We start from the raw sequence: 104,645 nt of genomic DNA on the forward strand, positions 1-104,645 counted from the left end.
GTTTAAACCTTGAATTTTTATATTGATGTTGATCATCATTTTATTTATTTGCATTACCATAGTTTGACACCCAATAGCCGATGTATTTTTCGTGCTGGGGTGTCGTTAAACATTCATTCATTCATTCATTCATTGGTCGCTGTGGAAAATTCACATGTGAATCGCGATGTGCCCCCAGGCGATATTCGGTTTTGTAATAAATAGATAGGATTTTAGAGATATCGGGAAGAAACATATTGGAAGTCTTCCGGGGAACGCGTCCGTTTGGACTTGGTAAAGATATATTTCTGCTCTGTTGTATAACCTTGATGTGATTGATGTGACTTTAAATATTTTAATACTGTATTATACCAATATTATTTAGACAGTGTTTCCGGTAAACTGACGAAGTAAATTGCAGGCTTCACTGTTCTAAAATTATTAAAGCTAAGCCAGTCATCCTAGAGGACCTAGGTAAACTGTAGGTTATTGTCTTTATTGTGATAGGTACCAGTATTAAGTCTGTATTACAAGGTTACTGAATGAGTAGTTAAGGGTTAATTAAAAATTAACCAGTTAGGAATAGAGTTGTAATTCCTTTATTAATTAAGTTCCCCTGGAAGCGTTTCTCAATTATCACACGTGTGTGTGTTGTATCACGGTGAAGTGATTAGAATATTGTGTAAACTAGACACCTAGTGATTAACTAATTAAGTGATTAGTTCTGGGTTGTTATTATTATTGTTGTTGTAAACCATTAACTGCGGCAAATATATTTGTCAGCTTAAGGTTAATACAGATTCCAAAGTGTATTGTGTTTTGTTGTGTTTTCTAGTGAACTAAACGTGCTATATTACTTTATATAAGATCGTATCTCTGATTATACCTAGAGCCGAGCCACTCGGGTATAACTGCCCCATACAGAGAGATCTAATAGATATACAGTTAGGAGAGAGATTTGGATAATCGAGTTTTATTCAGTTACGGGTATTATAGGATCCCCGTGACAAGCGTATTCGCGGTTATTTTCGTCATGAAATAATATATTTTTTATTATTTGCCATGTATATAGCCGGCCCTCATTTGCCAAGTCTCTATACACGGCGATCGTTTATATAAAATTCAAAAATACATTATACGGTTGTTGTATATCCTCATCACTACGAATCTGTGTTTCCGTATTTTTCATGTCTCATCACAATAAGAGTTCCAAATTTAAAAAAAAAAAGAAGCGTATCATGGAATTCCCTCGATCGTAGTTCAATTAAAATATTTTGGATCATACAATAACTAGGTTTGGTATTCCAAATGAATGTAAGTTTCATTTATAATGCATATTTAGAGAAACAAGGCCCACTAAATCCGTGATTGAACTCTTTTAACATATTTAAATTGTGAACATGACAACAGACCATACCACCAATTGATCAAAATAATGCTTATCACGGTCTTATAAAATGTGGATACATAATTATGATATATCACCATATACTAGAGTAGTACATGGCATTAACAAACATGAACAAATAAATAGCTCTTATAAATAATTTCAAAAATAGGTCTACTTTTAGTATGTCTCAAATAAAATGCATTGTAGTCAGCTTATTAATTGCCGCAAAAGCGGTAACGCATCTTAAAGGGACATTCCTGATTTTGCTCCATTGTAAGATGTTTCCAACAAATAAAAAATTTCTACGAATAAACTTACATATTAAATATATTTTTTTGTTTAGAATATCATTGTCTGTATATTCAATGTGTTTCTGGTTGTCTTAATATTTGTAAGAAGCCCAAACTGGATTTTGTTGTCAAATAATGTGGTACGTACGAAAAAAATATATTTTAGGAAATAAAATGAAATTAACCTAGTACAAATATTAAAACGATCAGACACACGTTTAATATACAGCCACTAATGTTATGCAGAAAAATATATTTGATATGTAATTACAACCGTTAAAAACTCTCTGTTAGTCGATAACATCTTAAAAAGTGCAGCAAACTCAGGAATGCTCCTTTAAAGGTGAACACCAAATAGTCGATGTATTTTTCGTGCTGGGGTGTCGTTAAACATTCAATCAGCGCTATTATCGTACGAGACACCCGTATCGTTTGGCGTTGCCTTAAGGCAGATGATTTCACTACGTCACTGAGGTTGGGATATTTACATTTACAGGAGTCTGTGATGTGTGCAGATTTTATAGTATAAGGAAAGCAGTGTGGTAAACTATTTATCCAAATTTGAAAAAAGGAAGAAAAAAACAAAAACAAAACGGCTCTCGGTCGATTGAGAAAATAGGAAAGATATATATTCCAGTATGCCCACTCACAAACACACTATTAATTTCATATCTAGCTGTCCACAGTCCATAGTCGCGAACCTTACGCCACATGACGTTTCGGGGCCATTTGGCGAAGGTGAAAGCATCTAGCGACTTGCTGAAGTCCTGGGGGTCAAATCCCAGTATATGATGTCTGGCCATGAAGACCATCATTTGATATGCATCCGGGTTTCTGGGATGGCGTTCCCATTCCATCATAACGCATGTGACGTCTACTTTCTTGAAGAATTCGTCAGCCTTTTCCAGAATCTGAAAGCAATACGCTATAAACGTAGTCACGGAACTATTCTGATTGTTTAGCCATTTTAAAAGGTTTTCGGCAAATAAAATAGTTTTACATTAGTAAATTCATATTTCAACAACATTTTAGTTTGAGTGAAAATATAAAAATCATATTTATATTTTTGTGAACAAGTACATACATTAATTACATACCCTATAAATTATTGCGGTTTAATTATTGAGTTCAGTGTGTCTTTATCGTTTTTTAGCTTGACGATTGCATCTAATCATATTAGTTCGTCAATTCGCTAGGCAGCCACTGGTTAGGAGCCGTCCAACAATAAGAAGCGTACTAAGTGTCAGAAGATAGCCAGGTGGCTCTAGTATGATCTTCATAACCATGGATGCTTGTAAGTGGAATATGATATTTATCTACACACCTTGGTCTCGTGAAATATGGTATACTAGTATATCTGCATACCTTGATCTCGTGTATCTACGATGATTTTCATGACCATAGAAGTGCCTAAGTGGAATATAATATTTATCATCAGTGGTAGACATTAGGAAATATTTTCACTGGCCCGGGGGACTAGTAGCTGAGGAATATAATATTTATCTACATACCTTGGCCCCGTATCTCTCTACATCGATCTTCATGACCATGGAAGTGTGTAGTTGGAATGTGATATTTATCTACATACCTTGGCCTCGTGTCTCTCTACGTCGATCTTCATGACGACGCGTTTTAAGTCCAACACCTCCAGTAGGTCATCCAAATAGATAGAGTACATCGTGTTCTTCGTGGCATTCAGAGATTCCCGGATGTAGACTCCGCCTACAAAAACAATGTTTCATCGGCTATTTGAAGGCAGGAAGGAAGGAAATGTTTTATTTAACGACTCACTCAGCACATTTTATTCACGGTTATATGGCGTCAGACATATGATAAAGGACCACACAGATATTGAGAGAGGAAACCTGCTGTCGCCACTTCATGGGCTACTCTCTGCGATTAGCAGCAAGCGATCTTGCACCATACCACAGACAGCATAGTACATAACACGGTCTTTGATATACCAGTCGTGGTGCACTGGCTGGGACGAGAAATAGCCCAATGGGCCCACCGACGGGGATCGATCCCAGACTGATGTTTAGAAAAACACGTTGTATTAAGCTTGTGATATATGATAAAGAGATTATTACCCTCGTGTGTTTCGGTATCGTCAATATCATATATTGGGAATAAAAATGAAAGGCTCGCACAATATTCCTAATAAATGATATTGACAATACCTCGCACAATACAAGTTTTATTCCTAATAAATGATATTGACGATACCGAAAAAGAAAAAACACTCTGGTGATACCCCCTTCCTTCCTTCCTTCCTTCCGTCCGTCCGTCCGTCCCTCCGTCTCTGCTCTCTCTCTCTCTCTCTCTCTCTCTCTCTCTCTCTCTCTCTCTCTCTCTCTCTCTGGCCTCTAACCGGAAGTACCGTTACTCATATTGAAATCCAAATGCTACTTAGGAAACCTCAGTCTGGGCCTAATCCACGAAGGCCATACATTCCTTCTTTCATAATTAGTGTGCTGGACGGGTATCGTTAACATGTGTATGAGTGACCCTTCAGTAGATACACTGAGTATATAAATACACACACACACACACAAACATACACACACACACACACATACACACACAAACACACACAACACACACATGTATACGTATATGTGTGTGTGGACGAAACACCACTTGACAAAAGCCCACTCGTTAATCAGAATTCTGGACAAAAGACCACTCGTTAATCAGAATTCTGGACAAAACCCCACTCGTTAATCAGAATTCTGGACAAAAGACCACTCGTTAATCAGAATTCTGGACAAAACACCACTTGGACAAAAGCCCACTCGTTAATCAGAATTCTGGACAAAACCCCACTCTGAAATATTTCTATGTGCACTTCAGAGGAATGGTTTTTAATATAAATTTTGGTTGGGTTTATTTATAAAGAATCACCTAATGACACTCTAACAAAACATTGCAAAGATATGTTCAGCAGTAGATGGCTTCCATTAATTGCTAAGTACATCACAATTGATCTGCATATCAAATCGGAATTCTGCACACAAAAAACTACTCTGAAATATTTCTAATTGCACTTCAAAGGAATGGTTTTTAATTGAAATATTGGTTGTGTTGATTGCTAATGAATCCACTAATGACACACTGCAATTGCTAATGGATCCACTAATGACACACTGCAACTGCTAGTTACATCACAATCCGCATATCAAGGCACCAGAAAACTGGAAAAGTAATTAAAATAAACAATATACTGGACGTAGAGACGGTAGTATTGTTATATTTGTGTCAAATGAATCAAAAGATGAACAAAGCTTAATCTTTTGTTTAATATGAGTCGGTGGGTTTTGTCCAAATGGACTGTCGAGAGATGTATGTATGTATATGTGTATGTGTATATGTATATGTGTATGTATATGTATATGTATATGTATATGTATATGTATATGTATATGTATATGTATATGTATATGTATAGAGATACGTACATGTATATGTATATGTATATGTATATGTATATGTATATGTATAGAGATACGTACACGTATACGTATACGTATATGTGACGAATATAGGCTTAGCCTCACATAGACTCAGTCAACCATCGTGTGTGTGTGTGTGTGTGTGTAATCTTTGTTACTGTAATGTGTGTGTGTGCGTGCGTGTGCGTGTAGTATATGGAATCTGTCCCTGCAATGTGTGCGTGCGTGCGTGTATGTGTGTGTGTGTGTGTGTGTGAGAGAGAGAGAGAGAGAGAGAGAGAGAGAGAGAGAGAGAGAGAGAGAGAGAGAGAGAGAGAGAGAGAGAGAGAGAGAGAGAGAGAAATACCGATTAACTAGACGAGGGTCATATTTTACATATTAAAAAACACCAGTAGCGAATTTTATTTATCCTATGACACTTCTAAAATAACATTTTAATTCAATTTTCAGTAAATCACAGAACTAAAGTCGCCGTCATCGGTAATATGACGCCATCACGATTAGCACAAATCAGTTTGATGTCACACATCTTGACTAAATATTTGAAAACGTTACGCTCAGGTATACAGGTCTTCTTGGGTAGCAGACCACAGTTATTTGGAACTCTTCATCCTAAATGCCCACCTATGGTTTATAAATAAAGAAAGATACAGGTATTTTTAGTCTTAAGGAAATTACAAAAAGGGTCATAATTATAAAGAGGACTTATTTAAAATATGTTTAGTTAAATATTTGTGTTACTTTCATCATAATGTGTCAACACTGCATGATTTTGGGTGCATGTGTGACACTGTTTACACCCATACAAACCACCTTCAAGCGGGAGTTGGCGGGTATCACACATATATTTATGGAAACTTTGCTCATCAAACCTTATAAAAACCGTCATTTGAATAAAGGTTTAGCCATTAAATTGTTCACAAAATCATCTTGTTTGAAAATTATCCAAAATGATCGCGCCCCACTTTTGTCACAAGGAAAACCCGGTGTATGAATATCAAACCTCATTACAGCTTAAACGTTTGCACTGCTGGTTACAAACCAATGGCCATTTTAAAAAATAACTTCTTGGCTATCACTAAGCTTAAGAATTTACTTCCTATTTCAAATGATTAGCCTTCAAACATGGATCTGTGCAAAACCAACAAGCGAACTCCTTGCGCGCCAGGGTACACGAGGGAGTTAACCGTATACCTTGGCTTGTAAGCAAATGGCCCAGAGCAATACATTACCTACAGACCTTGAACAGTTGCATATCATTATTAACCGGGTTAATGCACTAAATCATCACATGAGTTTATGACATGGATATCATGGGCAAGTTATAGAATATATAGTATACATGGTGGAGAGGATACGGGCGGGCCTTTGTAATGGACGATTTCCATCATAGTCCGCTTGTCAGACAGTCCGTTGTTTATCAAGGTAACTCTGTCCTCAAATCCGGCCTCTTTGATGCTTCTACACAAACGAGCCGCGTTCCCTGGCAACACTTCAACCGCTATGACCTTATGACCTTTCTTAGCAACCGACAGGCTGAAGACGCCAACATTGGCACCAATGTCTAAGAATACCAGATCCTTGTCCTCGTCTAAACACTTGTACAGCGGCTTTTCTAAATCCCTCTCGAAAAAGCCGTCCTTGACGATTTCGCGAGAAATCCCGTCAGGGCTTTCGTTAACGTTAATGGGAATATTTCCTGAAGTGCTCTTTAGAGTCACCTTCCTGAACGTTTCCTTGGACGAGCACACCTTGTTGTCAGACTTCCACGACACCTCATCCCGATAGATAGCAATCGTCGATTTGTCCTTGACTTTAGGGTCCACAGCTATGGAAATCCTGGACTGATCGTCCACAAGAGTTCGACGGCTGTTGAGAAGTCTGCCAATGGACGCAGAATACCTGGTCACTATCTGAGACAATTTTGCATCGTCAATCGGAGGATGTAGAATGTTCATGATAAATACCACCCACAGCAACACAAGCAGAGAACACATACCTTGATGTACCTGATCATGGCCATGATCTGTTACAATATTATTTCAGGGCTTGCGTCTGGGAATTAAATATTTCTGTAAAGAAATTAAGTATGTCATTAAATACATACATACAAATGTTCTTCCTTAAAATGTACTACAGGGCTACAGAAAGTACTCGCCCGCTCGCCAAATGCGAGTAAAAATTCTTTCGGACGATTTAAACAAAATCAAACTACCAATCCGACGGTTTATCGGTCATTTTGATTTTGTTTGACACTTGATGACATCATCATCATGTTGATCACTTAATTTTATGAAGTGTTATTAATAATGTTTTGTCAATACTCAGACTACAGACATCCCAGTAAAGAACGTTCAGGTCTGTTGATCAACACACCGAAACACATTCCACACCTTGCACGTGCATCACGCAGTTGCCCCGTACACGTGCGTGGGGTGTCATTCTCGGAAGGTCAATTAATTACTGTGGAACATTATTTCTATCGACCTTTTTTATTCTGTTGATCATGCAGTTGTTATTGCTTTGTTTTTAGTAATTTTTATTGTTTGAATTTGCGATGTGGCGTATTCAACGCGATGAGCGTCTACGGGCTATTGGCATGCTGCAAACGGGCAAAAGTCAGCGTGAAGTGGCCAATACCTTCAATGTTTCGAAGTCAGTGATTAGCAGACTATGGAACAGGTATCAACAAACCCAAAATGTTGACGATCGACCCCGTTCAGGTAGTCCCAGGGCAACAACAGGAGTGCAGGATCGATTCATCCGTAACCAAGCTCTAAGAAATCGAGCTCAAATGGCAAATCAAATGGTTGCAAACCTTCATCAGACTACTGGTGTCCGAGTTACGAGTCAGACCATTAGAAATCGTCTTCATGCAGCCCATCTTCATGCTCGACGGTCCCGGGTTGTGCCTACCTTGACAAATCGTCACATTGCCCACAGATGTGAATGGTGTACGGAACATCAGAAATGGGGTATTCGTCGCTGGTCACGTGTCATGTTTTCAGATGAGTTCCTATTGACTTTGAACGGCACGCCAACGTCACAATGCGATTTCTTGACAGATTTGGCGGTGGATCGGTTATGGTGTTGGGTGGTATCACTATGACTGACAGAACCCCCCTCCATATTGTGCTAGGAAGGAGCACTGGGCAGTACTACCGCTACAACATACTGACACCCTTTGTCGTCCCGTCTGCTAGGCGTGTAGGCCGACGTTTTGTTTTTCAGGACGACAATGTCCGTGCTCACCATGCACGAATCGTCAATGCTTACCTCCAGCAGCACATCTATCGAATGCCATGGCCAGCAATGAGCCCAGATTTTTACCCCATTGAACACGTCTGGGACATGATGCGTCAACGTCAAAGACCGACGACCATGTTAGCGGAACATGATGAGGCGCTGCAAGAGGCGTGGAACAGACTCCCTCAAAAGGCCATTGGGAGACTCATACGCAGTCTGCCTCGTCGACTGAATAAATGTCTGACACATCGTGGCTGTATCACCCACTTTCCCCTGCGCGTGCTGTAACCTCACCGTGGTGCAGGGGTGTAACATTCTCTTTGAGAATGGCCAATACAGCACACATTGAAGTTTAGAGTAAAAGTCAGTATCTCTCTGTGATATTTGTATTTTGCACAGTTCTTTACACTGTTTTTATTTATATCTTGAATTTTTCTGTTGATGTTGATCATCACCTTATTTGTTTCCATTACCATAGTTTGACACCCAATAGCCGATGTATTTTTCGTGCTGGGGTGTCGTTAAACATTCATTCATTCATTCATTCATTCACCCACTTTCAAATTCCACTTTTAACTCCAATCGTCCTTCAAGATCTTCGGTGGTCATAACACCTTCTGTAATACTGAACTACCGGCTGTAATGTTTGCCCAATTAATTCACTATTATCATATAACCATTCCCCACAGCTAATATACCTTACAATTTTGGCAATTGTAAATTCTTATTAGAGTTCTCCTACTTTTTTGAGTATATATTATAATATTGTTATTAATATATTGTTCTATAGATTGACGGACTAGTAGAATTTATGGCAGGCTAGTAAGTAATTTTAGTTGGTACTTGTCCGGCGGGTTAGTTAAATATTTTCTATTTCTGCGCCCCTGTACTGCGGCAATAAAATATCGATACTAGTATTTGAAAATGCATAATGACGAAACTAAACATAAAAAATAATATTATGCGCTCTGTGACGGTTTAGGGGTATGAGGGAGGTTATAAATATATCTACAGGGGTTTCTCTCCTCGTCAAACCAGTGGCGTAGCCGAGGGGGGGGGGGCAGGGGGCCATGCCCCCCCCCCCCCCAATGCCGGGAAATTAGGGGTGATCAGAAGCGTACTCGATATCATTGTTTACTTGGCTGCCAGGCGCCCCCCCCCCCCCCCCCTTACAGAATCCTGCCTACGCCACTGCGTGAAACCACCCACCAGCACAGTTTATCACAATACATTTGAGTGGATAGAATAACACACTGGCTGTTTATAATTAAATTATATTTATTGGTTATAATGATTAATATCTCTACAGCAGAATTATAAACAAACTCGTTGAGTTAAAAGTCCGAACCAACTACGATAAATTACTCTCCTACCTTTAATTACAGTTTTCTGCCGTCTGCCATTTTGCTTTTTTATGGAATACTCTTCAAGAGGGCTGAAATCCTCCAAAGTGTGTGACATAATCAATGTAAAATCAATCTCTAGTGGTATCTTTAAACAAAACAGATTAATAATAAATAAATAAAAATATGACGTCATCACGTTTGCTTTTATATCACAGCATGTTATGACGTTAGATTAAGTCATATTCTGTCACCCCTCTTGGAGAATATTCCATAAAAAGTTAAAATGGCAGCGGACAAAAATTACATGCTTTTTGCCCTATGCGATCTCAGCGAAGTCGATATAGGTGACATAGTTATCATCTAGTATGTGGAATCTGTGTCATTGTTATGGGTTTTTCAAGATTTCTGTCTGGACAAAATGCACAGGTATCCCCAAACAACGTCAGATATATCATAGTAACGTTATGTAATAAAGAGTAAAGATAAGACACGTTCGACAGAATTTTTTTTGAAATCTTCACCCAAAAACCCCAACATATTTAAGAACGAAAAATTGCACATTACTGTAATCGTAAATGATTATGTTTTCATTAAAACATAGTATTTATGTAATAAAGTTACCTGTATTTGTTCAACGTAAGTTTACACTTGATTTATAAATCCTAGACAAGATGCGTAATTTTTTTTTTTTTTTTTTCACAAGGCCGACAACTCTCTTTCATTATTTTTGTGTATTTTCCTCCTCACCAAAAACGAACGCTAATAAATGCTCAATGTACCTCACCATGTAACACCGACCGACAATACGAAACATGTCTGTATTAATTAATTTTCTGGTATTTCTGCACATCTTGAATGTGATATATGTTCCCAGAAACGAATGCTTTTTCTGCTCTGTTTCTATTTCCATTGAACTTTCATTCTATGAATTATTAATTTAATGAAAGAAATGTCGAGATATTCATGGTACCAATTATTTTGAATATTTGTCTATGCTATAAATGTTGCTAAAACGCAATGAATTAAAGCAGTGAAATAAATTTGTCTACATCAGTGTTTTTCTTGTACCATGTCCTTTATATATGTAACTATAGCATTTGTATTACGGGTTTCTGTTTGAGGGTACCTGTGACTGGGTACTTGTCGAATACTGGGGTCACCGCCCTATAATTATAATAATTAATCTCCTAACATCTCGCCTGGAAAATATATCGTTTCGTAATAAAATCAATGCTTACGTTTATATGAATTGATACACGGCCCTGCCAGTAAGAACAGCTGGGATTTTATTATTATTGTTGTTGCATTTACCATAGTTTGACACCCAATAGCCGATATATTTTTCGTGCTGGGTGTCGTTAAACATTCATTCATTCATTCATTATTATTATTGACCCAAAAGTTAGTGATGACATCCCCCAGGTTGACGTCATAAGTCCTAAGGCTGACGTCACAACAAATATTCCCCGCCATAAATAACACATTCTGCTTGTACATTACACTCTTTGAAACAATAAATGGCAGCGATTTGTCCTTTGATAAAAGGGAAAGTTTTATTTTATTTCTGATGTTGTGGCACCCTTAGATGCTGAGTGTGCGGCACGTAGCCCAGTCGTACAGTGATCACTTAATACGCGGTCTGTTTCGGATCGATCCCCGTCGGTGGGCCCATTGAGTTATTTCTCGTTCCAGCCAGTGCACCACGACTGGTATATCAAAAGTCGTGGTATGTGCTACCATTTCTGTGGGATAGTGGATATAAATTAGCCCTTGCTACTAATAGAAAAATGTAGCGGGTTTCCTCTCTAAGAGTCCTATATGTAAAAAATACAAAACGTTTGATACCCAATAGCCGATGATTACTAAATCGATGTGATCTAGTGGTGTCGTTAAACAAAACGAAGATTAACCTTAGATAAATGCTGAATAACATCGGAGGTGGCAGCAGTCACGTCTTGCTTGAGTCAAGACAACTTCATTCATTCATACATTCAACTTATTTTCGTGCTTATATCCAATTACGGTTCAGGCACGCTGTCCTGGGCACACAACTCAGCTATCTGGGCTGTCTTCTGTCCAGGACAGTGGGTTAGTTTTTAACTGTTAGTGGTTAGCAGGCCCGTAGCCGGCATGTCGAATGGCAGGGTTCGACTAGGTATTTGCCTGGGCCTTTTGGATATGAAACTGATTGTATTGTGTTCCCGAGGGATGCTTCCCCGGAAAAGTTGTAATATCTGAAAGCTTAAAACGCGTTTTCCTGGCATCGGAAACTTAAAATTTGATATTTTAAAACAACGATTTTCGACTATTTTGTAGATATTTTTGTTATTAAGGTTATTATTATTTTTTTTTTAAATTGTGTTCAAGATAATCAAATTCTTGCACACAACAGGTGTTAAAGGTATTGACTATGGGAATTCACCCGAGGTATATGTTAAATATTTTCGGCAATTGCTTATTATAACCTTAGTAACAGAAAACTGAGAAAAGAACCATGACCAGTTCCTTTGATAATGAACACATATACAAAACACGAAAGGTTCATAAAATTGTATCATCACGAATCACCTCCAACACGAGCAGCCCGTTAAGAGTACAGGTATAGTCAAAGGTTTTCGGCAAAAGGTATTGCATAAACTATTGCATCCCATTTAATTGTTGTTATCGATGCGTCATATCATCCAAATGGCATCTAAGTCTACATCTTAGCCACAAAACATTATGAAATACTTGAAAATTACCGTACAAAAGTACTCAACATTTTCTCAATTGGCCTTAATCCTACGAGCCATTTGCAAATTCAAGAGCACCAAAAACCAAACCCCCCGCCCGCTACCGACCATGGTCGAGCTGCTTGTACTTCCTTGCACACGCCAGCACGGACGACCCCTCTCCCACCCACCCCAAACCTTTTCTTTTCTTGAACGGAGAAGCCGGCGAATGTCGACACCTGCGTCCATGACAGGCGTGTGTTACAACAGCTTTTTCTGAATGTGCACGTTACAACCAATGACCTGACCTGACCTGACCTGACAGGATTATTTTCTGTTGTTAACCTTTTACTTCTAACTCCGTGGATGGAAGGTGAACTGCTGTCATTGTTATGTAATTATCGAATGCTACAAGGTCATCAATATAGCAGAAATACAATTAACCATTTGTGCTACATGTAGGTTCCTCCCCCCTCCCTCCCCCCCCACCAGATTAGTTAGAAATTCCGAATCAGCTTTGGTAAGGGGATTGCTAAATGACGAAGACAAGCAAATATTGTTTGATGGGAGAGTTGCAAAAGTTACAGAACTATTTGTGCAGTGTTTTTTAAAAAAGAAAGAAAGAAGAAATGTGGACCTCAGCTTTTGTTGGAGGGTTCGGACGACAAACCCCCTTCCGACCCCCCCCCCCCCCCCCCCCCCCCCCTCGCCTCGCCGACGGTTACTGGGTTCGGATTCCATTCGAGGCCCATGGCCGATGTTATTAATCCAGATACCGACTCCGGAACCCTGAGGCATGGGAGTGCTCCATCCAGGCTCAAACCCTGAGTGAGTGCTCCACAAGGCTCAATGGGTAGGTGTAAACCACTTGCACCGACCAGTGATCCATAACTTGTTCAACAAAGGCCATGGTGTGTGCTATTCTGCCTGTGGGAAGCGCAAATAAAAGATCCCTTGCTGCTAATCGGAAGAGTAGCCTATGTAGTGGCGACAGCGGGTTTCCTCTTAGAATCTGTGTGGTCCTTAACCATATGTCTGACGCCATATAACCGTAAATAAAATGTGTTGAGTGCGTCCTTAAATAAAACATTTCTTTCTTTCTTTCATTGGTTAGAGAAAGAAAGAAGTTTTTTATTTAACGACGCACTCAACAGGCAGGTTATAGCACAATGGTTCAGGACCACAGATTTTGAGAGGAAACTTTACATGGGCTTCTTCCGATAGGCAGCAGTTATTTGCGCTCCCACTGGTCGGATAGCAAGTGACCTTTGTTGACCAGCTACCCATCACTGAGCGGTGCAAGCGGAGCAGCTACCCATTGAGCCTTGCGGAGCACTCACTCGGGGTTTGGAGTCGGTATCTGGATTAAAAATCCCATGCCTCGACTGGGATCCGAACCCAGTACCTACCAGCCTGTAGACCAATGGCCTGCCACGACGCCACCGAGGCCGGTCATTCATTGGTTAGAGATTACACTGAATGTTTTATAATGGGAATGGAGCAGGACGTAGCCTAGTGGTTAAGCGCTCGCTTGATGCACGATCGGTGTGGGATCGAACTCCGTCGGGGGGCCCATTGAGCTATTTCTCGTTCCAGCCAGTGCACCACGACTGGTATATCAAAGGCCGTGGTATGTGCTATCCTTTTTGTCTGATGGTGCATATAAAAGATACCTTGCTGCTAATCGAAAAGAGTAGCCCATGAAATTTTTGTCGTTCAGATTTCAAGATCCATAGGTCCCAGGTATCTAGTGTCGCTACTTGTTTCTAAATAAGCATGACCAGTTTCCATACAATCAACAAACCCCCACCCCACCCCACCCCACCTGGTAGGTATGATAGCTTCGTTTGGGACTTTGCTGGAGTTCCGCGTCGCGTATACCGGGCGACCGTGACTTTGGTTTACGGCAACGCGGACTCTTAAGAAGAAGACGAGAAGAGGAGGAAGGATGAAGGAACGTGCGCCAGGGACGGCACAGGGGGGGGGGGTCAAAGCGGGCTGCTCAACCGCCAGCGGCGGTCCCTTCTGCGTCGCCGCCCCTCACTACTTCGCCGAAGAGGAAGACGACCCCACCAGCGGAGACTTCCTTCGACGCTACGGCAGGCTTGCTGGACACCGTCATGGCCCTGTGTCGACTTCTACGCCCACGCCTGCTCCGGTGCAGCGGTCGACTTTACAGACCGCTCCCGTTGAGTCGCATGTGGATGTTGTTGGTGCGACGGCGGCTGGAAAGAGGAAGGCAACATCTCCTTCAGTCCAGCCAGCGCGACAGCCCCACGCCCCTGCACGCAAGGATGACTGGCACTTGGCTTTGGGGAAACTCAAGGCTCAGTTCCACGACTACGTGCAGGGTGACACCACGGATACAGCGAAGCCGAGGGGCCGGTTTTCCAACCAGAACTGGAAATCAGTACCAGACGGATGCCACTATGAGCTCCACACACTCAAGCTACGAGAGAACAGGACGGGACTCATCGTGACCCACCGGCGCCAGAAGATCTACCGCCAAGCGATTTATTTTTGGAATGTCCTTCAAAAATGCTCCAAATTATATAAATATTCGATCGAGCAGTCAATTCATTTTATTTTTGGCTTGTAAATTTTGTTTTTTTTTGTTTGTTTATGCTACTAATTTCTTTTACTAATTGCTATTTTCAAAATTCTGTCCATTTTCACACACCCCCCCCCCCCCCCCTCCCCCTGTTAAACTAGTTATCTATCTATCTAATTTCTTTTTGACCGCCCAATCTAATCTAGCGACCAAATTTAATGAGTAGATTTTGTTTTGATTAGGCCCACTAGATAATTTTTGGATGTAAATTTCAAAATTGTCCCCTTAATTTTTTCTGTCCCGGAGCAATTCACTGGCTATCCAGAGACAGGCCCCGGGACGGACATGCTCGAAACTCTAGTGGTATATGAGCATGTAAAAATTATTCGCACTCGCACACTCAAAGCAGATGAGACGATGCCAAAGGTGGCTCCAGAATCCAGCAGATTTGTAAATTTCATTTCAACTTATTTTCGTGCACGCTGTCCTGGGCACGCACCTCAGCTATCTGGGCTGTCTGTCCAGGACAGCGGGTTAGTTGTTAATTGGTTAGTGGTTAGTGAGAGAGAAGAGGGTGTAGTGGCTTTACACCTACCCACTGAGCCCTTAAGGTGGGTGGGAGCCGGTACCTGGCTGCGAACCCTGTATCTACCAGCCTGTAGTCCGATTGCTTAAACAGTGCGCATCCGAGGCCGGTGGATTTATAACATAAACAGACATACCTTTTAAACGATAAAACGTTTGCAATTTCAAGAAACATCCGAAATAGTTTTTAATCGTATTGCCACTTTTTGAATGCAAAATGTAAAGCGACAACCTGTCCACTAAATGTTCAATGTCCCCTAACTTGTCTCCAGAATTCTTCAACGTACTTTGCAGCGTCTCCTTCAGACTTAAACCTAATTCATATATATATATATATATATATATATATATATATATATATATATATATAGATATAGATATATATATATATATATATATATATATATATATATATATATATATAAACATATATACTTTAGAACAATAGTTAAACATTGTTGAACAAAGGCATACTTTTTTTTCAAACACACTACCATCTGATTTTCAATGTTTAACAGTCACAAAGTATGCGTTTATCAAAAAACCCAATTTGTTCCATTTGCTACATGTGCAACTTTTTCAGATGCAATAATGCAATATTCAACACAAACCCCGAAACACGTGTCAGTTTGCGTCAAATGAGACCAAAATGGAGCACAATGCCACTGCGCGTGCTTTAGTAAACATGTCTGGAAGTGGCAGTCCTCTTTGTGGCGATGTAAGAGGGATGTAATAAACTTTTTGGCGATGCAAGAGGGATGGAAGTTTAAGTAAAGGATCTCCTCGTGAGTGTTGTATTCCTATAGACGAGGCACTAGAAGGAGATCCATGGAATCATCCACTAATTTGCCAAATACCCATTCGACTCTGCATTGTAAGAGATACGGCCCTGATGATGTATTACGGTTTTGTCGTTCAGATTACATGTCTCTTTGATGTTCCATCAATTGCCTTGAAACATGTATCAGAAAAGGATATTTAACTATGCAGGTTGATGGTAATTTGTAAAGATTTTTCATTTTAATTTACACTGACCTTTTACCCCAGAAATGTTATTTCATAGGGTATGGCTTTAAAACTTAATAAATTAATATGTTTTTTATATGCATTTTATCTTTATTCATTTTGAAGTTACATGCCAACGGACAATAGCAAACGAACAATAGTCTCAAAATTAATATGTTCTGCCTTAGTAAAATGTAATAATGTGTGTGTGTGTGTGTGTGTGTGTGTGTGTGTGTGTGTGTGTGTGTGTGTGTGCGCGCGCGCCCGCGTGTTAGTGTACGCACATGTGTGCGTTTAAGTTAGGTACCGCAGACCAAAAAAAAAATTTTAATTTTTTTTTTTCTTTATGGTCATAGTTTCATTAAATATGTTGCTCTTATTGAAAAAACATCACTATATTATCCAAATGAAGCAAAATAAAGTCGTAGTAGCCTTGTACTTCTGTGACCAAACATGGCCGAGATGACGATTTTAATTGTCATTTACGTCCACTTTTGTAAACCAAAAAATAACAGAGAAATTTCTGTTGTAAGCTTATAGATGTTACAAGCAGTTATCAATGTTGCATCTCTGAAAATTTCAAGTGAAAATATAAAGGGTTACTATTATTTCTGATAACATATGTATTCTTGGGGTAGGTTCGAAACCGCTCCAAAATGACAAAAACACACAGAAATCTTGGAATACGTAATTTAATGACGTAATAATTGATGCAAATGTTACATCAGAATAACATTTTCAGTTCACATTTATTTACGCTGATACAATAATGTACATCTAGACCAATAATAAAAAGGAAAACATAAAGGTTAAGATCGCAGATGGAAAGTGGATACACGTTACATAAAAAATAAGCTTCTTGTTTCAAAATATTTAAAAAAAAATATATATATCTATATATATCTATATATATATATATATTTACCTAGACTCATAATAATATTGAATACTTGAAGATTTCAATAAAAGATGCAATAAAACTTATCATATATGTACCAGTCTTTTAACTCAAACCAGTAAAAACTTATCACACGACGAATGACAATGATTGGCCAATATGTTTAATCAATTTCTTACATAAATATTTACATACTTTACACCTTCAATATCATTATTAGAAACAAAGCAATGTAAGTAGCCATATTTCACCTTTGAAAGGAATGTCCAAACACTCGTACAATATCAGAAAGGTAAATTTCTATCCAGAAAAAATATCCCCAAAACATATTTTAGCAGCTGAAACACTTAAGGCATGAGACAGCAGTCACACATGTGTGCTAAATAATTTACTAAATGCAGCTATGATTATTTTGGTTCAATAAAGTGCTTTATAAAAACAAATTCAAACAATGAATTATTATAAATATAACTATATACCACTTTGAATTATAATTAAAAAGATTATGGCTAGATCTACCAAATTTAGCATCCATGAAAGAGTATTAGTCTAAATTTGTTGATGAATTATTGTCACACACTTCATTTCTGTTCCAGGTTCTGTCACAGTTGGAAACAGAAAACATAACAGCATCAAGCTTGAAGTATAATTGAATCTACTGAATTTTGTCTCATAACCACGTGTACTCTCCCACTCCGTTTCCATTTCAGGTTTCTCCATAGACGCACAGAGACTACAAATTTCCTGGAATAAAGAAAAATACCCATTATGACCATGGCTATTTATCTTTTTGTTTCAAATATTGTAATTAGTTTGACATAATATTTGTAAATAGAAATATTCATTACATCAGATGAAACACACCTTCAAATGTTTTTTCTGTATGTAGTTATTTTCACCTGTACAAATGGTTACCAATAGTACCACCTCACATATGCCAATTTTAAGCAGAAACTTAATGTTCAGCAGAGTTCTTCATTAAATAAAAATATGATTACCAGTATTAATAGAATTAAATCGTGAGACGTTATCTTTTTTCTTATTTATAAATAGACTGAGACTTCAATTGAGGATTTTATTGGAATGTGTACAACTATTTTGCACATAAATGTAGAGGTGCATATCTTAGATACGGTAACTGTGAGAGTAACATACACTGTCATAATCTAATATTAAGTGTACTTCTTAGATCAGAACGTGTCATTGTGGGATCATCTGTTAGTCCTTAGCTGATGTGGAAGTATTCGCAACTGTAATATTGATTAGAAAAAAAACAATTATTACAGAGAACATTTTGTTTTTAAACTGTTTATTAGTGACAGTGCTATCAATTTAAGAATTGATTAGCAACTACTATTTAATGTTTTAGCATTGTATAGCTATATATCTGAAACTTGCAGTCGATCGTGATGCTATACAAATGTTCCCTGTATTAAATATGCAAATCTCATCTACTTTACACTTTAGTATCTTTTACAAATAATTAATTCTTTACCATTTTTAACAGTACTTAATATTCATTGATGAAGTGATGAAAAAGTATAATTATACTTAGAATTTAATGTTACTTGGTTACCAAAAAATTGAAGTTTGTGTCACAATGTGAGAAGTTATGTTACCTGAAACATTTTCTTTAAAAAATGTATTTACAAATATAACAGACTTAAAAAGTACAAATTCTCTGTATTATACTTAATAATTTATTTCCATTGCATTAATACTATTCTTTTATATAAAACTGATCCAGTCATATGCTAAACTCATTCAAATTATTTACATGAAAATAGATTTACATGTCTATATTTGAATAGTTATGCATTATCAAAATGTTTTTTAAAATCAACTTCAGCTATCAAAAACTGCTGAGTCATCGTGATAAGCAAAACATTATTTTAAGTTATTTTTAATTCAATATGCATTGTCTTCTAAAAATAACGCTTCAGTATGATATATATTCTACCCAAAAAGTTAATAATGGGTGGATAAATAATGACAAAGCATCAAATACGTTTAATTTTATCAAAATGTGTCCCTGCTGTGAAGTTCTGTATTTTCGCTTTTGCGTGTCAGCGGTTCAGAGTTACCTCCCTTGAAATATTTTCGATGTCGAATTAAACTAAATTGCTTTTTTTTTTAAATTACCAAAAAAATATTTTTATGCTGTTTTATTATATTACTATATATATCTATCAATATCTCAGTGAAATCGCCATTTTTGGGGCAAAATAAGACGTATTCAAAGTTTCACTTGCCTCAAAAAAAGTCTTTTTGTAGTCGTTCAACTTCGGAAACAGGATATACATCAATCGGAAGGTGTGTACTTGTCATAACAACAAAAAAAACTTGCAAAATCGTCATCAAAATAAGCGTATTCTGGCCTTGAACAACACTACCAATTGTGAACCAAACTCGTGACATTTCGGAATATGGGCGCAGCTGCGCCCCTAGCGGCGGCTGCGGTCGCTATTTAAGTTGGATATTGTAAATGCTACAGTAGTAGGCTACTAATAAAATACGTATCGAAAGAAAAATAAATCTGTGGAAAAAAATCAAAACAAACATTTTACCAAAATAACCTATGTATGTTTTTATCATATTACAAAGCATAAGAGCGTACTTATTGTTTATTACAGTAATCTTTGGACGGTTATGTCATCATGTAGGTTTTGTATTGGTGTCAATACTTTAGATCTGACATGTTCTTATTCCATGCTCTGTCTCTTCTGCTGTCATGTGTATATCGCGTCAGCACAGACGCAGTGTGTTTTGTCACATTCGATTCAGTTTCAATGCGTTCCTTTTTTAACCGTCACCACAACAGCCAGACCCTAAAATCGATGGTCGTCCAACGAACTATCTTTGTAAAATTCTTAAAATCCCTTAGCCAATAAAATTTAAAATTTATTTTGTTTAACGACACCACTAGAACATATTGATTAATTAATCATCGGCTATTGGACGTCAAACATTTGTCAAATATTTGGCACATACAACGGCCTTTTACCAGTTGTGGTGCACTGACTGGAACGAGAAAAAAAATCCAATCAGTTGAATGGATCCACCGAGATGGTTCGATCCTGCGACGCAAGCACCTCAAGCGAGAACTCAGCCGACTGAGCTAAATCCCGCCCTATCCCTTAGCTAATAATACCGGCCTCGGTGGTGTAGTGGTTAAGCCATCGGACATAAGGCTGGTAGGTACAGGGTTCTCAGCCCGGTACCGGCTCCAACCCAGAGAGCGAATTCTTATAGACTCAATGGGTAGGTGTAAGGCCACTACACCCTCATCTCTCTCACCAACCACTAACCAACTAACAACTAACCCACTGTTCTGGACAGACAGCTCAGATAGCTACGGTGTGTGCCCAGGACAGCGTGCTTGAACTTCAATTGGATATAAGCACGAAAATAAGTTGAAATGAAATAACCAATAATGGTCGCCACGGACAACCGCTTATTTTCAACCCTATTGATTGTCCGTTTTTTATAAGATACATTTATATTTGTTCAATTGATAGGTTGTTTGATAGTGATTGATACGGAGAGTCATGGGAATAATGTTTGTTCACTGTACCGGCCTCGGTGGCGCAGTGGTTAACCCATCGGAATACAGGCTGGTAGGTACAGGGTTCGCAGCTCGCTACTGGCTCCAACCCAGAGCGAGTTGTTTTAGTTCAAAGAAAGGTTACCCTACCTTAAATGTGTTTGCCAGAGAAAAACTCAGTCTCAAGATGAAAGACATAAAGGCAAGCTGTCTGAAAAATCTTAGTTTACTTTTTGCAGCCAGAGAGAAATAAAAACAATCTCACTGTCAATGTCAGTTTTAAGTTTCACATGCCATTTTCAAAAGACAGGAAAACAAAAAAAGTTCAAACTATTCCTTTCACAAATAAAAGTCAGTAGATGACTGCACAGAAACTTCACAGCTTTGTCCAGTTTTGTCAGAGGATGATTGCACAAATTTGACCAAGTTGGTCAATAGATGTTTGCACAAAAAGTTCACAGATTTATCCAGTCAGTTACTGTAGATGACTACACAAAAACTTCACAGATTTGTCCAACTTGTATTGGAAATAACAAAACAATACTAATTTTGTGTGCAATTTACAAATCAATCGGCTTAGAAATGAATAATTTGTAGTAAATTTCATAGTAATAAAAAAGGCGTTCCTAGCCCGAGTACTCTGACTGTAAGAGAGCTAGACGGACATTTGGACATAAATAATGAGAGCGTGTTTATGTTCAAATGTCCGTCTAGCTCTCTTACAGTCAGAGTACTCGGGCTAAGGCGTTCCCTGTGGTACGGACTTATAGTTTTAATGTGTATTAGCCTATTGAACGGACCCATGCTAAAATCACTCAAATTAATTTATTCCCAAATAACTGAAACACTGAAATAAATGTGAACTGTTTAATGTTTGTGGTTATTCTTGAATATTCCGTTTATTTAATTATTACCCATGCATCACTGGCGTAGGAAGCGGCATCGACGGTTTATATATTAATTTTATATGTGTGTGTACCCACCCACCCCACTTTTTGGTATCTTCCTACAGGCTACACCCGTGTATATTAACAAATTCTGGGTGCTAGGCCTAAGCAGTAGCCAACAACGAAAACTGTACCACGTCTTCTTCAAATGACCTTCACCTTTGCATGCGGACAAAACGCGATGACTTGTAGTCTGTGCATGTGGTATCGAGAAATCCTTGATTGTTTTGTTGAGATCGCACGTTGTTGTTTTTGGAAAATAAAGCTACAATGTATGAGATGACTGGAGTTACGATAATACGATATATTTACCTCTATAGGCCTACAGTATTTAGCAGTTTGTAATAAAAGCCGTTTAATCGCCACACACGTTACCGTACTATCATGCGATCTCGTGTGTCACCAATTACTGTGGTACCTAATAAGAGCACGTGTTATTTAATGATTCCAATTTCAAACAAATTAGTTATGCTCATATCCATTCAACGTCTAGGCATGTCTAGTCTGGGTCCAGTCTCTAACAACGCCAGTGATTGGGTCCATGCCACGGCGTAAGATGGTGCCAAAAAGTGGGGTGAGGGTATATAAAAACCATCGCTGCTGCCACCCCCCCCCCCCCGCCACGCACCCCCCCCCCCCCCCCCCCCACACCCCCCTCAACCTCCATTTAACACACACACTAACGTGTAAGAGTTATCCTACTTGAGTACTTCTGTCGTCTGCTTTGTCGATCCGTGACCACAACTTCTCTGTGCGCTTCCCCCCACCCCACCCCACCCCATCAAAAAAACAAAGTTCAGGGTCGGTGGCAAAATTTAGGGTCGGTCGGGTTACCGGAAACAAACGATTTTTTTTGTTTGGCCTAAGGGCTCAGTGAGTAGGTGTAAGGCCATTACACCCTCTTCTCTCTCACTAACTACTAACAACTAACCCACTGCCCTGGACAGACAGCCCAGATAGCTGAGGTGTGTGCCCAGGACAGCGTGCTTGAACCTTAAATGGATATAAGCACGAAAATACGTTAAATCAAATGTTCACTGTTCATTGTTGTACGCGTGTAGTTAGGATATGGAGATTTAAATCGAAGTCGTTCACGTCCGGTAAAGATACAGTTTTAGGATACAGCAATACTACAGAAAAGTTGTTTAGATCAAGTACGATCGTACTTATATAATTGATAAAATAAAATTCACATAAATTATTTGCAGAATTGATTGAATATACTGCATGTACATTGAATGATTACATGTATTTCTTACGTATACGAGTATGTTTAAAGAAACAGTTACAAAAAGCCCATCCCCAGTCTGGAGCTCGACGCGGTGAGACGTGTTTGTTTCGCTTGTGCACACTGCACGTGCTTTCGCGACTCGACTTAGGGATCCTTCACTTCGTTGTTTTTGTCAGCGAAGTGAAGTTTTCTACTGGGATGTATGCGGCCATTGGAACTGATTGAACGCTGGAACGCTTCTCGTTTCGACAGTCTGCACCACCAGGTTGGATTCTTTTTTAGCGAGATTCCTTGCCTCCACGTCATTTCTCGGTCGGACTATGTTGACTTTTTTGTTTCGTGACTCGTATGACGACCATTCTGCAGAACGCCACGGTTGTTCGCGTTTAGTCTCTACATGTCCGAGCCTGTCCTAGCAGCACTGGAAGATTGACCGCCCCACTCTAAGAAGAAATAGGAAGCGGGGTCGGCCCCTACTACTCTTTTCTAGACTTTACTTTGTTTTATTGTGATACCATCTCGTATCCTCCAGAGTCGGGCCCGTCCGCACCACTGTACCAACCCATGACGACTGGACTATACCCTAGTCTGATTCTCTCTCTCGTTCAAACGGATCCGGCTTCTCAAGATCTGTATTTCAGCACAGCACTACACTTCCAACGTCTATTGACTGTCAATTTAGGGGTTTTCTTGACGGGATGCAACCCATTTCGTCTCCACAAGCTGTGCACCCTAACGGTCTTAACGAGGCCACTCACGTGGACATATAGATCGGACTTTAAACTTTTAGACCTTCGTTCAAACGTTTATGTCGAAATTACTTTCTTTTTTAAATATTATTAAATAGTCCGATCCTCTCTTCCTTCTCTTATTTACTTTTGGACTGTCCGTCTAAAATGCTCCAAATTATATAAATATTCGACCGAGCAGTCAATTATTTTTATTTTTGGCTTGTAACTTTTTTCCTTCTATTTAAATTCTATTAACTTTTTGACCATTTTCAACTCTACCCCCCCCCCACCCCCACCCCCACCCACCCACCCCCCTCCATGCCGATTCCGGCCACTGATCTTATCTAATTTCGTTTTGACCACCCGATCTAATCTAGCGACCAAATTTAATGAGTAGAATTTTCTTTATTAATTATATTCATTAGAGATGCGCATCAAAATTTTAAAGACCCACTATTTAATTTTTGGATTGTCCGCTTAATTTTTTTCTGTCCCGGGACAAGCCCCTGGCTATCCAGAGACAGGCCCCGGGACGGACATGCTCGAAACTCTAGTGGTATATGAGCATGTAAAAATTATTCGCACTCGCACAAGAAGCTGGTACGCATTCAACATTCCAAAACATACATGACCTTAATTCAACGCTCCTGCGTGTGCTGTAACCTCACCGTGGTGCAGGGGTGTAACATTCTCGTTGAGAATGGCCAATACAGCACAAAATTGAAGTTTTGAGTAGAATTCAGTATCCGTAAAATTCTGTGATATTTGTGTTTCTGCACAGTTCTTTACACTGTTTTTGTTTAAGTCTTATTTTTATATTCATGTTGATCATCACTTTATTTATTTGCATTACCATAGTTTGACACCCAATAGCCGATGTATTTTTCGTGCTGGGGTGTCGTTAAACATTATTTCAATCATTCATTCAACGACACAAGCTACAATAACTTTCCTAATCTTTTGTTATGCAAATAGCTTTAGGTATTGATAGCGAGACGAACGTTCATTCAACACATACAGAGATTTGTTTAAAATTCAAATAACTAAATCTCGTCCATTTTCGATGATGAATTATATATAACGTAAGTCGGGGTTTGGGTTTATTTTCAAGCATATGCAAAGAAACAAAAAGAAACGTTTGTTTTATTTAACGACGCCACTCGAGCACATTGATTTGTTTATCTTATTATTTGCTATTGGACGTCAAACATATGGTCATTCTTATACTGTTTTTATCTTATCATCGGCTATTGGACGTCAAACATATGGTCATTCTGACACTGTTTTTATCTTATCATCGGCTATTGGACGTCAAACATATGGTCATTCTGACACTGTTTTTATCTTATCATCGGCTATTGGACGTCAAACATATTGTCATTCTTATACTGTTTTTATCTTATCATCGGCTATTGGACGTCAAACATATGGTCATTCTTACACTGTTTTTATCTTATCATCGGCTATTGGACGTCAAACATATGGTCATTCTGACACTGTTTTTATCTTATCATCGGCTATTGGATGTCAAACATATGGTCATTCTGACACTGTTTTTAGAGGAAACCCGCTGTCGCCACATAGGCTACTCTTTTACGACAGGCAGCAAGGAATCTTTTATTTGCGCTTCCCACAGGCAGGATAGCACAAACCATGGCCTTTGTTGAACCAGTTATGGATCATTGGTCGGTGCAAGTGGTTTACACCTACCCATTGAGCCTTGCGGAGCACTCACTCAGGATTTGGAGTCGGTATCTGGATTAAAAATCCCATGCCTCGACTGGGATCCGAACCCAATACCTACCAGCCTGTTGACCGATGGCCTAAGCAAGACGCCACCGAGGCCGGTATGCAAAGAAACAAGGATTGAATAGGAATTAAATGTAACGTTTTCAACACGACTATAGTAATCGATAATGCTGTACACAGAGACTAAATATAGAAGTCTGCTAGTTTACCTGGATGTGCCATTATTGGTCTTGATCCAGGTATACCGGCCTCGGTGGCGTCGTGGCAGGCCATCGGTCTACAGGCTGGTAAGTACTGGGTTCGGATCCCAGTCGAGGCATGGGACTTTTAATCCAGATACCGACTCCAAACCCTGAGTGAGTGCTCCGCAAGGCTCAATGGGTAGGTGTAAACCACTTGCACCGACCAGTGATCCATAACTGGTTCAACAAAGGCCATGGTTTGTGCTATCCTGCCTGTGGGAAGCGCAAATAAAAGAACCCTTGCTGCTAATCGGAAGAGTAGCCTATGTAGTGGCGACAGCGGGTTTCCTCTTAGAATATGTGTGGTCCTTAACCATATGTCTGACGCCATATAACCGTAAATAAAATGTGTTGAGTGCGTCGTTAAATAAAACATTTCTTTCTTTCTTTCTTTCTTGATCCAGGTATACAAAAGTGATTTAACCTATGCAAGGTGATGGCAATTTGTAAAGAAACATCTTGTTTACACTGAGATTTGTTTTGTTGTTTTTTTGTGTGTTTTTTTTTTTGCATAAAACAAATGTTATACGTGATTCCTGATTTTGCTCCATTGTAAGATGTTTCCAACAAATAAAAATTTTCTACGAATAAACTTACATATTAAATATATTTTCTTGTTTAGAATATCAATGTCTGTATATTCAATGTGTTTCTGGTTGTCTTAATATTTGTAAGAAGCCCAAACTGGATTTTGTTGTAAAATAATGTCGTACGTACGAACTTTTTTATTTTAGGACATAAAATGAAATTAACCTAGTACAAATATTAAAACGATCAGACACACGTTTAATATACAGCCACTAATATGTTATGCAGAAAAATATATTTGATATATAATTACAACCCTTAAAAACTCTCTGTTAATCGATAACATCTTAAATAGTGCAGCAAACTCAGGAATGCCCTTTTAATACGATTTTTAGAATTAAGTATACCGTTATTCATTTTGGAGTTACCAGGCTTTACATCGGTTCTCTTTTGACGCAAACGGACAATAAGTGGAAGTGCATCTATTCTTAATAAGTCTGTAGAAATATTTTGGCTTATATTATTTCAAATAATAAAGAAATGGCGTGGATTTGTGTCAAGTGTGAGTGTATGTTTGTCTTTTTAGTGGGCCTAAAAATGTGCACTGTGTTTTGGGGAACGTATCGAAAACTATATAGTGTTGGTCGTCTGTTAATTATTGTTTTTAGGATCGTACTTTCCGTATTGCTATCTGGTTTCCTAAGATATGTGTTCGCATTTTCTGAAGGTCAATCAAGTATATATGCATGTGATCGCATTGTCTGAAAGTAATCAATCCGTCTTTTCAATTTGACGCGTGTGACACAATTTAACACATGGCAACCAATAAAAGGATTGTCGTTGTCAAACCTGACAGACTGGTTCCCGTCGATACCAAACACACCTAACGGTCCCGTTGAATACGATCGATATTTGCCAGAGATGGTACAATGGCCGCAAAGAAAAGATGTTTGTTTTGTTTAACATTAATAATGTACATTGTCTATTGATCATCGCCTACTGGATGTCAAACAGTTGAGAGGGCTGACATGTAGGACGATCACTAAAGCGTTCTTCAAGCAACTATGGCCAAACGCCATGGTATGTGTTTTTCTGTCTGCGGGAAGCTGCATATAAAAGATCCCTCGCTGCTATTGGAAAAACATTTCTCGGGTTTCCTCAGATGACTACGTGTCAGAATTACCAATGTTTGACATCTAATAGCAGATGATTAATGTGTTCTAGTGGTGTCGTTAAACAAAAGAAACTTTAACTTTCAAACGACTATTTTGGTATGGCTTTTTTTGTAGGCTGGCAGATGACATCTGACTGCCAAGGACTGTAGCTAACTCTTTTCTTAAAATATTGGTTAAATATTGGTGTGGGTCAAGTGCAACCTTCCCTCAAACAAATATTATTGGTTTAGGTCAGTGTTCGGGGGCGGGAGGTAGCCCGGTGGTAAAGCGCTCGCTTGATGCGCGGTCGGTCTGGGATCGATCCTCGTCGGTGGGACCATTAGGCTATTTCTCGTTTCAGCTAGTGCACCGTGACTGGTTTTTCAAATGCCGTGGTATGTTATCATGTCTGTGGGATGGTACATATAAAAGATCCCATGCTACTAATGGAAAAATGTAGCGGCTTTCCTCTCTAAGACCTTATGTCGAAATTACCAAATAGTTGACATCCAATAGCCGATGATTTTTAAATCTGTTCTAGTGGTGTCGTTAAACAAAACAAACTTGATTTTTAACTTTAACAAAGTGTTCAGGATTTTTTCGCCGTCTTCGCTTTTCTTTTCTTCGTTTATTGATTAATATCAGAGGCTAAAACAAACAAACGAACAAAAAAAAGTAAAAAGCAAAGAAAACAAAAGCAAACAAATTAGAAAAACAAAAGCCGCAGTCGTCTATATGAATATTTCATGATACAAACGAGCGACCGAGTTAAACTTTGAATATCACATTGAGCCAATAATTAGCAACACTCATTTCTACTCGAAGTCAGTTTCTTTTGCTTGATATACTCTGCATAGTTTTTATCCTCTAGTGTATGCAAACTGCATAGCAAATGCACAATAAATAAAAGTGCATCAATTTATTGACCGTCGATAACAGTATTTGCACAAATAATAATTCTACCAATCAGAAATCTTTGACACGAACTTTGACCCGGAACTCGCTGTGGACTGATTTGGTACAAGACATGCGCGACCGGTCGGAGATGGATCGCCGTCAGTGACTATTTCTCGTTCAAGCCAGTGCACCACGACTGGCATATCAATGGCCGTGGTATCTACTATCCTGTCCGTGGGGTGGCGCAAAAGACGCAACGCATCCTAAAGGCGACGCCACACAACACGATATGCCTAGTACGTGAATAGCCGATTGCATAGCAAGCGATGAAATGCAGGGCCGTAGCTAGCGGGTGAAGGGGGGGGGGGGGGGGCAAGGAGGGGCAGTTGCCCCCCTCCAGAAGCATTATAGAAACTTAAAGAAAATTCTCTTCTTAACTGTTTAAGGAGTTTTAGACTATTAACTACTCAGTTGCCCCCCCCCCCCCCCTCCAAACACACAATCCTAGCTACCGCCCTGAAATGGCAATGCTGTCGTGCCACAATCTGCTATTATCAACGTGTGGTGTTGGAAGATAACAGATGACCTAACCACTACGCCACAGATGACCGGTGTATTTGTATTTACGTGAGTCTCTACTACGTGCAGATTTTATAGTTCGACGAAAGCAGTGTGCTGAGCTATATATCCAAATCAGTTCAAAGAAGAAATACTATTGATCAGTTTTGTCCGATAATATGAAAACTGTAAAAAAAAGAAAAAAAAAAAAAAAAAAAAGCCATATTCACGCACGCACACACATAAATAAACTATTAATGTTAGGAGTTCAGTCCGTCCAAAGTCCACAATCACGAACTTTTCGCCACAGGACGTTTCGGGGCTATATGTCGAAGGTGTAAGCATCCTGCGACTTGCTCATGTCCTGGGGGTCAAAGGCCAACATATGATGTCTGGCCATGAAGACCATCATTTGATATGCATTCGGCTTCCTGGGGTGACATTCCCATTCCATCATAACGCACGTGACGTCTACTTTCCTGAAGAATTCGTCAGCCTTTTCCAGAATCTGGAAGTAATAAGACATAAATGGAGTTAGTTCTGCGAATAGGAAAACTAATACGAATATGTTTATTTGGATTGCCCATCATTTCACAGCGTGTTCCACTCATAAATACATTACAATGCATATACATAAATATACATCAAGTTAATTAACATTAATGAATATATAATTGAAATGACACATGTCAAATTAAGTCTGTATACTATTTTGTCTGACTGTTTTTATTTAAATTAGTACAATACTATGACTATGTGCGTGGTTATATTTAATGATTAAGTCTTTTAAATATAGCTATCTTAATTCATGAAATTGATTAAAATGTAGTAGAAAAGTGTTTGGACATGGGGGGGGGGGGGGGAGGATATATTTTTTCTTTTTTGGAATTTTGGGATGTATATAATTATCTTCCAATTTCAATATTTAAATTAAGTGAGCTTGTTCTTAGTCTTGTAATTGCAGAACATTTATTTTGTGTGGGTAGTAAATCTAAATAAGTATTGTTATATAGGTTGCTACATATTGCCACTTTTACGTAACATGTTTTGTTTTCAAATTGCTTTTGATAGTATTGTTTAATTTGTTTCATCAGATCTATTTTTGTTACAGTTAAGATTAATGTTAATGTATTTTTTAATCTTCAAAGACGATTTATAACCATTCATATAGTTATTTTGTTCACACCTAAAAGCTGTTTTTAACGGAATTATATTTCAAAATAGTAAAAATATATATTCACGCACGTACATACGGAAACAAACTATTACTTTTAATTCATTCATTTCAACTTATTTTCGTGCTTATATTCAACTGAGGTTCAAGCACGCTGTCCTGGGAACACACATCAGCTATCTGGGCTGTCTGTCCAGGACAGTGGGTTAGTTTGTTAGTGATTAGTGAGAGAGAAGAGGGTGTAGTGGCCTTACACCTACCCATTGAGCCCTTAAGAACTCGCTCTGGCTGGGAGCCGGTACCGGGCTGCGAACCCTGTACATACCAGCCTGTAGTCCGATGGCTTAACCACTGCGCCACCGAGGCCGGTTTTACTTTTAAAGAGTCTAGTTTGTCCAAGTTAGACAATGATTGGTTAGGGTCGTTCAACAATTACGTAGCGCAGAAATAGCCAGAAGATATTCAGCCAATAGTAGGGATGTTGTAAAAATAACACTGACAAGGTAACATAGTTGTCAATTTTTTCTTCTTCTACTCTTAATGACTAGAACTTCAATCAGTGGCGACTTATTTGTTTTACATCATAAACGGTTTTATTTCTAAAAGGGTCTCAATTGTTAACAACTGAATAAATGTGAATATATGTTCTGTTCCTGTGTTTTAATTGTTAATAGAAGGGGAGTCCATTATTGCATACTAGGTAGAATGTATAGAATTAGCAGTTAACTCAGTCATGACCTATGTTGTTATAAGGTGTGTAAGAAATGGAACGTGTATTTAAAAAAAAATCTTTCTTTTTACGTTTCGGGCATTTCCGGACGATTTGCCGGGTACCCCATTTATTTTTCAATATCCTACCTATTTACAATTAACCAGGTTCTCCTCAAATGCTAAATGTATATGTACAGTAAAAGTGTTTATGCTTGTATCATAATAAAATATATTTACTGCATGCTTGTGTTCTTGTTTTCATTTATACTTTAGTGTATGTTATTTAAAATTGATTGGTTAAAAAATTCTAACCTGGTTTGCGGGCCTGGCCTCCAAAGCTACAAGCCGGGAGGTCCAGGCCTATGTTTTCTACATTTTGTGCAAAATTGGCCAGTAATTTTCATAATTGATATGTAATGTCGAAGGCGTCATTGCACAAGGCAATAACCCCTTGGAAACACCAATGTTTTAAGAATTTTTCTCTTCTATTGGGCCGTTCTAATGCGGCAAAATATTCTGTTTCAGCCCTTGAATATACTAAATGTTTGAAAAGTGCCAATTTATTACATGGCTTATCACCCTCTAATAATTTTCGTGTAGTCCAAATTACCCTTATATCTTTACTCCAGAGACAGATCCTTAAGTTCGACGCATAGTAACCAGGTTTATGTTTGATTCCAAAAATCATTCTATATGGATTTAATCTGAATTTGTTGTCAAAACGGTTTTCAAAGATCGGTTCGATTTGTTTAATGAATATTCTAGTTTTGTTGCAGTGAAAAAAGGCTAAAGGCTAAAAAGGACTTTACGTGCACATTCAGAGCAAGCTAGTGCACGCCTATACTGGACATAGGGACCGGCCTTGGCCGGATCTCTCTGTCCGGGACAGGACAAGGGGGGGGGGGGGGGGGTAAAGAAGGAACGCCTGCACTGGCAAGTACAAGGGAGCACCAGCAGTCCAAGTATTGGTGACAGGCGGAGACAGGTTGGTGCTATGGAATTTTGAATGTCCTGTAGGATTAAGCCAAAGAGAAAGAGGTGCGCGTTTACATGAGGGAGCTTTAGCGCAATTTTGATGGTCGTTCTAATTGGAAAGTGAGGAGAGCTAATAGGTTTCGCTTTTAGTAATCCGAGAGTAGCTCTTTGTTATGACCAGGTTGAAAAAAGGCGTGTAAATCTTCCAATCATAGAGATGTTTTGTAACTGCAATTACGTTTCTAATCATTTTGTAAATTAAATCAAAATAATAATTTTTAATTAAGCCGGAATTTAGTGTCTGCCAAACATTTTTCCAATTTATGCTTTCAGTAAAAATTGTTTCCCATCTGGTCTTAAACGATGCGTCTTTGTAAGTTCGTAGTAACAAAACTGTGTATATGTCTTTAGTGTTCGCGTCTGTCACGTCTTTGTTCGTATCACCTACGTTGATACGAAAGATGGCGTCTAAGTCACCATCAAATGGATCTTCATTCGTTAATGTCCATAATAACGGTCGCGGAAAGTTGTCCTGTAGGTCTTTTATTTGGCGATAAAATGCCGCGCTACTTGAACAACCAGCGAAGTCCATAAAGTCGTTCGTACCCAAGTCCCATATGTCTCTGACTAAATTTAGTCCTTCTCTACGTATTTGTTTCTGTTGTGTGCTGCCTATTGTCGAGTTGTCATGGAGAGGTTCATACAGGATCTGTGTGGCGAGTAATGTCAAGTTCATCCCAAATTAATAGTATATCTTTGTAAATGTTCGGCATTGATTTAAAGTTATCTTTTTTATTTACAATTTTGCATTTTAGAGTGTGTCTATCGATATTTAAATTTTTGTACTGGCCTAAAAAATTATCTACTAATTATTTCCAATTCCCTTCTCCCTCTAAACTCAAAAATCTACTTATAAATTTAATTCTTTGTGCTTTAATTTTTAGCCAAATATTTACAACTCCTAAACCGCCTAATTCCTTAGGTAGTTGAATTTGCTCTTTTGATATAAAATGTTTTCTATAGCTCCAAATGAAATAAAAAATCATTGTGTCAATTTGTTTAGCGTATTTTTCCGGAAGTTCCAAAACATTTGGTAAATACCAAATGCCACTAGTGGCAAGTGAATTTACAGCAACTACTTTACCATGCAATGTTAATTTTCTATTACTCCATATATTTAAGATTGTTTAGATTTTTTGAATTTTGGGTTCCCAATTATCAGCCGAAACATCAGTGTTACCAAAGTAGAAACCTAATATTTTAATCTTATCATTGGTCCATCTTATATCAAGAGGTGTGTCTTTCTCGTACCTAAGTTTCTCCATTAGGAAACCACTGGTTTTCTCAAAGTTAACTTTAGCTCCAGATGCACGTTCATAAATATATAGAATTTTGAAAAATTGTTTAACTGAGTCAAAGTCTGATAATGTTGCGTTACCGTCATCCGAGTAACCTACCCACTTACTAACGAAGCCATCTGGTAAAGTTATCCCATTAATTTTGGAATCTTCCCGAACAGCTTCAGCCAAAGTTTCAGCTACCAAAAGATATAAAACAGTGCTAATCGGGCACCCTTGTCTAATACCCCGAGAAAGATTAAAGAGGTTTGATACATACCCATTAACTTTAACAGCTGATTGAATATCAGTATAACATGTTTTAATAATTTTTATAAAATTTGGCCCAAAATTGAATTTTAGTAAAACTTTAAACAAAAATTCCCATTATACCCTATGTTTGATCTAATGAAAGTATTAACCCAGGTAAGTTATTCCGATTTACATATTCTGTTAAGTCTCTTATCAATTATGCTTCGTCATGAATTGATCTGCTTGTAACTGAACATTTTTGATTTGGGTGAATAATTTTTGGTACGAATTCTCTAATTCTACTAGCCAAAACTGTTGATGTAATTTTATAATCGCAATTTGATAAAGAAATGGGTCGCCAATTTTGGAGAAACATTTTTTCGTTGCCTTTCCAAATTAGTACAATTACACAGCTACGCATGCTAAAAGTTAGTTTTTCTTTATCAAAAGCTTGTGGTCAGTGTAAAAGCACTGAGACATACCAGCTTCTTTCAGGCCAGAAATAAACTGCCCTGAGATTAAAATCTGATCAATACGTGGATATGTTTTGTATGCTTTGCTATGGTATGTGTAAGAAGCCTTGCCTAGGTATATATATACTACTCAAACGAATTTAAGCGTCAGACGATATTTTCGACATTATTTTCTGAATGTCAATTATATTAGCTAGACCATAATGTCACGCATGGTATTGTTCCATTTTGACGAAAGTGGGTCTAAGCAACCCATAAATGAATTAAAATCCACTGTCATTGACACTATCGACTAGATCTAATGGCGAAAACATGCTTACATTTGCACGTAAATTAGGGCGAAAGCGAAAGGTCTGCTAAGTGCCCATAACTTGCTTTTTCACAAAGCGCTCCATTTGCACGCTTTGCATGTGTATTCCATGTTCCCAATGCTGAATTTCCGTATAATTGGAGTTTGCGTTCGTGTACGCTGCACACTCCAAATTCGACAATGGTACGACGTCAACTGACTATTGCTTGGCATCAGGATGGCAATACGCAAAGAAATGTTGCTCTGAGACTTGGTGCCAGTTAGAGTGTCGTTGGCCGACTGTGGCAACGGTAAATTTGTGTTTTTGGGGGTGGTAAAGGGGTTAATAATTTTTATTTTATAAGGGGTTTAAAATATTTTTAAAAATTTTTTTATATAAATATTTTTATATTTATTTGTTTATTATTTATTTTTTATGGTAGGGTGGGGGGTGGGGAGGTTTAATAGTTGTTTTTATTTTTTAGAATATAATTTTTTAAAGGGGGAGTTTTATTATAAAATATTTTTTGGGGGGTAACCAAGCAACGAATTCTGTTCGAAATCGTCCACGTTCGGGAAGACCCCGAAGCACTACAAATAGTGAGGACCGCTACATCACCAATATGGCTCTACGTCAACGCACAACCACTGCACGCCGATTACGTGACAATCTGCGGAATGCGACTAGAACTCGAGTGTCTGATCAAACCATACGCAATCGTCTGAGAGCCAATAATCTATGCTGCCGTCGCCAGGATGTTCGACCACCACTCCTACCACGTCACAGAACGGCCATACGTCACTGGTGCATACTTCATCTGCGGTGGCAACGTGTTCAGTGGGGTCGAGTGATGTTCACTGATGAGTCCAGGTTTAGTCTCCAGTTCAACGACGGTCGGGTTCGTGTCTACAGACGTCCTGGGGAGCGCTTCGCTGACGTTAACGTTAGGCAACGTCACCGGTTCGGTGGTGGCAGCGTCATGGTGTGCGACGGCATCTCTATCCACCACAGGACCCCCCTCTATGTGGTGGATGGCAATCTGAATGGAATCCGCTATCTGAATGAGATTATCCGGCCGTTGGTTCTCCCAGGCCTTCAGCAGATTGGCGGCGGGGCAGTTCTGCAGGATGGCAATGCCAGACCCCACCGCGCAAGGGTGGTAACGGACTTTCTCAGACAACAAGGTATCGCCAGGATGGATTGGCCAGCATATTCGCCTGACTTGGCTCCAATAGAGCACGCCTGGGACGAATTAGGCAGGAGAGTTCGGGATAACCATGCCCCTCCGGCCAACCTTCATGATCTGGGTCAACTTCTTATGGCAGAGTGGCAGGCCATTCCCCAAGAGTTCTTCAGACGTCTGATCAACAGCATGAGGCAACGATGTGTCGAGTGTATTCGCGCCAGGGGTGGATTCACACACTATTAAACGAATGTTCTAATGTGTAAAATCCATGTTTGACAACCTTCAACTTTGACAGCATGTCATGTGACTTTCTTGTATACAGTGACGTTTATTTGTGTGTTTTTTGTAAATATGGAACAATAAATTAAATTTTTGGTCTAGTTTACATCATCAATCTAATACACTCTGAAACTTATTTGGTTATACATTTTTGACCCTTAAATTCTTTTGAGTAGTATATATTTCTGTAAGCGTCCTGTAGTGCGTGTTTGTCTATTATTGTTTTAAGTTCTTTTATCCCTACAGTGCCTCTTAGCTCTTGTTTCTTCGATCCTGTCCTGTCAAGCGTAGCGTTTGTCCACACAAATAAAATCGCCGCAGACAATGCGGTTAGTCACGGTTCGTTGGTCATGTGTCGTGAAAAAGTAATCTACACAGCTTGCAATGAACTTAGCCCTGTGGTATGGTTTCACTGGACAATACCGATTAACTATGTTAATTACTTGGCTCTTAAATTGGCATAGTAGACTTATAACTCTACCTTCTGTATCCTTAAGAGTGTTAATTATTTTAATTTCTAGTCCTTCTCTAAATAAAATAGCTACACCCCATTTTCGACCTATGTTACATGCATTTAGAAAATATTTCCCCTTAAAATCTTAAATAAATGTTTTATTTAACGACGCACTGAACACATTTTATTTACGGTTATATAGCGTCAGACATATGGTTAAGGACCACACAGATTTTGAGAGGAAACCCGATGGCCTACCACGACGCCACCGAGGCCGGTCCTTAAAATCTTAAAATAAATCTTTAAAATGATCTTTATCATTAAAATGTGTTTCTTGTAAACAAATAATATCTAATTGTTCTTTACTAAGCTGTTTAAAAATAAGGGAGCGCTTTGTGTCACACGTTTAGTTTATTGGGTTGGAGTGCTGACATGTATACACGTGACAATAATACCAAATAATATATACAAACAATATACAATAGAACATATAGACAACACAGACCATAGACACTTTAAAACACATATCCCCAGACACACCAAGTTTGTTAGTAGCCCTGACCACACAGGCGACAGGGTTTGGGGGTGGCCGGGGTCGTCTCCAAAGTCACAAAGAAGTTTGAACATACACTGAACACATATCACATATAGAGAAACACAGAGACACACATCATTAGAAAAACACCATGCCATACTAATTCATATAAAAAACAGCTTTATTCCTAATATTTTGGAGTTATGGAATGATCTTGACAGTTTAATTCAAAATGAACCATGTCTGCGTACCTATAAAAAAAATTAATAATAAAGGGAAATCCCAATCTTTCATCTACTCTCTATCTTTATGGAAATCGTAAATGTAACATTATCCATTGTCAGCATCGTAACTATGCTAGCAACTTAAACTATAATTTATTTTTAAGCCATCTTTCTGATAGCCCAAGCTGTGCATGTGGAGATAACTGTGAAGATAATTTTCATTATTTTTATGTCTGCCCTCTGTTCATTAGACAAAGATATGATTTATTTGCATCGTTACGGAATTACCTTGATATCTTAGACATCGATCTACTACTATCCGGGGGCCAAATTCATAAAAGGCATCTAACTTAGTTGGTTGCTAGATGTTAGCAAGCTTCTAAATGCCTAGTTCGTTGCTACAGAGCTGGTAGCTAAAACATAATTCATAAAACCATGTTAAACATGCTGCTCCATAGTTGCCTGATAAGCATATTGGCACAGGTCCAATCCATGTCAATTTCTTTACTCACATGTCCATTTCAAATGTAATGTTGGTAATTTTGTGATAGGATAATAGTTACATCTTTATTGAACATTTTATATGAGTTGTGAGTTAAAGGTAGCAAAAAAAAAAACCCAGAAAGCCTATTATTCTCAAACTGAAAATTTATTTTTGGCGCAAAAGTACGAGGAATTTAAAGATACACTCGACGTCCCCCAAAAATATTGCAATATCAATAGAAGAAAAAAAGATGCATGGAAAACGAATGAATGTTTAACGACAACCCAGCAACATGGAAAACGATTCACATGTCACATAAGGCGCGCGCTTCCCAGAGGTTTCGAGAAGCATCGATGATTTGAAACAAAAACTTTCAAAATTAAAATCGGAATCCTGCGAACACGTTTTAGAGAAGAAAAAGGCGAGGGAACAGACCGATGGAGGGAAACCACCCCAGGACCCTAGTGGTGCTCATGAAAAGATAATTGACGTATGTAAGGATATCCCAAGTTTTAAAGGGACATTCCTGAGTTTGCTGCATTGTAAGATGTTTCCGACTAATAAAATATTTCTACGATTGAACTTACATATTAAATATATTTTCTGGTTTAGAATATCAGTGTCTGTATATTCAATGTGTTTCTGGTCGCTTTAATATTTGTAAGAAGCCCAAACTGGATTTGTCTTCAAATAATTTCGTATGTACGAAAAAATTATATTTTTGGAAATAAAGTGAAATTTAACCTAGTACAAATATTAGAACGACCAGAAACACATTTAATATACAGCCACTAATATGTTATGCAGGAAAATATATTTGATATGTAATTACAATCGTTAAAACGTCTCTGTTAGTCGATAACATCTTAACAAGTGCAGCAAACTCAGGTTTGTCCCTTTAAGGGATTAGACGGGACAGAATTGGGTGCAAAATAAATATGTTCCATATCAATGAATATTACACAAGTAGCAGGTGAGTACATTAAAATATAAATTAATAGAAATTATACATATAATAATTATATATATATAAGTACACGGGGGGGGGGGGGGGGTGGGGGTGGGGGTGAGGGGGGTAGGGGTGGATGTAGCTTGTCGCAAGGATGTCAGTATTCAAATTGAGCATACAAATTTACTCCTTGAGCAACAAAATAGAGTTAGAAGCCAGTTTAGCAACTAACTAGGCTTAGCAAGCTTTTATGAATTTGGCCCCGGGTCAATAAACCTACCAATTGAAGAAAACAGTTTAATTTTTAACGCAGTACATAAATATATAGCTGAAACAAAAAGAGATTCGAGTTGAACTAACTTATTATTCTGATCTTACTGAAGGGTCATTACTATCATATTTTGTCTCGACTATCACATTTCTATCTACTCTCAACCTTTTATTATTATTATTTTGCCTACAAAAAAGTGCAAAGGGGTTTATAAAAAAACTCGTCTTTTAATTGAACCGAAGATGATATCGGTCTAACGTTAATTCACGGGCAGTTCCGGTTTTGCTGGACCGATCAAAGTTTTAATATTATTATTTTTAATATAGATTTCAAGATATATGAAAAACAATAAAGATGTTTGTAAAGTGATCTCCTAATGTCAGATACATTTTTGTTATTTCCATCTTCATCGAATGAATCGATCGCTGTGATAAGATATTATTGCCAGCTGATAAAAAGTAGTTTCGTTTTTGTAAAGGCGGTGTATATATTATTTGGCACTCAAGATAAATGATTTTAATGATAAACACTACCACTTCCGTTGTTTTTATAAGCGTTCATATCCCCTCAAAGTTTACAATATTTTATAAAGAACTGCTAATTAAACAGAATAACAGAAAGTAAAAATCATCAGTTTCAACCAATTATATCTGCAACTGAGGACAACATATCAAACAATAGTTAGTGGAAACAAAAGACAGAATGACCATTCTGATCACGTGACAAATTTGGCGCCAAATAAGAGGGGTTTTTTTCCAATCGGAGATTGCCGAATCCGTAAAAAATAAAATGTTTTTATTGCTTACATAAAATATAATTTTTATTGTGTCTATCAAACATACAAATGGATACAGGTATGGGACAAAATAGAGGCTGTTAAAAATACTGTTAAATTACGTTACGGTAACTGTCGTAAATGTTTTGTCAATTGCTTTTTCGTACACAACGCGGCTTGTTTCCTTTGATGTCCAGTGTGCAGACTGATCGTTGTTTTTTGTGTGGAAAATAGTGCATTTGGAAATAGCGGAGATAGGTGCTGGAAAATAAAGAGGGGCGCTCAAAAATAAAGGAGGGCGCTCAAAAATAAAGGAGCGCGGGGAACGTGAAAGGAGGGTGGCAGCGAGAACACTGACTATATATTAAAAAATATTAATTATGTTAAATATTTTATGCCATTAGACACCTTTATTATGCTTTAGATATATATGATTATGAATATTGTCTGATGTCCATCTTGTTTAGGAGAGCACTTATATAGGCTCTGCCTGTTGTGCAATCCTTTTTGATTCTTTTTTTTTATCAATAAAATATCTCAAAATAAAATTAGAAAAACAGTACATTGCAAAAACATCGGGGGGGGGGGGGGGGGTGTTACACTCACACAATACAACACAATTCCACATAAAACAGAAACAATTCACATCACTGGACCGTTCGACGTCACGAATACACACATGGCAGGAAGACACAAAAACACATAAGCACAACACAACATGAACACACTGCTGTGCTGGTCGCTATAGCGATAGGGAAGGTCCGGGAGGGGGGGGGGGGGCAGGCTTGGGTCGTAAGGGAACGTGCTGGTTTTAATCATGACCTGTTTCAAGTCCATGTTCGTTTCGTTTCGTTACTATCAAAAAATATATAAATAAGGAACCCCAAGAAGGCCTCTAGACCTTATGGAAATTTGCTGTGGCTGGGTGGAGCCTTACCGGAATTAAAACGGGTAGAAAGCTGTGTCGTCCTTTTTCCTTTTCCGCCGAAGTGTTGGGTGTCACCTCCGGTTCCGCCTCAGGGGCCGTGTCTGAGGACAGCTCCCTCTTCTTTTCTTTTTTCTCTTGCTTTTTCTTCTTCTTTCTCTCTTTCCTTTCTTGCTCACTTTCTATCGGGTCGTCCCCGGAAGGGGTCGGGTCATTCACTTACTCCTCCTGTGCTGTTACTGCTTCTTCTTTCTCTTTCTCTTTACCCTTCCTCGGTACGGCTTTGGGGGCGCCCGTGGGTGGGTTTGCCACCACCGTCGCAAAAGAGACGATGTCGTTTTCGGTACAGTCCGCTTTTTGGTGTCCTGGTAAACTGCATTTAAGGCACACTTCCGGCTGGTCTTTATACCGCACTGTGAATTTCATGTTGTTGCTAGTGAAATTCCTCGGGTTGGGCCTAGTGATTTTAATCCTTAAAGTTCTTTCCCCGGTCTTAATACTGGTGTTTCTCCAAACTAAGAACGTGGCAGGGGAGACAACTTCGCCATACTCGGACAGGAGCCCTTCGATGAAGAAGTTGTGGACCGCCAGGGGGAGTCCCCTCACCCTAACCCAGGTCCCTCCTGGGTAACGCTCTGTAATCTCGCAGAAACGCCCTGGGACGTGTAACAAAAGGGAGGATATCCAGCCAATAGGAGGGATGTTTGGAGTGCAGATCCTGCTATCAAAAAGCGCGTGGGAGCTCGATATTCCGGTAATTTGGATTGCCACATTTCCTAGCATCTCTGAGATCCAAATAAAGCAATGTTTTCGAAGACAATGTATACGGCATATCGCTTTGCAGTAGGAGGGACACGGACATCCGACAACCCCCAGGTACCCCGGTTCACCCCCACCCCCGGGTCCTGTGGCTTTGTTTGTGTATACACTTATGTTCATATATTGATATTTATTACCTAACCTTAGTACTGATCTTATCACGATTGTTGAGATATGCGCTGTGAAGGTGGTAGAGTGGGATATACAGAATAATAATACATGATTGGCCGTTAGATACCATTTGTTTTACAACGAGTTGTTTTAAAATGTATCTAACGAGCGAAAGCGAGTTTGATACGTGTTTAATTAAACAACGGGATGTAGGTAGTACTAAATCAAATAACTTCCGGCTGGGTCAAAGTTCGAGGTGCACCCAACTTTTGATAGAGAAGTGAACACCACAAGTCCTGTGATTGGTGATAAATATGAGTATGTTAGTTGTAAAAAAATAGTTTCATCTGGGCAAAAATGTATGCAATTGTATTTCATCTAGTACCACTGTGTCAAGTACCCATGTGTTTGTAACATGTACCTGTAAAAAACCCGGTACTCGAATTTTGTGCTGAACTAGGGTAGTCATAGACACTACTCAGAAATGACCAGTTTGACCCCAATTTTTTTCTGATTCACTTTAAGGGTGAGGGGTGGTAGTATTTATATCCGTGGCGTTTATGTCGACTGATACGCTGCAGGTAAGCGTTTTAGCCACATATGTTACTATTGTCGTCTAGGGATTTGATTTGGTAGTATGCACCCTATAAGATAAATGGTATCTAACGGACACAAATGTATTATTCTATTTCTTGCATATCCTCAAATTTCAGGTTTCAAGCACATTTTAATATCTTAAAAGTTATTTGTCGTATGTCTTGAAATTGTTAACACACGTACATGTGTAAAAAAAAAATATGTGTTATCAAAAAATAACGAGTTTGCAAGGTTTGCAAGAAATGATATTTATGTTCATACTTTTTTGGCCTAAAGTCTCTACGTTGATCTTCATGACTATGGATGCTTGGTAGGGTAATATGATACTTATCTACATGCATTGGCCGTGTGCCTATCTACGTGTATTTTCATGACCATGCAAGTGTGTAAGTGGAATATGATATATGGAATATGTCTAGGTGTCGATCTCCATGACAATGGAAGTAAGTGGAATATGATATTTATCTACATAACTTGGTCTCGTGTCTCTTAACGTCGATCTTCATGATACATGACGTGTATAAATGGAATATGATATTTATCTAGATACCTTGACCTCGTGTCTCTAAGTTGATCTTCATGACCATGGACGCTTTGTAAGTGGAATATGATATTTGTCTGCATACCTTGGCCTCGTGTCTCTACATTGATCTTCATGACCATGGACTTTGTCTACATACCTTGGCCTCGTGTCTCTCTACGTCGATCTTCATGACGACGCGTTTCACTTGCAGCAACTCCAGCAGTTCATCCAATTAGATGGAGAAGAACGTGTTCTTCTCGGGGTTCAGAGATTCCTGGAGAGAAAACAAACGCATCTGTTGTTCATCATAAACTTCCTTGTATTTTCTTTCCTCAAAAAAAAAAAGAAGAAAACCAAGCACTTAATAGCCGGCATGGAATTTTATTATACAAAGGTAAGTATTTGAATATGATTATTTGCATTAAAAATAGAAACTATACAATTATGTAAACACACACTGTAAAGAGATGTGTGTGTGTGTGTGGGGGGGGGGGGGGGGGGGGGGGGGGGGGGGGGGGGGGGGGGGGGGGGGGGGGGGTATATAATGCTATACAAACATATACAAGATGTAAGTATATTTTAAAAGTGTGTATAGAACAAAATGTGTTTTTAAAACTTATATCCTATTTGGATTGGGTTAAGTCGGGGTTCTGATGTGGTACATAACACAAGAATGGAAATTATATGGAATTATGAACTGAAGTTTAAATGTGATGGCATATACTTAGTATAGATTAAAAAAACTGCAATGTTTGGTGTCCTGACAAATAAAGCAAACAGGATATAAAGCCATTCATATAACAGATAAATGAACCTCAGTCGAAGGGATTCGAACTACGGACCCTCGGTATGAGAGTCTAGCGCTCTAGGAACTGATTGGTGACCATTACAATATAATTTAATTGTGAAGTGGGTGCGGACGGATATGCTTACCTTCAACGCCTTCATTATGAACGATTTCCATCAAAGTCTTTTTGTCAGACAGTCCGTTATGTATCAATGTAACTTGGTCCCCAAATCCGCTCTCTTTGATACTTCTACATAGACGAGCCGCGTTGCCTGGTAACACTTCAAACGCTATGAACTTGTCAGTGTCGTAGCGTGGGTTGCCAGCGTCCAGGGCAAGGCAAGTATTGCGTCCCCTAACCAGTGGACCGTTAGCACCCCCCGAGTCCCTTCCACCAGTCCAGAATTTTGCGCCCGGGGCAACCACCCTGGTTGCCCCGCCCACGGTACGCCTCTGTGACCTTTCTTGGCAACCGAAAGGCTGGAGACGCCAACATTTGCACCAATGTCTAAGAAGACCAGATCCTTGTCCTCGTCTAAACACTTGTACAGCGGCTTTTCTAAATCCCTTTCGAAAAAGCCGTCCCCAGAGACAGTGTTAGAAATCCCTTCAGAGCTTTCGTTAACGTTAATGGGAATATTTTCTGAAGCGCTCTTTAGAGTCGCCTTCCTGAACGTTTCCTTGGACGAACACACCTTGGTGTCGGGATTCCACGACACCTCATCCCGATAGATAACAATCGTCGATTTGCCATTTACTTTAGGGTCCACAGCTATCGAAATCCTGGACTGATCGACAAGAGTTCGACGACTGTTGAAAAATCTGTCAATGGACGCGGATCGTCAGTCCGTTCCACGACGCGGCGTAGCTTTCTATCGTCGTAAATTACCGTGAAAATTTACGACGAGGTACGAGGCAGTTGTAAGCCACTAACGTAGATGTCAAATGGCAGTTAGATGATGATTTGATAATTTTCTAAGAAAGATACTAACTTATTGTGTAAAAATAGATCTAATACATTCCAAATACCTTTCATGAAACTCGGCGTTCCATGCAAAACATTCTAGGCCATACGACCTTCACACGAAGATACGGCAGATAACTCTCATGTCTTATGCACTCGTCAATTTTCGCTTAGCACACAAACTGACAAAGTTACTTCATGGGTGTCCGATACCAATGAATACATTCAATATGTTCCGAAAAAACGATAACCAATTCATTATTTAACTAATTCGTACTTCTTTGCAAAGAATATATTAATCATTAAAGGGGCAGCACTTACGACTACCGTAAGGTTGCTTTGTGGAACGGCTGTAAAGTTTACAGTGCGAATTGTAAAACTCACCTTAAGTCACTACAATTAACCTTAGCTACAATTCTTTCGTGGAACGGGGCCCTGGTTACTATTTGAGACAATTTTGCATCGTCAATCGGAGGATGTGGGATTTTTACCGTGATGAAGACCATCTACAGCACCACAAGTAGGGGCACACATACCACGAGAGGCTGGTAGGTACTGGGTTCGGATCCCAGTCGAGACATGGGATTTTTAATCCAGATACTGACTCCAAACCCTGAGTGAGTGCTCCGCAAGGCTCAATGGGTAGGTGTAAACCACTTGCACCGACCAGTGATCCATAACTGGTTCAACAAAAGCCATGGTTTGTGCTATCCTGCCCGTGGGGAGCGGAAATAAAAGATCCCTTGCTGCCTGTCGTAAAAGAAGACCCTATGTGGCAACAGCGGGTTTTGTCTAAAAAAAAAAACAGTGTCAGAATGACCATGTTTGACGTCCAATGGCCGATGATAAGATGAAAAATCAATGTGCTCTGGTGGCGTCGTTAAATAAAACAAACTTCTTCTTTTTTAACATACCACTAGAAACCTGTTCTGCTATTATTTCAGGGCTTGCATCAGTGAACAGAATGTTGGTATAAAGGCACTTCAGCACGGTAGTATCAATATTTGACACCGATGAACTTCTAAAGATAAAAATGCTGATGGTATTATTTATGGAATCCCTGTTTACATGTGTATCCATAACAACAGCAGTGGAGAAGTGAGATATATTACACATAAAAGCATTAAAGGGACATTCCTGACTTTGCTCCATTGTAAGATGTTTCCGACTAATAAAAAGTTTTTTAGGAAATAAAATGAAATTAACCTAGTACAAATATTAAAACGATCAGAAACACGTTTAATATACAGCCACTAACTAATATGTTATGCAGAAAAATATATTTGATATGTAATTACAACCGTTAAAAACTCTGTTAGTCGATGACACCTTAAAAATTGCAGCAAACTCAGGAATGCCCCTTTAAACTTGTAATATTTTTGTTTGACAATTAATTGTAAACTGGATGTAGATAAATGGTAAGAACAAGTTTAAAGTTACATGCTCTGGTTACCATATTATAACATCATGTACAGTTATGAAATACAAGCACAAATGCTCTTTTAAAACACTCGTTTGTGTTCGCTGTGAACGGAGATCGTCAAATGTATACGCTCGATTCGTCGCCTGTACCGCCATTACTCGGCAAAGCACAAACGGCAGCCTTTTGTCAGTTTCAGTTAACACGTGCGCTTGTGGATTTGAAATTGTAGGGTTCATCTCAAAAAATGAAATGAGAAATCTTGCGCTGTACGAAGAACTTTCGGTTAAGAATACGGTACTAGAGTCTTTCGTTAAAACCGGGTTGATCTTGACAACGTATTATCAACAATCGTACCTTCCTATTTCAGAATTAATATTTTATAAAGTGTTAGTAGAACTTTCAAAGTTTAGTTTATATACTAGTAACACATTGATCATATTTATATTTTTTAAATAAAATATACTAACGTAGACAATGAACGTTTTCATTTCTTAATTTTACGTGTGTTAAAATCAACAAATTCAAATAAATATTCTATCGTTTGGAAAGGGTAAAGTTAGTTTTGTTTTGTTTATTTTAACAACATCAATGTTAGAGCATATTGATTTAAAAGGAAACGGGTGCATGTGCAGGGGGCGGGTATTGGGCGTCGAAACCCTTACCTGCCCAAGCTAAAAAAAAAAAAATACATAAAACACCTTTTTAGGTCTAAGTAATGAATAGAAAGAACATATAGTCTTGATAAATGTTACGTAAATCGAACACAACACCCTCTTCCTCTACCCCTAGAGCGTTACATAATTATTTAACACCCCCTTACATGTAACGCGTATGCCAACCGCTGGCTACTGTCAAAATGTTAAGGTAAATCCCCCTCCGACTCCTGGATATAAATATGTTTTGGAGATATGAGACGACCCCTTAATCAAGACAGTTAAATTTGTTCAAAATCAGCTCAGCACCTGCACAAATCAAGTAAAGTCCCAGTTCTACTGGCGTCCCGCTAAAAGAAGAAAATCAAAGCTGGCCATTGAGTTTGTGGTTGACCTAGATAATGCAGATAAGCGAGCATGGCGAAACTATAGCGATGTGGTGGACCTTTTATGTACCAAACTGAACTGAAACATCTATTCTATATGCTTAAATAATAAAAATATTTCAGAGACTGCAGTTTTAAAATGTGGTAGGAAATCCTGTATAAATGTGGTTGTGAACTTGTGAGAAGATTTATGTATTAAAATATAACTTCCAATACACTCACAAATATACACTAAGAGAACACAAAGAAGATACACGTTTTAGATATATGCCCATGCATCTTCAGGCAGTCATCCATCCATCCATCCATCCATCCATCCATCCATCCATGTATGTATGTATGCATGGATACATACATACACACATACATACATGCATACATATACACACACTATATGACGTCATATTAACAAAATGGTCACGTGAGGTCATTAGAGACATAGAGGATAATAAACGAGTTACCAGTTATCAAATTTATGTCCCTCGTGAAATAATTTTCACTTGTCACGAGTTTTAGCGAGTGACAAGTAAAAAGTATTTCACGAGGGACATAAATTTGATAATAGCTGGTACCGAGTTTATTATTCTATTCATTACCCCAGCTATTTGGGATTTTTAAAAAGCCTTTATTTTCGATATAGCCTACATAGGCTACACGTCCATGTATGTAGAAACGACGTAAACTACATTATTGTTCTGGGTATTGCTTTAACTTTGTATTTTATCCACGGTTCACATATAATTTTCAAAACCCAAAGTTCTCTATATTCTGTAAAAAAAACAACTATAATAAATTGCACTAAACTACCATTTTATTACAAGTTTAACACTAAAACCAGAAAGACGCAAACGCTTTAAACTACGTGACGTCATTTTGTGTAATTTGCCAAATCGTGATGACGTCATATTTTGTACCGACAAGGTGATTGGTTTGTAGTCCAATAGTAGTGTACGTTAAACCAATGCATGATTATTGATAATTTCTCAGTGAGAAATTGTGATTTTTATTTTCCCCGTTATGAGAGCCTGCAGGGTTAATAAATTAAATTAATATTTCGTTAATAGAACCTTCATTATAAATGCTATCTTGTTAATTTGTAACACATGAAACAAATACAACATAATAGTGTAGTTCATTATGACAAAATGGTCAACTAAAAACGTAACCTGTTCAGCCATCTTTGTCTGTTCATGTAAAATAATGGTTTATTTTCCGAATGAATGAGAAAAAAGACTCAATAGTACATGGCGAGACGTCTGTCCTCATCGCAAGTTAGCTTGGACGTGTGATGGAATATATACACAGCTGTGAATCACTGTAAAACAGCGGTGATATCAGGTGTTCGCGAAATATGAGCATAGGTACAGTCATAAATTCTAACAAAAACTTGATAAACCAGTTGCGAATCAACGGTAAGAAGTACCAGAGACAGACATACGCGTCGTATGGTGAAAGTTAGACGGAATATTTTATCTAAAGAGAAACACATTGCATTAGCGAAGAAAACTTTACCAAAAGAAAACACGTCTGCTACTGGGTGATGTCGATAAAACAATTCAAAATTACCTGAAGGCTATCCGTGAGGCTGTAGGAGTTGCAGACACCTCTATAAAAATCGCAGGTTGCAGAAGACTTATTGAAGCTAGCAACCCAGGATTGCGGGTAGTAAATGACGGATCAGTCTCTTTAAGGAAGAGATGAGCAGCTTCTTTCTTGCATCTGATGGGATTTTCAAAACGCAAAGCAACAACAAGCGACTGAACTTTACCACAGCACTTTGAATCTATCAAAAGCGAATTTTTAGATAGAATTTCTACCAACGTAGTTCAGTACTATATCCCAGACGAACTGATAGTAAACGTCGACCAGGGCCTCGTTCCACAAAACGATCTTAGCTCTAAGATCACCTTAAGTGCATAGCTACTCTATGCACTAAGGTGATCTTAGTACTAAGATCGCTTCGTGGAACGGGGCCCAGACTTGTTTGAAGTTTGTGTCGTGTGGAGAACTTGGAGGTCAAGTCAGGTCATAGGGTTTTACGTGCACATTCAGAACAAGCTGTTGTAGCGCACGCCTGTCGTGGGCACAAGAGCCGGCCTTGGATTGCTCCTCCGTCCATGACAGGAAACAGAACTTGGAGGAGTTTTACATGCTTATATACCACAAAGGTTTCAAGCATTGTGGTGAGTGGACCATGGAACAGAAGGAATCAAAGCGTGTGAAAATTGCCGAATTAAGTGTGAAACGTATGATAACGGCTTCAACAATGAGTGGGGACATGCTCCAGTGCAACTAATTTACGATGGGTCAGACATATATTTTTATTTAAGTCTCACCATGTGTACACAGATTTAAAAACATTAAAATACAAAAATACAGGAATAAAAGTACACAAGCCACTCCATGCGGAATTACAAGAGACTGACATTAAAATAATATTTAAAATAAAATCTATATAGTCTATATTAATATAATTTTATATACACACACACACACACAATGTCATATATATATATATATATACTTATATTTTATTGTTTAGATTATCCATTTGCGTACAACCCAAGTGTTTCTGGTCATCCTAATACTTCTAATACCACAAAATTCATGTTTAATATTTTTGAAAATGGATGTGCGTCTGAGAAGTAACGGTTATGTAGTCACATTTTAGTCTATATGTAAGGGTATTACAACGTCAGAGACTCTTGTTTGACATTATTGTATCCAAATTTGTTACAGGTTTACAAATTAACAAAACTTAATGTCCATTTTTACGAGTTCAAACTAGGGTCTAGGCGAAAAATCAATCTAATTAAAATTAGCTCCACTATTACATGTGGATCTAACACCAGCCAGTTGGAGCTCATGCCCACCAATCAAAACCTTACTTGCAGAATCCTGCCAGTGATTTAAAAATAATTTGAAAAAATTCCGAATTATCCTGAGGGTATACGACATGTTTCGTGTGAATTACGAATGCCTTAAAACATGTTTTATTTTATAAAATACATAATTTGTAATGTAAAACTGAAGACTGATTTAGTTGTTTGTTTTTTTATAAATAAATAAATAATTTTTAATGTAAAATTGAAGACTGATAACCCACCCCGTACGTATTGGTATGGTTCGCTGTACTGCGGCCACTAAAATAGACTCGCCCGATATTTTTAGAATTTGTATGCTCCCAAATAACGTTATAAAAGGCGAAGTGTGATTGGTCAATATTTAAATTATTATTTACAGACGAAATGTTACCTGGACATTGGGGACTACGCAGTATTGTTAGTTTTAAATCACTGGCAGGATTCTGCAAGTAAGGTTTTGATTGGTGGACATGAGCTCCAACTGGCTGGTATTAGATCCACATGTAATAGTGGAGCTAATTTTAATTAGATTGGGCGAAAAATATACCTTAGTGGTTAGAAACTTGGGTCTATCCCTTTATTGTTAGGAGTTTAGTCCGTCCATGGTCCATAATCACGAACCTTTCGCCACAGGACGTTTCGAGGCCATTTGGCGAAGGTGTAAGCATCCAGCGACTTGCTCGTGTCCTGGGGGTCAAATGCCAACATATGATGTCTGGCCATGAAGACCATCATTTGATATGCATCCGGGTTCCTGGGGTGACGTTCCCATTCCATCATAACGCACGTGACGTCTACTTTCCTGAAGAATTCGTCAGCCTTTTCCAGAATCTGGAAGTAATAAGACATAAATGGAGTTAGTTCTGCGAATAGGAATCCTAATATGAATATGTTTATATGGATTGCCCATCATTTCACAGCGTGTTCCACTCATAAATACATTACAATGGATATACATAAATACACACCAAGTTAATTACCATTAATGTTAAACGTGAATATAACATTGAAATGGCACGTCAAATTAAGTATGTATACTATTTTGTCTGACTGTTTTTATTTAAATTAATAGGGTTTTGAATTAGTAAAAATAATTTAATTTCGTGACCATGGACGCTTGTAAGTGGAATATGATATTTGTCTACATACCTTGACCTTGTGATTCTACGTTAACCTTCATGACCATGGACGCTTGTAAGTGGAATATGATATTTGTCTACATACCTTGACCTTGTGATTCTACGTTAACCTTCATGACCATGGATGCTTGTAAGTGGAATATGGTATTTGTCTACATACCTTGGCCTCGTGTCTCTACGCTGACCTTCATGGACATGGATGCTTGTAAGTGGAATATGATATTTGTCTACATACCTTGGCCACGTGTCTTTACGTTGATGTTCATGACCATGGATACTTGTAAGTGGAATATGATATTTGTCTACATGCCTTGGCCTCGTGTCTCTCTACGTCGATCTTCATGACGACGCGTTTAAGATTCAGCACCTCCAGCAGATCATCCAAGTAGATGGAGAAGAACGTGTTCTTCTCGGGGTTCAGAGATTCCTGGATGTACACACCGCCTAACAAAGAAAGAAAGAAAGAAATGTTTTATTTAACAGTGCACTCAACACATTTTATTTACGGTTATATGGTGTCCGAGATATTGTTAAGGACCACACAGATATTGAAAGTGGAAACAGCGAGGAATCGGTTAGCAGCGAGGGATCTTTTATATGCACCATCCCACAGACAGGACAGTACATACCACGACCTATGATATACCAGTCGTGGCGCACTGGCTGGAACGAGATATATCCCAATGGGCCCATCGAAGGGGGTCGATCCCACACCACCGCCTGACAATGAGAAAACCAACGTATCTGTCGTTCATCATAATATTCCTTGTAGTTCCTTTCCTCCAAGATAACAAGAACACTAAGCAATTAAAAACCGACGTGATAATTTAGTATGCCCCATTCCCTAAACAAAAAATAAAAAAAAAAAAAAAAAAAAAAATAAAAAAAAAAGAAGAGGAAGAAACAGAAAGAAAAAACTACAATAAACGAAACAAAAACACACAAACAAAAACAAAAATAAACAAAAACAAACAATAACACCAACATCTGGTCAAACAGGATCTGAAGAATATTTATTTTGTGTATTGGTATTCCAATGGTCGACTAAATTAGAAAAATTGATCAGTTTGACCCTGTTGTTGTGATGACCGGTTATTGAAAGCCATAATCTCTTGTGTGAGAAAATGTTAGTCGTAATTTTTCCTCCAAATTTTTATGATGGAACTGGGTGTGTGTTTTTAATTTTCATATGAACATGAAGAAAACAGCTATTAAAGGTCAAATTAGCCATATGTGGGGTCTATATGGCCCTTATATTTATATAAATGTAACCCAATGTGTAAAGTTGATCATTTGCATAAGCGTACGAGAAAGGTGTGTGTGTTGGGGGGGGGGGGGGGGCATAGGGGCAACTGCCCCCACCCCCACCCCCTTAGTGCCTGAGCAAACCTTTCAAATTCGGGTAAAAACACATACAGATATTCGGGGAAAATGTGCTAACCTGAGACCTTTTTATCTTGTATTTCCATTATTCGACATTCAGCATTAGTTGTAATTCCTGTAGAACTGTGTACTAATTTGTTTGCAACCCCATATAGTCGTTTGGTAGTAATATGATTTAAAAAAACAAATTTCCAGATTCGGGCAGTTTTATTTAATTTGGTCAAAACTTACTTGCCCCTCTAGAAAAATGTGTTGTCCTGCTGGTGATCGACGATGGAAATCCAACTGATTTCCAACAGTAATTTATCCTAGAACTTACTCACTGATCAACCCCAAAGACAATCAATCTCTATCATTTACTGATGTTGATAAAGCGAAAGTATTAAACGAATATTTCACATCAATTTCCTCGGTTAATGAAGCTATTAAAATACTTCCATTTTTTTTATTTATGATGTATGAATCAATTAGAATCATTCAAGAAATAGTCTACATAATTAAATCGTTACCACCGAATAAAGCATGTGGTCCTGACAAATTTAGCCACAAACTATTAAAATGCATCGTAAACTCTATAGGATATCCACTCCACTTATTATTCAATAAATCAATCCATTCATCTACTTTCCCTTCGCAGTGGAGACAGAAGCCATCCTTCAAATTACAGACCAATATCACTGATTAGCTGTATCATAAAAATATTTGAAAGGATTGTTTTTCAAGCTTCTTTATAACCTTTTTACATCGAACAATCTATTTTGTAAATTCAGTTTACGTTAACGACTTTGCCGAAGTGCATAATTGTTTAACTAGACTCTTTGCCGATGATACTAGTTTAACATCTTCATCAAATGACTTAACCATTATAGAATCTAATCTTTACGAAAATTAACAGAAACTCCATAACTGGTCATCTCAGTGGCTTGTCACGTTTAATCCTGACAAAACCAGAGTAGTTGTATTCTAAAAAAATACCAATGATCCTCTTCCAATTAATTTATATTTTAGTAACACGCCTATTGATTTAACGCAAAAAGAGAAATATCTAGGTTTAACGTTTACAAACAATGGGAAATGGAAAAATCATTGTCAAAACATGTGTAAATCGGCTTCATCTATGGTTTCTGTGTTGAAGAAATACAAGTATTCTCTAGATCGACAAATATTGATGCAACTATATACAACGTTTATACGTCCAGTACTTGAATATGCATCTGCAGTTTGGGACGGATCCTCTAATTTAGACGAGGAACATCTAGAAAAAGTTCAACTTAAAACTGCAAGAATAATAACAGGTCTACCTTTGTTTGTATCACGAAATGCTCTATTCTGGTTTAGTTACCCTTTCTGAACATCGAAAGGCAAAGAACATTATGTACTATGTGTAAAATACTTAAATGTATGGCTCCTGATTTTTTAACAAAGTACATTCCACCTAGGGTAGAACAACGTGTTCAATATAGATTAAGAAATATTGAATAAGAAACCAAAACGATACATCTATTCAGTTTGTCAGAACTAATATATTAAAATTATCCTTTTTCATTCGACTACTGATCAGTGGAACAACTTGCCATTAGAAATGAGTAACTGTGAGCAAATTTCAACCTTTAGAAAAGCAGTTGCACCTGAAGGTTACAAGGTGCCTTCGTTCCGCTTATGTGAAAATCGAATGGAAATATTATCTTACATGCAAGATTAAGGCACGCTTGTAGTACCTTAAATACTGATTTATATCGCTGTGGACTAGTTACAGATCCATCCTGCAAATGTGGGTATCATTATGAGAGCAGATTCCATTACTTCTTTCGGTGTAAACTTTATACCCAGCAAAGACAACATCTATTAGACTCCTTAAGTACATTTGTACCAATAAACCTCCAGTTAGTACCAAACGGTAGAACCACATTAAGTGACGACACAAACAAGCAAATATTTCATTATGTTCAAAAATACATTAAACAAACAGAAAGATTCAATAAATAAAATATGGTTTAATAAATGATTAGATAAATAAATTATGTCTCGATAAAACTATATCAGAATATGCGGAATTTATCGACTATCGCACGTCAAAGCCGCGCCGTCTGATTAGAAAGATAAACTACTTTAGTTTCCTTTTCTTTTCTGTTTTTAGCACTTTATTCACACTACAAATCTATTTTGCTTAATATTCTATGTATTAACTTTGTTCTGAATATTTATTGTAGTCCTTTTTCCGGTTTCACTTTATCAGCACTGTTAATTTGTCTGGCTTGATGTTTTGTTTATTTACTTTTTTTTCAAATAGTTGTAGTAATAGTAGTCGCCTATAATGTCATAATATTTGTAATTAGGAGAGGGCCTCTAAGTTGAATAACTTGTGCCCAATCATTTTATATATTATATGCAATAAAATATGTTTCAAACAAACTTACTCATGATATCCGTATCATAAACCAATGGGATAATTTAGTGTATAAACCCGGTTATTAATGGTATGGAAATTTAGAAGTATGTGCAAAAATGTTCAAGGTCTCTCGGTAATAATGTGTTGCTGTGAATGGGTCATTTGTTTACAAGCCATTAAAACCTCTACACCTGAGCGTAACGTTTTCATAATAGATGGTTAATGCGTGACGTAAAAGTAATTTGTGCTAATCGTGATGACATCATATCACCGATGGAGGCGACTTTATTACAGCAATTTACTAATTATCGAATGAAAATGTTATTTTAGAAGTGTTGTACCCCTCGTGGCGTACACCAAGGAGACACGATGGCAAATAGGTGTCTAAGAAGGGCTGTTGAAACTGGTCTGCCTTTGTGTTTTCATTCTTCTTGTCTTCAGTAAAATATAATATAAAATTAAACAAGGAATGGGAAGAAAAGACATTTCTGTTGCATTCAAATAGATGAGACACTAGACAGGTATTCATGAAATCAACCACTCTCTTGCAAACTACCCATTTGACTCTGCTTTGTGTTGAGGTACGGTTTTGATTATGGATAACTGTTTTGTCGTTAAGATTTAGTACATCAATTGTCCAGTGGTATAGTACCTTCTATACGGTTTAGTTGCATTAAAACAAATGGCCATTTTAACACAACGTGGTGTAAAAGAGATATTTTATTAATGACCTATTGGGCCATTATTGAAATTTTAGTACATATGATAACTTTTGCAAAACGTACCAGCTAAATTGAAATTACTTAGGAGTGTTATGGCTTAACACAAGGAGTAGCAAATGGATTGGGAAATGAAAATTAGACATATTATTAATATTAAATTAGAAGAAATATCAAATCCAAATGCAAAGTTACTGAAAGGATATGAAAAGCATCGAAACCATTCAGTTATTTATTGATAAGTTAGACGAAAAACCTACTACAGAAAAATGGCGATGGAAATTAGATAAACATGTTGATAATAAATATTGGGAAGATGTATAGTAGGTGGCTACAAATGCCTCTTAACAATGCCAGTGGTAAACTACTGAACACTCCCCGAAGTGGTGAGGCTAAGCCTACAACTAAAAGCTGATGGAGAATGGCAGGTGTGTGGCACAGATAGCAACAAGAGACAAGCACATTTTGCGGTTGGAGAGACAAGGACTGGGATGTGGAGGTGGAAAGCGAAACCGAAAGCAGTTGAAATATAGGAGGAGTTGCCAGATCGGGAAGAAATGAAACGGCATTCAAAGGAGAGAAAGAAAAGGGGCAGTGGGATAAAATAAATAAATACATAATAATAATAATAATAATTAAAATTGAAATATTGGGAAGATAATGCCTTTCAAGATAAGTGCACTTGTTTTAACTTGAAGGCGCAAACGCTAGTGTCAGTTTGGATAAGCTTATGACAGAGAGAAGAGTATGTCATGTTTAAACAGGAAAATATCGTCTAAACTAATTAGAGCTTGTCTCAATAACCTTTACTTCTCGAAAGAGCGTGCGGGGTTTTTTTTTAGAATTAAGAAAAATGCATTTTGGAGTATTGCAGAAACCTGAATGACCAAATCCACTACTGGGGTATGAAAATTAATATTCTAAATAAAATGTAAGTACTTGTAATTTAAAATATCAGAAATGACTTTAATATTCACAAATACTAGGATCAGCCATTTCAACGCCATTTTAAATATTTAACAATGCTCAAGGGTGTCTTTATCACACAGTTCAAAAGATAAAAACAACCCCAACAAATATAGACCCCCCAAAAATGCAATGTTTGGTGTCCTGACAACACGATACTAAACCATTCATGCAACAGATAAATCAACTCCCTCGAGGGGATTCGAACTAGGGGTCTTAGTATGGGAGTCCAGCGCTCTACCAACTGATCGGTGAACATTATAATATAATGTAATGGTCAAGTGGGTGCGGGCGGATACGATTACCTTCAACGCCTTCTTTATGAACGATTTCCATCAAAGTCCTTTTGTCAGACAGTCCGTTATGTATCAATGTAACTCTGTCCCCAAATCCGCTCTCATTGATACTTCGACACAGACGAGCCGCGTTGCCTGGCAACACTTCAACCGCTACGACCTTGTGACCTTTCTTGGCAACCGAAAGGCTGAAGACGCCAACATTTGCACCAATGTCTAAGAATACCAGATCCTTGTCCTCGTCTAAACACTTGTACAGCGGCTTTTCTAAATCCCTCTCGAAAAAGCCGTCCTCAGAGACAGTGTCAGAAATCCCATCAGGGCTTTCATTAACGTTAATGGGAATATTTCCTGAAGCGCTCTTTAGAGTCGCCTTTCTGAACGTTTCCTTGGACGAACATACCTTGGTGTCGGGATTCCACGAAACCTCATCCCGATAGATAGCAATCGTCGATTTGTCGTTTACTTTAGGGTCCACAGCTATGGAAATCCTGGACTGCTTCCCTACAAGAGTTTGACGGCTGTTGAAAAGTCTGTCAATGGACGCAGAATACCTGGTCACTATCTGAGACAATTTTGCATCGTCAATCGGAGGATGTACGACTTTCACCGTGATGAAGACCATCCACAGCATCACAAGCAGGGGCACACATACCACGAGAAACCTGTTCATGGCCATCGGCTGCTATAATATTATTTCAGGGCTTTCGCCAGTGAACAGAATATTGGTATAAAGGTACTTCGGCACTGTAGTATCGATATTTTCCACCGATGAACGTCTGAAGATAAAAATGGTGATGATATTATTTACAGAACCCCTGTTTACCCGTGTATCCATCACAACCACAGTGGAGAAGTGAGAGATATATTACAAATAAAGGCATTAGATATATGGCAAGAACAAGTTTAAAATGTGTTAGGTAATCGTGTGGAGATGTGGTTGTGAATTTGTGAGAAGATTTATGTATTAAAATATAACTTCCATTACACTCACAAATATACACTATGAAAACAAAAAGAAAATACACGTTTTAGATGTATGCCCATGCATCTTCAGGTACAGTCATCCACCCTTCCATCCATCGATCCATCCATTCATCCATCCATCCATCCAAGCATCCTTCAATCCATCCATGTTATAGCAGTACTCCACAGTCTGCTGCGGCATGCAACTGAAACTCTACCATGGCCTGAACCCTATAGGGCATATCTGGGATGTTTTTAGACGTAGAGAGGGATTCGCCTGTTAAGGTGCACAGCTTGTAGGGACGAGATGGGTTGCATCCCGTCAAGAAAACCCCTAGATTGACAGTCAATAGACGTTGAAGGTGTAGTGCTGTGCTGAAATACAGATCTTGAGAAGCCGGATCCGTCTAAACGAGAGAGAGAATCAGACTAGAGTATAGTCCAGTCGTCATGGGTTGGTATAGTGGTGCGGACGGGCCCGACTCCGGAGGATACGAGATGGTATCACAATAAAACAAAGTAAAGTCTAGAAAAAGAGTAGTAGGGGTCGACCCCGCTTCCGATTTCTTCTTAGAGTGGGGCGGCCAATCTTCCAGAGCTGTTAGAACAGGCTCGGACATGTAGAGACTAAACGCGAACAACCGTGGCGTTCTGCAGAATGGCCGTCATACGAGTCACGAAAATACAAGTCAACATAGTCAGACGGAGAAATGACGTGGAGGCGAGGAATCTCGCTAAAAAAGAAACCAAGCTGGTGGTGCAGACTATCGAAACGAGAAGCGTTCCAGAATTCAATCAGTTCCATACATCCCAGTAGAAAACTTCACTTCGCTCATAAAAAACAACAAAGTGAAGGATCCCCAAGTCAGCCGCGAAAGCACGTGCAGTGTGCACAAGCGAAACAAACACGTCTTACCGCGAGGAGCTCCAGACTGGGAATGGGCTTTTTGTAACAGTTTCACCTAGCAAACATCTAGATGAAAGTAGACCATCATGATAAACTTCGACAGAACGTCAAATGCGAAATTTATTATGCGAATACACACACACACACACACACACACACACACACACACACACACACACATACACACACATATATATACACATATATATATATATACATGTGTGTGTACATATATATACACACACATATATATACATACATACATACATACATACATATACACACACACACATATATACATACATATACATACATATACACACACACACATATATATATATATATATATATATATATATATATATATATATATATATATATATATATATATATATATATATACTCGCAACTAGTTATATTCATATATATTATATATATATATATATATATCGCGAGTCGCAACTAGTTAAATTCAAATATACATATATATGTATTGTATGGATCTTTAAGATCGCGTATTGGGCGAACGCTGTACTACTGAGCTACACCCCCCCCCCCCATCTTCCCGATCCACCATCAGGTGCTCGTCCTCAGCAGGACCGCCCCTTCCCTAGGAGATGTATCCATCCTGCACCGCCAAACCTACGACTAGCTTAGATAACCTACAGTTGCACAGAATAGACCTCAATGGAATATATACACAGTTGTGAAAGACTGTAAAACAGTGATGATATCAGGTGTTCGCGAAATATGAGCATATCCTTCCCCACCAAAGATGCAGTTCTAACAAGAACTTGATAAGCCAGTCAGTGAATCAAAGAGTTATCAGAACACACATACGTGTTGTATGGTGAAAGTTAGGCGGGATATTTTATCTAAAGAGAAAAACAGTACATTAGTGGAGAAAACTTTACCAAAAGAAAACAAAGGGCGACCTCTGCTACTGGGTGATGTCGAGAAAACAATTCAAAATTACCTGAAGGCTATCAGAGAGGCTGTAGGAGTTGTAGATACCTCTATAACAATAACAGGTTCCAGAAGACTTATTGAAGCTAGCAACCCAGGATTGCTGGTAGAATATGGCGGATCAGTGTCTTTAACGAAGAGCTGGGCAGCTTCCCTCTTGCAACAACAAGCGCTAGAACTTTACAACAGAATTTTGAATCTATCAAACGCGAATTTGTAGACAGAATTTCCACCAACGTAGATCAGTACGATATCCCAGACGAACTCATAGTAAACTTCGACCAGACTTGTTTGAAGTTTGTGCCGTGTGGTGAACTTGGAAGAGTTTTACATGCTTATACACCACAAAGGTTTCAATCATTGTGGTGAGTGGACCATGGGACAGAAGGCATCAAAGCGTGTGAAAACTGCAGGATTAAGTTCGAAACGTATGATAACGGCTGTTGTTGCCTCAACAATGAGTGGGGACATGCTCCAGTGCAACTGATTTACGATGGGAAGACAGATCGTTGCCATACACTCAGAAAACCACTGGTCAACCAACGCAACAATGGATGGATAAGCAGACATGATCCCAATCTGATTAAAATTAGCTCTACTGGTCTACCAGTAGATCAAACAACAACCGGCCTCGGTGGCGCAGTGGTTAAGCTACTGGACTACAGGCTGGTAGGTACAGGGTTCGCAGCCCGGTACCGGCTCCAACCCAGAGCGAGATCTTAAGGGCTCAGTGGGTAGGTATAAGGCCACTACACCCTCTGCTCTCTCACTAACCACTAACAAAGTAACAACTAACCCACTGTCCTGGACAGGCATCCCAGATAGCTGAGGTGTGTGCCCAGGACAGCGTGCTTGAACCAATTGGATATAAGCACGAAAATAAGTTGAAATCAAATCAAATCAAATCAATCTAACAACATTGCATGTCCATGTGACATTTCATCTATAAATAACAATTTAAATATCGACCAATTACAGTTCGCCTTTTATAGCGTTATTCGGGAGCATACACATTCTATAAATATCGGGCGAGACTATCTATGCATTAGGCCCCTGGCTATCCAGAGACCGGCCTCGGGACGGACATGCTCGAAACTCTAGTGGTATATGAGCATGTAAACATTATCCGCACTCGCACTCGCACTCGCATTACGCGAACTTGTTGGTCTATATCAACATTAAAACACAGGGGACAAGTGCAGTAATAAACTCTGGATTGTATACTAGTATAAACATATTTTATGGCTATACCATGATGGGTTGGGGTGGGTTTTTTCGTCTTTTGTATAACATTTTATATTGAAATTAGTTTCCGGCATACTTCGTAATTCACCCGAATCATTTCGTATACCCTTGGGATAATTCCGAATGTTTTCGGATTCTTTTAAAATCAATGGCATGGATTTGCAAGTAAGGTTTTGATTGGTCGAATGAAAGGTCAACTGGACATAGGCTCCAACGGGGTGCTGTTAGATCCACAAGTAATAGTAATTAACCAGTGGAGATAATTTTAATTAGATTGACATGATCCTGATGCCGGACCTCAACCGCGTCAAGAAGGACCAGAAGTAACCTAAGCGTAAAAAATCACTGACCATACTCGATATGTTCAAGTGGGGAAGTCAAGCACTTATACGTGAAAAATATTTGTATATATGTTTAAGGACCACACAGATATTGAAAGAGGAAACCCTCTGTTGCCACTTCATGGGCTACTCTTTTCTATTAGCAGCGAGGGTTCGTTTATATGTACCATCCCACAGACAGGATAGTACATACCACGACCTTTGATATACCAGACGTGATGCAATGGCTGGAATAAGAAATAGCCCAACGGGCCTACCGACGAGGATCGATCCCAAACCGACCGTTCATCAAGCGAGCACTTTATAACTGGGCTACGTCCCGCTCCTCGAAGGAATTGAAGTCCGGTAGGAATACAAGTCCTAGGGAAAAAACCATAAAACTATACCAGGTATTATTAAAGTCCGAGTAAGACTATGATTCTTAAGAAATGGAGGTCTGATAGGAATACAAGTCCTAGGGAAAAAACCTTAAAACTATACCAGGTATTAAAGTCCGAGTAAGACAATGATTCTTAAGAAATGGAGGTCCGATAGGAATACGGTTCCTAGGAACAGAGGTCCGTAGCTACGGACCTGCTTAGCTTAGCTTAGTAACTGGTTTAACGTGTCCATATACCACTAGTGTTTGGAACACGCCTATCCGGCCTCTGATAGGATCGGGGGTCTGACTCGGGACTACCGACAATGGCTGGAATAAGAAATAGCCTAGGGAAAAAAAACTTCAAAATATACCAGGTATGAAAGTCCGCGTAAGACTATGGTTCCTAATCAATGGAGGTCTGATAGGAATACGGTTCCTGGGAACCAAGGTCCGTAGCTACGGACCTGCGGTCATTTTACACTGGTCCAGCGATTGCATTGTTTACAGCAAAAGCCATTGCAAACAATGGGAAGTTATTGTTGAATTAATATCAATGCCGTGTACGTTTTGCTCTGTACCCAGATGCCACTTAAGGAGAGGTCAAACCTGGAACGTCGAGATAATTGGATAAAGGCGATCAAGCGGATCAACTAAACGACATAAAAGAACCCAACACCAATCGATGCAGTCGAGTACTCGGTGGTGCAGTGGTTAAGCCATCGAACTACAGGCTGGTAGGTACAGGGTTCGCAGCCCGGTACCGGCTCCAACCCAGAGCGAGTTCTTAAGGGCTCAATGGGTAGGTGTAAGGCCACTACACCTTCTTCTCTCTCACTAACCAACTAACAACTAACCCACTGTCCTGGACAGACATCCCAGATAGCTGAGGTGTGTGTGTCCAGGACAGCGTGCTTGAACCTTAATTGGATATAAGCACGAAAAAAAGTTGAAATGAGTACTAAAACTATACGTAGCTCCCTTCATTATTTTTAGCGGTCCGCTCATAATTGCGCCTAATTTCCTTTACAGAGATGCGTACCCATTCTCTTTGGCTTAATCCTACAGGACTTTCCAAATTCCATAGCACCATACCACCCTCCGCCTGTTACCGGCCACGGTCGGACTGCTGGTGCTCCCTTTCACCTGCCAGTACAGGCGGTCCCCCCTCCACCCCAACCCACCCTTTTCTGTCTTGGACGGAGGAGCCGGCCGAGGCCGGCACCTGTGCCCAGGACAGGCGTGTGCTACAACAGCATGTTCTGAATGTGCACGTTAAATACTCTGACCTGACATGACCTGACCTGTCGAGTACAGGTGTTGTGTGCAAAGCACATTTCACGGTGAGCGATTACGTCCACGAGACAATACATGGTAAGTTATATTTGTTTTTCATTTCATTTCATTTCAACTTACTTTCGTGCTGAAATCCTATTAAGGGGCAGGTGGTATCTCAGTGGTAAAGCGCTCGCTTGATGCGCGGTCGGTCTGGGATCGATCCCCGTCGGTGGGCCCATTGGGATATTTCTCATTCCAGCCAGTGCACCACCACTGGCATATCAAATGCCATGGTGTGTGATATCCTGTCCGTGGGGTGGTGCATATAAAAGATCCCTTGCTACTACTAAGACCTACCGTCGAAATTACCAAATGTTTGACACCCAACAGACGCTCTAGTGGTGTTGTTAAGAAAAATGTAGCGGGTTTCCTCTCTAAGACCTACTGTCGAAATTACCAAATGTTTCACATCCAATAGCCGATGATTAATAAATCAGTATGCTCTAGTGGTGTTGTTAAGAAAAATGTAGCGGGTTTCCTCTCTAAGACCTACCGTCGAAATGACCAAATGTTTGACATCCAATAGCCGATGATCAATAAATCAGTATGCTCTAGTGGTGTTAAACAAACACAAACTTTAAACCAATCATGGCACCTTGAACTTTGACATTGAGCATTCTGCTAGAGTACAATGCAGCCTTTTTTTCTTTTTTTAAAAATCTTTTTGTTCAGAACATCAACATATTAATGTAGCACACATACATGTATAACGATATATATATATATTTAAATAAACACACCCTTGACACACATACCCTTGACATACATTCATACACACATATGTAATTCCAAACTATAAGAATATTCATAACATAAAAATAATTTTTACACATCTTAAAATCAAATTGTCCTTTAGCATGACAGCCATTAAACCTAAAACATAATTAAACAATATTTAATATTATTATATCAAATACACACACACACACACACACACACACACACACACACACACACACACACACTTGTTTTAAACTGACATTTCCTTCCATAAGTATTTATATATTTTAAATAAAATAATCGTTCAAAAACAATTTTGTGCAGGAAAAAGAAATACTAAAGCGTATTTTCGTTTAAATAATTACAAAACCTATTTTTAATTAATCAATTCCATTCAATCTATTAATATTTAAAGAAGAAATCTAAACAAAAAGACAACTGAGTGTATTGTAACACAAAGAAAGTCATTACAGGGACAGTCCTGAGTTTTCTGCATTGTAAGATGTTTCCGACTAATAAAATATTTCTACGATTAATCTTATATATTAAATATATTTTCTTGTTTACAATATCAGTGTTTGTATATTCAATGCGTTTCTGGTCTTCTTAATATTTGCAAGAAGCTCAAACTCGAATTTGTCTTCAAATAATTTCGTACGTACGAAAAAATCTTTTTAGAAAATAAAATGAAACTTAACCTAGTACAAATATTAGAACGATCAGAAATACGTTTAATATACAGCCACTAAAATTCTAAACAACAAAATACATTTAATATCTAAGTTTAATCATAGAAACATTTTATTAGTCGGTAACATCTTAAAATTTGCAGCAAACTCAGGAATGTCCCTTTAAATAAGCACATGTTAACATTTATAAATTTAATCACATTATTTCACTCATCCTTCCTTCATTCACTCTCTACCACACCTTTTGCACGGATAGCTTGTCTCTTGTGTTTTCTTTGAGCGCGTCGATAAATAAAACATTTCCTTTTGATTTCTGGTTAGCACAACTCGACGAATCGATTCACCCCCTGGGCGTTTGATCAACTGTGACCGACGTTAGTTGTTAGTTTCAGTTGTCATGGTGTCCGCGTCCTTGTCACGGATGTCGGCTGCTTTCACTCCCTTCACTGATTCCTCCACATTACAGTTTGCGTGCTGGTTGTCAGTTCTCGAACTCGGTGTTGCATTTTTGTGATAATTTCTCCACTCAGCTTGGTTACCCTTGCTTACTTTGACTTGTCCATGGCTTGCCTGGGTTGGTTCTTGCATTCTATCATCATCAGTACTGTCGCTGTCACTGCCATCCACATGCTCACTGTCGTATTCATTCGCACTGCATACACACACATCCTCTTTATTTCCACATTTTTCACACAGAAAGGTTTTCTTACAATTTCTGGCGATATGATATGTATTTTCTCTTTGCAGAAATGACAAGTGATATTCGGGCAATCACGTGACTATCCGACATAGAGTTATAGCACACTTTTATTTGATTGTCATGCAAAACACGAAAAAACTCAACACCTTCGACAGTGTTAAATTTGATCGAATATGGTAAACTCTTTACATCAGGTGGAAATTTAACACGTACGTACCTTGTTCCATCCGCAAGGCGTGTACCCTTGTAGAACCTCCTGTAAATAGGTGTTATTAACTCAGTGTTCATCGATGTCAATCTTTCCTCTATCTCTTCATCCGAAATATATGCTGGGAAGTGCTAAACGGAAACAACAACACTGTCCGAATGTAATAATCTCGCCTTCATTTTCATGCCATTCAGTTTCAAGCAATCATTATCCGAAATGATCCTCGCCTGTACAACATCATCCACAGTCACTTCATACCTGTCAAGTCCCTTTGGTACACACGCATGAATCACATCACCAATCTGTTCACTAAGGAATTTAATCAAGTCGCCAGCCTCCATCTTTCTTTTGTCACCTACATTAACGACGACCGTGCACTCCTTCTTATAGATCACTTTCTTAACTTCCTACTTCTCCATATCGCCATTTACACTCATCTCTACTGGTTTTCAAAAAAATCCAAAAACAAACACCTTATCAATTAAAAAAAACATTTTTCAAAACTTTCCAAAACGGGAGCCGAAGTGAAACATGTCCTCCATCGACAAAACCCAAACGGACGTCTCCAATGCAGCCTATACTGAAAGTAAATAATTTGTCTGCTATGATCGTATGTACTGGCCTCGGTGGTGTCGTGGTTAGGCCATCGGTCTACAGGCTGGTAGTTACTGGGTTCGGATCCCAGTCAAGGCATGGGATTTTTAATCCAAATACCGACTCCAAACCCTGAGTGAGTGATCCGCAAGGCTCAATGAGTAGGTGTAAACCACTTGCACCGACCAGTGATCCATAACTGGTTCAACAAAGGCCATGGTTTGTGCTATCCTGCCTGTGTTTAGCGCAAATAAAAGATCCTTTGCTGGATGTCGTAAAAGAGTAGCCTATGTGGCGACAGCGTTTCCTCTAAAAAAAACAGTGTCAGAATGACCATATGTTTGACGTCCAATAGCCGATGATAAGATAAAAAAAATCAATGTGCTCTAGTGGCGTCGTTAAATAAAACAAACTTTACTTGTTTTTGATCGTATGTTTTCTGATATAATCAGACAGCCTATCTGAAATTATTGCTTCCTGGGTGCAATCTCATATTTACTGTGTGCTGGTTGTGTATGTTCAGTTATGCATGTAGTGTGGGAAGCGCAAATAAAAGACCCCTTGCTGCTAATCGGAAAGAGTAGCCCAAGAAGTGGCGACAGCGGATTTCCTCTCAAAATCTGTGTGGTCCTTAACCATATGTCTGACGCCATATAACCGTAAATAAAATGTGTTGAGTGCGTCGTTAAATAAAACATTTCTTTCTTTTTTATTAACAATCTGGTTATTGGAGGTTTTATCCATGTATCATATCTAACCCATTTTATGTTTCAAATGAACATAATATTTTCAATACTATAATCTAACAAATAATTTACGCCATAATATTGAAGTAAAAGAAGTTTTAATAAGTGAAATAATAATGGAAAAACTTACAAACACACTCGTAGGCATGACGATATAAATATATCCAAAACACACCTATACGTTTAATATATTTAATATAAAAATGTCCAAAACACAGCTATACGTTTAATATATTTAATATAAAAATGTCCAAAACATAGCTATACGTTTAATATATTTAATATGAAAATGTCCAAAACACAGCTATACGTTTAATATATTTAATATAAAAATGTCCAAAACATAGCTATACGTTTAATATATTTAATATAAAAATGTCCAAAACACAGCTATACGTTTAATATATTTAATATAAAAATGTCCAAAACACAGCTGTACGTTTAATATATTTAATAAAAAAAACCGCTTAATATATTTAATTTAAAAAAAAACACGCATTGCAGTGAGTTTATTAAATGCGAACGGAACTCACCAGGTATAATTATGAAAACCGCAAAACATGCAAGAGTTGTACCGCAAAGTCGCGCCGCAAAACTTAAAATAGAATATTTCCAATGAATCTAATTACTATTAGCTCCACCGGTCACTAACTACCAGTAGAGCTAATTTTAATCCCATTGGTTTCCAATGAGAGCTTTGTCACTGGGTGCAAGCAACGCGTGCGATGCGTGCGTTTACAAAACAGAACTTTATTACACTCGTGGCCATCGTTCGATGGCATCAGAGGAATACATAAATAACATAGCATAAACAACATCAAGATGACAATATCTGAATAAAAACGAATAAAACATATATACACAATAGAAGTTTTAGGAGGAGCAGAATTGTTTGTTGATAATAACAATAAATTTACACAATTTCTTAAGGGTGCCAATATTTTAACAACTGAACAGCTTACGAAACGTCACATGTATTGAAAAAACCAATCGCATGCGTCTATTATATACCAACTAACAAAAGAAACGCAATTTTGTTTTTCATAATACAATTAATTCGGGAAATACACAGTCAAAATAGGTCTAAAATGTTCACAAAACAGTGATAATTTTATCAGACACAAAAACATATGGAATTCACATTGAATATTTTTAAATGTATTAAGTCAAAAGTATTTAATTATTTTAATTTAAAAACAATATATATGTTCCCTAATTGAAAAACTGTAATAATATATTTACTGTATGATAACAAACCATAGCATCAATGTAAAAAAAAACAATGGTTTGCACTCTGCTTAAATAACGATACACATGATACATCACTAAATACATACATAGTAATAGCAAACATGAACAAATAAATAGGTCTTATAAATATCTACAAAACATAGGTTTACTTTTAATATGTCTAACATAAAAATACATTGCAGGCAACTTATTAATTGCGACTGGAACACAAGTAGTATAAATACACTGAAAGCATGCGAAGCCGCAAAATATGCAACGCATCCTAAAGGCGCCTCCACACGATACGATATGACTAGTACGCGAACAGCGATGAAATGGTAATGCTGTCGTGCCACAATCTGCTATTATCAACATGTGGTGTCGCCTACAATACATATGACCTAACCTCTACGCCACAGATGACAGGTATATTTACACTTGCACGAGTCTCTACTACGTGCAGATGTTATAGTACGACAAAAGCAGTGTGCTGAGCTATATATCCAAGTCAGTTCAAAGAAGAAAGACTATCAATTATGTCCAATAATATGAAAATAGTAAAAATATTTTTTTTTTTTAAAAAGGTAGGGGAACCTGAAATATTAATGTTAATATCAACTATAAGACCGAACATACGTTTTGACCACAGACATCCTAGTAAAGAACGTCCAGGTCTGTTTATCAACACACCGAAACACATTAAATAGTTTGGACATGCATCACGCAGTTTCCCCGTACACGTGCTTGAGGTGTCATTCTCGATTTTGACAATTTCCAGGAAGGTCCATTAATCACTATGGAACATTATTTCTGTCAATCTTTTTCATTCTGTTGATCATACAGTTGTTATTGTTTTGTTTTTAGTCATTTTTATTGTTTGAATTTGCGATTTACTGATAAAAAAACGTTAACTTTCAAATTTCACTTCTGACCCCAGTCGTCCTTCGAGATCTTTGGTGGTCATAAAACCTACTGTAATACTGAACTACCGGTTGTAATGTTTGCCCAATTAATTCACTATTATCACATAGCCATTCCCCATAGCTAATATACCTTACAATTTTGGCACTTGTAAATTCTTATTAGAGTTCCCCTACTTTTTTGAAGAGTATATATTCATGCACACACACACACACACAGAAACAAACTATTAAAGGGACAGACCCTAGTTTGTAAACAGGTATATTGTTTCACTATTAGAGCCGTCTATGATCATTGAAATCAAACATTACTTATATTTTATTGTTTAGATTATCCATTTCCGTACAACCCAAGTGCTTCTGGTCATCCTAATGTTTCTAATACCATAAAATTCATTTTTAATTTTTTAAAAAGTGGACGTGCGTCTGAGAGGTAACGGTTATGTAGTCACATTTTAATCTATTTGTAAGGGTATTACAACGTCAGAAACTCTTGTTTGACTTTATTGTATCCAAATTTGTTACAGGTTTACAAATTAACAAAACTTAATGTCCATTTTTACGAGTTGAAACTAGGGTCTAGGAGAAAAATATACCTTAGTGGTTAGAAACCAGGGTCTATCCCTTTATTGTTAGGAGTTTAGTCCGTCCATGGTCCATAATCACGAACCTTTCGCCACAGGACGTTTCGAGGCCATTTGGCGAAGGTGTAAGCATCCAGCGACTTGCTCGTGTCCTGGGGGTCAAATGCCAACATATGATGTCTGGCCATGAAGACCATCATTTGATATGCATCCGGGTTCCTGGGGTGACGTTCCCATTCCATCATAATGCACGTGACGTCTACTTTCCTGAAAAATTCGTCAGCCTTTTCCAGAATCTGGAAGTAATAAGACATAAATGGAGTTAGTTCTGCGAATAGGAACACTAATACGAATATGGTTATTTGGATTGCCCATCACTTCACAGAGTTTTCCACTCATAAATACATTACAATGGATATACATAAATACACACCAAGTTAATTAACATTAATGTTAAACGTGAATATAAAATTGAAATGACACATGTCAAATTAAGTATGTATACTATTTTGTCAGATTGTTTTTATTTCAATTAATACAATCGTGCATATTTAAAGGGTTTTGAATTAGTAAACATAATTTAATTTCGTGACCATGGACGCTTGTAAGTGGAATATGATATTTGTCTACATACCTTGGCCTCGTGTCTTTACGTTGATCTTCATGAACATGGATGCTTGTAAGTGGAATATGATATTTGTCTACATACCTTGGCCTCGTGTCTCTACGCTGACCTTCATGGCCATGGATGCTTGTAAGTGGAATATGATATGTGTCTACATACCTTGACCTTGTGATTCTACGTTAACCTCCATGACCATGGATGCTTGTAAGTGTAATATGATATTTGTCTACATACCTTGGCCTCGTGTCTTTCTACGTCGATCTTCATAACGACGCGTTTTAGATTCAGCACCTCCAGCAGATCATCCAAGTAGATGGAGTAGAACGTGTTCTTTTCGGGGTTCAGCGATTCCTGGATGTACACACCGCCTAACAAAGAAAGAAAGTAATGTTTTATTTAACAATGCACTCAACACATTTTATTTACGGTTATATGTGTCAGACATATGGTTAAGGACCACACAGATATTGAAAGTGGAAACTCGCTGTCGCCACTTCATGGGCTACTCTTTTCGGTTAGCAGTGAGGAATCTTTTATATGCACCATCCAACAGACAGGACAGTACATACCACGACCTATGATATACCAGTCGTGGTGCACTGGCTGGAACGAGATATATCCCAATGGGCCCATCGACGGGGGTCGATCCCACACCACCGCCTAACAATGAGAAAACAAACGTATTTCTCGTTCATCATAATATTCCTTGTAGTTCCTTTCCTCCAAGAAAACAAGAACACTAAGCAATTAAAAACCGGCATGATAATTTAGTATGCCCCCTTCCCTAAAAACAAAAAACAAAAAAAAAATAATAAAGAAGAGAAAGAAAAAGAAAGAAAAAACTACAATAAACGAGACAAAAACAAACAAACAAAAACAAAAATAAACAAAAACAAAAACAAACAATAACACCAACATCTGGTCAAACAGGATCTGAAGAATATTTATTTATGTAGTGATGTTCCAGTGGTCGACTAACTTAGAACAATTGATCAGTTTGACCCTGTCATTGTGATGACCAGTTAATGAAAGCCATAATCTTTTGTGTGAAAAAAATGTTAGCCGTAATTTTTCCTCCAATTTTTATGATTGAATTGGGTGTGTTTAGCTGATCAGCTGTATCGTAAACATATTTGAAAGGATTGTCTTTTAAGCATCACCAAATCTGTTGATAATAGCAAAAATTACCCAAATATTAATGGAATAAAACTCATTTCTCAGTATGACATCTCAATTTTACTTTGTTAAAACCAAATGTCTTTAATTGAAGCATTGCTTTTAGTTGGTAATTGTTCCTCCTGTTGTGGTCAGTGTAAAATTAAAAAACAAAACGCCAAAATCAACACGCTATTTCGGATTGAATGAATCAATGAATCAATGAATGTTATACTCCCCAGCACACAAATACTCATCAGTTATTGGGTGTCAAACAAAGGTAAGTATTTGAATAGGATTATTTACATTAAGAATAGAACTTATATAATTATGTAAAAGCACAGTGTAAAGAGCTGCGGCGGGTATAATGCTATACAAACATATACAATACAAGATGTCAGTATATTTCAAAAGTGTTTGTAGAAAAAAGGTGTTTTTAAAACTTTAAAATTAATTCTAGGTGGAATTTAGAAGATATTTGTATCCAAATATATCCTATTTGGATTGGGATAAATCGGGGTTATAATGTGTTGCATAACACAAACATGACAATGATATGTAATATTGAACTGATTTTTTAAATGTGATGACTTATAATATAAAGCAGATTAATTCCTATACAGAAATTTTTAAAGACAAATAACGATCACAGACATAAATTGTTAACTAATTGGTCTTTTAGAAATTTATTTATAATAACTGGAACATTTACGGTAATACAATCTTTGCCCCTACCTATATTAACTCACATTAAGCTCTTACAGACATCCCACCTCACTATTTTAAAAAATGTTTATGTTTATGAGAAATGGAATAGATAAAATGACGAAGAAAGGTATACCTTGAAAAGAATGTAAAAATCTTCTTCCCACGTGATAGATGATTTGGAGGAGTAGGGATAAAATCTCTTTTTGCACAAAGAGTGTTATAAGAAGACCTCTTTTGGGAGAGGTGTTCTGTAGTTTCTTTTTTTTTTCTTTTTTGTTATTTTTAGGTTTCGCAGAAATCTAACACAGCCCAACCAGAACCCCATATTATTCCAGCCGTTTTGGTTTATACCAAATACTATAATAAATAATATGTCAGGTTTTTTTGTGTTTTTTTAAAATATTTTTATGGGTGTTTTTGTTGTTGTTTGTTGTTGTTTGTTTGTTGTTGTTTTTTGTTGTTTTTTAACAGAACGTGATGTAAAAGAGATATTTTGTTAATGACTTATTGGGCCATAATTGAAATTTTAGTACATATGATAACTTTTACAGAAAGTACCAGCTCAATTGAAATTACTTAGGAGTGTTATGACTTAACACAAGGAGTAGCAAATGGATTGGAAAATGAAAATTAGACATATTATTGATATTAAATTAGAAGAAATATCAAATCCAAATGCAATGTTACTGAAAGGATATGAAAAGCATCGAAACCATTCAGTTATTTATTGATAAATTAGATGAAAAACCTACTACAGAAATATGGCGATGGAAATTAGATAAGCATGTTGAAAATAAATATTGGGAAGATGTATAGTAGGTGGCTACAAGTGCCTCTTAACAATGCCAGTAGTAAACTACTGAACACTCCCCGAAGTGGTCAGGCTAAGCTAACAACTAAAAGCTGGCGGAGAATGGCAGGTATGTGGCATAGATAGCAACAAGAGACAAGCACATTTTGCGGTTGGAGAGACAAGGACTGGAATGTGGAGGTGGAAAGCGAAACCGAAAGCAGTTAAATATAGGAGGAGTTGCCAGATCGGGAAGAAATGAAACGGCATTCAAAGGAGAGAAAGAAAAGGGGCAGTGGGATAAAATAAATAAATACATACTAATAATAACAATAATAATAAAAATTAAAATATTGGGAAGATAATGCCTTTCAAGATAAGTGCACTCGTTTTAACTTGAAGGCGCAGACGCTAGTGTCAGTTTGGATAAGCTTATAACAGAGAGAAGAGTATGTCATGTTTAAACAGGAAAATATCGTCTAAACTAATTAGAGCTTGTCTCAAAAAACCTTTACTTCTCGAACGAACGTGCGGGTTTTTTTTTAGAATTAAGAAAAATGCATTTTGGAGTAGTGCAAAAACCCGAATGACCAGATCCACTACTGGGGTACCAAAATTAATATTCTAAATAAAGTGTAGGTACTTCTAATTTAAAATATCAAAAATAACTTTAATATTGACAAATACGTCAGTGTTTAAAAACTAGAGTCTGTCACTTAACTATAGATGATAAAATATCCGAGATATTGTCAGATGTGTGTTTTGGCAGCCATTTCAACGCCATTTTAAATATTTAACAATGTTCAAGGGTGTCTTTATCACACAGTTCCAAAGATAAAAACAACCCCAACAATTATAGACAACAAAATGCAATGGTTGGTGTCCTGACATCAGGATACTAAATCATTCATGTAACAGATAAATCAACTCCCTCGAGGGGATTCGAACTACGGAGAGTCCAGCGCTCTACCAACTGATCGCTGAACATTATAATATAATGTAATGCTCAAGTGGGTGCGGGCGAATACGATTACCTTCAACGCCTTCACTATGAACGATTTCCATCAAAGTCCTTTTGTCAGACAATCCGTTATGTATCAAGGTAACTCTGTCCCCAAATCCGCTCTCATTGATACTTCGACACAGACGAGCCGCGTTGCCTGGCAACACTTCAACCGCTACGACCTTGTGACCTTTCTTGGCAACCGAAAGGCTGAAGACGCCAACATTTGCACCAATGTCTAAGAATGCCAGATCCTTGTCCTCGTCTAAACACTTGTACAGTGGCTTTTCTAAATCCCTCTCGAAAAAGCCGTCCTCGGAGACAGTGTCAGAAATCCCGTCAGGGCTTTCATTAATATTAATGGGAATATTTCCTGAAGCGCTCTTTAGAGTCGCCTTCCTGAACGTTTTCGTGGACGAGCACACCTTGGTGTCGGGATTCCACGACACCTCATCCCGATAGATAGCAATCGTCGATTTGTCGTTTACTTTAGGGTCCACAGATATGGAAATCCTGGACTGCTTCCCTACAATAGTTTGACGGCTGTTGAAAAGTCTGTCAATGGACGCAGAATACCTGGTCACTATCTGAGACAGTTTTGCATCGTCAATCGGAGGATGTACGACCTTCACCGTGATGAAGACCATCCACAGCATCACAAGCAGGGGCACACATACCACAAGAAACCTGTTCATGGCCATTGGCTGCTATATTATTTCAGGGCTTTCGCCAGTGAACAGAATGCTAGTATAAAGGTACTTCGCCACTGTAGTATCGATATTTGTCACAGATGAACCTTTAAAAAATATAAATATAAATAATATTATTACCCCAGCGGTCACTCATAACAGAGAAAACATTTTCCATATTAATTTTTCTTAGTTAGAAATATTCTGCATTGGTCTGACGAACAATACTATTGGACAATTTGATGCTTTCAAACCAATGACTTTGTCGGTACTAAATATGACATCATCACCATTTGGCAAGTACACAAAATGACGCCATGTAGTTTAAAGAGTTTGGGTTTACGGCTTTCTGGTTTTGGTGTTAAATTTATAACAAAATATCATTTTAATGCAATTCATTATAGATTTTGTAGCAGAATAAAAAGAACTTTTGTTTTTGAAAATTTTCTATCAACGTGATTAAATTATAGCAATTCTTAGAACAGCGCGTACAGTGGTTTACATCGTTTTTATACAGGTTGGCCTTCGTATATCTAAGGTAATAAATAGAATAAACACTCGGTACCCGTTATTATCAAATTTATGACCTCATGAAATAATTTTCATTTGTCACTCGCTAAAGCTCGTGACAACTGAAAATTATTTCACTCGGGACTTAAATTTGATAATAACTGGTAACTCGTTTATTATCCTCTATTTATTTACAGAATTCTGTTTACATTTGTATCCATCACAACCACAGTGGATAAGGGACAGATATATTACAAATCAAAACATTAAACTTGCAATATTTTTGTTTAATAATTAATTGTAAACTGGATGTAGATAAATGGTAAGAACAAGTTTAAAATATGGTAGGCAATCCTGTATAAATATGGTTGTGAACTTGTGACAAGATTTATGTATTAAAATATAATTTCTATTACACTCGCAAATATACACTAAGAGAACCCAAAGAAAATATATCTTCAGGCACAGTCATGCATGCATGCATGCATACATACATACATACATACATACATACATACATACATACTATATGACGTCATATTAATGTTAGATTGTGACGTGAGCTCATTAGAGACATTTTTAGATTAATACTTTGTTATTTAAACCATCATTATAAAAGCCATCTTGGTAATTTGTTGTGTTAAATTTTATTTAACACATGAAAGAAACACGGCAAATACGATAGTGTAGTTTATTTATAATAAAATGATCAAATAAAACAGTTAAAAGTTCAGTCATCTTTGTCTATTCATGTGAAATAATGGTTTATTCACCGAATGAATGAGTGAAAAAGACTCCATCATATGCAAGCCGCTTCTCAAGTCGACATTTCCACCACCTCGGGTGTACTTTTCTATCACTCATGACCACATATGAGTCTTATAAAGTTCCATGTATTTTGCATTATTGTCTAAATCGATTGAAATGTTTTATTTTCAGTAGATAGCAATGTTTTCCATTTTGAATCTGTAGTTATATTCCGTTTTAGCCATGCGAATTTTTGTGCTATGATATACTGTAGATCTTGAAATTAACGCGTCTCTAAATTAATGCAAGTGACGGTGGGCAGACTAAAATGCGACATGAAATTAATGCGAGGGGCCTCCCTTTGAAATATTACTTTCCTAGCAACACACATCCGTGTACTTTTTGGTTCAATCCAAGTTACGGTTGTCTTCAATAAGATTGTTTTGAGATATTTTATTGATAAAAAAAGAATCAAAAGGATTGCACAACAGGTAGAGCCTATATCAGTGCTCTCCTAAACAAGATGGACATCAGACAATATTCATAATCATTATATACCTAAAGCATAATAACAATGTCCAATGGCATAAAATATTTAACATAATTAATATTTTTTAATATATAGTAATAAAAGGTAGAGAGTAGATAGAATAGAAATGGGATAGTCGAGAAAAATTATGATAGTAATGATCCTATTGTTGGAGCTAACCTTATATGGGGCAGTAAGATCAGAATAATAAGTTAGTTCAACTCGAATCTCTAAGATCAATGTCTAAGATATCAAGGTAATTCCGTAACGATGCAAATAAATCATATCTTTGTCTGATAAACAGCGGGCAAACATAAAAATAATGAAAATTATGTTCACATGCACATGATCTTCAATGAGATCAACTTACTGACATATCTGTGTACACATCAGTTAACCTGTTTAGTCCTTAGTGTTTTTGGTGAGATCAACTCGAAGCATATTTTGCCGCGTCCAATTATGTAACGGTGTCACGGGGATTCTATAATTCCCGTAACTGAATAAAACACGATTATCAAAATATCTCTCCTAACTGTATATCTATTAGATCTCTCTGTAACAGGCTGTTAAACCCTAGTATGGCTCGTCTCTAGGTATGATCAGAGATACGATCTTATATAAAGTATATATATTTATAGCACGTTTAGCTCACTAGAAACACAACAAAAACACAATACACTTTGGAATCTGTATTAATCTACGCTGACAAATGTACAGCCGTAGTAGTTAATTAATAACAACAAAAATAACAACCCAGACTGATCACTTAATTAGTTAATCTCTAGGTGTTTAGTTACACAATATGCGAATCACTTCACCGTTACACCACACCCACGCGTGTGATAATTGAGAAACGCTTCCAGGAGAAGTTAATTAATAAAGGAATTACAACACCATTCCTAACTGGTTAATTTTTAATTAACCCTTACTACTCGTTCAGTAACGTGTGATAATTTAGGAACGCTTCCAGGGGAACTCAATTAATAAAGGAATTACAGCTCTATTCCTAACGGGTTAATTTTTAATTACCCCTAACTACTCATTCAGTAACCTTGTAACACAGAATTAATACTGGTACCGATCACAATAAAGACAATAACCTACAGTGTACCTAGGTCTTCTAGGATGACTGGCTAAGCTTTATACTACCAAATACTCGTATAATGTTAGAACAAAAAGTCTACGATTTACTTCGTCAGATGACCGAAGACACTGTCTAAAGAATATTGGTATAATACAGTATTAAAATATTTAAAGTCACATCAATCACATCAAGGTTATACACAGAGCAGAAAATATATAATTACCAAAGTCCCGTCTGAACTAATATAGTTCGATCAGTGGACGACGTCCGTGATCCCCTGGAGCCTTCCTAATTCGTTCTCTCGATATCTCTAAGAACTAGCTATTTATTATAAAATCAGAATTGGCCTGGGGTACAAGGCGGTACCTCCCCCTATCATCTGATATTTCACCTCTACTAGCGTCGGTATATTTCTCTCTGATCGTCAGACTTACTGACGCCATCGTCGCCAAATCACGGTTGTAAAACCCGCACTCGCAGAGGTATTACGTAACTACTCGCCACATGGCCTCCACAGCGGGACTAAGTGCATATTGGAATGCCCGATCGCGCGAAGTATTACGTAACAAGTTGCCCACCTGCGCTAAGTGCATGTGGAACTGCACACGGCCCTCTAACACAATTAAAATCGCCACAGGCGAAACAAATTTAAGAGCATGTACCGTCACAAACGGGTATGGTTACATAAATCTGATTAAACATTAGCATATATTAGGTACCATTACAACTGTATCTTCTTAAGAATGTAGACATATTTCAAAGTCATAACAAAAGAACATTTCACCCAACTAAGTTGCAGTGAACTTGAACAGTGCAATCAAAGAACCATTCACACGCGATGTATCGTGTCGGCTTTTGATAGGATAGCCAAAGACCCTGCAATCATCACGCGTGGCTGGCATCTTGTTAGATTATTGTACAGTTAGTATGTCTCGTCTACAATGAATTGTGCTCCAGTTGTTTTATAAATGTTGTCACGGGGATCCTATAATACCCGTAACTGAATGAAACACGATTGTCCAAATATCTCTCCTAACTGTATATCTATTAGATCTCTCTGTAACAGGCAGTTATACCCGCTGGCTCGTCTAGGTATGATCAGAGATAAGATCTTATATAAAGTATATGTTATTATAGCACGTTTAGTTCACTAGAAAACACAACAAAAACACAATACACTTAGGAATCTGTATTAACCTACGCTGACAAATGTACTGCCGCAGTAGTTAATTAACAACAACAAATAATAACAACCCAGAACTGATCACTTAATTAGTTAATCTCTAGGTGTTTAGTTACACAATATGCGAATCACTTCACCGTTACACCACACCCACGCGTGTGATAATTGAGAAACGCTTCCAGGAGATCTTAATTAATAAAGGAATTACAACTCTATTCCTAACTGGTTAATTTTTAATTAACCCTTACTACTCGTTCAGTAACGTGTGATAATTGAGAAACGCTTCCAGGGGAACTTAATCAATAAAGGAATTACAACTCTATTCCTAACTGGTTAATTTTTAATTAACCCTAACTACTCATTCAATAACCTTGTAATACAGACTTAATACTGGTACCTATCACAATAAAGACAATAACCTACAGTTTACCTAGGTCCTCTAGGATAACTGGCTAAGCCTTAATAACTATTCAGAACAGTGAGCCTACAGTATACTGCGTCAGATGACCGGCAGCACCGTCTAAATAATATTGGTATAATACAGTATTAAAATATTTAAAGTCACATCAATCACATCAAGGTTATACAGCAAAGCAGAAATGATATTTACCAAGTCCAAACGGACGAACGTTCCCTGGAAGCCTTCCAATATGTTTCTCCCCCTATCTCTAAAACCCTAGCTATTTATCATAAAAACCCGAATATCGCCTGGGGGTACATCGCGGCCCTCCCCCTATCAAGTGATATTTCGACAGCGACCACGCCGGCATATTTTTCTTAGATGGTCAGACTTACTATCGCCAGTTCGCTAGAGATTCCATGGTCGCGCGGAGGTATTACGTAACTACCGGCCACCTGGGCTTAAGTGCATATTGGAACTGCACACGGCCCTCTAAAACAATTAATATCGCCACAGGCGAAAACAAAATTAAGAGCATGTTCCGTCACAAATGTATTAGAATTTTAATCTTTGTTTTAAAAGAGTGTGACACATAGCTTGCTGGACTAGTCAACGATTAGTCAGACTTGCCTACAATGAATTTATTTCCAGTTGTGTTATATGCTAGAAGGTTGATCTTTGTTTGTTTTGTTTTAATAACGTGAGACACATACACAAAACATAGAAATAAATGCGTCATATTATAAATGCGAATAACACGAACTCGCAGTTTTCGCATTAATATTATGATCGCATTAATTTCAGGATCTACAGTATTCTTATTTATCGTATAACTTACCCATGCTATTCATGTCATAAACTCAACTAATAATTAAAGTTTATTAACCCGGTTAATAATGGTATGCAAATATGTATTGTCTCCAGGTAATGTGTTGCGGTGGATGGTCCCCCCCCCCCCCCCCCCCCGAATTTCGCTTGGGGTCCATGAACAAAGCAGTAGAAGAACATTTGCTAGACTTCTTTGTTGTCGTAGCTGACTTTCGTTTATTTACAGAGGTGATATGGAACAACTTGAAGCAAGCTACATTGTACCCGCTGTTAGGATATAAAAATGTTTTGAATAAATTAAAATTATCTTATTGCATATCCACATATTTTGACTATCTTTACTTTAAAAATAATATTAAAAAATTAACAAGTCAATAATAATAATAATAATAATAATAATAATAATAATAATAATAATACAGTCTTAAAGGGACATTCTGCAATTTTTAAGATGTTATCGACTAACAGATATTTTTTAACGATTGTAATTACACATCAAAGACATGTTTGTGCATAAAATATTAGTGGCTGTATATTAAACGTGTTTTTGATCGTTCTAAGATTTGTACTAGGTTAAATTTCATTTCCTAATAAAATAAAAATTCGTACGAAAGACATTATTTGAAGACAAAATCCAGTTTGGGCCTCATACAAATAATAAGACGACCAGAAACACATTGAATATACAGACACTGATATTCTAAACAAGAAAATATTCTTAATATGTAAATTTAATATTGTATTAGTCGGAAACACCTTACAATGCAGCAAACTCAGGAATGTCCCTTTAATAATCTTTGAAAGCAAATGATGAATCTCCGTCCGCACCCCCCCCCCCCCCCCCCCCCGCACCCCACCACCACCCACTAACTACAGTCCTAAAGCTCAACCCTCAAAGGAACATTGTTAGTATACACAAGGCTCAGGCGTTTTTAGACGGCTCAGTATTCGTTGATCATGTTTATTATGTAATGCTCGCATCGAAAAATACATAAATTAATAAAATGAAATGAAATAACCTAAAATATATAAACAATATTAACACTAATCCTAAACAGAAGACGAGCATTTAAAAAATATAAACGAGAAAGTAACGCATTTTTAAAAAATCGAATCACATCAAAACTAAACCATTATTATTATTATTATTGTTATTGTTGTTGTTGTTGTTATTTATTATTATTATTAATTATTATTTATTATTACTGTTGTTGTTAATATATATTTTTATCGTTATTATTATCATCATCATCATCATCATCATCATCATCATCATCATCATCTCATCATTATACAGCTTTCAGTGTAAAATTGCTATTGAAATGTTTTTATTTGATGACTATGAATACATACGTCAATTATGGAGTGTCACCCTAGTACGTTGTGTGGTTTATGACGGCAAACAAATTCATTACGCCGTATGTATGGTTTGGTGGCCGGTGTCCTTTAAATGCCAATAAACCTAGTACCAAAAATCGTTCAAAGTCCACTCCCGCAGTAACCCAGTAACCGAACAGTGTTTGGTATTATTTTATATATTGATCATCATAATGTTTGAAATTGTCTAGGTTTTAAGAAACATGTTACTTAGGTACCAGTACCTTTTCTTTAGATATTTTTTTTCCAGAGAATATAACATAACTTTAACTGTTGCAAAAACAAAGCCATCAAAATGGCGTCAATATAACGATAGAATGTGGTTCATTGGCCAAATCAATGACATCGATTTTGAAGCATAAGAAAATAGGTTAATACGTCTTTTTACAGTTAATTTACAATTTACTTACCATTTAGTTTTGCTTACATTACCAACACTAGCAAATCCAATGTATTTCTGCTCGTCCTTGAATTTGTAGTTGCACAGAATATTTATATTTTAAAACACAATGCTTTGAAATATCTGCCCGTGGTTCTACCTGGCGACATAACTAGTACACTAGGCGCAAATCCAATAACCAGATAGAAGCGCTTCCGTTTCATTGTGTTAGTGTAATGTTTAGGCTCGAGCGCTATTGGTTATGTATATGCACGCAACGAGAATATCGATAGCATTGTAATGCCACGTGCAGTTGCGATTTTTTTATTATTTATTTATTTTGTTTATATCAAAGACAGGCAGGCTACTGAGAAAGTGGAGCATTCTTTAAAGGGACATTCCTGAGTTTGCTGCATTGTAAGATGTTTCCGACTAATAAAATATTTCTACGATTAAACTTACATATTAAATATATCTTCTTCTTTAGAATATCAGTGTCTGTATATTCAATGTGTGTTCTGGTCGTCTTAATATTTGTAAGAAGCCGAAACTGGATTTTCTCTTCAAATAATTTCGTACATACGAACAAATATATTTTAGGAAATAAAATCAAATTTAACCTAGTACAAATATTAGAACGATCAGAAACACGTTTAATATACAGCCACTAATATTTTATGCAGAAAAATAGATTTGATATGTAATTACAATCGTTAAAAAGTCTGTTAGTCGATAATATCTTAAAAATTGCAGCAAACTCAGGAATTTCCCTTTAATTACTCCAAATTTTGTAATGAGCAAGGATCGTAATTTTCACACTATTGAGATTCTTTCAATTCCGTAACAAGTCCCAATTTAGGAAGCATTTCCTATTATAATCCACACGCACACACATATACACACAAAAGTGACAGGTTGACAGTTTGACTCAGATAGCACATTAATGGTAGACATTTTGACTCAGATAGCACATTAATGGTAGACATTTTGACTCAGATAGCACATTAATGGTAGACATTTTGACTCAGCACATTAATGGTAGACATTTTGACTCAGCACATTAATGCTAGACATTTTGACTCAGATAGCACATTAATGCTAGACATTTTGTCTCAGATACGACATTAATGGTAGACATTTTGTCTCAGATACCACATTAATGGTAGACATTTTGACTCAGATAGCACATTAATGGTAGACATTTTGTCTCAGATACCACATTAATGGTAGACATTTTGATTCAGATACCACATTAATGGTAGACATTTTGACTCAGATACTACATTAATGGTAGACATTTTGTCTCAGATACCACATTAATGGTAGACATTTTGTCTCAGATACCACATTAATGGTAGACATTTTGACTCAGTTACCACATTAATGGTAGACATTTTGTCTCAGATACCACATTAATGGTAGACATTTTGTCTCAGATACCACATTAATGGTAGACATTTTGACTCAGATACCACATTAATGGTAGACATTTTGACTCAGATACAACATTAATGGTAGACATTTTGACTCAGATACAACATTAATGGTAGACATTTTGTCCATTCAAGGGGCGGGACGTAGCCCAGTGGTAAAGCGCTCGCTTGATGCGCTGTCGGTCTGGGATCGATATCCGTCGATGGGCGTCTATTTCTCGTTTCTGCCAGTGCACCACGACTTGTATATCAAAGGCCGTGGTATGTGCTATCCTGTCTGTGGGATGGTGCATATAAAAGATCCCTTGCTACTAACGAAAACATATAGCGAGCTTCCTCTCTGAGATTAGATATCAAAATTACCAAACGTTTGACATCCAACAGCCGATGATTAATATATCAATGTGCTCTAATGGTGTCGATAAACAAAACAAACTTTCTTATGGACCATTCGCATTTTGTCTATTAACATTTTGAAACCTGACATTTTGTCCGTTGACATTCTATATGTACACCGAGTGTGACGTTATTTGATCAACATTAGTAGTATACGGCCGGAGCCTCATTATTATGCACGATAACTCATTAATATGCAAATATATGCACGACGTCACAGGTCAGGTGTGGTGAGAAAGGGTCAATGGATTTTATGCACTAATGCAAGTGTTAATTAGATCATTAATTAAGCTAGAACATTGGATAGTAATCAATGCCTTATGCAGCAAACGGCGCGAGACACGTGACAGTTTTATGAATGGGGCAAGTAGTGGAAAAAACCCTTTTGTTCGACATCACGTTGAGCAAACATTATGTGTACCACGCCACGGTTCAGTATTGAATTTTCCCCCTCGAGTAGATGTCTTCAATTCTTTATTTACCAAGAACTTTACAGCTTATCGGTACAAAAAACCCCCAAAAACCGCACATACCTTATATACAATGACTGCACAATATAGTGTAGTGCAGGAGAATCCAATATAAAAATACACATATATATGCACATACATACATGCATATATAGAGATCATACTCCCCGAGTGTCTTGTGATATCATAATTTATCAGCACGAGTTTATACTTTTATTAAAGGGACATTCCTGAGTTTGCTGCAACGTTTTAAGATGTTATCGACTAATAAAATATTTCTACGATTAAACTTACATATTAAATATATTTTCTTCTTTAGAATATTAATGGCTGTATATTAAACGTGTTTCTGATCGTTCTAATATTTGTACTACTTTAATTTTCATTTTGTACGTACGAAATTATTTGAAGACAAAATCCAGTTTGGGCTTCTTATACATATTAAGACGACCAGAAACACATTGAATATACAGACACTGATATTCTAAACATGAAACTATATTTAATATGTAAGTTTAATCGTAGAACTATTTTATTAGTCGGAAACATCTTACAATGCAGCAAACTTGGGAATGTCCCTTTAACGAGTGCTGATAAATTATGATATCACAAGACACGAGGGGGGTATTCTTTGTATCATCCATTATCATTCTTTGTAAACAATGTAAGTAATGTGGGTTGAATGTCAGCGGTAGACTCGTTAACTAGCAGAACGGCAGTGGCGTGACGTCACTAATGGTAGGTTTAGCGCTGAAACAAACACAGTGACGTAACAAAACATTGTCTTGTAATTAAAATTTGACCAATCAAGATAATAAGAAGCAATATCTCCTAGGATAATATCGCAGGAGATATCGCAAATTATAGTGTCAGCTATATCTCCTACAAAGCGTTTGATGGATGATAAATATACATATACATTTAAATTAATTAATCTGACTAATCATAGTATAAAGTGGGTCGTATTTTGTAACATTCAAATATATATTTACTAAGTTGATTTAATTCTTTAATATTTTTAACACTTAATAACAAAATAACTTTATAGGCGGACGGTCTTTTCCAATAAAACTTTTATATATATATATATATATATATTTACTTATATTGTGATATCTTGGACATTAAAACAAAAAAATTATATCTATATCTATATATATATATATATATATATACATACAGTAGAATCTCGTTGGCTCGACCTCGGAAGGGTCGATCACACCACAACACTCGAACCAAAAACGAAGTCCCGAGTTTTTTGTCCGGTAAACCCTTATATTAACTAACGATGGGTCAAATACGTCCAGAGTAGAATATAAGCGTTCGCTCGAACTAAATTATCGGTCCCCTCTTTGTTATTAGCTATATTTCTCTCGAACTGGTGATACATCAAATATCAAATGGAAAACCACCGAAAAGGACCAACAATTGCCGCGCTTGCGCAGTTGGTTATTACAACCTTTGGATTATAATAATTTAGGCGGAACGAGTTATAGATGGATCGGAGAATCGCGACACTAGCCAAGCAATCCTTTCTTTGCCATACCTGTCATGTTGTGTGTTCAGCCAGCGGCTATCGGTAAAAGTCTTTCAAGTACAGCTAGTGTCACTGTGCCTTTTCGATGAACCGTGATACCAGTCAAACAATTGGCCTCGGCGTTACCCTGAACACGTCTACCAGACCAGTTTTCAATGAAACAAGGGGTGAGGTACTCAGCAACCACACATTGAATTAATACCGACAAGGGCTTCTGCATCACACAATCGGAGTAATTTCTAATAAATCCTTTCACTCTGATATTTTGATATATAACACATTGATGAAATTTTTAAGTTTGCAGTTACCAAAATAATATCGTAACAGGTCGTTTCGCCCTGATTACTAGTTCACCCGAGTCGTTTTGAACAGGGTTGACTCGTACCTCTAACCGAGTCGTTTCGCCCCATGTTTCGATTCGCACTAATTTTTATTTTGTTAATAAAGTACATTTATTCATTGATTTGTCCTATATCCATTGATTTTTAGATGTCACACATTGCGTGTTTATATTTACAGATAAAAATAATATTATAATTTTGTTTATTTTAAGTATCATTTACTCAAGCCATATACATGAAATACGTACAGGCCTTAGATGATATACAGACAACGTATTCACATTAATAATTATTTTATGAACAGTCACACTGCATACTACTGATGTGCTGTGGTTTCTTATTAAAGTTACATTCTCTGGTTACTATATTATAACATAATGTACAAATGTGAAATACAAGCTCAAATGCACTTTTAAAAAAGTCGTGTGTGTTCGCTATGAACGGAAAGCTATAAACGACGTCAAAGATAAAGCATATTTATTTAATAATCATCCGACCCCATACAACCGTAAATAAAATGTGTTGAGTGCGTCGTTAAATAAAACATATCATATCCTTCCTTCCATCTTCTGTTGGATGTCTAACATTTTGTAATTTTGACATATAATCTTAGAGAGGACTCGGGTGCATGTGCAGGGGGAGGGTATTGGACTTGCCCAAGATTAAAACAAACTGAAATCTATTTTTTGGGGAGCATGGCCCCATATAAACTATAACCCCAACCCCGCTGAAATCCCTGCATACGCGCCTTGAAAACCCATTTTTTAGCAAGGGATCGTTTATATGTACCATCCCACAAACAGGATATCACATACCATGGTCTTTTTGTATACCCGCCGATGGGGATCGATCCTAGACTGACCGCGCATTTCCAAAAAACAACTTTAGTAATGATTAAAAATAACATATAGTCTTGAAAAATGTTACGTAAATCGAACACAGTACCCTCTTCCTCTACCCCTAGAGCGTTACGTAATTAGTAACACCCCCTTACATGTAACGCGTATGCCAACAGTTGGCCACTGTCAAAATTTCAAGGCAAATCCCCCACTCACCGACCCGTGGAAAGGCGTTGTACCATACCTCTATGGATATAAATATGTTTGGGATATGAGACGAACCCTCAATCAAGACAGTTAAATTTGTTCAGAAATTGCGAAATCTCACGTGATCTCTTGTTCGGGAATTCATTGTGATAAGCCAATGAATGTTATTCGACAAATTAATGTTACAAATTTTTTATTTATTTATATTATTACCGGTGTAATGTGATCATCTAAAGTGTTACTATGCCAATTACAGCATATATCTGTATACACGAACACTAGATCGCCATATATTGCATTAGGGGCCGAAACGGTTTGGGACCGAACATGTACTGGGGCCGAAACGTCCTGACACCTATCTAATTCAACTTTCTAACTGATGTTACGGAAATATCCGATGTTGACCGAATGACCGAATATATATATATATATATATATATATATATATATATATATATATATATATACATATACACATATACATATACATATACATATACATATACATATACATATACATATACATATATACATATATATATATATATATATATATATATATATATATATATATATATATATATATATATGTTCTTTCTATATTTCTATACCCTCCAGTTTCCACAGCCTAAACGTGCGCTGATAATCTTAATTTAGTTAACAATATGCGCTTTTGTTTAGGAATATATTTTTGTAAATAATACTTTAAACACAAGTTATCAACAACATGCTTATATAAAACACACTTTGATGAAATATTTAATACGATCAATAAATTCTGCTTCGCCTGATCAAAACTACGGATTTTAACTAATGGCAAACACTATTTCCCACATACACATGGTTGATTTCCCCACAAATCGCAGAGACCTAATAACATAATTTTAATTTTTTTTAAAAGGATACCCAATTAAACTTTTGAACTGAATTTCCCTCTGAAAGATCCAACAGTACTTTGTACGCTTCTTTAAGAATACAGTTTTTTGTTGTAAGTAATTTAAACCAGTATTTTACCATGCGAAATAGATGTATATATTCCACTGGAATTCTTCCAAGTTCAAAGTATACCATTATATTACAAGTAGATTTTTTCTCTCCTAATAACCTTTTACAAAATTCTAAATGCAACCTTTCTACCTCACTATCTTTATTAAAACCCCATACTTCACATGCATAACATACATGTAAGATACTGCTGACATACGTATCAGACAAGTATAAGATTGTTTTACAATTCACATTCAAAGTTTTACACCTAGAAAATACAACAAATAAGGCTTTACGGCCTTGATATGCTAAATGTTTCCGAAGATAACTGAACTTATTGTTCTATCGAAAAATTATTCCGAAATAGCAAAACTGATCTTTAATCGTAATAGAACTATTATTATACTTCCATGTCTCAAATAACTTTACTCTTCCCCCGTTTCTGAAAACAATTATATGCGTGGGTTTTTCTATATTCACAGTCAGTTTCCAGTTCAAAAACCCGCGTGGCTCGTCTAGGTATGATCAGAGATAAGATCTTAGATAAAGTATGTATAATATAGCACGTTAAGTTCGCTAGAAAACACAACAAAAACACAATACACTTTGGAATCTGTATTAACCTACGCTGACAAATGTACTGCCGCAGTAGTTAATTAACAACAACAAATAATAACAACCCAGAACTGATCACTTAATTAGTTAATCTCTAGGTGTCTAGTTTACACAATATTCTAATCACTTCACCGTGACACAACACACACACGTGTGATAATTGAGAAACGCTTCCAGGGGGAACTTAATTAGTAAAGGAATTACAACTCTATTCCTAACTGGTTAATTTTTAATTAACCCTTAACTACTCATTCAGTAACCTTGTAATACAGACTTAATACTGGTACCTATCACAATAAAGACAATAACCTACAGTTTACCTAGGTCCTCTAGGATGACTGGTTAAGCTTTATATATATTAGAACAGTGAGCCTACAGTTTACTGCGTCAGATTACCGGCAGCACCGTCTAAATAATATTGGTATAATACAGTATTAACTTATTTAAAGTCACATCAATCACATCAAGGTTATACACAGAGCAGAAATAAAATATTTACCAGTCCGGACGGACAACGATCCCCTGGAGACTTCCTTTTGTTTCTCCCCGATATCTCTAAAACCCTAGCTATTTATCATGAAAACCGAATATCGCCTGGGGATACAACGCGGTCCTGCCCCTATCAAGTGATATTTCCACAGCGACCGAGCCGGAATATTTTTCTTAGATGGCCAGACTTGCTGACGCCTAGTCGCCAAAATCACGGTCGTAAAAACCGCATTCGCGGAGGTATTACGTAACTACTGGCCACATGGCCTCCGTACCTGGTCTGGGTGTGTTATAGAAAGAGCTCGACGACCGTCGCGCAGATGTATTACGTAACAAAGTGCCCACCTGGGCTTAAGTGCATATTGGAACTGCACACGGCCCTCTAAAACAATTAATATCGCCACAGGCGAAAACAAAATTAAGAGCATGTACCGTCACAGTTGCATACAAATATAAATTATCCAACTGAGTTTGTAAACCTTCCACAGTTTCAGAGAATAAAACTAAGTCATCTGCATACATCAACAAAAACAAACTGAGTTCACCAAACTGATCGTCAACAGCATCATTAGCTATAAAACTGATTTCAAAATCGTTAAGTAAGATGGAAAACATCAGAGAGGATAAAGTTTCACCTTACATCAATCTCAAATTATTTTGAAACATGTTTAAAGGGACATTCCTGAGTTCGCTGCACTTTTTAAGATGTTATCGACTAACAGAGACTTTTTAACGATTGTAATTAGATATCAAATATATTTTTTTGCATAAAATATTAGTGGCTGCATATTAAACGTGTTTCTGATTGCTCTAATATTAGTACTAGGTTAAATTTCATTTTATTTCCTAAAATATATTTTTTACGTACGTACGAAATTATTGAAAACAAAATCTAATTTGGGCTTCTTATAAATGTTAAGTCGACCAGAAACACACTTAATATACAGACACTGATATTTAAAACAAGAAAATATATTTAATATGTAAGTTTAATCGTAGAAGTATTTTATTAGGCAAAAACATCTTACAATGCAGCAAACTCAGGAATGTCCCTTTAAGAGACACGTCAGCTAGTTCCGTCTATATACTCTGACTTTGAGACAACGGAATCTGTGACTGGTTTGTGTAGACTGTATGCTTCGTGGTCATTAAAAGCTCTTTCACATTGTCGAGTGTAATATTGAATACCCACATGTCTTCAAAGACTTTTGAAACTGAGATGGACCGTAAAATGTCCCGGGTGTACGAGGGTTAAAATAATACTATTCTAAAGCATTCTTATCGTTCGACCGGCCTCGGTGGCGTCGTGGTTAGGCCATCGGTCTACAGGCTGGTAGGTACTGGGTTCGGATCCCAGTCGAGGCCTGGAATTTGTAATCCAGATACCGACTCCAAACCCTGAGTGGGTGCTCCGTAAGGCCCAATGGGTAGGTGTATACCACTTGCACCGACCAGTGATCCATAACTGGTCCAACAAAGGCCATGGTTTGTGCTATCCTGTCTGTGGGAAGCGCAAACAAAATATCCCTGGCTGACTGTCGTAAAAATGTAGCCTATGTGGCGACAGCGGGTTTTCTCTCAAAATCTGTGTGGTCCTTAACCATATGTCTGACGCCATATAACCGTAAATAAAATGTGTCGAGTGCGTCGTTAAATAAAACATTTCTTTCTTTCTTTCTTCTTCTCTATAACGTCGACCATATTAATATAATCACAGAATGGTGACCATTTCTCATGCGATTCGGTGCCATAGGTTCGAGTCCCATACATACATACATACATAATGCATGCATACATAGTGGTTTAGATTTAGTCATTTTCGAGCATTCCATATGTTTCTTTTATAGCCAGTGACGGGACGTAACTCAGTGGTACAGCGCTCGCTTGATGCACGGTCGGTCTGGGATCATTGGGCTATTTCTCGTTCCAGCCAATGCACCACGACTGGTATTTCACACATTATTTTTACACAGTTCTTTACACTGTGTTTTTATTTAACTTTTGAATTTTTTTATAATGTTTATAATCACATTATTTTTGTATTTTCCATAGCTTGACACCCAAAAGCGGACGCATTTTTCGTGCTGGGGTGTCGTTAAACATTCATTCATTCATTCATTCATTCATTCATTTATTCATTCATTTATTCATTCATTCATTCATTCATTCATTCACCACTGGGGGCGAGACGTAGCCCAGTGGTAAAGCGCTTGCTTGATGCGCGGTCGGTTTGGGATCCCTTGCTGCTAATCGAAAAGAGTAGCCCATGAAGCGGCGACAGCGGGTTTCCTCTCTCAATATCTGTGTAGCCCTTAACCATATGTCTGACGCCATATAATAAAATGTGTTGAGTGCGTCGTTAAATAAAACATTTCCTTCATTCATTCACCACTGGCCCTATATTAGAAAGATAATCGACATGCTGGAGAATACTGTTCCAAATTACGGGAGCAAACTCGTATTTGCTTTCCAATATGACGAGTTGCTCCCCTTATTCAATTACGTTGATCTAAATAAATGGGACCGGCCTGGGCGGCGTCGTGGTTAAAACACCGGACTACAGGCTGGTAGATACAGGGTTCGCAGCCTGGTACCGGCTCCAATCCAGAGCGAGTTCTTAAGGGCTCAATGGGTAGGTGTAAGGCCAATACACCCTCTTCTCTCTTACTAACCAACTAATCAACTAATAACTAACCCACTGTCCTGGACAGACAGCCCAGATAGCTGAGGTGTGTTCCCAGGATAGTGTGTTTGAACCTTAATTGGATATAAGCAAGAAAATATGTTGGAATTAAATTAATAAATGGGACCGGCCTCGGTGGTGTCGTGGTTAAGCCATCGGACTACAGGCTGGTAGATACCGGGTTCGCAGCCCGGTACCGGCTCCAACCCAGAGCGAGTTCTTAAGGCCTCAGTGGGTAGGTGTAAAACCACTACACCTTCTTCTCTCTCACTAACCACTAACAACTAACTCACTGACCTGGGCTGACAGCTCAGATAGCTGAGGTGTGTGCCAAGGACAGCGTGCTTGAACATTAATTGGATATAAGCACGAAAAGAAGTTGAAAATAAAATAAATGGAGTGTAGGTCGATTCTAGTGAGTAGATATCACCAATACTCTATCGGTGGCGTGGTTCGTGCTGCCTTGTAGGTGGAACGCTGAATATGACATAGTCCTCATTCAGTTAAGTGTATATGCGAAGATGTTTAAAAATAAAAATAGATAAATTGTAAAAATCACGAATACTCTGTGACTGCTGTATCAGTGGCCGTGGTACGTGCTGTCCTGTAGGTAGAGTTCTGCATATAACATATCATTTGCTGCCGACAAGCGTGCGCTACAACAGCTTGATCTGAATGTGCACGTTAAGCCCTATGACCTGACCTGACCTGGCCTGCTGTGACTGCAGCGGGTTTCTTCTCTCACCGTGTAGTCCAAGTTTCGCAGTAATCAAGATGCCGGCCATTTTAATAGCCGTTGTTTAAAATGTGTTGGGGGTGTTGCTAGATTCACTGTCCTGAGTAACATGTTCGCTGTAACCTGTTTTCTACTAACGGGACGGATTTGGGGACGTAGCCCAGTGGTAAAGCGCTCGCCATTGGGCTATATACGTTCCAGCCAGTGCACCACGACTGGTATATCAAAGGCCGTGGCATGTGCAATCTTGCTATCTTGTCTGTGGGGTGGTGCATATACAACATCCCTTGCGACCAATGGAACAATGTAGCTGGTTTCCTCCTTAGGACTCTATGTCAAAATTACCAAATGTTTGACATACAATAGCCGATGATTAACAAATTAATGTGCTGTAGTGGTGTCGTTAAGACAACGGTCTAACTTTTTCTACTAACAGCCTTTTTACGACTAAATTACACATTCATTGCATTTTATTATGTAAAATATATACTTATATATAGAACATTTTTGTCTTGTGTTCTTATTTATTTAAACGCAATGCCTGTTTAACATTTCTCCATTGTTCTTCTTCTTCGTTTGTCTTTGCACCCACCCACCCCCTCGGACCGTACAGCCGATGCCAGATGCCACCCAGGTCGAATCAACTACCGTAAAAACACTGTGCTAAATATTGTGTACAAAGATCAATTCCATTTATTCAACCGTAATGGCGAACGCCATGTTTGTTACCCAGCTCGGAAGAGGCTATATTGAACTAGTCCAAGCACCCGGACTATACCAGAGCTAGACGGACATTTGGAAGGTTATGACGCTGTAATTAGAGTGTCAAAACCGCCCAAATGTCTTTCCAGCTCTCTTACAGTCAGAGTACTGGGGCTAATATTTAACTTTCGTGTTGTTTCAAAACGTATCGTACATATCCCCCCCCCCCCCCCCCCCCAAAAAAAAAAAAACCCCCAGGTTAAATCAGAACATCGTTTCCAATAGAGACGTATTTACGACGTTTTCGCTTGCAGCTAACGTGTACGTCACAGAGCATTCAATTTCAGGTTAACTCATACGTTACAGACCATGTTCATTTCATTGGATGGAATGTCTGTGGTGACCGGGTCATCATCTACAAACAACAATCATATTTCTTTAAATCAGTAACACATATGTGTGTTATTGACATGTGATATCATAAAACGACGCATGATGTTCTTACGAACGGGTGTGCAAGAAAATTAATTAATAGTAATGATTAAAATGAATGTAAAATTACGTGATATGAAACAAAGGTAAACTTTGAGCTATTTCTCCTTCTATCCAGTGCACCACGATTGGTATATCAAAGTCCGTGGTATATACTACCCTGTCTGTGGGATGGGGCATATAAAAGACCCCTTGCTGCTAATCGAAAAGAGTAGCCCATGAAGTGGCGACAGCGGGTTCCCTCTCACGATATATGTGTGGTCCTCAACCATATGTCTGACGCCATATAACCGTAAATAAAATGTGTTGAGTGCGTCGTTAAATAAAACATTTCTTTCTTTCTGTATGCTAGTTTGTCACACAAAGTGAACTTTGATTATAAACATATTTAAATTATAATTTTAGGAACAATTAGTTAGCATTTTCAGCAACAATCAAATGTTGATATTTATAATCGATTTTCCATGACGTAATTGACGTCAGAGGACGGGACATAGCCCAGTGGTTAAGCGCTCGCATGATGCGCGATCAATTTAGGATAATATCCCCGTCGGTGGGCCCATTGGGCTATTTCGCGTCTTAGCCAGTGCACCACGACTGGTATATCAAATGTCTTGGTATGTGCTATCCTATCTGAGGTGCATATAAAAGATTCCTTGTTACTAATGAAAACAATCCCTCTCTAAGACTAAATGATAAATCAATGTGATCTGGCAGTGTCGTTAAACAAAACAAACATTGAAGGGACATTCCTGAGTTTGCTGCAATTTTTAAGATGTTATTGACTAACAGAGAGTTTTTAACGATTATAATTACATATCAAATATATTTTTCTGTATAAAATATTAGTGGCTGTATATTAAACGTGTTTCTGATCGTTTTAATATTTGTACTAGGCTCATTTCAAAATCCAATTTGGGCTTCTTACAAATATTAAGACGACCAGAAACACATTGAATATGCAGACACTAATATTCTAAACAAGAAAATATATGTAAGTTTATTCGTAGAAAAAAAAGTATTTGTTGGAAACATCTTACAATGGAGCAAAGTCAGGAATGTCCCTTTAACTCTTACTCAGTCTGTCTCTGTCAGCTTCCCCAGGCGTCAGTGCAGGGCATGGGTTTCGAGTGTCAAAACCCCTTCCAGCTCAAGCAACTTTTCTTTCTTTTTGCAATGCATTTTTCAGAAGGGGGGGGGGGGGGGCATGGGTATGGTATGGTATGGTATGGTATGGTATAGGGATTAACGTGCACATTCAGAGAAAGCTGTGTTAGCGCACGCCTGTCATGGGCCGGCCCCTCCTTCCAGGACAGGAAAGGGTTGGGATGGGTGGAAGAAGGGACCGCCTGCATTGGCAGGTGTAAGGGAGCACGAGCAGCCCGACCGGGGTCGGTAACGGGAGGGGGGGGGGGAGTGGGGGGGGGACTTGGAGGGGGGAAGTGTGGAGCATGACTCGACACCTCTATGAATTTCGTTCGCCACAATATAAATCCCACTCGTTAAAATCCATGCACACGCGCCTGTCCCCCCACCCCCTCCCATCTCTAGATATCCCCGACCCTATCTGCCTGTATATCTCTCTCTGTCACTCTCTGTTTCTCTTCCTCGCTTCCCTGCTCCCTTCTCCCTTCTCCCTCTCCCTCCTTGTCTCTCTCCTCCCTCGTACAGCGTGTATACACACTGCGCAATAAAGGCATCTCCGATTAAACCACGGCGCAGACTGAGTATGAGGCCCCAGCCTTTGATATAATTTGTTATCTATCAGTAACACCCAGCGCGTCAGGCTGATTAGAACTTTCTAAATATTTGCTATTATTCCGGCACCGTGGTCGCCGACCGTGCTGTCTGTCTGCGGCAAAAAGCGCGAGTTTACTAGTGCCGGCGCGACAGAACGTAAATCAAAGAGAAGGTGTGGAGGAACTGGAGTCTGAAAGTTGGCAGAAAATCCTCCCAGGGGTCAGTGGGTGCGATCTAGACCATTCCTAGCTCTCAACTGTCGAGTTACCTGTTATATTGTACTGCATGTTGGAAATACCTGCGAGGTTTGTTTGTTGTTGTTGTTGTTGTTGTTGTTGTTTTTTTGTTTTTTTTTATATTCAAGTAAGCAGCCGGTAAGTTTAAAAGGATATTCCTGAGTTTGCTGCATTGCAAGATGTTTCGGACTAATACAATATTTCTTCGATTAAACTTACATATTAAATATTTCGACGCCATATAACCGTAAATAAAATGTGTTGAGTGCGTCGTTAAATAAAACATTTCCTTCCTTACATATTCAATATATTTGTTGTTTAGAATATCAGTGTCCGTATATTCAGTGTGTTTCTGGTTGTCGTAATATTTGTAAGAAGCCCAAACTGGATTTTGTATTCAAATAATTTCGTACGTATGAACCAAATATTTTAGGAAATAAAATGAAATTTAACCTAGTACAAATATTAGAACGATCAGAAACACGTTTAATATACAGCCACTAATACTTTATGCATAAAAAAATAGTTTTTATATCGTTAAAAAGTCTCTGATAGTCGATAACATCTTAAAAATTGCAGCAAATTCAGGAATGTCCCTTTAAGACTCGTTTAAGGCAGGACCTGCGAAGTGGGGGTGGGGTGGGACGAGGTGGTGCTTACTATCAGCCAGATGGTCTAAGGGATGAAAATGTATGTATTTGAGGTGTCAAAGATGTTAAGCGGAGATGGGTTCATGCTCCATCCCCCCCCCCCCCGCCACCCCACTCCACACTCACACACCGAGGAATGTTTAAATTCCATGTTTTAAAATGGAACAATTCCAGACTTCTGAGCACAGTAACAGGGAAAAGTGGGTGGGTGATGGGGGGGGGGGGGGGGGTGATGAACCAAGGGCGCTCTGTTCTCGGGTCCTTGTCACGTGCTTGGTTCATATCTCAGAATCGGCTCAAACTCACTGCACAGCTCATTGTGAGAAGCAAAAGAGGGCGCATGCGCTAGATGTGTGTGCGTGTGTATGTGTGTGTATGTGTGGGGGGGGGGGGGGAGGTTCGGGGATCGACCCAACTGCCAAAAGCAAATTTTCTTTTGTTTTTAAATATATTTTTAAAGGGAGGATAAATTAATACCCCCCCCCCCCCCAAAAAAAAAAAAAAAAAAAAAAAAAAAAAAAAACTTCGTTCATCACTGTCTGGAAGGAAGAACGACGTGTTTTATTTAACGATGTACGCAGACATTTTAACTATGGTTATTAATATGAGCGTCGGTCATTGATTAAGGGTGTATACTACCAAATCAAATCCCAAAGACAACACTAGTAAAAAGATCAGTAAAAAGAAAAATCGAGGCTTTTAATCTGAATGTGATGTATCCTGCAAGCACTCTACCCCTGAGCTACAACCCACCACTTTCTGTAGGATATTAGAAAGAAAGAAGTGTTTTATTTAACGACGCACTCAACACATTTTATTTTACGGTTATATGGCGTCAGACATATGGTTGAGGACCACACAGATTGTTTCAGAGGAAACCCGCTGTCGCCACATAAGCTACTCTTTTACGACAGGCAGCAAGGGAACTTTTATTTGCGCTTCCCACAGGCAGAATAGCACAAACCATAGCCTTTGTTGAACCAGTTATGGATCACTGGTCGGTGTAAGTGGTTTACACCTACCCATTGAGCCTTGCGGAGCACTCACTCAGGGTTTGGAGTCGGTATCTGGATTAATAATTCCATGCCTCGACTGGGATCCGAACCCAGTACCTACCAGCCTGTAGACCGATGGCCTGCCACGACGCTGTAGGATATTAAAACTAGATGTTAAACTGGGCTGTGGTGGCCTTAAAGGGACAGACCCTAGTTTCAACCCGTGAAAATTAACACTAAGTTTAGTCAATCTACAAACATGTAACACATTTGGATAAAGTTACAACTGAGTGAAACATGAGTCTGTGACTTTGAAATGGTGAAATACCCTCTAAATATAGAATAAAACTCGACTCCATAACTGTTACTTCTCAGACGCACGTGCGTTTTAAAAATATGAGAAATGTATTTTGTGATATTAAAAACACCAGGATGACCAAAAACACTTCGAATGTATGGAAATGGATAATCTAAACCATAAAATCTAAGTAAAGTATGATTTCATTTATCAAAAACGGCTATAATAGTAAGAAATATGCCGTAGTGATTAAAACCTAGGGTATGTCCCTTTAAACTGGGCTTCTTTAAAAAAACCCAGAAAGAAAAAAAGAGTCCATCAGTTATTATGATGTATCCTGCAAGCGCACTTCCCCGGAGCTACAGCCCACCCCTTTCTGCAGGATATTATTAAAACTGGATGTTTAACTGGGCTGTAGTGTCCTTAAACTGGGCTTCTTTCAATAAAAAAAGACAAAAAAAGAAGAAAAAAGACCGACGTGTAGATAGCCAGTCCTCATTAGCCGAGGTTATATACACGACCGCCGTCTATAGAGTCACGATGGCGACCTCCACTACGGATGTATTCATGGAATTCATCTTTGTACACAATATTTATAATTTAGCAAGATATGTGTATTGTATTGCGCAAAAACAGAGAAGATATTTGCGAAGTGCCTTTGATATACCAGTCGTGGTGCACTGGCTGGAACAAGAAATAGCTCAATGGGCCCACCGACGGGAATAGATCCCACACCGACCGCGCATCGAGCGAACGCTGTACCACTGAGCTACGTCCCCCCCCCCAAAAAAAAAAAAGAAGAAAAAAAAGAAAAGAAAAAAAAAAGGAGGGGGCCAAAACGATGAGAAACAGCAAATAAAGAGAGGAAACCAGCTGCCGCAATATATATTATATAGGCTACTCTTATGATGTATGTTTGTTTGTTTTGTTTAACGACACCACTAGAGCACATTGATTTATTAATCATCTGCTATTGGATCTAAAACTCGTAGTCATCAGAAGAAACCCGCTACAATTTTCCATTAGTAGCAAGGAGTCTTTTATATGCATCATGTCACAGACAAGATAACACATACCATGGCATTTGATATACCAGTCATGGTGCACTGGCCTGAACGAGAAATAGCCCAATGGGCTCATCGACGGGGGTCGATCCCAAACCGACCGCGCATCAAGCTACTCTTATGAAGTAGAACACATCTTTTATATACATAACAACACATACCACGACCTTTGATGTACTAATCGTGTGGTGGGGATGGGTGGGGGTGTGTGAGGGTGGTACTAGATGGGACGTTCATAGACAGCAATCGATCCTGTGACCTGCCGCACCTCGTACGAGCGCTCCACCCCTAAAATACATCCACCCCGGCCCGTGTTATAGACGCGTGTAGGCACCGATACGCTAAATACCACACGGCGGTGTCAGGCCCGCCGATACAGAGGAGGACAAATTATGCATGATGGGTGAAGCCGCCAAGAGGGTGGATGTCGCGCGATTGCGATCGGATAGCGCCAACGACAAGCCACCGCCGCCACTCCGCGCAACCCGAGACGGACATAAATCACAATGATTGCTCCCGCCGTCGCTTCACGGCAAGAGCCCGCTGAGAACCTACTCTCACGGGTGGGATGGAGGGATGGAGATGGGGGGAGGCGGTGGAGTGGAGAGTGGGGCAACCGGGACATAATCAGTGGAGCTTATATATTTAGCAATGGGTGGCAAAAACTCATAATTCAGCTCAAGTTTGTTGGCACATTAAAACCCACTCTCACGGGTGCGATGGAGGTGAGGATGGGGATGGATAAAAAGGGTGGGGTGGGGTAGACAACCGGGACATAGTCAGTGGAGATTATATATTTAGCTATGGGTGAAAAAAAACTCATAGTTCAGCTCAAGTTGTTGGCACATTAAATTTAGTTAGCCGTAACCAGTAAAAAACATCTGAAAAATATACAATAAAAATAAAATAAAAAAACAAACAAACCGGGGATCGATCCTAAACCGCCCGCCATCACAGGAGCGCTTTATATCTGGGCCCCGTTCCACAAAGCGATCTTAGCCCTAATATCATCTTAAGTGCACAAAGGTGATATTAGTGCTAAGATCGCTTCGTGGAACTGGGCCCTGGAATATAGGGGCGAGCTGTAAGGCAAGTGCTAAATCGCTATTTCTCGCTTCATCCAGTGCACTACGACTGGTATATAAAAAAGGCCGTGGTACGTGCTACCATGGTGCGTATAAAAGATCCTGTGGTACTAATGGAAAATGTAGCGGGTTTTCTCTCAAAAAAGATTTTATGTCGAAATTACCAACTGTTTCACAGCCGCAATGATTAATAAATCAATGTGAATCAAAACAAAATTTAATGTCCCCCCCCCCCCCCCCCCCCCCCCATTCAAGCGACTGTACTGGGGTTTCTTCATTTGTAAGGTATTTCCTACTATCAGAGCATTTAAAGGAACATACCCTAGTTTTTAAACACTAAGGCATATTTTTTTACTATTAGAGCCGTGTTTGATCACTGAAATCATACTTTACTTAGATTTTATTGTTTATATTATCCATTTCCGTACATTCGAAGTGTTTTTGGTGATGCCTTTCTCATATTTTTAAAAACGCACGTGCGTCTGAGAAGTAACAGTTATGGAGTCGAGTTTTAGTCTATTTTTGGACGGTATTTCACCATTTCAAAGTCACAGACACATGTTTCACTCAATTATAACTTTATCCAAATGTGTTACAGGCTTGTAGATTAACTAAATTTAGTGTGCATTTTCATGGGATGAAACTAGGTTCTGTCCCTTTAATGTTGAAATAAATTAAATATAATTGTACGAAGCAAATTGAGAAATAATAACTGCTACAATCGAAAATAAATTAGATTTACATGCAGTGTTATTCTGAACAAGAAATGTATTCAATAAATAATTTTGATTGCCTCAATAAACTATGCAGTGCTTCTAGATTATGGTAGTGATATTCAATGTTGGGCTAGTAAATAATTACTATTGCCGTGCCCGACGGCTAGTGAAAAACATTGCTCAGATGTTGCAGTTAAGTCTGTTTTGTAAATATGAATATCCTGTCCCTACCCCAACTCCCAATGTTACTGTTTTAAGTTCTATCATTCTCTTAAGATGACATATCTGATTATTACTATTATTTTGTAAAACTGTATTAACTTAAAAGTAAAGTAGGACTAGTAGCTAGTATATATTTTTTAAATCACTGATCCCATGGCTAGATGATTTTATAAAACAAATTCTAAAAGCGCTGCTAGGACACCTTCAACCTAATAGTATACGTATAGACGAATCCTCTCTTGGACGGAAGAGCTGGCGAAAGTCGGAACTTGCGCCTATGACAGGCGTGCACTACAACAGCTTCTTCTGAATGTGTTCGTTAAACTCAGTGACCGTGATCTAGTATAGACAGGGCCATATCTAGACTAAAACAATTGGGGGTGCAGTGCAAACTTAAACAGGGAACAATTATAGTACACGATTTTCGCCAGCTTTACTAACCCTTAAAGAAATGGATTTGTTGGGGGTTTTAGGGGAAGGGGTGTGTGCGCCTGTTCCCCCATCCTTCCTCGTCCTCTAGGTACGGCCCTGACAGAGCAGTGCGCTTTGATACTGCAGCCACTTGTAGCGGTAAGTGCACAAGGAGTAGAAACATTTGTTCATAAATCACAAGGTGTGTATGCACCTTGACACAATCTGTGCACATCAAATGAATGCTGGTATAAAAATGTACAGTGCTTTCAACCCCTGCTAATACGGGTGGTCTCCCTGGCGTGTTATAAAAACGGAAACCACAATGTAGATATGTGTGTATCATTAATTCACCCGGGCGTTCTTGTTTGGGGGGAGGATGGAGAGGGGAGATCAGTTGTTACATGGACGAGAACAGATAATAAAATGCATAGTATACACAAGAACCCTTTTCAAAGAACCCAACTTCAAAGTACCTGCAAATCTGTATATTATCAGATATATATTTACAATGATTAAAGGGACATTCCTATAATACACAATATATAATTCTAAAAACGCACTTTCGTCTGAGACGTAACTGTTATCGAAGCAAACTTTAATATGTTTTTAGACGTTATATCCCCGTTTAGACCTCACACACTTTAGTTTCACTCTATTGTAACTTTATCTAGGTGATGAATAGAGGAAGGAAATGTTTTATTTAACGACGCACTGAACACATTTTATTTACGGTTATATGGCTTCAGACATATGGTCAAGGACCACACAAACATAGAGAGGAAACCCGCTGTCGCCACTTCATGGGCTACTCTTTTCGATTAGAAGCACGAGATCTTTTGTATGCACCATCCCACATACAGGGTAGTACATACCACGGCCTTAGATATGCCAGTCGTGGTGCACTGGCTGGAACGAGAAATAGCCCAAATGGGCCCACCGACGGGGATCGATCCCAGACCGACCGCGCATCGGGCGAGCGCTTTACCACTGGGCTACGTCTCGCCCCTTATCTAGATGAGTTTCAGGTGTGTAGACTGACTATACTTTGTGTCCATTTTCAGGGACCATAGGCGTACGGGCTCCCATTTTTTTTAAGGGGGCAGGCTGGCTTTTGCCCGAATTAAACGAAAATGCCCGAATCTGGATAAAAACATTTATTCATATTACCATTACTACCAAACAGCTATATAAGGTTGCAAACAAATCACTGCGCATTTTTGCATATGATTACAAATAATTTTGAGGGTAGAATGATAGAAACCCATGGTAAAAAAAAGTTTCAGTGGCGGATCCAGAAAATGTATTTAGGGGTGGGGGCAAATGACATAAGGCGGAATGCCAATGGAACTTTGGGGGAGATTTGGAGGGGATCATGAAAATTAATATATAATAAAATTATAACTGTCGCACCCCCCCCCCCCCCCCCCCCCTCCCCTAGATCCGACTCTGCATTTTGCCCGAATACTAGTATGACTGTTGCCCGAATTTGACATTTTGCTCCAGCACTAGGGGGCCATGGCCTGGTAACACAAAGCACATGTGTAACACTTACATCAGACGTACACAATACATAATGTTTGGCGTACGTCTGACGTAACCGTAACCGTAACCGTAACCGTAACCGAGGAGTTAACGTGCACATTCAGAGCAAGCTGTTGTAGCGCACGCCTGTCTTGGGCACAAGAGCCGACCTCGGCCGGCTCCTCTGTCCAAAACAGGAAAAGATGGGGGATGAAGGAGGGACCGCCTGCACTGGCAGGTGCAAGGGAGCACCAGCAGTCCAACCGAGGTTGGTGACAGGCGGGAGGTGGTATGGTGCTATGTAATTTGGAATGTCCCGTAGGATTAAGCCAAAGAGAATTGGTGCGCATTTTAATGAAGGAAGTTTGGCGCAGTTTTAATGGTCGTTCAAATGTGAATGGTAGAAAGCTATGTATAGGTTTGGATTTTAGTAGGCCGAGAGTAGCTCTGACGTAAGTGTTACGAGTGCTTTATGTTACCGGGCTGAGTTACCCTCCCTGCCACCCTGTCTCGTACGCTTACGTCAGGGGATAGAACTAGAGTGTGCTCCTTTAAAGACATACTGTCACAGATTTAAGGAGCTTATTTCTCTTTCAATGAATAATAAATAAAAATTACAGTAATTTTTACAGACCAAATCTAACTATTGCATCACTTTAACTACATCATGATGGACTAAAATCCATGTCAACCCTCTCAGCAATGTTAGTTTTTGAATTATGGACCATTGCCATAATTTTTACAAAATATCATTAATAAGTGGAGTTTGGTGGTTACATAGATGGTTGAATAAAGTATGTTTAGGGATAAATCAAATATATATATTTTAAAGTAATTCTTTGTTAGGCCATGAAATAGGTCAGTGATCTGTGACAGTATCCCTTTAAAGCGACTGTCCCGAATTCGCTTCCACTGTAAGATGTTTTAGTGACTAAAACTAAGTATTAAATACACACGTACATTTTCTTGCTTATAGTATCAGTTGTTGGGCGGGAGTTAGCCCGGTCGGTTGAATGCTCGCTTGAGGTGCTTGCGTTACAGAATCGAACCATCTCGGTGGATCCATTTAACTGATTTGTTTTTTCTAGTTACATCCAGTGCACGACAGCTGGTCAAAGCCCGTGGTACGTGTTATCCTGTATGTGGGGAAAGTGCATATAAAATATCCCTTGCAGCATTAGGAAAAAATGTAGCGGGTTTCCTCTGATGAGGAATATGACTATATATGACTATATAAGACTATATATGACTATATGTTAGAATTGCATAACATTTGACATCCAATAGCCGATGATTAATTAAAACATTTCCTTCCTTCAAAAGCTAAATATTTCTTGCTACTATTTAATATACGAGGCCCAAACCTATTTACTGACATTATGTCCTAGTTCAAAGATGTAAAAAAAAGAGTACTATTTTAAATCGCTAGATTTGCTATAAATAATATTTTTATTCAGAATTATTGGAGCCCCCGCCCCCCATCCCCCCTGCTCCGCCAAGCCTGCTCTTCTCTCCCTGTGTCTGTCTGTCTGTCTATTTGTCTGTATGTCTCTCTCTCTCTCTCTCTCTCTCTCTCTCTCTCTCTCTCTCTCTCTCTCTCTCTCTCTCTCTCTCTCTCTCTCTCTCTCTCTTCTATTTCTCTTTTCTATCTCTCTTAAAAAAAAAAAAAAAAAAAAAAAAAAAAGGTCCGACGAAGGCGACGAAACAGACGTCTTCACGTCACGAGCCCGCGACAACGGAGCCAACCTCGTCCTGGAATGGAAATGACGCCACGCCCACTGCGTCGCTAATAGACCCGTCCTTTATCTCCGCCAATCAGCCAGCCACTTCACCTGACGTTAATGAGTCAGACGGCGAACGTACGGAGTCGGGTACCGGTCGGAAACACGTAACCTGTCAGAAGAAATAATTGATTGTTTCATTCATAATGAAGATTAGCAAATTTCAGGCGGGGGATACTGGAGCCGGGGACACTTTAGTGGACAACACCTGAAATTTTCGTTGGCGTCTTAAAGCAGGTTTTTTCTTTCTATGACTGCGGCTGAATTTAGCAAACATGTCCCACGTGGCTTTCGGATGTAGGCACGTGTGCAGAGGTTGATTTCGGGAGCGTAAACCACGCCTTGCTAAAAGTGCTAAAACTTTATTATGGTTTCAGTATAAAATAGTCCATAGAATTTTAACCACTAACACATTTTTATACATGATTCGCGATGTAGATTCTAGTATGTGTAGCTTTTGTACCAATTACCCAGAAACCATACAACATCTATTCTTTGAGGGTAATAAGGTAAATAATTTACGGGAATGAGTACAAACCTGGATACTGACTACGTCAGGAGCTAGAATCAGTTTTAATAAAAACATGATTAAGTTTGGTTATGATTAATGATGAAAATTATGTCTTTTTTTAAACTGGCTAATTATTAACATAAAATATTACGTGTATGTTACAAAATTTCAGAATAAAGCTTTAGAAATCAACGCCGTAAAAAACATGCTTAAGACAAAATATGAAATACAAAGATTAATTCTGTATAAAAGTTGTAATTACGAAACATTTAACAAAGTATGGGCTCCATGGTTTAATCTTTTCGATAATAATTAAAAGCCTTGCACACAATATACTTTAGCATAAATGTTCACATAATGATTGTTTTACTTAATTACCTGTTTTGAGACAAGGAAAAAAAGGCACTCATGGACAACAATCATTAACAATAATGGTGATTTTTCTTCTCTTCTGCAGCATTATTATGTTGCTCTATCTTTTTCTCCTGCTTCCTCTTTTCTTTCTCTTTAAAAAAAATTAAAAAATCCCAGATCAGAAAAACTCTGTTTTAATGTGCCATGTTATTTTTTTGTAAGATGTATATGTACAGCCAAGTGAATCAGGACCCCAACACTGATT

General features: G+C 38.1%; 2 protein-coding genes and 2 long non-coding RNA genes across 11 annotated transcripts; all 4 read right to left on the minus strand.

The window, feature by feature from the left end:
• Window positions 1–2,043: 2,043 nt before the first annotated feature.
• On the minus strand, window positions 2,044–10,433 carry LOC121367369. 3 transcript variants are annotated; one of them, XR_005957372.1, is made up of 4 exons: window positions 10,325–10,412; window positions 7,111–7,183; window positions 3,248–3,381; window positions 2,263–2,570 (listed from the first exon to the last, which is right to left on the minus strand). XR_005957372.1 is itself a non-coding variant. In XM_041491515.1 (3 exons), exons 2-3 carry the CDS (start codon window positions 3,335–3,337, stop codon window positions 2,211–2,213), a joined length of 450 nt encoding a protein of 149 aa, XP_041347449.1. In that variant the 5' UTR covers window positions 3,338–3,381; window positions 7,111–7,183; the 3' UTR covers window positions 2,044–2,210. The 3 variants fall into 3 exon arrangements, 2 of the variants coding, with proteins under 2 accessions (XP_041347449.1, XP_041347440.1); XM_041491515.1 differs by lacking the exon at window positions 10,325–10,412 and having other exon boundaries at window positions 2,044–2,570; XM_041491506.1 differs by lacking the exon at window positions 7,111–7,183 and having other exon boundaries at window positions 2,050–2,570; window positions 10,325–10,433.
• A 6,798-nt stretch (window positions 10,434–17,231) lies between these two features.
• On the minus strand, window positions 17,232–19,516 carry LOC121367385. Its single transcript, XR_005957373.1, has 2 exons — window positions 19,462–19,516; window positions 17,232–18,197 (listed from the first exon to the last, which is right to left on the minus strand). It is a non-coding gene; the product is annotated as an uncharacterized LOC121367385 (long non-coding RNA).
• A 9,350-nt stretch (window positions 19,517–28,866) lies between these two features.
• LOC121367387 lies at window positions 28,867–43,615 on the minus strand. The gene is made up of 3 exons (XR_005957374.1): window positions 43,312–43,615; window positions 42,536–42,652; window positions 28,867–29,542 (listed from the first exon to the last, which is right to left on the minus strand). It is a non-coding gene; the product is annotated as an uncharacterized LOC121367387 (long non-coding RNA).
• A 6,329-nt stretch (window positions 43,616–49,944) lies between these two features.
• Window positions 49,945–85,329, minus strand: LOC121372528. 6 transcript variants are annotated; one of them, XM_041498931.1, is made up of 4 exons: window positions 80,898–81,074; window positions 56,357–57,126; window positions 50,905–51,038; window positions 49,945–50,286 (listed from the first exon to the last, which is right to left on the minus strand). In XM_041498931.1, exons 2-4 carry the CDS (start codon window positions 57,024–57,026, stop codon window positions 50,047–50,049), a joined length of 1,044 nt encoding a protein of 347 aa, XP_041354865.1. In that variant the 5' UTR covers window positions 57,027–57,126; window positions 80,898–81,074; the 3' UTR covers window positions 49,945–50,046. The 6 variants fall into 6 exon arrangements, with proteins under 6 accessions (XP_041354865.1, XP_041354857.1, XP_041354851.1 ...); XM_041498923.1 differs by lacking the exon at window positions 80,898–81,074 and adding an exon at window positions 64,795–65,162; XM_041498917.1 differs by lacking the exon at window positions 80,898–81,074 and adding an exon at window positions 64,119–64,476.
• Window positions 85,330–104,645: the final 19,316 nt, after the last annotated feature.

The sequence above is a fragment of the Gigantopelta aegis genome, chromosome 1 (genome assembly GCF_016097555.1).
Source record: "Gigantopelta aegis isolate Gae_Host chromosome 1, Gae_host_genome, whole genome shotgun sequence".
In the NCBI taxonomy this organism is placed as follows: domain Eukaryota; kingdom Metazoa; phylum Mollusca; class Gastropoda; order Neomphalida; family Peltospiridae; genus Gigantopelta; species Gigantopelta aegis.

Bases quoted from the DNA above. Each gene is read 5' to 3' on its own strand.
- LOC121367369 (XM_041491515.1), bottom strand. From the start codon at position 3,337: ATGTACTCTATCTATTTGGATGACCTACTGGAGGTGTTGGACTTAAAA. The intron at 2,571-3,247 runs GTATGTAGATAA...TATTGCTTTCAG, and splicing joins TAGAGAGACACGAGGCCAAG to ATTCTGGAAAAGGCTGACGA.
- LOC121372528 (XM_041498931.1), bottom strand. From the start codon at position 57,026: ATGGCCATGAACAGGTTTCTCGTGGTATGTGTGCCCCTGCTTGTGATG. The intron at 51,039-56,356 runs GTAATCGTATCC...TTTCTTTGTTAG, and splicing joins TCATAAAGAAGGCGTTGAAG to GCGGTGTGTACATCCAGGAA. The intron at 50,287-50,904 runs GCATGTAGACAA...TATTACTTCCAG, and splicing joins TAGAGAGACACGAGGCCAAG to ATTCTGGAAAAGGCTGACGA.